Source organism: Alosa pseudoharengus, unplaced genomic scaffold (assembly GCF_046254945.1).
Source record: "Alosa pseudoharengus isolate Yale_2024_CS ecotype anadromous, Long Island Sound unplaced genomic scaffold, YU_APseudo_1.1 YU_APseudo_1.1_scf_6, whole genome shotgun sequence".
In the NCBI taxonomy this organism is placed as follows: domain Eukaryota; kingdom Metazoa; phylum Chordata; class Actinopteri; order Clupeiformes; family Clupeidae; genus Alosa; species Alosa pseudoharengus.
The window spans coordinates 26,832,575-26,976,753 of record NW_027468848.1 but is presented as its reverse complement, the minus strand read 5'-3'; the positions used below and the strand labels follow the sequence as shown (position 1 = coordinate 26,976,753).

General features: G+C 42.2%; 5 protein-coding genes and 3 long non-coding RNA genes across 10 annotated transcripts; 6 read left to right on the top strand and 2 right to left on the bottom strand.

Moving 5' to 3' along the window:
• Positions 1-3,280: 3,280 nt before the first annotated feature.
• unc5db (unc-5 netrin receptor Db) lies at positions 3,281-49,145 on the top strand. The gene is made up of 17 exons (XM_076271349.1): positions 3,281-3,344; positions 4,132-4,335; positions 15,691-15,834; positions 16,788-16,891; positions 21,561-21,741; positions 22,504-22,671; positions 25,764-25,928; positions 26,669-26,701; positions 28,338-28,523; positions 33,403-33,768; positions 35,249-35,333; positions 40,845-41,016; positions 44,361-44,588; positions 45,655-45,804; positions 47,664-47,828; positions 48,104-48,282; positions 48,962-49,145. The coding sequence occupies exons 1-17, from the start codon at positions 3,281-3,283 to the stop codon at positions 49,143-49,145; spliced, it is 2,778 nt and encodes a 925-aa protein (XP_076127464.1).
• Positions 49,146-50,893: 1,748 nt separating this feature from the next.
• On the bottom strand, positions 50,894-55,800 carry LOC143105549 (uncharacterized). The gene is made up of 3 exons (XR_012983499.1): positions 55,511-55,800; positions 55,299-55,369; positions 50,894-51,341 (listed from the first exon to the last, which is right to left on the bottom strand). It is a non-coding gene; the product is annotated as an uncharacterized LOC143105549 (long non-coding RNA).
• Positions 55,801-56,246: 446 nt separating this feature from the next.
• Positions 56,247-64,143, top strand: hdr (hematopoietic death receptor). Of its 2 annotated transcripts, none has more exons than XM_076270071.1 (10): positions 56,247-56,439; positions 56,917-57,070; positions 57,317-57,445; positions 59,281-59,392; positions 59,726-59,811; positions 59,986-60,072; positions 61,302-61,339; positions 61,702-61,773; positions 62,591-62,636; positions 62,835-64,143. In XM_076270071.1, exons 1-10 carry the CDS (start codon positions 56,419-56,421, stop codon positions 63,125-63,127), a joined length of 1,038 nt encoding a protein of 345 aa, XP_076126186.1. In that variant the 5' UTR covers positions 56,247-56,418; the 3' UTR covers positions 63,128-64,143. The 2 variants fall into 2 exon arrangements, with proteins under 2 accessions (XP_076126186.1, XP_076126185.1); XM_076270070.1 differs by having other exon boundaries at positions 61,702-61,965.
• Positions 64,144-67,815: 3,672 nt separating this feature from the next.
• cyb561a3a (cytochrome b561 family, member A3a) lies at positions 67,816-70,558 on the top strand. Of its 2 annotated transcripts, XM_076270353.1 has the most exons (7): positions 67,816-68,059; positions 68,287-68,514; positions 68,891-69,088; positions 69,289-69,497; positions 69,776-69,930; positions 70,030-70,198; positions 70,376-70,558. In XM_076270353.1, the coding sequence occupies exons 3-7, from the start codon at positions 68,914-68,916 to the stop codon at positions 70,397-70,399; spliced, it is 732 nt and encodes a 243-aa protein (XP_076126468.1). In that variant the 5' UTR covers positions 67,816-68,059; positions 68,287-68,514; positions 68,891-68,913; the 3' UTR covers positions 70,400-70,558. The 2 variants fall into 2 exon arrangements, with proteins under 2 accessions (XP_076126468.1, XP_076126467.1); XM_076270352.1 differs by having other exon boundaries at positions 67,816-68,514.
• A 945-nt stretch (positions 70,559-71,503) lies between these two features.
• On the top strand, positions 71,504-76,088 carry LOC143106872 (zona pellucida sperm-binding protein 3-like). The gene is given in 7 exon segments (XM_076271348.1): positions 71,504-71,518; positions 72,876-73,124; positions 73,242-73,265; positions 73,470-73,596; positions 73,674-73,824; positions 74,075-74,192; positions 76,071-76,088. Coding segments are annotated over 7 exon segments (702 nt in total).
• A 4,260-nt stretch (positions 76,089-80,348) lies between these two features.
• loxl2b (lysyl oxidase-like 2b) lies at positions 80,349-108,580 on the top strand. The gene is made up of 14 exons (XM_076269774.1): positions 80,349-80,439; positions 82,218-82,603; positions 83,689-83,864; positions 89,986-90,197; positions 92,124-92,340; positions 93,633-93,816; positions 99,439-99,593; positions 99,940-100,107; positions 102,400-102,565; positions 103,306-103,546; positions 104,090-104,205; positions 104,484-104,620; positions 105,481-105,592; positions 105,771-108,580. The coding sequence occupies exons 2-14, from the start codon at positions 82,255-82,257 to the stop codon at positions 105,839-105,841; spliced, it is 2,304 nt and encodes a 767-aa protein (XP_076125889.1). The 5' UTR covers positions 80,349-80,439; positions 82,218-82,254; the 3' UTR covers positions 105,842-108,580.
• An 18,044-nt stretch (positions 108,581-126,624) lies between these two features.
• LOC143105786 (uncharacterized) lies at positions 126,625-128,100 on the top strand. Its single transcript, XR_012983543.1, has 2 exons — positions 126,625-126,998; positions 127,512-128,100. It is a non-coding gene; the product is annotated as an uncharacterized LOC143105786 (long non-coding RNA).
• A 47-nt stretch (positions 128,101-128,147) lies between these two features.
• Positions 128,148-130,020, bottom strand: LOC143105785 (uncharacterized). Its single transcript, XR_012983542.1, has 2 exons — positions 129,514-130,020; positions 128,148-129,103 (listed from the first exon to the last, which is right to left on the bottom strand). It is a non-coding gene; the product is annotated as an uncharacterized LOC143105785 (long non-coding RNA).
• Positions 130,021-144,179: the final 14,159 nt, after the last annotated feature.

Sequence of the window (144,179 nt, the reverse complement as noted above, 5' to 3'; positions counted from 1 at the left end):
ATCCATTTTTTAAATGACCGAGCTGTCAAATAATAAAACCCTCTCAGAGCTTGATTTCTGTTCAATCAGTGCTTTGTTTTGGAAATAATGACCTCATATTTCTGTTTTATTCAAAGCCAGCTTCTGGTGCCTGGTATTATCTGAGAATGCCTCTAGCTGTGCCCATAGGCTTTGAAACTATTATCGCTTTAGTGGTTAAGAAAATATCACCCTGTAGCGGATGTGGACTGGATTATGGTACTTATGGAGGCAAATAATGTTACATTTAGTTTGCTCTGGAAAGTGTTCCGAGTTACCCCAAACCTTAAACATTGTTTGCCAATGACGCAATGCCAAGTCATATGCTACGCACAAATCATTCAAGAAGTCACAGTACACTATGTTTCTCCTGCATCTTTGATGTTCATGTATGCTTTAGTATTTGATGCACGTGGACATACCAGCCGACTATAATACCTTATTGTCTGTGCCTCCTGGTTTGTGTGTATTTTGAATATGTGGGCACAAATGTGTGTGTGTGTGTGTGTATGTGTGTGTGTGTGTGTGTGTGTGTGTCTGTTTCTATATGCGAAAAAGTGTGCGGCGTCCGTGAGCTCTCCTCGCTGCGTTGCCCCTGCAGAGTTCACGCAGAGGTCTCGAAGAGAAATGGAGAGTGCAGACGAGCGCGGCTGCACGCCCCGGCTCCCAGCTAGTCCTCTCACCTCAGCGCCGGGATTAGCCTGACATTTCCTGACATCGCAGCTTTCAAACGAAGCCCGGGCCTGATGAAATCCAAGCGGGCGCTCGCCATGTAAAGCCCCCCGCTCTCTCCCTCTCACCATGCACTGTACGCTCCCTTCGCCTCTCTTCCATCCGTCTCAGCACTGAAACTCAGCTCGGGAAAAGGGGAAAAAAATATAAAATAAAATAAAAAATAAAGCCCCCCTGAGAAGTCCCCCGGGATATGATGGGTGTGAGAATAAAGCGGGCGGTTTAAAGGACTTTGTGTTTTGAGCCGTGGTGAAATAGTGCCGAGTAACCGAAAAAGGACAGTGGCTGTTGCTGGATAAGGAGCTAAGTGTCATCTTCTCCCTGTAGCCCATTTTCGTTGCTGTCCATTACCTTTGATTGGGGTAAACTGATAAAACGGCATTGCTGACAGTCAGGGTTGCTGTGGCACTCTGTCAGAAGAATCAGGCCGAAGTAAAACAGTAAACATGCCTGTGAACCTCCCTACAGGCCCCTTGCTGTAGATGGTGATGGTGTTCCCTTACAAGAAAAGCAAAGCATATCACAGTCGGATGATGTGTCAGTATACCATATTAAGGCATTTGCAAAATACTCTTCTGTTCACCAAAGCAACAACTTTCCCAATGCACACTCACCGTCTTTGAAAACTCTTTCCCTTAAAAAAAATGAATTTCAGTGATTTTTTTTCAGTTTTTATGTTTACACAAGTCAATTCACTACTCGCTATGCCGCCTCTCTTTCAACAGCTGTTCAAAGCCTTTGCCATTTCAGTTACCCTTTCCTCAACCCAAATATAGATATACTGTTCCATGTCTGCCGCTGCAGACAAGATAAAAAGAGATGATTGATGATTGGTGCTCTGCCCTGGGTTAGAGGTTGGTGTGATCCTTTACCCTTCGGATGGCCACCCAGTGCTTTTTTAGGGATGAACATCACGCAGGGTTGACTTGTGGCCACAAGGACTATTAACATGCTTTGTAAAATTAGGAGGCGTAATGGGCATTTAAGTGACTTATTGGCAGTGCGTTCATTGGATTCATTAAGCCACCATATTTATGAGCATCTATCATGAGAGACGGCAAAAAGAGGTGTGGGGGGTGGGTGGGGTGGGCTGAGGAGCGGCAGGGTTTATGGAGCGTGGATTGTCACCTTGTTCCAATTATCAATTACCTTTGACTGCAGCAAGTGTATCAGCATTATGAAATAGTCTTTAATGAGCTTGTTGGCGACGGTTCGGGAACGTGAACTCCAGTTCCAATCAAAAAAGTATCTTGTCTATTAGTGGAAGACCTCCCATTCTCTTGTAATTCATTAAGCGTCCTTCTGGATTATGCCTTGCTTAGAATACTACAGTTTGTTTCAGGCAGTTTTGCGGTGTCAAAGTGGCAACTGTTTTTTTTTTTTTTTTTGTCTGGTTTGTTTTTTTTACTTTTATATTTTTTTGTGTGTGTTTTTGTGTTCTCAAAAATGTCGGTGACACACCAGGGAAAACTCACGTCAGTAGAGACAAAGTCCTGTCAGAGCCTTTTTATTTCTGTATTTGAGTGCGCCGGTTACCAAAGAGCACACCTTAAAAGGGTATTTAACCCATCACATTGTTCTTGTGCCTGAATGCGGTGACATATGGCAGCTAAAATTACCCCCTAATTTTCAGTTGCAGAGACTTAAGCTGGGTGATGAAACATGAATAATTTCCACAGGTTGACGACCTCTGTTGTTTCATCTTCACAACCTACTGTATCACATCGAAAATAATATTTGCCAAGTGGGACTCCTCTTCTCTGCTCATTTTCCCCCCACTCGTTCTTTAACAAATTGTTACCTCGGATGACTCTGTGGCAGCAGATACATTGTGAGACGACAGCTCAAAAAGTCCACAGTTTCATTGGCTAGTTTATAGATGGTGGATGATTGTAGGCAGGAGGGCACACCAGGTTTGTGAGGGTTCTGAATGGTGCAGTGCATTCGTTAGCACCTGAGAAGTGCTGTGCTAAAGCTGAACATCAAGGGGTCTTTGAAGACAAACACTGTACTGAGCAACCTACTAGGTTTCATTTTGTAATGTTTAACCGCCTTTGGTTTTACAATGTCATTTATTCATTTATGGAAAAAGATTTGTTTCTCTCAAATGCATAGGTATAATCAAAGTCATTTAACACTTGATTGTCATTCATTTGCAAAGGGATTTAGTGCCTTAATTATCTCCTCATTGTGTCCTCAATGACTATATATATATATATACAGTATATATACTAATATATATATATATATATATATATATACATATACAGTGCTGCTTATTTGCAGTAGTTATCATTATCACTGGAGAAATAAATATTTTTTAGAACCTTTGCCTTAGACTTAGATCTCTGCAGATTTGAAGTAAATGTGTTTCAAATAGCGCACAGCGCACGACATGTGCAAATGGCTGTCCTGCTCTGTCCTCATCTGCTCCGAAGGAACAGAATACGTCGCCCACATGTTTTTGTGCGCGTGTCCCCTGTGCTGTACGTGTTCGTTCAATTATTATACCCATTTAACATGATACAAAATGTGGGAGGCAGAGGAGAGGAGCTGGTCAATTCGATTTGCGGTGGACAAAATTGGATTTGATGGTTGGCTATAATGACTTTCATGGGTTTTCTCTGCAGATCTGCGTGGCTTAGTCATATCAAACACTTTACAGAAAGCTTGATGGGCCTGAGTATTATTCTCCCATGAATCCCCAGAAAGAAGGGACTAGTCTCTCTTCCACCGCTTTATTTATCAGAAACCCTAAGACGGGCCGCAGTGGTTTCCCCACAGCTTTAGCCGGAGCAATGATATATCCTCTTCTGATGTCCTAGGTATTAACTTTTAAATGAGGCAACATCATTGTTGGCAGCAGCGGTGTAAGGGACTGCTGTGTGGGGAAGAAAACAGTTCATTGTGCACTTAGGCTGAGAAAGTCTCTGCACCTATGGTGCCGACAACTCGATGATGTGCGCACAGGATTAAATTGCGACTGTGATGAGATGTATTTACAGCCCCAGCCACACCACAACCGTGGCACTTCACACAAACACATTTCATTCATGTGCAATTCGCTCTGATTTATTTTGATTCACATCTGGAAAAACACTGTAATCTTCCCAGCACATTCTTCGCTCTCTGAAAATTTTAACCTCGAAAAAACTGCAAAAGGAAAATAGGGAGCCTCAAAATTATGCCATGTTTCTAAATGTCAGGTGATGAAATGGCTTTACCTCGTGATGTTTACCCTTCACAACCATAATTGAGATCCTGCTTGGTATCATACCGCAGCGTGGATTACGCGACATCTCATTTGAAAGTTCACAAGTCAGTCATTACTGAGCAATGGTTCTGACTGACTTCAAACTGTTTGTTTGTTTTGTTTCCCAGCAGCCTCGGGTGATGCCAGCCCAGATGCCCAGAGCACGTTGCCCCACTTCCTGATGGAGCCTGAGGATGCCTACATCATCAAGAGCAACCCGGTGAAGCTGAAGTGCCGGGCAACGCCCGCCCTGCAGATCTTCTTCAAGTGCAATGGGGAGTGGGTGCACCAGAGCCAGCACTCATCCCAGGAGTACATGGATGAGAGCACAGGTGAGGGATTGGCATGCTGAGTTAGTCAGAGGCTAACACACACACACACACGCACACACACACATACACACACAGACACACACACACGCACACACACACACATACACACGCATACACACGCACACACACACACGCACACACACACACACACACACACACACACACACACACACACACACACACACACACACACACACACACAGACACAGACACAGACACATACACACACATACTGTACAACCAGGAGTATTTCAGCATAGAGAAAAAGAATAGAGAGTGTGTGTTTGTCTCTCTGTCTGTTCTCTCTCTCTCTCTCTCTCTCTCTCTGGGTGTGTCTGTTTCTGTCTATGTGTCTATGAGTGTGTATTACCCTCAACTGATGATGCTTTCAGGCCATGCTATGGAACAAGCAGATGTGAATTCAAATAGGAGCAACATTTTCATTCAGCTCATAGCAACATCAGCACACAAAAAAAGAAACCCACCAGTTCCAACATTCTGCAGACCACACACAGATGGATGGAGATTCAATTGACTCTGTGATTGAATTCTGAGCATGATCCAAGCAAATTCCGAGGAGAAGCTCCACGTGTGTCGAGTTGATTTTGTGTGCATTAAAACCACATTGAGAGTCTCAGATGAATTGTTATCTCTCTGAGCCACGAACAAAAGGTGTTCCTGCCTAATCAAATTCAGTCCTGTTGAGGGGATGTCAAACCATGGAGAGCAGCACACTGATTAGAAGATTTTGGGCCCATTTCCTGTAGGGATTTCCAGAAAGAAAAAATACAGAAATAAATAAATAAATAAAGTGTGTAGGCCTAATCCAACACCTCGTCTAAAATGTGCTATGATTAGGCAGCCTGGGAAAGCAGCTCTTTCTTGTATTCAGGAAGACTCCTCGGTAGGAAAGGGTGCTTAATTGCTTCGGGAAGTTCATTATTTTGTGATTGCTGTGCTGTGAAATTGTTTTCTGACTGATAATGTGGAAATGAAAAGTCACAACTTTGATTATTTCGGCGCTGTGTGGGGAAAAAGTGTGTGAGAGAGGCAGTCTTGAACTAGCCTCCCGCTATTCATTTCTTTATTTTTCACCACCAGTAAAATTGTCCATTGTTTGCTGGTTATTTGAACTCTATTGCAACTGGCGACCAACTGTGTAGAGCTGTTCACAAGCAATCTCATTGGACAGGTGACCGACTGTGAGCCAGTGTCACACAGGAGCAAATCTAACTACTCAAAAAATCACTCACAGTTTCTCTGCTTTTCTCTCACCATGTTAACAGCACGAGTGAGCTCAAAATCTCTTCATTAGTGCCACATACAGTATGTAAAAACACATCCCTCATCAAGAACCTAACACAACATGAACAAAATAGACATAAGATTTAGCTAAATCAAAATGAAGCAAAATTGAATGAAAGCAGCAATGAGAAAATTGAGCCATGGTAATTTCAGCAAATTCAAGTCACTTTGAGGGGTTGGCGTGGTAATTAAATGCTCTCATACTTCAAACGTTTGGAACATGTTTTCATTAGACATGGGAAACAAAAGTCCAAGTTTTAATTTTAGTTTCATTAAATGTGATTTCTCTACCTGCTTCACTGTTCCTTTTGACACTTCTGCATGTTTTATATGTATTAATTTAGTTCAGATAAAGCTTTCTTTTTGCCAGCCTTAATCAGCAAAACACAGAAAGTAGTGGCAGTGACTTTTTGATGCCAAACAGGACAATCAGACTGGTTGTAGATCTAGAGTTTAGTCCCTTAAGCACCATACTTGCTGGTTACACTGTGGCGTCTCTAATTGGCATTTTCACTGATTACACCTGCTGTTACTACCAGCTGCCTCGCCTCTCAAAACACAGCCCCTCGGTTTACGTCTGCGAGCCACTTGGTTTTCTCCTCTCAAAACACAGCCCCTCGGTTTACGTCTGCGAGCCACTTGGTTTTCTCCTCTCAAAACACAGCCCCTCGGTTTATGTCTGCGAGCCACTGGGGTTTCGCCTCTCAAAACACAGCCCCAGGTTCACGTCAGGGAGCCACTGGACATTTGGGCTGGGACTCTGTCTCTAGCCAGGTTTGCAGCATCAAACTCTCCCATGATTTCTCAACACTTTCTCTCTGCCGTGTTGTCAAGGCGATGGTGATATTTGGAGGCCTAGATTCCAGCGTAATTAAAAGAGCCAGAGAGAGTGTCCTCACTTTGCCGGCCACATAACCGATTTCATATCAGCATCAAACTCATAACCACAGATAAATCTATGCTTCGTCGTTGGCCGGTAATGGACAGGCGAATTGTGTATTGGATTAGATGAGGCTAATCGGGTGCAGGGATCTATGAAGAATTGGATTTTATTGATTAGGACATTGGCCCTCAATGCCATGCTGAGCATCTGATAGCATCTCTTATTTACTGGCCTGGCAGATGAATCACAATCCACAGATAAGCTCTGCAATGCCCTTGAATTTGTCAACAGAGCAAGGATAGGAGTCTATACAATGGCCTGTGACCACTACTTTTTCTATTTTTTTGAGGTTAGAGTCACGTTTTGCCAATCAAGTATATTGCACTTCTTGGTTAGTTATATCGCTCATTAAAGTCGTCGCTCATTTCATGCATACAATGTCCTCATTTCTTATTTTCAATCTTTGTTTGAACGTGTTCCGACTATGAGCTGTATTAGATTTGCTGACACACTCTCAGTACAGTACAGTAGTGGAAGCAAATCAGTGTTGACAAAGCCTCAGAAATCCATGTCGCCTTCATCCGGCTTTGATCTGGGATCGTCTCTCCCACTGGAAATTTCAGGACCACTGGTGACTGAAAAACTGAGAGGTGCCATCGATAGTAATAGCTGGGAGATTAGCAGATGGTTCAGGGATAAGCCTTAATCACATGTGTCTGTCAATAATGCTAATTTCAGGATGCAGGATGCATCAATAGACTCATCCATAATTGAACAAGAGATTTCCAATCAATTAGGCCTGGTGACAGTAAGAGAGGCCTAATGTTAGCCGACAGCATCATGATGATTCCGGAGTAGCGGTAATTTCTTTTCAACTGTGAAGTAATCATGACGACAGTCTGGGGTATTGAAAGTGTCTTCCATTTGCAAGGCATGGAGTTCAGTGACCCTTATTCACCTTTCACCCCCATAATGTCAGTGGGCGCATTTGGCGAAAAAAATATTTTCATGCAACAGCAGTGAGAAGATATGCCCAATAGCTGTACAAAAAAGTAATCAAGATGGCTGAACATCTGCTGCCTGCTGCCTACACTACACAGTAAAGCTGGTGTAGCACACAAATCCCTACAGTTTGCTCCTCTGTAATACGGGAACATTGTGGGTAAGATTTCATGTCAGGAGTGATCAACCGATTACAGACTGTGCCAGTTTCAATCTGCAAATTTACATTTGTAACAGTAAGGGGATGTAAATTATGACGATTAACAGTATCCAAAATGAATTCTTGATATATTTGATCATCTTTTATCTCAGTTCCACTTCACCACAGGAGGATGACATATCCCCGTACTTATACAAAGATACACCTTTCCCACAAGATACTGTAGGCTGTGAGATCTGTACACACACAGGCTGCTGTAATCTATGCTGAGATCTGTTCTCCCAACTGGTCCTCTGATAAAGACAATTTGCCACATTATGGAGGAATTCAATTAAAATGGACCTGGGTCCTCTACCTGCGATAACACCTTAGTGTTAAGAGCATTCGAAGTGTAAGTGCTATAAGTAATTGAAAAACTTGTAAGACACAAATTTTAAGACATCAAAAGGGCACTCAGAGTCCTATAATCTTTGAGGTGTAGCACTTGGCAATATTTTAAAGGGGCTTGAGATTAAAGCGACAGTGGGGAAGCATGGTGCAGACCAATTTAATGATAACAGAATGGCATGTCATCTGAATTTGGGTAGAGTGCATCGACCAGCAGCACCTAGGCTGGAGCATTTGGCCCTCTCGCCATAATAACATTTTCTAGCCTGCAAGTCTTAGCCAGCAAGGTCATAGATCACCCAGAGTTAAGAGGCATATGAATTACGTAGCTCTGCCCCTGGCATTGACACTTCTTGAACTTTACGACAAGCAAACTGAAACCTCTTTAGGGCAGACACTTCTAAACTTTGAGCAAAGTATCTTATTGTAGAAGCTTTATACCTGTTAGTGGCAGTGCATTGAGGCCATTTTGCCACTTTTTTATCAGGGATTTTGATCCTTGTCATCCAGTGATCTAAATGATTTCACTGGGGTACCTTTAGGGTGGGGTTACGTTGGATCAAAGGGTGCAAAAAGATAGGATAGATGTGGAATGCATATCAAACAGGAACTGCTTCAGAGCAGAAATGTGTAATTATGTAATATCTGAAAGCATATATGTCACACTTGTAAAAATATTAGACACGTATGATGTGAATCCTTATTTTTGTAGACTTCAAAAGATGCATTATGAAAACATTAGTTAGCTCATGTATACTCTGATTATTGCACATGGCTAAAGCCTTCTTAAGAATTATAACCCTATTAAAGAGACCAGGGATTAAGTGTTCATTAAATAATCAACAGACAACTCCGTAGGCATGTGGTCTGCAATTTCTTTTTTGGCAACTGTCCAGATTTCAGACCGAATCCTAATGCTACGGTCATCCCTATGAAAAATTATTTCTTTGTTCTCAGTCGACTCTAGGCCTCGCCAAAGCTACACCTTTTTACTCTGCTCTGTAGCCACAGTCATTTGTAAGCACTGTGGTAACCGAGGAGTTAGCCTTGCTGACTGCCAAGTTGCAACAGTAGGGTACTGAAACCACCACAGGCACTGCAAAACAAGGGCAAGGATGGCAGAGGAGAGTATGCATGGCTCAAGGTCATTTGTGGTATCAAATAGTTGAGAGTGTTATTTCTCAAAACAGTCTGTGAGCAAAAATAAGAGATAAAACACATCTAAAACTGTTGTTTTTTCTATTGTTTGTTTATTTTATCAAGAGAACAGCACATTAATGCAGTGTAATACTAATGTTTTTTCCCATGTATTAATGTTGCTGCCTATGAATGTACTCAAATAATCTCCACCAAAATCTAACCACATAACTGATGATTTGTAAGTCACATAAGGATTTTAAGTGATCATTCAACCCAGTCTGTTTGGTTGTACCCTAGAGAAAGAGCCTGTTGATAATAGTTCTTTGTGGTAGAATCTTACAGAAGTTCTTCAGATAAAATGCTGCATTCAACAGGCAGAGTATCTGCCCAGGACAATTGCAGTATATTGTGCTACAGCTCTGTATGGGGGAGAATGGCAGCTTTCTCCCTGGGTCAGCTCCCCAGTGTTCACTGTCAAACAACTTTATATAGTAGGCCTATGCTGGGTGGCTTCCTGTGGTGCTAGATAAAATGGTGAAGGCACTGTATGCACACTCACATTGTAGAAGTTGTGATATTTTCTCATGCTCTCTGAAAGAATACAGTAGATGATCAATTATGCAGCATGAGGATCCTGCCATCTTCCAATTAGCTACCCATATTGCCACTCACAGATCGGTTTCACAGCAGTGTATTGGATGTCATTTGAGATAGATTACACTGATTTAGTGTACTGTAATACATTAACTCCTAGTATTTATGCTTGCTATTCGATGCGGGAAAGCCATCCCTAATCTCATTTGCCTTTTCAACGTATGCCGTCAACAAACTGGAAACTCACACCACCACCAGGTGCTCTCCGAGGGACGACCACAGCTCCTGCTACGGTTTACACACCCACCCATATGTCTCCGATTCGTGGACCATCACACGGCGGAATGGGAGGGCTCGCACGGCCACTTCCTGAGTATTGGAAAAGAAATTCATTACATTAGTGTGGAGAGGCAGGTATGAGGAGGAAACCATTTATCATGGTTTGAGGTTTTTTTCCACCCCCGAAAAGAACCATGGTATAATAGAAGGAAATGGCTTTTTCCTGGAGGGATACGCCGCCGGTCCTTTTTCTCCTGTGGGCACACATTGACTTATGTGCTTTTTATTTCTCTAATTGTCTGTCGCAGATAAATTAAGGGCTGAAGTTTCTCTTCTTCTTTCAGCCCGCCCGTCCTCCCTCCTCTCCCTTTCCCTCCTCCTCTTTCTTCTCCTTCTTCTTCCTCTTCTTTTTTTTTGTGGCTGCTCACAAATAAGCCCGCAGAGTTTCTGTGCACTTCATTAAAACCTAATGCCCACTGAGTGGAGCAGAAATCCTTGATCATTAGAGTCGGCGCGGCGGTGAATGTTATCGTGGGTGAGCAGCATGCAGACAAAGCCAGTGTCTCTCCCCCTTCATATAGATTAGAGGCAAATGGAGAGTGGCAGGTTTAGGCGGGCTCCGGAGCGGCGGGGGAGCCGAAATCCTGACCGCGGCAGATAAACACCGCTTCCTCACGCTCACCTGTCAGGAGAGCCCGGGGAGCCCCCCCCCCCCCCCAGGCCCCAGGCCCCAGGCCCCTGCTGAGATGGTCAGCCTCGGTAGGTGGGACAAAAGCAGCGGTGACAGGACAGGATCTTTATCCGCACCCCAGCTAGTCCACCATTACGCATCGTGCCCAAGGTTGGCAGGGAGCATTGCAGTGGAAATGTTTGGCTGAAGCCTCTGTGTTATCTTTATGGAGAGCAGTCTGCAGGTTCCGTTTTTGTTTGAATGCGGTGAAAAAAAATATCAAATGTACAGTACAATTTTGATAGGAACATTGTTTTCCTTCTCTCTCTCTCTTTCTCTCTCTTTCTCTCTCTCTTTCTCTCTATCTCTCTCTCTCTCTCTGTCAAATGAAAACATCCATAACAATCATAAAACAATATCAGCTAATTCTGCTCTTAGCCATGTTATTAGGAGTATTAATACCAATTAAACCTTTAGTGTAAACACACAAACACGGCGTCCTCCATGCAGGCGAGCTTGTTTAAAAGGAGGTGAAGTGGAAGTGCTTTCTCCTTGTGTCTGGTGGCTTTCAGAGTGCCTCCCCGGTTCCGCTCCCTCACCCCTGCTGTCCATTAGTCTAAGGCCATTGCCGCGGTCAGATGACTCAATCCATTCCTCTATCAAAAGGCCCAGCTGGTCAAAACAAGGAGGTTTTTGACATCTGTCGGCGGCAACTTGTCACATGGAGTTGACATTTCATACCTAGCAGTCATCCAGCAAAAGCATTTCCCCCAGCAGACCTCTGAGGCCACCACTGACGTGTGACATGCACTGGACTGAAGGCACAAGTTGTGTTTGCACGGAAATCACAGTGTAGCGGAAAAAAGTGATTTTTTTCTTTTCATGTCTTTTTTGACATCTACTGGGTTATGAAGGGTATTAATAAATACAGATTTTTTGTGTGTGTGTGTTTGTTTTGTCTCAAAAGTTCACCACAGTTACACATAACTCTAGCACTCAAACTCAAGCATGCTGTGTGTGCTAGCAGTCTGGTACAGATTTTTTGCTTTAATTCAGCTGCAGTTGTGAATTTATGATAACACATATGTGCACAAAAAAAAACCGGAGGAACAGAATTTAATGGAAATGCCGCTGGTATTTCACATTTCGTGCAAATATTGGCAGTGTTGACATTAACGTTCGAAAAGCATTACGTCTGTCTCACATAGTGGCAGCAGTTCGCCAGGCCAGACATGTTTTCCCTCTCGACTCAGGCGTATTTGATATTACTTGATGGCACTCTGTAGTCTGAAGGCAAATTATTTATTTGCGGCCTATGAATGTGAAATTAATATTGAAACTGAGTCAGTAGTTGACATCCCTTCTCTCTGGAATAATATCCACAGCTGCCTAAACAAAACATCCCCTCAAAATGGTGGCGTGTTTTTTTTCTCTCTGCGGCACTCAAACCGACACAGAAAACAACCTGCATTTCTGGGAAAACGTCTGGGGCCCGCCATTTTGTAATGTGGCCGTAGATGGCTCTGACAACTCTTTAAAAAAAAAAAAAAACACCAGGACGCTGATTTAAAAAGAGCTGAGTGTTAAGACAGGTCTAGCAGACCTTTTTTATCCCGCTGCGCGAAGGCAGACCTGCGGGAACTTCCACGCCACAAAGAGCCTGTCCTTGGCACAAAAGGCATGCTGAGCGGAGCAGGAGAGGTGGGGGTAGTGGGTATGGGTCCCAGCTGAGGTACTGAGTTCCCACTGCCTGTCTTCAGAGAGAGAGAGCTTAGCGCCATGAGCCCCCTTGTTAAAATGTACTTCACAGCTTCCACTACAACACCCCCTTTTCCTCCCCTCCTTTCCCACTCTCCTCCTATCCTCTCCTCTTCACGACCTGCTCAAAGATGGTGTCACCCCCTCCTTTGTGTGAGTATGTGAGGGAGTTGAGCACAGCTCGAAGCCCTTTCAGACATGAGGCACAGTCACCAATTTCAAATCTGTGGAGATGTGTATGGCGATGTTGAATGGGTTGGGGGAGCTTTCACAGAAGTCGGCCGAGCCCTTTGTCAGCATCTTTTTATCGACTCGATAAACTGATCCATGTGGATCAAGGTGGATCTAAACGGCACATGAGTATGCAAATATTGACCGAAAATAGATCATCTACATACGAGAACATGCCCCTCGGACACGTTTGTCTTGATCAGTGTGCCGCCTGTTAATGCGTGTGGGCTATTTTGTCACATCTGGAAAAAGCCATACATATATTTACAGAAAAAAAGAAAGCACAAATAAAAAGCATGGGCTGATGATAAGCACTCCAGGGATTAGTACTGGTCCTTCCAGACTTGCATTCCCGATAATCCTTGGCTTGAAGTGTGGCAGGAACATCCGTTGCTCAGCAGATCAAAGCTCCTGTATCTCCAGCCTCCCCACATGCTCTTATTTCTGTCCAGCTTAATAAGCCATGTCATGGCACAGCGACAGACCAAAGCTGGGAGGTGGAGTAGGGTGGAGGGGATAGGGATGAGGGTGGTGGTGGTGTGTGTGTGTGTGTGTGTGGGGGGGGGGGGTCAGATTAGCCATGCATTGTCCCCCCAGCCAAGCTCAGAGGAACTTGGCCTCCGGTTTTAGCGTTTTTAAGTCCGCGTGTAGACACTTCTTAATTGGGTGATTCTCTCTGCAAATCTGCTCTTTCGGTTGGCCTTTCTGATCTCGAGCCGCACGGAAGCCTGTGCCGAGAGAGAAGACAGGGACAGAGAGAGAGAGGGAAAGAGAGAGAGAGAGGGGAAAACAGAGAGAGAGGAGAGTAAGGAAGGAATCATGAAGATTCTGAATAATAAGCACCGTCAGCGGCGCTCTGCCTCTAAACAAATAAGGGTGACAGATGACAAAGTGGCACAGCTCCGGCCTGTCGGAGTGCCACACCACCTGTCGGAGATGGTTAGTCCTCAAGGATGTATTCCCAGCCTTAAAAAAAAAAAAAACAAGCTGGGATGGAAGAGACCATCTCTCGTTAACATATGGCTTAGATTTCCGTTTTGGGAGGATCATATGCAGTCATTAGTCATGATTTCGCTCGCTGCCTCTTCCACGCGCCTGCCGTCAATGCCATGTGTCTGTGAGTGGAATTATGAATTATGTCTCTGTCTCTCAGAGCGGCCATGATGTGGTGGCCGCAGAACCTATTTGCGTATCCTTGAACGATGCTGCCAGATACCCTGTCAATTTAGCAGCTGCGGCTATCTATGTGCGTAGTCAGTCACAAAGTGTGTAATGAGGGTGTAATTGGTAAACAAATTCAGAACACTCCTGTTGCTGAGATGGTATGTTTTCATCTCATTATGGGATATTTTGTTGTTGTTTTTTCCTAGTCTGAAGATGCCAATCTAGGCTCTAAGTAAACACTGTCCAAGTTTCAGTAATAATTGTGATTTTTTTTTTTTTCATTTTTAAAACGAAGGGCTTGTGTGGTCTAATTTGATGCAAACTGTGGCTCTTTGTATTAATTATCGTTTTGACTTTTATTTTTGCTAATTTAACCAAAGGGTGAATCTAATCAAGGAGTTTTGCCACTGAATGTCACTGAGTGTCATTTAGTCATGGAAAATTGGTGATTACTATGCGTGAATGAATTCCCCTCTTTATCTTAACTTAATAAGTCCCACCGCGCATACTAATGAAAGGATTTAACTATTTTATCTGACAAACAGTCATTGCTATTAAAGTTCCTGCAATAACAATACATGCAGAATCATGTACTGTAATTATGATTACCGACCATAGTAAACAAGTTATTTCCATTAAAATGCATTTCCCTCTGTGCTTTCCACATTCAAGGGGAAATGAGGTCAACTCAGGCCCCAAAGATGCTAAATGACTCCTTGGGCATACAGCCGGTTTGACACATTTTTCACATGTATGGTAACCAGTCTTAATTGAGTTTTCATTGTAAATACCCCCTTGAATTGTCTTGTCTCTGCCTCTTACAGTGTTCTGAACTGTATTCTGAACTAAACACTGTGTGTGTGTGTGTGTGTGTGTGTGTGTGTGTGTGAGTGTGTGTGTGTGTGTGAGTGTGTGTGTGTGTGTGTGTGTGTGTGTGTGTGTGTGTGTGTGTGTGTTTGTGTGTGTGTGTGTGTGTGTTTGTTTGTGTAGTCCTTCATGTGCATATGTTCCCTCCAACCGAGTAATATGGACACGGTTTCATGTGCCGCTATTTTCTCTCCATATTTTCTTATAAGCAATAACATTAATCCATGACCAGGCTCCCGCTGCGCTTGAGATAGGCCTAATTTTTCTTTATTTACTCCCAAGTCCTAAATGCCTTTTTTATGCCTCCCAGTTTGTACCTCAGTGGCATGTCGGATTACTGCGCGCTGCCCGTGAACGTCGCAAAGACCTCTCGAGTGGAAAGTGATGAAAGCGTCTCTATTTAGTTTTTCATTATTGTTCCAAGTCTCCTGCATCATCTCTTTAATCCAGAGAGCATGGGGCCTATGGGCCACTGAGGGACCAATCCCCCCCCACCCACTCTTCCACCAACCCAAAAAAGGGAGGGTGAAAATGCCTGTGACGGGCACTAAGCCGATGACTGAGATTAACATGGCAAGCAGTAACCAATTTAAAACTCCGATAAGTTTCACACTGACTTTCTAAGAAGCTTTTAGGGCCGAGAGTCACCCCTCCTTTTTCAGCCGTTTTCCAAAATAAACTCTGGTGGAATGTTTGACTGGAATGTGTTTGTGTAGAGTTAGAGTAACATGATGTTCAGTACATGTATATATATATATATATATATATATACATGTACTGAATATATATATATATATATATATATATATATGCAAGTTTGTCCTATCTCGACACAGCATCTCTCTGCTGTACGTCACCGTGTGAGTGCTTGGCATGGGCATGCTGGTTATTCGTATGTGTCACTGTTTGTTCCAGGCCAGAGGGTGCGCGAGGTGGTGATAAATGTGACGCGACAGCAGGTGGAGGACTTCCACGGCCCTGAGGACTACTGGTGTCTCTGTGTGGCCTGGAGCCACCTGGGCACCTCCAAGAGCCGCAAAGCCACCGTCCGCATCGCCTGTAAGCTCTAATTCCTCCTTGTTTTATCTTTTGTACTGTTGCCAACTTTTAGTACAGATTTTAATTTGTTTCCAGTCTTGAAATGAATTAATAATTTGACATTATTTATAGATCTGTCTTTTTCAGGGCATTCATTTGAAATGATTTCCAATGATATGAGAAGATACTCCTAGTCTCCCCAACATGTCCAAGGGAGTTACATAATGCAGAAAATACCCATCGCCAAAGGGCACCAGTCAGTTCCACAGAGTAGAGGTCAGAGATAACTGACCGCCAAATGTCTCGACTAGCCAATCGGCTTCGAGCGCACAGCAGACCCATGTAATAAGACCCTGTTTGTGTGTGTGGACCAGCACGCACCAGTGCCCAGTGTCCAGCGGCATGGCTCAGGCCCAGGCCGGCTGCGGAGTCTATCAGTCAGCTGCACACAGTGCCCACAGAGGGTGGGGAGTCCCTCTCTCTCCTTCACAAGTGCCTATCTGTCACCACGACTCTGAGTCAGTCTCATGTGCAGCGCCCGTGAACCACATATCTGTGGGGAAAGTCAACTAATGAATATATTGAAGCTGATGTGTACCCGTCAAGCACTGACACGTGTAAGCCAAGCAGATGGTGCCCAGCGCCTCAGCTCCCCAACACACGCACACACACAAACACACACGCGCACACAAACACACACACACACACACACACACACACACACACACACACACACACACACACACACACACACACACCACCCCCTGTTCCTGTGTTCCCTCTCTCTCTCCCCACTCACAAGGTTGTTCAGTCAAAGACAAGGGCAACGAGAATGGCGAATGGCAAGAGCGATGGTCAGATAGAAACCAAGCTGGACATTGCGCTCATCCGCCCACCTGCCTCCCTAGCTTAGCTTAGCTTAGCTTAGCCTAGCGGACCGCCTGACAGGCCCCTGTTCTTATCTCCCCAAACAGACCTGCGGAAGAACTTTGAGCAGGACCCTCAGGGGAAGGAGGTGCCAATCAAGGGCATGATTGTGCTTCACTGCCGGCCCCCAGAGGGAGTGCCCATGGCTGAGGTAAGATCTCAACGTGCACACTCTCTCTCTCTCTCTCGCTCTCTGTCTCTCTCTGTGCAGCAGAATCGCCCACAGCAACAAAAAAAAAAAAAATCCTGCCCACAATGAGAGGCCAGTCAATCTGTTTCCACCTACACACACACACACACACAGACACACATACTAACACACATGCACATGCGGCATGCAGGGAATGATACTGATGCATGCTGTAGAGCTGCTGTTATTGAGACAGCAAAGCTGAGGGAACAACACACACGGGGCGCTTTGCCAAAGTCGTCACGTGGACTACTCTCATCTTATTACTCATCGGACCCCTATACAGTACAGTTGGACGCACATTCTTCTTTTTTTTTTTTTTTTGACTAGTGGGTTTTCAGGGCCATTTGGCTGTGGGCAGCCCGTCGGTTATAAATGATTCAGAATTGAAATGGAAGAGCGGTGTCAGGCCGGTCTCCTTGAATGCTCACTGGGCATGAAGGAAAGTGAAGATTCCAGAGGAAAAGGCTCAAGACAAGAATCTCGCCTCAAGTTCTTTGTCAACATAAATGAGCCCAGCCAAAAGAGATGGGATTGAATAATGCAGGGTCTGCGGTGGCGGTGGATCGCTACCGCCAATGCCGCCACCGCCGCTGCCGTCATGTGTGTACCAAGGCGCTCGGAGCTCACCTACTGCATGAAATATTGCGATGCCACCTGTAAGTGTGGCGATGTGAAGGTTGGAGGCATCATTTCCCACTGACAGCTGGATGGATGCGCGGGCGCCCATCTAATGCGGAGTGAGCCGGTGGCTTTGACGCCCTCAGACATCCTCCAGCCAATAAAATCTGACATACTTTATGTGAATAGGGCTTTTATGGAAAGTTGAGACTTACTTTAGAATTGATGAAGTGAATATTCTATCAATTTGAATCTGTAGGAAGAAGATGTAATATCTGGCGTGGCGCAATAAATAGCAGTGCTTTAGCGCAGCGTAATAAATAGCTTCGCCTTAATTTCTCACTGCCTCAGTATTGCAATTATTGAATTACACCACTGATGTGCACTAGCAGTACTGCAATTACAACTGCATATATTACACCCTCTTGATAGGAGAGACACTTAAATTGCCGGTTATGCTACGCAGAGCCAGTGTTGATGTTAAATCAAAACCCACCTAATTTTCTTTCAAAGGTAAACATCATATAGGGGAAATGTATGCAATGATTTAGCATTTTAATGAAAAAAGGTGAAAAAAGGTGATTACATTTTTGGCAATATCATCTCTTTTTGTTATTGTTTCTCCTCTACTGATATGATAGAGCAATGCAAAATGTGTCTGCCTTGAATTTGCGCCGAATTTCATTGGCAAGCACCTATCTCTATGCTTGCACATAAATATTCACAGCGTATCTTACTGTAACCGCCGCGATTTCATTTCCACATTGCCAGGTGGCCTTAAGAAGTGTGGCATAATCTGCTTTAGCCCTGTTTATTTCCCATATCCTTGCCTGTGGTGTATTTCTCCTGCAACCCCCCCCCCCCCCCCCCCCCCTTCGACTGCCCCCATCCCCTCTGCCGCAGGTCAGAGTGAGCTTCCAAGAGAGCGAATGATGAGCTTCATTATCAAGCCAAGCAATTACAGTCTCCCCATCAGCTCGGGCCAGCAAAGAAGAAGCTCTCCCTCTCTCTCTCTCTCTCTCACTCGCTCACACGCTCGCTATTTATTTCTCAAAGATAAGACAGATCGGGTCGGAATAGTAATACGCTGCCACACTTTGCTCAGGGGAGGAGACAGGGGGCATTAGGCCAGCGACAGGAAGGCGGGTGGGGAACACAAGCCGCTTTGTGTCATGCTATCTGTTTGTATTAACCTCCTGAGTGGATAACACCGCAGTGGTGGAGCCAGTCGGCGGCGCGGACCTCCCTCGGATTACAAAGGAGAACGGGGTGAACATGGATGCTGTGATGTCTGTGTGTGTGTGTGTGTGTGTGTGTGTGTGTGTATGTGAGGGTGTGTGAGATTGAATGTGTATGGTGTCTGTCTGTGTGTGTGTGTGTGTGTGTGTGTGTGTGTGTGTGTGTGTATGTGAGGGTGTGTGAGATTGAATGTGTATGGTGTGTGTGTGTGTGTGTGGTGTGTGTGTGTGTGTGTGTGTGTGTGTGTGTGTGTGTGTGTGTGTGTGTGTGTGTGCGTGCGTATGTGCGTGTGTGTGTACATGGTCAGTGAGCGTTTAGGAACCTCCTGGTGGATGGCTATCTTCTTTGTCAGGGGGTCAGGACATGGAGCAGAACAGGGTGGGGAGAAGGTGGGAGGCGGGTGGAGGTTGGCAAAAGTGTCTCAGCAGCATTTCCCGGTCCCCTGAAGGCTGTCTGTGAGCGCTGGTTAATTCCAGTCATTGCCCTGATAAGATAAGCAGCTCTCCAGCTTGTTGCTCACCACACTTGAGCAAATGTGTGGTCACTCCAAGAACACTTAATTGGACGTAGAGCTGAAGGCCTTATTAACAGCTAACAAATGACACCATTGAGGTGTATGGAAGCGTGTATGATGTGGCAGCAGTACGTGACTGAAGGTGTTTTAACATCTTTTGATTCCATTTCGCAAGTTTTTCTTTCTCTCTCTGTCCCTATTTCTCTCTCTCTCTCAGAGTGTACTTCGGTGCAAAGGCAAAACTTTCTTGGAGGGGGTTTAAAAACATCCTTCTCTTTGCGCTCCAGAGGACTTTTTCGATTACATATTTATACCTGGGAGTAGAGGAGTGGGGGGGGAGTGCATCTCAAGCTCACACCTCCTCCACCCACACCCACATCCATCCCCCCTTCCATCCATCCATCCATCCATCCATCCCTCCACCAACCCATCCCTCCATCTCATGAGGGTCTCGTTGCGATGCGGGGCGGAGGTCTGCTCGGCTCTCTGTGTGACTGATCCGTGGCGCTGCCAGTTGGCAGCTGACGCAGCTCTGTTCAGGGAGGAAGCCTTTATGACATACATTGTTGCCGTAATGAAATCACAGGATCCTCATGTGGGCCCGGGCGCCCTCCGCCGAGCCTGACACTGATGGCCGCGCTCTAATTGAAACAAATGTGCCAATTAGGCAATTCATTCCTCACATCCGCTGCCACGCACTTACCGCCCTAATTTATATTTGTCCTCAGTCTTTCTTTTTTTCTCTCCTCACCCTTCACTCTTCTCTTCCTCTCTTTCTTCCTTCCTTCCTCCCTCCTTGTGTGTTTTCCTTTTTTTCCTTTTTTTTCACCCCCACCCCTTTTTTGCTCGTTGAATCTTTGTATCATTACGCCATGGCAGCGAGAGAGAGAGAGAAAGAGAAAGAGAGAGAAAGAAAGAGAGGGGAGACGTGACAGTGGCGGAATGCAGAGCAGTTCTGCGCGGAGGCCCCGATTGTAAGCGCCCGTTAATTGGCTTCTTTTTAACTATCAAATTTCCCTAATGAAATCACAGCCATGCACAAAGAAAGGGAAACACTCGTGCTCCGACTACTCAGCCCCACTGGGTCATGTGGCGCCTCAGATTGTTGTTGCTCTGAGATTTTGTTGTGTGTTGTGGGGGGTCGGTGTGCGGTTGGTGGGGTTTTTTTTTTCTAACAAACTTTTTGCTTTGAAACTTGTGTGAAACAGTATGATAGAGGTCTGACAGTGGGGGAGAGTTCTGATGGCTTCCTGCTGGATGCTGGGATTATCTTCCGCTGTATTACAGTAAGGGGAAACAGCCCTGTGATCCATGCCTTGTCAATGCAGTGGTCACAGTGAACTCTCACACAAGCTAGCAGTGGTAAACAAATGCCCTTTTTTTGAAGATGGGTGTCGAACAAAGGCAGATGATGCACCCCCTGCAAAGTGTGAGTGTGTGTCTCACTCTGCCTGTCTGTCTGTCTGTCTGTCTGTGTGTGTGCGTGTGCATGTGTGTATGTGTGTGTATTTGTCTGTGTGTCTGTCTGTGTGTGTGTGTGTGTGTGTGTGTGTGTGTGTGTGTGTGTGTGTGTGTGTGTGTCTCTGTGTGTGTGTGCGTGCGTGCATGTGTGTGTGTGTGTTTGTCTGTCTGTGTGTGCGTGTGTATCTGTTATGAAAGCAAGGGGAGATCGATGGGCATGAGACGCGGCGGTCTCTCAAAGAGATACGATGCAGAACAGTGAGGCAATTGAGATTAAAGAGCACATGATTAAAATTGGCTTGTCATGGGGAAAAAAGAGTAAATGCAGATGAATGCAGGCATTTTTCATTTTGTGTGATCATTGCAAAAGGGTTGCGGGATGGCGAAGAAAAATCCATACACTGTCTCAATTATGTGTCCACAGACGTGGGTGTGCATATAGACAGAGGGAGAGGAAGGGAGGGATGGGGGGGGGGAGGGGAACATAGGAAAGAAGAGAGAGAAAGGGATGAAAAAAAAATAAGAAAATTAATTCCACCCTCCCCAAATTCCTCGGCCAAGTTCATAACGCCTTTGCCCATAACAGGGATTGCAGGATGGCAATTTGCAAAGCCAGTGATGCAGCTCTTTGTATGGTGGCCGGGGCAGCTAAGCGTCACTAAGTTTGCGATTCATAATTAGTTTCCCACCCTCTGTCTCAATGGCTGGTAATTGGTAACAACCCACGCTAATGTCTGCATTTGTGACCTGTGCTAAGCCATTTGCCCCCCCCCCCCCTTCTGTTGCCGTTGACAGGTGGAGTGGCTGAAAAATGAGGAGCTGGTGAGCTCCATCGCCGACGACAACATCGACACGCGCGCCGACCACAACCTCATCATCAACGAGGCCCGCCTTTCTGACTCGGCTAACTATACGTGCCTGGCCAGCAACATCGTGGCCAAGAGACGCAGTGCCACGGCAACCGTGGTGGTTTTTGGTAAGACTTGTTCCTCGTTATTTCCTTTTAATTTCCACCTTCACTCTCCTTCTTTTGTTTTGTAAGTGCCATTTTTGTTTTAATCTTCTTCCGAGTCACAGAGTGCGGGAGATAAAGTTCTTCACGCAACGTCTGTGATGCCAAGCGTTCTTTCGGGTGTTGTGATATTTTCCCATTCCTCTCGTGAAGAGCTTTTCGTCTTCATGTTGCATTATGGTGACTCAATTAGAGTCACTCATTAAAAGTCAGCCTGTGTTTTATGGAAAGGAATAAGCCTCTGTGTCTTAATCTCATTTAAAGCAGCGTTTGCCATTAATAATTCATCGCTGGGAAGCCTTCAAGCAATAAACCTCACAATACAAGTTTTTATTACATTCAGATGCATGTTGCACCCGTTTCCAACATGGCACTCTCTGCACTGATGTAAAAAAAAAATGAAATGAAGAAGAAAAAAACACTCCCAAGACCACTTAATGGAATAAGATTCAATTGGAGTTCTTAAAGATGATGCGAATAGTCCAAATAAGTGGGCGTTCTGTACACCTACGAAGCAGAGCAGAGATCAGGTAAAGTCTGTATAGTCAAGTTCTATTGTTCAGTTACAGCTATTTTCCAAGATGACCTTTGAATATGGAACAAAACATCACAGCATAAGAGCACGGCAACTGAATAGAAAATAGCTCAATTCCTCTCTCTCTCTCTCTCTCTCTCTCTCTCTCTCTTTCTTCTCTTCTCTTTCTCTGTCTTTCCTCTTCCCTGCAGTAAATGGCGGCTGGTCTTTGTGGACTGAGTGGTCGCCCTGCAATGTAAATTGTGGCAGAGGCATTCAGAAACGCACTCGCACCTGCACCAATCCTGCCCCCCTGAATGGAGGTGCATTTTGCGAGGGCATGTCTGTACAAAAGATCACCTGCAACGCACTCTGCCCTGGTAAGACCAACCACCCTCAAGGCTTGAATATATCAGAGCATATGGATGCCTGTCTAACATTTTCAGTTTGTGATGTCAACATCCTTGTGTATGTGATAGAATTAGAACTGTTCATCTATGGGTAATTTCAGTTAATGCATGTGCCATGATAATTGTATATTACATTTGTCACATGTTTGAACACATCATGTTCAATTTTAAGGTTCAAATTCAAAATCAAATTCAAAGTTTGCTTGTCACAGACACTATCATACATAGTACAACATGCACTGAAATGTTTAGTGCAATGCTCCATACCTAGAACAGATAATTAACAAAAATAATAGATACTGAAAAGAACAACAAGAACAGTCCGTGTAACGCTTTGCAGTGCTATGTTCTATTTGCAGAATTCACATGAAAAAATATAAAAATAGGCTTAAAAATCCGTTATCCATTCTTTAGGACGGCACAGTAAATGGGTTATTGTTGCATATTTTGATTTTCAATTAAGCACAGTTAGGGTTTTCTGTTCAGAAGTTAAAAATTGAAATGATGCGTCAATTTTCTAATTTTCCTTTTTTGAGCTTTTGGTTGGACTGAACCACGAGCACCTGGGGGAGAACACCATCTAGCTGGGCCAGGCTAGATGGTGGAAGAGAGCGCCGCCTAAGTTGTGCGTGATTTTGACTCATTACTTTAGTGATTAATAACTAAAACTTCGCCGATTTTTGGGAGATGGCACGTTAAACATAACTTTCAGCCTATGTTGAACATATCTACAGTATATTTGAATACCATGGCCATGCCATACCATAGCAAATAATTCCCCAAAGCAGAATTCTTTGCCATCGACGTCAGTCTAGGCTATAGAGGCTACCCCAAGCACTGTTTGACATGGGACATTTTTGCTATTTAACACTTTACGCTAGACTATGTTTCATTAGGCTAAACGAAGACACAACAGTGAGTATATGCCTAATTTATCAGTTTATCTATTTATTAATTTCAACAGCAAATAGCCTACATTGCTATAGGCTACGGCTCAAGTCCATTGGATCATGTAGGTCTCCAAAGCCTCCCAGAACATGAACATTCTACACACGTACTCATAGGTATCAGGATGCAGCAATGTCTCCCTCTGCATCTGAAGTTCTGATCTCGAACTGACATTATCAATTGCTTGGCACCTTGATGCAAGCTGAACTGTGTTTGATAGGCCTCCATCTCTACATCCGCTGATAAAATGTGATCACCAACACCGCGCGCCAATATGTATCAGGGCAACCCCCTACGCTTGTGGTTCACCCCAACAAAAACGGTAAAAAGGGCAAAAATCCAATATTAACTGAATTTTACTTTTGTTTCCAATCCAGTTTCTGTCTTTTTCTTTATCTTGACTAATGACACATTTAGAAAATAGCAGCAATTATCTATTTGCTGACCAGTTAAAAAAAATTGAGAATTGGATTATTGAACACATTTTTTATTTGGATCAGATGGATGGAGCAAATAGAACAAAGCACTGCAAAGCGTTACACGGACCAAGAACCCCCAAATATCTCAGTTTAATACAAAGAATAGGTTGTTGTTGACAAATGTTAAAATCGAGTACAAAATAAATATTTTCTTTGGCCAAAACACCACTACAAACTCTGGAGGAGGAGATAACAAAATAAAATGCTATAGGCTTCAAAAAAGTGAACCAAAATACATAACAAAAATTACAGATTTGCCAGTTGCTTTTCGGTAACAAATGTTTCTGCATTTCCCATGCATAGCCTAGAAGTCATTTATCAAGGAAGAAATGAATGCAAAGAGGAACAGAGAGCAGTCTAATTGGCTGTCTTGAAATATATATATTTTTTTAAAAACCACCATATAGTAAAGAATAAAGGTTTTTTGCAGTAATGGGTAATCCCAAGGCGGTGCTTTCTCTTACTGTCAGAATTTACAAAAAGACTCATATCAAGGCAAATTATACTGTAAAGACTCACGTTATTGCCTTTTGACTTTAACTCTGAATCATTAAAACAGACACATTAATAGCATTCCTCGTTATACGCAGGTAGCAAGCTAACCCAGCTTCACTCCCTGACAGCCATGCCCATTGTTCTTCTCTGAGTAGCTCTGACAACAGTTTGAGCTCAACTGTTTATGCTGCTGGCACTAATTAAGGAACTTTTGTGACCCCTGTCCAGCCTGCTTTTGTCTAGCCAGCTGCAGGGCGTCTTTGAAATGCTAACTGCTAACTGCATCTAGGCGCAGGGGAATCTTGAGGATTGAATCTTTTCTTATGCTCATTGATTGGACGTTCACCTTGGCTGTTCAACAGTCGAGATGACTTCCATTGACCTGTCCTTGGTGAACGACGACACACAAATGATGGGGGAGTTTTGTTATTTTGTTTAGACACTCAGAACTGCCACTTTCCCCAATGGTGTGGCTGTAATTAACTGGTTGCAAAGCCCCACTGTGACATTGCGGTCCCCCCCCCCCCCCCCACCACCACCACACACACACACACATAGACAGACAATATGCAGCTTCACCTCCAAAGTGAGTAACCTTGGACTGCATTTGAAGTGGAAAAAACATCCGGAGAGAACTACACACACACACACACACAAACACACACACACTCACACTCACACTGACAAAAATCAACCCAAAAGCACTATTACATCGAATATCCCAAACACATAATTTGCATTTAAATGAGCTGCGCATGAACCTTTAATTTATCAAACAATAAGCAAGAAATTGTGTCTTCCAGGGCTTACATATAGTAGATGTGATGTTTTCCTGGCAAACATCGACAGGAAATAGGCCAAGAAATTACCCCACACCATGTGGGACAGACAGATTTACTAAATGAAGCATGATGAGTTTCTTCCCATGATAAAACCGTATACATGACATTAACTCGTCTATTGCATCACACAGTGTCACCCTCGGGTCTTAATCGTGTTCTCCGAAAGTATTTTTTTCAGTTGGGGACTTCAGTGGGGACCGATGGGAACGGTATTGGTTGTGGATACTGTAAGTGTTGTCAGAGGGCTGGTGTTGTCTGCGAATAATTCTTCAGCGCTCGAGTTTGTCTGCCCCCACAGTGGACGGCGGCTGGGACGAGTGGGTCGAGTGGAGCACATGCAGCGCCCAGTGCGAGCGTCAGCGCGCGAGGGAGTGCACGGCGCCAGCTCCCCGCCACCGCGGCAAGATGTGCGAGGGCGAGAGCGAGGCCACGGAGAACTGCACGGGAGGCTTGTGCACCGAGAGTGAGTGAAGTGGATTTGATGTCATATCCTGCATTGTGTTTCTCCGGCTGCAGTCCGAGTTTTCCCCCTCCTCTTCTTCTCTGTGTCTGCCATTTTCTCCATCACCACCAGCATCCTCATCCTCATCATTATCATCGTTAATGCTGCCATTATCATTCTCATCACCTCGGCCACCGCCAGAGTCACCCTCGTCATTTTCATCATCATCATCCTAGATGTCAATTGACCTGTTTTGAACACCCAGTGGCACAGACTCTAATGCTTGCCTCACTGGGGTAAATAGAAGCAACAATTGGTGGTTGACACAAAAACATATTGAAAAGCACTAAAACAGGTTTATTTTTGCTTTATCATTGAACTTTTTTTTTTTTTTTTTGTTATTTGTATACACAAGCCTTGTGCATTGTCACCTTTTCCCCTCCCTTGGTTCTGGAGAGAATCTCTTTCAGATGTCTCCTTCAATCCCCCAGACACATCTGTCCGTGTGGACTTTTGTAACGGTGCCATGCATCGTTATGCATGGCTTGTGTTGGCAAAAACAGCAGCTGGGCATCTCCATACTGTGTGATCTGGATAGAAAAACACCATGGTTAATTGACACAGGGATGGACTTTAATCACATCTCTCTCTCTCTCTCTCTCTCTTTCTCTCCCTCTCTCACTCTCTCTCTCTCACTCACTCACATTCTCTCTCACTCTCTCTTTCCTTCTTTCTGTCTCATTCTGTCTCTGTTTCTGCAGATCGAAAGCTGCTGCATGATGTAAAACCTCAAAGTGAGTGTGTTTCTTGACGCATTCTGTTCCATGGTGCAATATTAATGTTACCATATCCATCCCTCAGAAGATTGCTTCTCGTTCCGCTGTGTGATGGCCTGTCTTTACTATATTATATGCAGGAAAAATACAGAGAGAGAACGAGCGATTGAGAGAGAGAGAGAGAGAGAGAGAGAGAGAGAGACCCGTCTCAAACAGATCCAAACTCATTTTTTCCTCCGGAGTGAATCAGAGCTCTTCTTAATTTGTCATTAAAATATCTGTCAGTTCGGGATCAGACTCCATTTAATTTTCCCTTCCATGCGATGTGCAGGTACCAATATTTCCCCCAGAAATGACTTCCGATTTTTTCCGGCTTCGCTGAAACTGCCAGTCATGCCAGATTGTCTCTCCACAGATTAAGTGGGGTGACTGATTAGATGTGGCAACTGAACATGTGCTGCATTTTGTTGAATTAATGGGATGTAATTATTGCATATTAGCCCATTTAAGTAGTTGCGGTGTGTGTCCTGCCACCCTTCCACATCCTACTCCACACCCAATGTATTTCCGGGATCTCTCAGATGTGGTAGTGTGACACTCTCAAATGACAGTCAGGTGCAGACCCTAACACTGTGCTCAATTGCTGGGATTTTATTAGACTGACACGTTCTGCTGATGTGTCTCGTCGCAGCGAGCGGCATGTGGTTCTCTGCTGCTCCTGCTGATTACGTTTTAAAGTGCTCCAAATCGAATCTAAGCCCTTAACTTGGTGGTCACACCATTGCGGACACCGGGCCACTCCATGAATTTGCCGTGCCAACGTTTTCCAACCCGGCCACACGCAAACCCCCGGCGGCGAGGCTACTTTTGGTTTGAGGTGGGTTGTTGGGGATGGAGCGGCTGTTATGTGTTTGCCAAAACCCCCAGCACTTTGGGGAAGCGGGTTGTGGCGGTGACCCCGGCGCCGTTTGAATTTGCTCTGGAAAATGCCCTTTGGTGTCCTCTGCGAGCTGGCAGGGCAGCCCCACGGCTGCGCCCGCTCATCATAGAGGTGAACGGGGTAACGGATCGGGATGCCAGATGAACAGATGTTCCTTGGCGTGCCATTCGCTGGCGCGCTGTGACGCCGGTGATTAAAGTTGTGAGAGTTTTGGACCCCGCTCCTCCCAGATGGGTCCCCACCGCCAAGCGTATCTTAATACACAGCCAGAGATGTACATTAGCCGCATCTGTTTTATTTATCCGCATTTTCGGAGAATTTTGCTCTCAGTTTGACGCCTGTGGTGGGCTGGGAGCATCATTATTAATGATCATTTAAGATGGAGCGCTATTATGGTTTGTAGGAAGATTGAAAACAAAAACAGATGAGAGTTTATTGCCACACTTTATCAGTCGATGGCTGTTTTTTTTATCTCACTTGCCCTATTTAGACAATTCCCTCCCATTAACTAACCGTTGCCTAGAACAGAGAGCATAATTGGTCAGACTTGCCCGCCAACCATCCTGCAGTGTTTCCATAGCCTATCACATGACCATTCCCTCATTTCCCTGCACTGGGACTACGACGTGTGAATTGGGTGTCACTCGGATACAGTTTTTTGTCATAGCATTCAACTCAGAGCCATCTTGCTTTCTCTCTCTCTCTCTGTCACAGGCATGGACGGTACTAATGATGTGGCCCTATACTCGGGACTGGCAGCTGGGGTCATCGCGGTTGCTGTCCTTGTTGTGGCTGTCACGCTCTACAGGAAGAACCAGAGCGAGTATGGGGTTGATGTCATCGATTCGTCTGCACTCACCGGAGGCTTTCAATCCTTCAACTTTAAGACCACCAGACAAGGTGAGTGGCCGGGGCTCTGTTGTGGAGGCCCACAGGCACACAAGGCCGAGACGAAGAGCTGTCTCACAAACAGCCCTTATTTTATCTCTGACAAACTATTTGATTTCACTCACCGACAAAACACACTCCGACTTACAGTATGTGTCATTTACGGACTCGTAACTCACCGAGGAAGCCCATCGGAGCTCGGCCACCCTATAGCTTGATCAATTTTTTGTTTTGAACGAGTGGGCCATCCGATATTGCTGCAGTAATCAATATTCAGTCTAAGCGTTTAATTCAATGGCTTTGTTTACTGTACACGGCTGTCTGATGACCACTGCTTTTGTCTGGTAGCACTGCTGAACGTACCCTACGACTATTTAAATATTGAAGGCACATGTACACATGTACACATGTACATGTACACGTTTGGTTCTTCTGGCTCCGTTGGTGTTGTGCACAGCAGTGGCTTGTCCAAAAAAGGTGTCTAGGGTCTTGTGTCCCAGACAGACTAGCTACAAGCTATCCATATTACTAACACTGACACTTCTGGGTCAGCACAAGTGATGGCCAGCATGGCACAGGGCGATCCATTCTGCCTTGGCCAACGACAGCATAGAGAAAGGCTTTTCGCTGGAGCCTCACTGTGCCACCCCCCCACCCCCCCCACCCCCTGTCCCGACCCCCCCCCCCCATTTATGGCTCCCAAGGCCTGGGGAGTCACTCATGCCTCCCACTCAGAGTGGTGGCGGGTGGGAGGGGGCATTTGAGGGGACTTAGCCAGGTCCTTTCCAGTCAGGTCATCAATTCTCACATAAATAGGCCAGCTTTTCAGGGCTGCCTGCTAGTTCCTCCCTTGCCTGCAATTATTCCATCCTGTACCATTCTGTCCCTTCCCATTATAATCTCTTCTCTGCTTCCACCTTACCTCATTGTCGCTTTTCTTTTTTTTTGTTCTTATCGTGAAAAGGTTTATAACTGAAGAGTAGGAGCACAAAGAGAGAGATTTGTTGTTAGGAGAAGATTTGTTGTTATTGTGAGTCATTTCGAGGTATGGTAAAGGAACCAGAAGAGCGCAGCCCCTCGGTGACTCAGACATCATCGTTGAATATGAGGACTGCTGCAGCACTGCCATGCAACACGAAAAAAAATAAAAAATAAAAACAGCACTGCACAACAACAAAACAACAACGAACAGGTCATATCAAACAATACTGGTTGCCCCTGAAGGCACGACTGTTAGCACAATTACGCCTCCCCAAGGTGGAGAGGCTGATGAGTCAGCGGATCTGCAGCAAGCGCCCTCCGCACCACCTATCTCACCCCACCACCCCACCCCACCCCACCCCACCCCACAACCGCCACTCCTGGCTGCTGCTTCTCCGTGCTGTTCCATGATTGGCCGGAGGTGGCTTCCAGGGCCTGCGCTGCCCGCTGGGTGACATCTGTGCGGCGCCGGGGGTTTGACTCGGGGGGCCCGATCTCAAAGTCGCCACGTCTACTCGGGGAGGTCAGGCTGGCAGGAAGGAAGTGGCGCTGGGCCTCCGCGTATCACCCGTTAGCGCCGGAGGGGTTAGACTGCGCTGCGGGGGGGGAGATCAGTGTCGCGGCATCTCAGAGAAACAGACGCGGCACGGGAGGAGGCTCCTGCTTGCGGATGACATTTCGGAGCCTCGCTTGTGCAGCGGAGATCTTCCCTCCCCCTCTCCAAGGATCAGATGAAGGTTATGATAAGACGCCGGAACGGCGGATCGGGTTTCTTGCCGCCTGGCAAGAGATGCGCCCAGACCCAATGCGAGGAGAGAAGAGACCCTCCTTGTTCGTGACAAAAATGTGTTTTGCTCAAACAGGAGCTATTTAAATACATCTTGTATTATAAATAATTGTTCCACGAAGAAGGCATCGAATGTTTGACAGCCAAACACAACATAGCTTACACAAAGTCAGTTCAACTAAACTTGTTGTCACATCAAAGAGACTGTGCAAACGCAAACAAGAGATGTTTAATACATCACAGTGTTCATACATTTCTAATCTCAATATTACCGTGTTTGGGGATGCATCTCTATTCAGAGTCATGCTTCTTTGTCTTGTGGTTTGTCTGTGTGTGTCTGTGTGTGTGTGCGTGTGTGTGTCTGTGCATATGATTGGTGTTTTGACCACAGGGCATCTGTGGGAGGATAAAAGAGAGACACTGACAAAACAGAATTTTGAACAGGGGGGAGAATCATGCGTGCAGCACCTTCGCCTGTGTTGTCTTTCTACGTCCACTTAAACTTTCCGTCTGTGAAATCACTTAGGAGCCTTTCTAAAAAGACGTGAATTCAAAGAAATTATGCAACTTGGATGATAGTCAGGATCAATCTGTTTTTGAGAAGATTTATGAAAGAAGATCTGTCTTGGTTGGTGTGAAAGAGCTTCAGTACACACACTGCACACACACACACACACACACACACACACACACACTGCACACACAAAAATATGATGCAACTCTGTCTAAGTGTTTTTCTATGCTTTAATGTTTACATGAATATAAAATGCATAGCTGAACTTTGATGCTCCACTAAATTGCCCATTATTTGTTATACGTAATGTTTTGTTCAGTATTTATTATGCCTGGCTCTGTTTAACTTTTTTGCTTATTTTATTAAAATTTTAAATCATTTAATATATTACTTCTTCAGCTGTAATAAGCTGGGAAGGGAGGAATTACAACAGCGTGTGTGCATATGCATAATTTAGGCAAATGGGCCCGGCACAAACCAAACTATCATCTTAAGTAATGGCATCTCATATTTATCCCCTAATTTATATGAACTTCTCACCTGTTTCAAGCGATCACCAGCTTTACCCGCAAACGTGTGGATTTTCCGGTGTTCCCACTAATAGAAGATCAGTAGCCGCTTCACTCCATGTAATTAATTTGAAAACCCTTAAATGCTTCAGCAAGCCCTCGCTGCAGCAGAAAATGGTATAAGCCAAGATCACTAAAGAGGTTTTAGACCTCTGCCCTGTCTCTCTGCATTAGTACTTCTGCTTGTGAAATCTGAGCCTCAGAGTGATTTTTAATCAGAAGCTTAATTCCAAAGCTTTCCCTCAAGGTATCTGTGAAGGTCCATTTTATTAACTTTGTTCGTACCACTTCTGCATTACCTCTTTTTTTTCTTTTCCTGCGCTCCAACATTTCAAAGATATCCTCTTCTCCAACGGTGATCAGATTTTCTCCCTACGAAGGAGCGGAGGAGAGGGGGGGAAAAACATCACAGAGCTTATTGGGTGTCAGTGCGAGTGCTGGTGAAGTCAGTGAAAATGTAATTGCAGAGCACTGAGTGAATGTCCACTTCTAGTCCAGGAGTACAAGCACTTCACAAGCACAAGAAGCACTTCCTTTCCACAGTAAGTTTAGCTGGCAGCCAATAGACAGCAAATTATTGCAAATGTCGGCATTTTGCCTCGTATTTCAGTAAAGCATGGGAGCATAGGCATAAACATAATCTCATAATCTCTAAATGGTGTTGGTAGAAGTAATTGCATTCATCAAAGAACACCCGGAACTCTCAGAGTGAGGGGAAAAAAACCAAGCGAGAATAAACAATAAGATCCTTAGCATTTGCTGCTGATCAACCTGTGAGGTAATTAACGATATACCCCCCTACCGACCCCCCTCCCCACCCCACCCCCAACTCCACCCCCAACTCCACCCCCCACCCTCAGTAAAAATAAAACAACATTAGCCTTCCACCTTCCACCCCATGCTGGGCGACAGCTGGGCAGCAAAGACTCGGCGACTCCAGCCTTGGCATGAAGGCGGCATGGACGTGGAGGCTCGGGTGTCTGGAGGCGGCAGGCTAGCAGCCACTGCATGGATCTCTCTCTCTCTCTCTCTCTCTCTCTCTCTCTCTCTCTCCATCCCTCCCTCTCCCCACTTGGCAGCTCGGGGTGCCTGATGGCCAGAGCAGAGGATCCCCTCAGCCCTTGGCTCCGCTCACGTCCGCTCTGGGGGCCTGGAGGCGAGGGGATGGGAGAGAGAGAGAGAGAGAGAGAGAGAGAGAGAGAGAGAGAGAGAGAGAGAGAGAGAGAAGTGGAGGGGAAGGAAGGGATGGGGGGTGGGGTTGGAAACTGAAGGACTCTGGGCCCTCGTTTACAGGAAGGTCACCCAAACTGCTTCAGCTCAAGTGTTCCCACACACATGGCGAAAGAGAGTCAGGAAGAGTGTGTCAGTGTGTATGTGTGTGTCTGTGTGTGTTTGATTGATTAGAAAGGAGGTGTTTTGTGAGTGTGTATGTGTGTGTGTTTGAGTGTGCATTTGATAGATTAGGGAAAGAGTGAAGGAGTCTGTGTGTGTCTAGGAGTGTGTGTGTGTGTGTGTGTGTGTGTAGGAGAGAGTAACAATTGCTGTGGGTGTCCAAAGAGTGATTTTCCTCGGGTGCTACTGTGCTTGTGTCTGCTTTCAATCAGGCATAAGGGCACTGGGAGGAAAATCACTTGTTTCTGATGTTAGAAGTGTTGAAATCACGCTACTCGCCTTGACTAATTAAATGACTCTGAACATCATAGGAGAAATTTCAAGAAATGGGAGATTTTCTTTTGTTTTAAATCACACATTTCCTTCACATACCTTTATTCTCAGCGTACATTTTCTTCATAGTTTTTTATACCAACAGTTATAAAGCAGCTGCCAGTGGGGGTTTTTTTTCTCTTCAGTTTATGTCCTACACCTGATCCATGAAGCTATTATTTTCTGTGCCGTTATTTTTATAGCGCACTAAATCAAAAGTATTTTGCCCCCATTCGAACTTCTGCACTTTCCCCCACCCCACCCCTCCCTGAGAGCCAGTGGAAATAGTCTAATTAGTGGATGTTTACACTGTCGCCTGTCTTTTTATCTCCATAGGCAACCCTCTCCTACTGAATTCCTCAATGCAGCCCGATATAACAGTGGGGCAGACGTACAGCAGCCCGATCTGCTTTCAAGACTCCATAGACAAAGAGCTCTTTGACCCCCTGCCCGACATCAAGGTCAAAGTTCAGAGCTCCTTTATGGTTTCACTAGGTGTGGCTGACCGGGCAGAGTACCACGTCAAAGCCCACCCCGAGACCTTTCCCCGCGGCATGGACAGAGACTGCCACACCATGGACGGCCGGAAGAAGAACCTGACGCTGCTCTCGCGCCCCGGCGCGCTCACGGCCGGCAAGGCACAGCCGAGAACCACAGGTGTCTTCGGGCATCTGGGCGGCCGTCTGGTTGTGCCGAACACCGGTGAGTTTGGATTTTTTTTTTTTCATAGCAACACAATTTGAGAGATTAAATGTTAACAGCATGGTGAGGAACAGTATGAAGTAGAGCTGATTTGGCAGCAAGAGAGAGAGAGAGAGAGAGAGAGAGAGAGAGAGAGAGAGAGAGAGAGAAGGATAGATAAAGGGAGGCGGGGGGGGGAGATGTGCAGTGGTATCTCACTCTACAGCCACAGTAGTTAGTCACGCTTGGCTGCACTGCTGGTGTTAATGAGAAAACATTCATCTGCAGCGCCTTGGCATCATGTGGCCCAGTGTTAAGTCATGAAAACAGAGCTGCCTCTCACACAAGATGGTCTTCAGAATCACTTGGCACTGCATGCATCCCAAGTTTTCTATGTGTGTGTGCGTGTGCGTGTGTGTGTGCGTGTGTGTGTGTGTGTGTGTGTGTGTGTGTGTGTGTGTGTGTGTGTGTGTGTGTGTGTGTGTCTGTGTGTGTGTGTGTGTATGTGGCTGTAAGACTGTACCCCTCTCTGTTGACTGCTTAGCTCGTGTTGGTCAAAACTTTGTCAGAGCTGTTAGTCCGCTGTCCGCCATGCCCATCCAGGGCCCTTGTGTGTGAAGGACACTAAGAGGCACTCAAAGGACGCTGGAAAAATCCGCCTCCTCCAGGCTGGTGGAGGTGGAGGGTGGAGGAGCTCGGTGGTCAAGTGGAGCATTTTGAAACATGAATGTTCAAGGCTGCTAGTTGTTCACACACACAAATGCTGCCTCTTCTGTCAAGCACATAAAAGCAGAGGTCAGGGTCTCTTCCGCTCTCTCTTTCCTTCTCTCATAATCAACCATCTTTTTCTCTCCTTCTCTCTCTCTCTATCTCTCTCTCTCTATTTCACTCTTCCACTCACACACACACACACACACACACACACACACACACACACACACACACACACACACACACACACACACACACACACACACACACATACACACACACACACACACCACACTTACCTACACATTCATACATTGGCATACTGAGCTAACCACATGCATGAAAATATTTTGAAAGGGCTCCATAATAGTGTTGCATTAGGGCAATAATGAGCCCATAGGTGACTGTTAGCTCTTGATATTCTAAGTGGTGCTTCACTCTCAATGGCAGAATGGTATGTGTTTATTAAATAAACTTCAATGGGTCGACTGACAAATTGACTGAAACACTTGCGTGAATGTAGAACGGCGAGCGTTTACCACCGAATTCCTCTGACGCACATTTTCAAGGTCAAAGTGTTAACTTTTTGTCTGTGTCTTTTGATTAACTTGTTCATCACGTTGCAGTGTAGCAGACTTCAAAAGGCCTGTGTTTGTGTGTGTGTGTGTGTGTGTGTGTGTGTGTGTGTGCGTGTGTGTGTGCTTGTGTGTGTGTGTGTGTGTGTGTGTGCGTGTGTGTGTGCGTGCGTGCGTGTGCGTGTGTGTGTGTGCGTGTGTGTGCTGTTTTGCAGGGGTGAGCTTGCTGGTATCCCATGGGGCCATTGCTGAGGACACCTCTTGGGAAATGTATATGGTGATAAATCAGAGGGAATCCAGGTAGGCTGAGTCTGCATCTGTGTGATAATGCAGCCGTCCGTTGATGTCCCCCTCCCAGCCATTTCACTAATCTCAAGATACCACTGTCATATTTAATTATTACACCCTGCATGATCTTTCTAGGTGTTGTCATCACATATCCCCGATAAACCCACCCATCTTCACACTTTAACCACTGCCATCTTACTTGTTTACTGTACTTACAGAATCCCTGACTTCTGGAGCCTTTTAAAACTGTTGAATGTACTTTTGCCACTTTCTGGGCGTGGGCAAGACCAGAACCGGCTCAATTTGCAGGCAGCTTATCTTAGTTGGAGCATGCAGTTTGCAGGAGCATGCTGTGCAGGTGCTGAACTGGCACTTCAGCATGTGCTGTCCTAGGTGTGCAGTATGTGCCCTCTGTGCCACTGCTGGCGAGAGATTAAGTCACTGAGCCCACACGGCGGAACTGTGGGAGATCATCATTTCCATGGATACCGTGGAGGCAAATTAGTGCACGCGGCTCTATATTTGAGTCAAGGCTTATTACCGAACGCCATTACTCAAAATGGGTGCAGTCATGGGAGTTATTACATTGTGATGGTATAGGATGCTCTATGTGGTTAAGTCCATGATTGCATATTGTTTTAAAATGCTGTTAGTGAAAGAGAGCGCATTGGCCAACATCATTCTCTTGCGGGGAGCAAGATGAATACATGGAAAGTATGCGGTACCCATACAATTATCAGTGTATTAACATGGATTGACAATCTGAAATCAGTACAATAATGCAATCTTGATAAACAGCTAAACAGCTATATAAACATTGATAAACATTATCTTGATGTTAGGCTGGAAGCTTTTTTTCAGCCAAGACTGCACTGTAACCAGAAAAAGCGAGAATGTGACCTAGTATTTTTTCCTTTTTTAGAACCTCCATTTCCCCATTTATTCTCCGACACATTCCCGTTATGAATGAATAATAGCACAGTAACAGATGAAATATGCCGACTGGGGAAATGGCGCATGGCGGGGCGGGCGCGGGTGCGTTTGCGGGCACGTGTGTTATACGTCCTTGGCTGCCCTCGAAAACACTGGATTAACACATACGACGTGCAAGTATCCATCCCACCCACCGTCGTGGAATGACTCCCGGTCTAGCAGCGACTCGGACAGATGGGGCCCAGCAAGATCCCCAGCCCATCCTGCCTCTCGGCGGGGATTCTTTAAGTGTCAGGAATCGGGGGCTGATCATTCGTCCCGCTGCCTGGCGGGTGGCATTACACGCTTGATCTCTCAGGTGCAAGGCAAGAGCACGAGTCCTCACGAAAGCAACCGTAAGAACCTCATTTCCAAGGTGGCTTTAATTGACTGGAATTACTTTGCATTGAGGGGGGGGGGAGCTGTCCGTTTGTTCCTTTTTCTCTCTCCCTCACTCTCTCGCTTGCTCTCCCTCTCTTTCTTTTTTTTGACCGGTCTGAGTGTCACTGTTCACTGTTTCATTTAATTGGCTTAGCTGGTCTGAAAGTTCCCCATTTCCTTTTAAACGGAGCTGAAAGGTTTTTCTCAGTTTTTCTCTCAGCCTCTCATTTCCCTGATCATTTTAGGCATGATACTGTGGCAAATGCCTCCTCCAATCCCCCATGAAACTTCTTGCCTGTAAATCTTTTGAGGACTTTTATGTTGACACAATATATTATGTATGCATGTCCAGCGATGACCCCATTGACCCCCTGATGGGCCAGACCAGCCTTCGAGGATGATGTGACTTCCTCATTCCGCATAAAATTGGCTTCTCAGATTCTCAATCTCTCATGATTAAGGAACACAGCATAAAATATTCCGGCAGACATTAAGGACCATTTCCAATTAGATACCCTGTGGCATTATGATGTGGGAAGGATGCCAACGCTGTATAAATAGCATGCAGTGGAGAATAGCACGTTTTGTTCCTTTATGGTTTATTAGCAAACCTGACTGACGTCCTCTTTTGTACAGAGAGATCAAAAGAAATGTGTAGCAAAAATGAGTCAGGATATCGTGGGGTATAAACAATTTGTGAGACGCCTCCATTTGTTTTTTTTTCTTTTTTCTTACATTTCTTTTTTGAACTGCTTCTCCACCCCTGTGCAAGTAAATATGTTTACTGCCAAGCTGTGGCCCAGGGGACTCTGGGGCTGTCATCCTGAGAACTGTCACTCACTGTCTGTTCTCTGCAGCCAGAGGGGTCTGCAGAGAATTGAATTCTTTCTTCTCGCTCAGCCAAACAAACCACATTGAAATCTCCTCTCCACACTATAATAGAAATCTATTACTTCTCAAAAACGCAAGTCGATCAATCCGTCAACCTGAAGGTGTCTGGATATTCCGGATCACCTTGGAAAAAAAAAAAAAGAATCACCATGATATTTAAAATCCATTAGCCGTGGTTTTCATTTAAGGATATAGTGTTGTGCGGGGGAGGGACTGCTTTGAATTTGTATTAGGGGTTTGGAGCATTCAGAAAATGCGCTGACCCTGAGCTACACTTCCTTCAGCTGCAAGAGGAGCCTGACTGCAGTCTAGCTTCTGCTGTGTCTTGCACGGCATTGCAGAAACTAGCCAGTTCAGTCTCTTAGGGGCTCGCTAGCCAATGTAGCATGTAGCATCAGTTACCCAGATTGTCAGGCAGAGATATCTGAACCAGAGATTAGATATACGTTCTTGTGTCAGATAACCCATGAGAATCTGCGCGCAGGTGGAGTTTGAAAAAGTCAACCCCATCCCCACCCCACACCACCCACACTTGCCCCACACCCTCTCCCAGATCCTGGGCCTGATGGCTGAGCAGGTGCCCTGACTGCTTCGTAGCCCAGGGAAAGCATCAGTGCACATCACAGGCTGACCCCTTTTTTTCCAACACAAGAAGTGCAGGGCAATACCTATGTAATATTCAGTCTTGTGAGTCAGAAAAGCTTTTCTGGAGGGGAAGTCCTGCCTCGGGCTACAATTTCAACAAAGTGCTTTTGAGTCACAGTAGAGAGGTTGCTGAAAGAAAGGGGAAAAAGGAGAAAGGATAGAGAGAGAGAGGGAGAGAGAGAAAGAGAGAAGGAGGAGATGCAGTCAAAAGGTACATTTTCTGAAAGGTTACAATCACTGGCTTTTATTTGCATCATAACCACAGGCGCTCATCACATTAATCCACGATTGCAGTTTTAAAGGTGGAAATTTGATTAAACGAAACCTTAGGTGCTGCAGGCCATATGGTTGTTGTGCATATTCAGCGTTACCTTGGGCTCTCTTTTTTTTTTTCGTCGAGACACTTGTCGAGGTGGCAGAGCAACAAACATCACCCCTGGGTCAGGCTAGCTCCTGGTGGCGTCGCCCGTGCCCCCATGCTCGCTGCGACAGACCAGCCTGGCATCATGTTGTAAAAAATAAATAAATAAAATAGCCTCCACCACCACCCCCTACAATCCCCTGTCAGAGCAGCCGTGAGGGAAAACAGGCATACAAGCAAATGGAAGTCAAGGCCAATGGAGCACGGTAATGTGTGCATTTATTAAGTTTGCTCGCCACTCACCGCGGTCCTAGCGTGCCTCGCCGGCCCGTTTCTCAGCCTCACACGGGTGAGTCATAATTCACTTTGAATAATGCACCTCGTTAAAGGGCAGAGAGCCGGCTGGATAGGACCCTTGACGATGATGAGGAGACGAGGAGGAGAGGGAGTGGGTTGGCACTCAAGGAGCCTGCCTGTATTCTGCAGTGTTGTGCTAGTTAAAGAACCTGAGCAAATTTGCTCCTCGCCTTATGTTATTGAATAAGAAACATGTCCAGGAAAGATATATAGTTATTACATCAAGCGCCTTAAGATGTTGTGGTATTTTATTTTAGCTTCTGATTCGAAGTGTCAGGGTTTGTTATTGGAACCAGCTGTTTCAGCTGTCATTCTGTTATGGGTTGTTACTTTTGCAACGTGCTGGTGGAAAGCTTCGTATTGCAAAATAGCACGGATCATTATAGGGCACATAGCATGTTTCTGATACATTTCTCCCATAGTTTAGTCCATTATAACCACTGATAGTGTAGCTGTTCTTAATGGTCACAATAACAAGACTGAAATAATCATACCTTGCGTTGTGTACACTATGTACTGCATAAAGAAGAATACCATGACTGTCATAGAGTCTAGCTCAACGGTTTGAAAGCAGGTTTTTAGTAAGCCTAGATCTTATGATGCCTGGAGGACATATATTCTGCTGAGATTTCAACAGTCCTTTTAATCACACAGGAGTTGAGTTTATAGTGGTTAAAAATGTATCAGTAAAATATGCAATAAGTGAGAGGCACCATGAAGCAGGTGCACTCGGTGTAAAGAGGTCTTTTGTCTGTGTTCCTCTCCTTGTGGAGTGGTTTGGAAATTATTTCTAAATTGCTCTCATATTTAGTGCTCTTATGTACCAGATATAAAAAAAACAATGACTTCTGCTTCTGCACCATGGTTACCTCTGTTTCCAACATTTCTCACTCTCTTGATAAATGTCTATTCCAGAACTGAGTGCTGAGAGATTGTGTTACGAATTGCACATATTCTGATCATTCTATCCCGTCTACCAGAAACCTCAGCGGTTGCATCCCTCTGGCAGTGCTATGTATTGTCAACCTTGTTTTTTTTAATGATCCCAAATCCAATTTTCCTCTAAATCTTTATCCCAACTTCATGACTCTACGGCGATTGTGGAAAGCAAACACCTGCAGGCGGCTGTTTGGCTGTTTTTGAATTTGCATGACAGCATAGCAACCCCCAACCACCACCACCACCACCCCCTTCATTAGCTTTTCCTCATTAATTGCTTTTATTTCATGCCGTACGGCCACAAGCAACGATTGAAAGAAAGATAATGGCTCTAAGATTATACATGGCGGCTGATGAATATGCAAGAGCTGCCACTAACAGCAGACACACTGTTTCCCGGCTGGAGAGAATCGGCGACTTAGCCATAGGAAATTCTCTCTGGAGGTGTGGCGAATCAGCCATTCAGTATCTTATTGCAGTATCTTCTTAGAGTGAAATTAGACATGTATTGGATTTCAAAGGCCTTTCTTGAAAAGTTTTATTTATGTTTTGAAGGTGTGGTCTGTGATGTCAATCCTACACACTTTTTATGTACTGCTCCTCACGGTCATCTGCCTGTCCTGTCACTGTTTGCACTCGGGTGGGAAACAAACATAGTGGCTCAGACCGAACTATAGACAGTCCCAGTCCATTAACATGCGGCTTCATCTGGACCACAGAGTAGAGGCATGTAATTTGTAACAACCTTCTGTGAAACCAAAACTGAATCATGGATTGCATACTTAATGGTCATACTTAACCATACATTTCACGCCACCATGAAACCTTTGTATTAATACCAAATGTGCTTCACAGCAGGTTTGTGCATCTGTGGTCTTGTTGTTGTCGTTGTTGTTGTTGTTGTTGTCATCACACTTCCCTATTCAATTAAACTCGGATTATTTCACTTCTCCTCCTCCCCCTTCCTCCTGTTTTAGTGTGAAGGCAGCAGAGGGCTATGAAATTCTCCTGGCGCCAGAGGTGACATACGGTCCCCCAGGGCTTGACCTCTCCTTCCCTGTCGCAATGACAATTGCCCACTGTGCCGAGGTTAACGCTGCAAACTGGAACATCCAGCTCAAGAGACAAGCAAAGGACAACAAGTGGGAGGTAAGGGCAAAAGAGGGCAACAGTCCCACAGCAACTGTTACTAGCAGAGGCGTATGCAGCATGCTATGCTATGCCTCTGTTGAACAGGACGGGTTTGGTCCGTTTGCTCAATGATCACTTTTTTGAAGTTGAAGCTCATTATGAATATTTGATGGACGGCATGAATACTGTAAAACTCCTACATGCGACATCTTAAGGATCAAGAGCCACGAGGCACGAGCGGGGGTGGGGGGTGGGAGTGACTGATCAGAGGAGCGTGGCGGGGGATCTTCGGCGAGGACATCAGACGCACAGAGGGGGGAAAACAGAGCCCTCCCAGAAAAAGGGGAAAAAAAGACAGACAGACAGGAAAAAAATAAAACCACCGGAGGAGAAAAACAATTACGCCATGTAATAGCGCAGGCGACACGTGGTGTTTGTCAGTTACAGGGGTTGTAACGGCGGGATGCCAGGGTCCACCAATGGCCGGCAGGGATGGGGGGGGGTTGTTAGTATCGATCTGGCTGCGGTGGATGGACGTAGTGGAATGGGTGTCGGCTTTAAGCAATCAGGGGAAGTGTCAGGGAAATGACCCCGCCACTGACCCGGCCTCGCCGGCCGCAATGAATGTGAAACGAGCAGTCAGGCCGGCTCACGTTGAGATCCTCTCCGAAGGATCCTTAGGCAGAGCAGATAGCGCTCTTTAAATAAAAGAAAATGGTGTCTCTTTTTTTTTTGGTCCTCGTAAGGGCACGTGTGTACACAGCATGAAATTGAGACCGGATGAACATGCTAATTTTTAGTGACAGAGGGTAATGTTGAGGGCAGGGTTTCTTCAAGGTAGGTTCAGTGGCTTTAGTCCAGAACTCCGCTTCTCTTAACGTTGGAGAAATTTTCCTCACAGCCCAGCAGCTATCAATAAAGCCTAGGTGGTGTAGTCGAAGGAGGAGAAAATGATCCAGCCAATCAGGAAAAGGAGGCATCTCTTCTTCCTTGTCATGTGTCTCAGAAAGGGATAAGCTGACATGCATGCTGTTTTCAAGATCTGTGGAGGTGGGGGTGGGGGTGGGGTGGGGGGGGGGTGTTGGAGTTTTGCGGTAAAGGGCACCAAAAGGAAGTGATGGATTTGTGAGGCTTTAAGTGCTTTTTAATTGTAGGTGTATGCTTATAATTGCCAACAGGTCGGGAAAGGGGAGAAAAAAAGATGTGTAATGTCTGTTCAATGAGCCCTTGTTTATGACATCAACACCGTCACTCATCAAAGTGTTTTAAATTGAGTACCTAAGCAATGCTGTCGTCATGAATGACAGTATAATTGCAGAGGGAAAAATGTAATAGCACCAGTATAGTTAAACTAAATGGGTGTCAGTGCATTGTATTTGGACCCAAAGCTATTATTAGGGGCCGTTGTAAAGAGTGCTTACTGGGAAAAAAATAATTGAGTTTGTTTCGCCACAGACCTTGTGTCTTAAACGCCATTGTTGTAAGAAATTGAGCTGTAATGGAGGCCTTAGAAAGGCAATTTTTGAAAGTGCTGTGTTTGTATGGATGTTTCAGTGCCTGACCCCTGGGCTGAAAAGAAATGAAAGACACAAATCTATCTGCTTAAAAAGCCTCTCCTTGACCTTACTATCAATAAATTCACAGCTCTTCTTCTCTCCACCCCCAGTCCACTTTCTCTACCCACACACACACACACACACACACACACACACACACACACACACACACACTCCTCTTACATACACACTTCGGCCATTTCAGCATACAAATCCTGCCATTGACAAAGAGGTCATTGGAGGAGATTTATTTCTCTTTGAAGTCTAGTGGACATGGTCAATGCAGATGGGAATAAGAGTGTCTGTTTTGCGGTAATGTGTCCGCACTTGTCTGCTGTTTGCGATTTGTAATAGACCCGCTGGTGTCCTATTCAAAAGCCAAATTACCTGATGATCAGACCGAGAGGGGAAAATAATTTTTAAAGGAAATGCAATCTGAGCAAAATGTCAATGCTCTGAAAAGAATAGGTGACAAGGATCCCATTAAGGCCCAAATAATGGTATGAAATTGCTCTTGAAAGAGTATTTTGCTGGCCACCAGGTATATGAAAAGTTCTTACTAACATCATCACTGTGGCTTATTGACTTACTGAAAGCTGACTATTCTATGCACACTTCACATGAGAATGTCTGGTAATGGATTTCCTGGGCCACAGTTATTGTGTTCTTTGTGTATCTTATCTCTCTGTGATTAGCCATAATTTGCACTCATTATTTGGAATCTGCAGATTTTGAGTTTTTGGACTGTTTGTGTGTTCTGCCACCATGAAGAAGTGGGGGCAGAATTGGATGGTCTCGACTGCCAGACTGAGTGTCCTACCCAAATCTGCCTACAGTGTGATCTACAAAGTGTCCTACAGTGGTCATGTAAAGGGGAGAGGATTTAGTCTGTCCCTCTCTCTCCAAACACATTCTTGAAGTCTGATTCCAGTCATTGGGATTCAATTGTTGTACCTGCAGCCTTTTGTTTTCCTGCTACATGCTTTCATTAGATGATAAACAGTTTACCAAGCTGAACTGTAACATTTAGTGTTTAGTCATGTTTAGTCATGCTGGGTTTAAGGGCCTATAAATGCACATAGTCAGTAAATATGTTTTTTTGATATATTAGAATCACAGGAGAAATTTGGGGGGATTTAAATTCAATTTTCAACGTATTGTGGAGTGTATTACTTCCTTAAATTATAAAACTTCATTAAATGGCTGCACAGTCCCAAGAGATGGTTTATCTCGCCAGTGCAGTTAATGGGAATAAAGATTGTCTCCTGGCACAACTTGCTCCATGCATCTTCACACTTTACATCATTTTAAAATCTTTTTATCTGGTTAAGTAGACCCAAATTGCAGGAAAATTTCCAGTAAATTACTCCTGTCTTTTCCACTAACTGTTTTTTTTTACATGCTCCTTTGCACTCTCTCTCACCCCATCTCTCTCTCTCTCTCTCTCTGGATCCTGAGGATTTATCCAATGATTTATGAGTGAATCTCATTTGCACAACTTGAATGAATAGATACATATGTATTAAAAAAGAGGCCCATTCTCCGACTCTGAACTGTAGCCCCAGGAATCATATATTGAACTCAGCCAGAGTTAAATTTTAATCAGTCACCTTGAGATCTATACTTCCCAGGCAACACAGAAATCCTGTGTATTGCTTGTGTAGGAGGCCTACTATAGATCTGGGCAACATCAGCATCAACATTAACAATGTTCAAATTCTGAACGGATCATAAATGCTGCTGCAATGTATGCTTCCATAAGCCATAGACGTAACCACTACATAATCCCCCAATGTCCAATTTCAGGAAGTGATGTCAGTGGAGGATGAGTCAACGTCCTGTTACTGTTTAATGGAGGCCAACTGCTGCCATGTGCTGTTGGACCAGCCCGGCTCATACGCCCTGGTGGGCGAAGCGCTCACCGAGGAGGCCGTGAAGAGGATGAAGCTGGCTGTCTTCGGCAGCACGGAGCCCAACTCCACGGACTACAGCCTCCGCGTGTATTGTGTGGATGACACGCCATATGCCTTTCAGGTGAGACAGGGAAGGATTGAACGGCGTTAGAACAGAAGAATAGTAACAGAAAGCATTCCATTGTCTGAAGGGCCTCCTCTAGGTAAAACACACTCACCTTAGTCATTATATTTTATGCTTGTCTTGTCAATTGAAGGGATGCATTCATTATTTATTTGTCTGGTTGACAGACTGACACTACACGTTATACAAAAAAATCACTGTAGCATCCACCCTCACTCTTGGGGGTGTCCATTTCTGTTTCACTTATTTCCTTATTTGCTTATAATCGTGATTAAAATGGGCAGGAATAGATTTTTTTATTTTATTTTATTTATTTAGGCCTATTTTTTTTTTTTAAACGGTGTCAGAAATCAAAAGGCTTCTTTTTTGCACATGGAAATGACTTCTGGTGAATGATTGTGGAAGGACTGATGCCTCGGCCAATATATCATCTCAAGCAGAGGGGCAGTGCCAGGGTCTATTGAGTTGTGAAAGTCTCAATCTATTGTCTTGTCACGCCATGTGAGTTATGCATCCCACTGAGTCTTTCATTTCACTGCATGGAGATGCAAGGTGTGTAAATAATGTGCTTTAATATTTTCTTTCCCCAGTCTCACGTCGCATCTCTCTCTCTCTCTCTCTCTCTCTCTCTCTCTCTCTCTCTCTCTCTCTCTCTCTCTCTCTCTCTCTCTCTCACTCTTGCTCACCCTTCCTCCCTTTCTATCTGTCTCTTTCTCTCCCTGTCTTGCTCTTGCTCTGATTATTCCTTTTGTTCTCTCTCTGTCTCTCTTTCTCTCTCTCTCTATCTCACACACACACACACACACACATTGTCTGTCTCTTCTTCTCTCTCAAGGGAATGCAGCATGTTTCATATTTCTTTTAAAAATGAGCCTGTACTAAATACTCTGCTTTCCTTTTTTCTCTCCCCCTCTCTCTTCCCTTCTTTCTCTCTCTCCATTACGCCTCCCACTCCCTCCTTCCTGTCTCACCTCTGCATCTCCTGTGTTATCTCTTTCCCTTTTCTCTCTCTTCATTCTGCTCCTTATCTCCCTTTCGTCTCCCTTTGTCTTTGATGACAAAGGGAGTGGTTACCACGGAGACAAGCAAAGGTGGACAGCTTCTGGAGGAGCCCAAGATTCTGCTCTTTAAAGGGAACTCGCTCAGTCTGCAGGTGTCCATCCAGGACCTCCCCCACTTTTTATGGGATATCAAACCCTTCACTACCTGTCAGGTATATTCAAGCACTCTCTGATTTTTTCTTTTTCTGTGATTCTAAAGGCTATTATATTGTATTCATCTCTCCTGTCTTATGTCATCTGCAGGAAATATATTTTATTCTCATTCACTCATTTACCTGATGTCTTTGTCCAAAGTGACCTACAAAGAGGGATAACATTCAAGATGCAGTGCAATGGGAGACTGTAGTTTAACAATAAATAATAACTCTGCATACTATACAAAATAATTGTATTCATCTCTCCTCTGTCATGTTTTCTGAGGGGAAATGTCCAGGGTTGTGTCAGGACTGTGCAACTGTGATGCAATTAGAGGCAAGCTGTAATGAAATTAGGTCGTTATGAAGCAGGTCATTATCAGCGGCCCCTAATAGAATCTTTGTCGAACACCATGGTAACCTGAGTTCAGTTTGTCCAACCTTTGTGCTGCTGAAACCCTTTGTGTAGTTCACCTAAAGGGTATCAGGTCAACTCACCTTGTTCCTTTAGCACAGCACACCAGAGAGCATAAAAATGACACGAGAGGGTATGGTCACAAGCTAGTTACACAGCAACAGAATGCTTAATTTGCTCTACATAGATGGGTTTAATTTAGTTTCTCTGGCTTTGCGAAAGGATGTGGCACCCGAGCAGCAACAATTCTTTTCCGGTCTAGTGTCCCCGTCGATTTAATCTACATGACAAATCCTGCACTGTCGGAGTGACCATCCCTTTCAGGAATATCCATACTCACGTTGTCAGTGTATGTAGGTGGCAAGCAAAGAGTTCTCGCCAGGTCTGTTCCCTCTACCTTTATTTATAAGCGGTAGTGAGAGGAGACAGCCTGTCTTAACCTCTCCATCTCACAGAGCAGGTGTGGAGTAATGGCTCCAGCCCTCTCCATACATCAAGTCAGCTTTTACCGCTAAGGAGAATCTGGCCAGCCTGCTCCATAACTCTCCCCCCATAGTTTCATTATACGCTGCATCCTGCACTGGAGAGGATCAAAGCCAAGGTGTGGGGGGGGGGGGGGGTTGAAAAAGGTGTGTGTGTGTACGGTGTATGTATGAGTGTGTATGTATGAGTGTGTGTTAGGATAGGATGATGTGTGTATGTGGGGGGGGGAGGGGGTGTTAAGAGTCCCCTAAAGACAAGTCAGGGCCCCTGTGCTTTTATTCATGGCCCTTCTCCCTGTGCCCAGTGTCGTGAATGAATCAGTTGCAGGTCATCTTAATATGCAGGGAGAGAGGAGGGGGAGCGCAGGCGAGGTCAAGGACGCTGCCCACAGATGTGCCATTTCAGGCAAATTAATTATGCATCAAAGACCACATCATTTTCACACCAGCCCATTTTCACAGAGCCCCACCACCACCCAGATAGCACTTCCAATTCTCAGGTTGTAAGTGAGTTCCATTAATAGAGTTCCACCGTGATTGAAGCAAAGGCTTTTTTTTCTTGTGCTTGTCACCAGAGAAACTCCACCAAGATACCTTTTTCAAAAAGAGGCCATATCAATGTGCTGCTATGCGATAATTCCGCCATCTTGCATATCTTGTGTACCTTTTCTACCGGTTCTCTCCCTCTCTCTTTCTCCATCTCTCCCTCTCTCTCTCTCTCTCTCTCTCTCTCTCTCTCTCTGATGAACACTTCAAAGACCCGCCGGCGCATTTAATGTTGATGTGTTATTTTGCTACGTGCTCGGTCCTTTGCAAGGGCAGAGACTGACTCATCTTTTCAGGGAGGGCAGGAGACATTTGCAGACGGGAGGGTCTTCGTCTAGGCATTCCTCCTGGCCTCCCTTCCCCCTTTAACCTCACTCTCTCTCTCCCTATCTCTCTCCATATCTCTCTCTCTCTTGCTCTCTCTCTTCCCTCAGGAATTCTCCTTCTCCCAAGTGTGGTGCAGCAACCAGCAACCCTTGCACTGTGCCTTCCTACTGGAGAGATATAGTTCGGCCAACACCCAGCTGTCCTGCAAGATCAGCGTGCGGCAGGTCAAGGGCCACGAGCAGATTCTGCAGGTCTACACTTCTGTCACAGAGGTCAGTGCAAAAAACCCACGCCGATAAATATCTGGCTGGCTCCTCCTCGTTACGCTCCCCTTAACCATCCCAAGTCATCAATATATAAGCATTATAGTGGAATTTTAATGCAATGCTGTGTGACGACCCGAGTCTGAGGGGAAAAAAAGAGGAAAGTCTTTGGGGGTTTGCAGTCAGCGGAAGTAGCTCGAGTGCTCATCCTTCAGGCATTCCAAAATGTCAGACACTGTTGTGACTCCTCGGCTCTCCGCCTGTTCTGCTTGTCTCCTTCACAGAGTGAAAAACAGACGGTTCCATATTTTATGCAGGCAGACTGCACAGTCACCTCGCACACGGGGGCCAAAGCCTTCAAAATACCACTGTCAATCCGACAGAGGATCTGCGCCACTTTTGACACTGCCAATGCTAAAGGCAAGGACTGGCAGCTCTTAGCACAGAAGCTTCACATAGAGAGGTAAGGCTCCGCAGTTCAAAAGATGAAGATAAAGCACCTCCGGCTCTATCCGAGGCTACAGAGTTAATTGAAAACCTAGCTGTGGTCATCCACGCTTATCAGTTTCTTTTTTTTTTAATACATCTCCTGTGGCTCGTGTAGCCAGGGTAGCTTGCTCTCACACTAGTAATAATTTAGATGATTGGTTCCCTATCTGCTAAAGGGAATGTTTTTTAAGGTGGTGCTGAAGCTTAATGATGTATTTACGTACAAGGGTCACACCTGCCCATACATGTATAGGATGTACATGTACTAGGAAGTGTAAAATGGTTCATAGTTCATTGTGTTAACACAGTGCCCCCTAGTGGATTTACCTGTGTGTAGAGTTTAGGTTCTGGGAAATGCAGAAAGTTGAGTCTCCTAAAAAAAGATCTAGACAATTCTGTGAAATTACTCCCTCAGATGTGACATGGTATGGCTGATCTGTGCATATGCAACCTTTCAGTTAAGCAGTGATGTCTTAGGCTTAGATCTCTGGTCTGATATTAACATGCTGAAGATATCCCAATCTAACTCCCACTCACTTTAAAAAGAAAAACGAATATTTTGCATTTCATGTTTCAAGTGCAAGCACACTCAGTTTAACTGTGAAATGGTACATTGACCCCCCCCCCCCCCCCTCCCTTGTCTGTGCCACCAGGAACTTGTCCTATTTTGCGAAGCAGAGGAGTCCCTCTGCAGTCATCCTGAGCCTGTGGGAGGCTCAGAACCAGGACAATGGCGACCTTGACTCGCTAGCCAGCGCTTTGGAGGAGATAGGCAAGATCAACTCGAAGCACCAGCTCAAGAGCCCAGAGGAGCCACGCCAAGACTATAACCAATGAGGGAACAATTTCGGTCTTATTATGGAAGAAAAAAAAACACAAACAAGACAAAATGAAACAAACTTCAAAACTTAAAAAAAATGGCCTAATATAATCAACATTCTGGCAGTCAACATGCGGTAGGAGAATGCAAACTCAATCCCTGCATCTCCAGGGTTAGTCACAGGGGAGTGCTGGTCAAAGCAAAGTCCACAGCAACGTATCAATTACCTAAAAAGCAAACTGTTCAAGTGCTTTGTACGAGCAAAATGTCATCTGTCAGATCTTGCTTGCAGATCAAAGGCACTGTATTCTGTACTATGTGTGTGTGTGTGTGTGTGTGTGTGTGTGTGTGCGTGCGTGTGTGGTGGTAATTTTTTACCATAGAATGAATAAAGGAACTTGGTACCAGTCTACTGCAGCCAAAAGAAAGTTTAACCTCTTCGTTCAAGTCCATCTTCATCATGTCATATTTTCTCGAGGTTTATGGGGTTTTACTCTTGATATGTGGTTGTTAAGCGTGATTTCTGTTACACACATGTGCGTGTATATCTACCTTTGAATTATGTCCTGCTTGTACTCCTTTTATTGAAGTTTGCCTTCTGAAAAGGACTGCATTGCACTTATGTGTTTGTTTGATTGTTTTTTTTTTTTGTTATCTGTGTTTTGTTTACCCTGAAGAACCCATGAACTCCAATAGAAGCTCCGAGTTTACTCCATAACTGCTAAACACTTTCTCACAGTACCAAACTCACAAAGTAGCATTTTTTTTCTCTGACCATGATAAGTACAGTCTCTATGTTTGTACTAATCCCTTCCCTCTCCGAGCCTTGGTCTATGGTGTTTGATCTTATTTGCATATATATTGACTCTTACATTTTCACATCTGTACCAAATAGCAGAGGAGAATTTAAAATGCTACACTAGGGACTGTGTTGATTTTTCCGCTTCCTCCATCCAGATATATACCACTGTGCTGATGAAAAAGGGAATCTGCGGATAGTGCTTTTGCGTGAAACTGTTGGCGTTTGGATGGGAATGTAGTGAGCCTTGGTTTTGCAAACAGTAGAGTCCTATTTTTTTGCTGCAAAGGAACCTCCTAAGATCAACTCACCCTTTACCTATATCAGGTCTCTAAAAATATCAGTTCCAATATCACACCACATAAGTCACACCAGCAGAAGGCCCTAGGAAGGGACACTATATATCTGGAAGCTTAGCTTTTCCCCCTCTCATTAGCATATCTTTAACTATTATTTACCAGAGAAGATTGTTTCATGTTGATTTGCTGTATGAGTTTTAATGAAGATGGATTCAGTGGTTTCAACATTTTTTTTTTTGAAGTTGGGTAGTTGTGTTTAGTTTGTTCAACATTCCTATGACCTAAACATGCATATTTTGCTCAGGTTCAGACATTATGCAAGGTTAGCAGGTCCACAAAAATATGCATAACCGCTGGACATACCACTTCACCTACAAGTGTTTGTGCCGTAATTGTCATTCTGTGGCACAGTGGATGGGCCTGCCGTTAACCTCGTAACATTACTGAAAAAACACCCAGTATTTGATGTTATTCTTACTGTAAAACACAACAACTTCATTTCATTCAAGTAGTATGTGTCGACTGCTCCCAACAGCATTTGCTCTGTCAGTGTATACACTGTTGAGACATTGCAACAACATTATGAAGGATTGAGGGCTGCTATGACAAAACTAAAGATTAGGGGCTTGCTGTTGTGGTGTCTTTCCCTCCTAGCTTGCTTTTAAAAAGCCATGCTACTCTGTCCTGTGCCATGCAGAGCTTAGGTTGTCTTACCATATGCTTTGGCAGATGAGTTGATCTATGCCATGCCATGAATCGCAGCCCTGCTTCAGAACCTGATCAAAGCGCCAGCCAATCCCCGCCCTCGACCATGTGGGGTTCCAACACGGAGTTCCTGACTAGTAGGTGAAACATGTCATTAAACAGGCTGCGGGAGGAATTGAGTACAGCGGATATGTTATTCAGAAAGCCTTGGCAAAATCAGCGCTCAACAAACAGGTTTTCCGATGTTAGTGGGAGGAGGAAAGCAACAAAGGAGGTATTACCACAGATGTCTTGGCATAGTGGAAAGCCAGCTGTATACAGGTGTTCATTGGCTGTGTATGGTTCTGACGAAAGGATTGAGAGGGTCTGTCATTTAGGATAGTGTCCCAATTGGTGGAAATGTGGGACAACTGTGAGGAAAGAGATATTCAAAATGGTTCCTTTAGATACTGGCAGGTTGAGTCTGAGACATGTCACCAGAGTAATCAGTTTTCTCCTGTGCCATCACCGTAATGGAGAGATACTGTACAACTCCCCCTGAGCTAAGATGATCTTAGCATGGCTCGGCACAGTTTTAAAGGGTGTGCAAAAATGGTTGCAGTTGCTGAACGGTGACTGATATTCTGCCAAGAAATCATTTTATGTCCCACCAACAAGTCTTTCTCCACTCTGCCAATAAGTCTTGCAAATATTCTAACATTCATTTATTCAAATATTGGAGGTCTGAAAAATGTTGTCTACTGCATTAAAAAAAAAAAACCTAAACTATATAAACACTACAGTATGGTGAGGTATGTTTTGCTTTGAGGCTAATTTTGTGTTTTTTATTTTTTTTATTTAATAGTTTTTTTTCTTTCTTTTTTTCGTAAATGCAAGCTTTGTAACGGCATTTTAAAGGGTTATATATTACACATGTAGTACCACAAGCTTCTATCTTGCAATTCTACTTTAAAAAAGAATACAGTATTGTTTTTATGAGCTGTTTTGTGTGATTCAAAGTTTCATTAATCCTCATGATTTTGCCATCTGTTGTTGTATGTGTGACTCTTACTGTATGTGTGTTGTTTAAACAAATACGATTCTCTCTTCTGTGCAGTATTGTCAGAGAAACTGAGAGAAAAGTGAAACAAGTACTTTCCTTTCATTGTTTTTTCATACAAAAATGTGCTACAGTAGGCCCACATAAAACATGGTGTGGTCCTGCTGTCTCTTTGTATAGTCTGTCAGCCCACGAATTTCATTTCTCTAGAACCTTTGCTTGTCAAGCCATCATCATATCTTCACAAAAGGAAGCAGCAGGCATACTCTAGTTTTTCAGGGTCATATACCTATTTCGTTATGCACTTTTAGACACTAAAATCGTTATGATCATCTAAGAGATAGTCAAGTGATTCGGCACCTGTCTGCCATATATGAGTCTCAGTTGCACTCCATCAGAATTTCCGTATTGATCAATTTCCCATTTTTCTCTCTTGCTGGATTTGGAATTGATTAAAAAGAGTAACACATTTGGGACCCCTTTCCGACTCATCAGTGTTCCAGTTTCCTATCTTACCTAATTCAGAAACTATTTTTGTACTTCCTTATTTCTCGGCCATTTTCATTGATCTGGTCCATTTGGATGTTCTAGGTCAAATCTGTTCACTGACGTCTCAGTTGGCTTAAGTATTCCGGCCCACCTACATCTAGTCCAAATGCTCTCTCTCTCACACACACATAAACATGCATTCAGTTGCTCTGCTCTCCCCTCAACCCACACATAGCATCTGCTTCACCAAGCTCAGCTCAGTGTATGTGCAGTATTATGTTTTCAAGTTTGTTTGTCCGAGATTGAATATAAATCTCAGTGTATATGTGTGATTCACTTCAAAGAGAGCTTGTCTTTTTTATTTTTATTTGCAGATACATTTGGACACTTATATGGAAATGTCTGGTTGGTTGTTGCCATCACACTCATTTAGGATGCAGTTATCTCTCTCTTTCTCTCTCTCTCTCTCTCTCTCTCACTATCTGCCCATATCACGCATGGCCTTCCGCATCATCACTATTCTTGTGCCTTGTTTATCTACTGTAAATGGTGAATGTTGTAAAGTATAGGCAGGGCTGAAAAACAAAACCATAGTACATTACATCAAATGGTATATATGAGTACACTAAAGGGTAGGCAGCAAGAGCTTTTTTTCTAGTGTGAAACATCCATGTTTGGTATTGCCGGGGCAGCTTGTGGTATAATGTATCTATAATTATGAACATTTTGGATGTTTTCTGTACAGTAGAATTTGCAGATGTATATGCAGCCTTTTGGAAATAAATGTACAGTTGAAATTAAGCTTGCTTGTCATGTAAGTAGATACTTTAACTTTCTCCACCAAGTGAGGTGTTCATGGAAAGGGCATAGCTGAAAAGCTGCATGTGACCTTTCTTTGTTTATTAAGACTGCTTTTTCTCTATCTGCTTCTCAGAGAAGATGGGTACAATTGATAATGTACTCTTGAGATTTGCTTTGACGTAAACTGGTTTGTCTGTAGATTAAAACAGTGGTTTGATCATAGAACTATCTGCAGGCTGCACTGTGGGATTTCATTAATTAGCATTATGTTACAATGCCATCTAGTGGCTTCATCCCCCTGCACTTCTCCTTGTGTGTCCCCCACTGCATTGTTGCTCCAGACCGCCAGCTCTCGCTGTACTTTCTAGTATCACTAGGTGACCACTAGGTGACACATACCCTTACAGTTCCATAGCCCCCCCCCCCTTTAAGGTCCCATATGCAAATGCTGGTCACACATCAAATAAAATAGCAGAATGTAGGAGTGTTTTCAGGAAGATAATATACTTATTTATATCAGTATATGAAATATATCTACAACTACTTGATTTGAACAGTGAAACAGTGCTGACATCAAGAAAAAGTAATTCTGTGTGATCCATTGAGATTAGTCTTTGAGATTAGTCTTCTGTGTGATCCAGTGAGATTGTAACTCTGAGCTCACACTGTTTAGAAATACAAGCTAAGAATTACGCCCATATATCTGCGCTCTCTCTGTCTGAGCCATCCGAATATACTTTTCTATTACAACTGCAGCTTTTTGAATATTGAATTTAAAACGCCTAGTCTCACAGATAAGCCTTTAAATAGTCTAGCTGCTACATCCAGCATCGCAAAGACCTTCTTCCTTATCACAGGCTCTTCCTTAACACAGCACGGGGTATCTTGTAAATCCGGGGACAGTAAAAAAAAAGTAGTGCTGGTGACAGCCTCGTGCTTTAACAGGCCTCTTTTCTGCTCCCTTTGTACGCACACGTAAATTAAGTCCTATCATGGGAGGACTGGTGGACAGTGCTGACACTCACCATAATGACCATAGTGATTCTATGGCCCCCTAGTGTCTGCTTAACTGTTGAGCTGCATTGGACTAAGGGCTTGATAAGGTACTTATCACACCAGGGCAATTTCCTCATGGATTTCATATGTGCCAAGACTTCTACAGAGAACTCCATTCCTTGGGTCAATATAACAGTTTAAAGGCCACCGGGAAAACAGAGAGGCTACTGTACGGGAGAAAATAACCTTGGTGAGTGAAGACAATAAATGCCTTCACACTGACAAAGCCTTTGCTATGAACCTCCACCATTTTGACATGTTTAAAGTGACTATGGTTTATCTATCTCACAGAGGAGCATACGTATTGTGTGTGTGTGTGTGTGTGTGTTTTGAAATTGCTATTCAAAAAACAGTGTGACAGAATGAAGACAAAACTCTGTCCCAAGACACCTTTATTGACTGGGAAATGTTAATATCATTACCGTTGCAGACACAACAAAACCAAGGAGATAAATCCACTGGTTGAGGAAGGGAGGAGACTGTTGGGCGGTTCTAATCTTCAAAATTGTTCAGAGACAGTTTAACATGCATTGGATTTGTCAGAGGCAGACAACTTGACTTGACTTCATTTTGTCTCTTATCTCTAAATGAGCAGTTGTAGGGAAAAGCCCCCCTCGCCATGTGTCTTATCATGTCAAAAAGGGTCACAGTAACTCAAAAAAAGAAAAAATGCATAAACATGTCAAAACTCTTTAATTTACTTATTTATTAAGTTTAAGCTAGGGATAATATTTTTTACAATTTAAATGAGTCACAACTTAATCTGCTGTCTCACAGTAGTACTACAGTGGTAGTGTCTGATTATGCTTTTTGATGTAAATCAACAGAGAAACTAGTAGGCTATGAAAAAGCAGCAACTCTTAAAATCGAACATAATCAATAGTCCAGGAGAATATGCACGATATATATAAATATAATGTAAGAAGTAGGTCCACTGTAACATTCCAGTTACTAAGTGTCAACAAGTTCTTCATTAACTTACAGTGCACTGAGTCAGAGTTGGGTGGTGTACGCCTGTCTCATTCGCCTGTTGTTCGGTCTTTCAGAAGAATTCTACAAACCGCAGACAAATATGTCAAGCTTTATTCTACGTCATAGCCTATGTACACATTTATGTCTGATGAATGAATCTACGGTATCTAAGTGAATAACCACAGAAATGCTTGGAAACTGTTGGAGTGAGTTAGAGCTTACCCTCATCAAAGTGGTCAGAGCAAACAACGATGAAGTGACACTTTTTCTGACATTCTTTCACACTGGTATGAAATTCCCCTTTGACTTGGTGAATGTTTCCCCAATGGATCCTATAGTAAGCTGTTTCCTTTTCTGCCATTATGCTGATGGGACTTGCCAGCAGAATATCACAGCAGTCCAGGCAGCTACTCTGAAGATAGTGTCAACCAAACGTCGGTCTGTGTAGGCCTCGGCATACAGGGTTGAGGGTGATAGCTGAAGACCAACACAAGCCAAGTTAGAAAGAAAGAAAGAAACGGCTTGAGGTGTTTTCCAGTTTAGCTAAAATAAATAAATAAGGTTATGTCAATAAGATATGTATTGCATTTTGTACTTCATTAATAGAAAATTATAAAAATCCAGAGTGCATGTAATAGCCTACATATCCAGAAGAGAGATTATTGTGAAACCCAGACTTTTAGGCTAGGCTACTTAATGTTAACTCTCACCACTCTGTCCTCATCAGTTATTGAATTATTCAATTGGGTTGAATAACACCTGACCTGACATAGCCTATTCATTTCCATTATGCTTCCCAGTTCCCACTAAACGCTAATGTGTGATAAGAATGTGCTTCTGTGTGCGAATGTCTTCTCCTGTTTCTTCCTTGGCCTACTTTTTTTTCTTTCTTTTCTCCAACTGGCCTCACCTACTGTGACGCACTGATAAGTTTGCGGGGCGGATGCATTGACTCGTCCCAGACCTTCTCCGGAAGTTTATGAATGTCAGGCTATGCGCCAGTGGCTGGACCGACTGGAACGCGCTGTCCACTCGTCTGAAATCGTCGAAAATATAGGCTAAAGTTTTGTCAAGAAAAGTTATTCTTCCTTTTCTACAATGTCAGTAAGAGGACGACATCGACGTTAAGTATGAAGCGAGTAAGCGGTCAGGTAGGTTATAGCCTACAAGCCAAACAAGCCAAACAAGAGCTTTCAAGGCTCTAATAGCCTACTTCACGAGACTATAGGCTGTAGCTGTAGCCTACTACGACATGATAAGCGTAATGGGCCTATGGAAAACTACATCGACTATAAGATAAGCTTTTGTCGGCAGTGTGATAAGTTAAAGTAGACATAGGGTCATATCATTAATGTAGGCTACAGCAACAGCAAGTTATGTGTCTTTTCTGTTAACAATAACAGGTTTCATCGGACACGCATGTAGCGGAATTGATTTTAAGTTTGAGTAGTGAGTGCTGCCGAACTACCATAACAAACTTGTGTGCATTGCATGCAAAGAACTCGAATGTATTCTGTTCTTTATTATGGATCCTATGTATCTATTAATATTTCGATTTAGATCGATTTCCGTTTAACACTTTTTTCCAAATAGGCTACAAATGTAGATTGTGTTGTGGTCTGTTTCAGATTGTAATTTTGTTATGGCTCATTCACCTGGCCGCTGCTAGGACACTTTGGGAACTAGAAGAAAATGTTAGAAAGAATCGGACTTTACGAGACATTTCTTGCAAAGCAGGGACATATCCACACGAAGGCATCTGCTGTTTAAAATGCCCAGCAGGTAAGTAGGCTATAAGGATAACTTAAGGGTCACACTTCATTTGTATGGTCCCAGGTCTTGGCTAAAGTTAGGGTTCGAGATTTGGCTTTGGTCAAGGTGATGTTCAGTGAACAATTACAGAAAAAAAATAGAAATAAACTCGAAGTCAACTATCCAAATAAAAAATGCTTGCTTTTTCAACAATTCTTTTTTGGTTTATTGATCCTCTAAAGTGCAACATCTCATATGTTCCATTTGTCTCATCAGGCACTTATGTTAAGGAGCATTGCACTGAAACATTAAAGGAGGGAAGCTGTGAAGCATGTGATTATGACACATACACTGAACATGAGAATGGACTAAGTCAATGTTTATCATGCACAAAGTGTCCTCCAGGTAAGAATCATTAATCAACATTAGACTTGTAGGCCCTAGTCCATACACTGAATTACAAATGACTAGTGACCTACAGTACTGCCTACTCTATATCATTAAATTGCAACCTCATTGTAAGAGTTAATAATAGTTATTTTTCAATAATACGTTGTTTACTGTAGGGGGTTAGAAAAAAAATGTTTTCTTATGGTAATGGTATTTAGCATCAATTGTTTTGATTCTGACCTCCCAAGTTGTATAGATTGCTTTGTTTGGATAGTTAACCAGTTCAATGGCAACATGCTTCCGAATCATCATTTCCTCCATCTTGAGTATGTTGCCTTGAAGATGCATGTTGAATTGGTCAGGTTAAGGGTTGTGTTTTGCCATTTAAAATAATTTGTTGTTGAAATGTAGAGGAAGCTTTTGACATTTAGCAAATGCCCTTCATTATGATACTGTATAGATAGCGAGAAAGAGAAAGTAGGACCAGTTGGTGAAAAGACAAACTGGCACATTTGAGAATAATAATACAACAAATTTTTCGTAGAGAAACATGTCAGTGTTCCTGTGGAACTGTCCTGTGAGGCTGTGGCTAAATGACTGCCCAAACAAACAAGCATCAGAGTTTACTACAGTTTATAAACAACCTAGGGAATAGTCTATTTAAGTACATAGGGAGTGCACAATCTAAGAGGAAGTGGAGCAGAGACAGAGGCATGTTTAAACTATTGTGACACTGCACTTAGGTTTATAAAGCTGGTTCAAATTCACTGTCTTGGCAAATACTCTCCTCAGCATCAGAATGACTGGGTCTGTGGCAGAAGGGGGAATGCATACCGCCAGTGTGACTCAGGCATCAGTGTCGCTGTACGATTGTTCTTTCAGCAGGTGCGAATAGGCTGCCACTGAAATGGGCATCAGACTGACTGGTTTTCCCTATCCCTGAGATAAACGGACAGTTTAATAGGCTTCAGTGTGCAGATGTTCCCCTTTGCTGGTGAAATCAGTGTTGAGCTGGTAGATAGGTGTTAAAAAAAAGTGTTAATCAGAGACAGTGAATGAACCCTTGAATGTTACACGATTTTGATGGATAGAGAATTGCTTTGACCAATGATGTCCTGAGTCCTAGCGACCTGCCATTAAGAAAAATAGTTTTGGGCATTATACTGTATCTGAGGAATATAGACCCAATTCCAAAAACAAGACACTACCGAAGGCCATAGAGTGTGTGTATATATATATATATATATATATATATATATTCTTTATTGGGCAGTGTGAATGTTAAATGTTTGGCTGTATACGTGTGTCAGCTTGGCGATCCCAGAAAGAGCCCATCTTACCTGGCAGCCTGCTTTGCTTCCTCTGCCAAGTGGCTTTGTTCCAGGTTGGCTTGCTTTGGCCGACCCTGGCATTGGCTCAGCACTGTGTTAAATTTTTTGTTTGTTTTGCTTGTTGGTGGTCAATAACCAATACAAACATTGCAGTCCAAACCAATCCTAATATGCCACAGTTTGGCTGCTCTCGCCTGTCGCAAAGATGAATTGAATTAATCTCAACAACACCAGCCAAGTATTAGTACATAAGAAGCACAGGGAAAGGGGCTAAATTGTTGTGAAGAAACCAACAGGTTGCATCACCTTGGGCCTGCGTGCCTGTTTGTCCCTCTCTGCTTCTGTTAACTCTGCTACACCACATTGTGCCATAATATCTTTTGTGATCTTCTAACCATCTGAATATAGGCTCATGAAATATACAGCACAAAATGCACTGAGCTGGTGATCAACTGATTGTCAGAGCAAAGTCTTGTGTTTCGTATTAACTCGAAGTGTGTGTGTGTGTCCTCTTTGCAGATCAGAAGCCCACAAAAGTCTGCACGCGCATCAGCGACACAGAGTGCCAGTGCAAAGAAGGCTCCTTCTGTCTTCCTCACCATGCATGTGAAGTGTGCAAGAAATGTTCCAAGTATGCTGCTGTTTCCCTCTTTTTTTGCAGTAGTGACTTGTATTATTAATCAGAGAAAAGCAGAATTTCTTAAGAGGAGTGTACCAAGAGGAAATCAAAAGGAATTCATTCTTGCATGCTGCACTATGCTATGATACAGATCAAATAGAATTTGAACTCCGTGTGTTGATTGGATATGGCCATTTCATATAGCATGCTGCCAGATGTGCAGTAAAATGGTTGGGCTACAGTGAAGCATGAGGCAAGGCAACGGGCTTAGAGCAGTTTTGCTTTCGGTGTCTCTGTATTTACTTAACTGTGCGGACATTGTTTTATTTATTTATTTGTTACCAGATGTAAAGAGGGTGAGTTTGAAAAGAAGCAATGTACCCCCTCCTCCAACACCATCTGTGAGAAGAGAGAAGCTGTGAACACCACAGGTGCTGTTCCTTAGCGTCATACAGATGGAAAGATGATGTTATCATTGATTGTTTTGTGATGTTGTGATGTCCAGGACCGCTCACCTTTCTGAGTGCACTGTTTCAGGAGTACATCTGTGAGATTTAAACAAACATGGCACATTCAGTTTTAATGAATTTTTCTTTCCTCTGTAGCGATTGTAGTTGTTGTAGTCATCTTGCTACTATTTTTGCTTGGAGGAGCCATTGCCTTTTGGAAGACTTTGCCACATAAATTGAGAGGTAAGGACATACAAATCTTCATACTAAATCTCAATGAAGTTATTTATCTTATTTGCAGTTATCTGCTTACTCAAGGTAAGCACAGTTACTGTCAGACTTGTAGATGGAGGGGAATGATTACATGCTGCCTTTCAAAAATAGCTATTTCTGACACAAAGAAGACTTTCAGAAATAGTATAAAAACATAAAACTATTTAACACATTTGTGCATGTTGGTTAATATTTTTAGGGAACAGTTTTACCTCCAAGAAGATTTTAAAACAACACAATGCAATTATTTTACCTCGGTTTTGGACTAACTGGGTACTAATGCTGAAAGTGTTGAATATTGATGCAAAGTAGCATATTCTTCCATGGTGTTTCTTTAAGGATCATTATTGCCATAAACTTAGAATGTAAACTTTCATAAGTGATCCACTCCCAACACAAAGAACTTTTGTGTATTCTGGACTGCTCAGTGGCTCTCAAACATGGATTTAGCAACTGGGATGGATTTTTTGGGTATCACAGAGACTATTTCAGGTAAAGTAGCACATAATTCAAGTGGATAGGGATTAAAGTTTTAAGCAACAGCTACTCTATCACCCAACGACCTTGAGGCCTTCTGATAAACTCTTGGCTCACTGTACAGATTGAACAAGAAGAAACTAACAAGAACTCTATAGAACTTAAACATCTGCCCCTACTAGCTAAAACTGACGTGGTCCGCCCAGATACCTCCTGTGGAATGACAACAACAACAAGGACATTACTGGAACGACACAAAGTCGATCATCTGCTCCAAGTTCCCCGGGATCTCCACAATCAAATTAAAGTCGGGCGCACACTGTAATGGATAACAGTTGGAGTGCAGCAGCTACCTTTATCACCTACCAAGGCCAAGGACGGGCTATCTTACATGGAGTGCTAAGCTAGTCCACTTGTCTGGCCCAGTCAGGGGGAGCCATGAGGGAGACACACCAACCTCCACCCCAAATGTCTTTGACTCCCTGTCTCCATCCCTATCCAATCATCTGAATTTTTATACAAATTAAGGAAATCTATGTTTTTCCAGCCTGAGATCAAATCCCAAGGATCCAAATATTATGGCAAAGACTTCTGTTTGTTATATATTTTTTAGGATTTTTTACAATTGAATTGACTAGCTTACAGTCACCAATCACCCACTGCTTCTCTTGAAGAATACAGTTTGTTCATGACTATATTGCTATGTGTTTTCTTTCTTACAGATGCTCTGAGAAGGAAAAATACCCACCAGAGAAATTTGGTAAATATGTGTCTAATACAGTAAATTAATTAATATCATAACCACAACATGCAATTATCACATCCTTGAAACTTTAGTGTTTTCAGAACTCCCACTGAATTCCCAGCATGGCTTTTGCAAATGTGATCTGAATGTTATTTGCATTCAATGTTGCTGCCATGCTTAATTGGAATTCCTGTACAATGTTTGCTATATTCTCAAAATGCAATTAATGGTGACAGCTTCCTATCAATCACTCCAACCCACTTATGACCTAACTTTAATAGAACGGTACAGGATATCCTTAATTATTTTTCTATCAGTAAATCATTGTCTGACACTGTGCTCTTAACATTATTAATGCTTCTTTAATGTCCCATAAGGAGACGAATGTTCAGGTGGTTGAGAACAGGCCTGTGACGAAGGAGCCGATACACCGTGCCCTGAAGCAGTTGGTGGGTTCCGCGGCCACAGAAGACGAGGACACAGGCCTGGGAGAGAGCCTCCCTAACACGGCCAGCTCCTCGCAAGCCAGTTTGTCTGCGCTCCCTCCGCCTCCCTCCCACACACCCATCTCCTGCAGCAGCAGCAGCAGTGGCAACAGCAGCTCCGCGCCTCCCAACCCGCTGACACAGCCTCTCCTTCGGGTGAGCGTGTTATCGCTGAGCACGCTTTCGCTTTCTGTCTGTCTGTCCATGTCGTCCAAACAGGGCAGGCAGTCTTGTCCACAAAGGCCCGGGGTGACTAGCAGAGGTCTCCAGTGCAGCCAAGCTCAGGTTTATACATTACACAGCTGTCTGGAGATCGAGTTCAGTTGATAAAAATGGCTAGAATGGCTGCTGCATCAGTTAGAATGAAGAAGTGCTGCCACTCTGTGCCTTTGCTTACAAGATTGCCCAGCTCTGATTTAATCTCGCTGCCCTTTTCCAAGGATTTGTGCCAGGGACAGAGACTGCATAACTGTGATCTTCCAGCAGCTCCAATACTTTATATCCTTAACATTTGATGAGTATTGTGTGGTACATATTTTTTCTTGTTTTTGTAACAGAGCTATGTTTGTAAGAGAATTCAATTCCAAACAACAATTGGGATTGAGATGTTTCTGACATTTGGAATCATTAAAATTAATATATTTTACTAATTTAGTATGAGGTTAATTTTATACAGATGCTGCATCAATTTGCTGTTATTTGCTGCAATTTGCTAACTAACTGGTACTGTATCCCACACATAGATATTTCAGTTATACCAACATTATGTTTTCTGTTTTAGGTGACAGAACATACTCCAAGTATTCCAAGACTCATTCCTCTAAATGGTAAGAAAACATGGACGTACACATTTAATGACGTTTTACCATATTTGGTTCCTTTATAAATACAAATAATGTATACTGCAGAATCGTATATAAATGAAACTCCGATGTTTCACTCATTTTCATGTTTCACCATGTTTTAACACTTGAGTCATCTGGAGTGACTTTTAAGGTATTTAAGGTTGTTATTTATTTATTCAGGAGACGAATCGCTGAGGAAATCGTTCGACCTCTTTGAAGAGGTGGATGTGCTGTTCCATAAGAGATTCTTCCGACATTTAGGACTCACTGATAATGACATCAGAGGCGTGGAGAATAATTGCTCAGACGACAAAATGTATGCACTCCTCCGAATATGGATGGAAAGAGAAGGAATGAAAGCCAGTATTAATAACCTCATAGACGCATTACTATTCCTAGACCAGAGGTTCTCCGCTGAAAACATCATTGAGAAAGCAGTAGAGAGTAGTCTTTATAAGTATGAGGGGGCTTAACGTATGATTAAAGCCATGCTAACAGAGTTGATATGGCCTTTGTATATTTGTTTGGAAATTAACTTGAATGTTTTTTTTTAAGTCAGTTGCACTGGCATTTATGGTTAATTGTACATGTGTATGTTTTGTTTAGGTACAGTATGTTAACCACAAAATGGAGCATAAAATCAGGCTGTGAATTAATTTAATGTAAAAATGTCATATTGTATACCCATACATAAAGTTCTGTGCAATTTGTCTTATTTATTTTGAAAAAGTATGAAGAAATAGTGCCAGAGTATGAAGTAAATTATTTAATTGGAGAAATCATCAATATTTAACATTTCGATTTAATTTCAGTTTCAAGTGGCACTGTTCTGTTATATTCTTTCAGCAAAAAGTTTGCTACAAGTTGTCTCCCGCTCCTAGGCTTGAGAGTTAGTCATATGCAGTAATCGTATATGTAAATGTATTTTAAGAATTCATGTCTCCTTTTGTAAAGTTTGAATAACATTTTTTATCAAGAGACATCTTTTTGGTGTTGTACTCATCCAGTATTGCATTCAATGCAGTACATTTACATAGTTTCTATTTGTCCACAGAAAATTCTGAATTTGTTGTAGTGAAGCAAGGTAATCATTAATTTAATTGAACAGGCAGATCTCTTAATTACAAACATTTAGACTGGTGAGATCTTTGAATGTCAACCATGTGTGGTATATATCACTGAAGAATAAACTATATGTTGCTTTGAATATTTTTTATGTTAGGTTTTTTACTTGTCATTTGGTAGCCCTGAAGTTGTATTTGACTGTATATCTTTGACTGTGTCATATTTCCTGCCGCTGTAATTTCTGTTGTAAGAAAAGAGCAAAACAAACAAACCTAGTTTTTTTTCTGTTATCTAGTGTGTCGTTATCTCAGGGTTTACTGTTGTTTTGTATCTTCTCCTTAGAGGTTGTCACAATGAAATGAAAAGTTATACATTCCCATGTGATGGGGCTTTCCTGTAAATATAATAAAGAAGAATTCTGTAATTTGGGATCATGTGAATTATTTTATTTTTGTGTTTTACTGTGTAAATGCACTTGGATTACATGTCATGATAATTTTGCACTGTAAATTGACATGAATGTAGGGTTTGGCTCTTGGCCCTTGGCCTGACGTTTTACAAGTAGTCTGCAGGTGTCATCATTTCACTTCAGGAAAGCCTTCTCTGGTGGGATTTCACAGGTCTGTGTGATGTTTCAAAAGCATTTCACATTGCTTTACCATCTCCACAGTAAATTAAGTCACACAGGAGTTGAACAACAGAGGATCAACATATGGCATAGCTGAAGATCTGAGTCAGATGTAAGATGTAAGTGTTGATTGAAAGGACCCTGAGAAATTGTCTAATATCTAAATGTTTTATATCTGCAATGTGCAAAACATCTTTGTATCTGATAGTGTGCATGGGTGTGAGGGGTAAAAATTGAGGTTTCATAGAAAGTCCATTTGATGTCTTCACTTTTTCTTCAAGTTGGGAATATTCATAACATGCGGTATGCCTTACATTGTATATAGGCCTACTGAACGTACATCTGATAGATAGATCCTGGTAAAGTTGTATACGTATATGTGCGTGTGTGTGTGTTATTGGCACCCCCTAAAAAAATCATATTAACAAAATACAGAAACTTTTTTCCATGTAGCCTATGTGTCTGTAAACTTTCAGCAATAATCTTCCTTTTTCAGCAAGGTATGTATGAAAATAAAGTGACAAGAGAGGCCAAATCCCCTTGTCATTTTTGAACATGTGAGGAGGATGGATTGGTAAGAGAAGCAACATTTTGAAATTGAGACACTGATGATGGGTTAGGCCCGAAACGTTTGTCTAGTTTCGTTTTTCATGACCTGTAATGCTGTTTCGGCACTTTGAATACAATTTTGAACATCTCTCAGATGGTGGTGGGGGTCTGTGATACTGTGGGGCTGTTTTCTATGCCAATGAAGCTAGAAACCTCATTAGAGTGCATGGCATCATGAACTCCCAAGAAAAACCTGAACGTTTTCAAAGAACATCTGTCAATTCTCCAAATTCTGCCAAAAGTGGGTCATGATTGGATCATTCAGCAGGTCAAAGAACCAAAACACATTTCCAAAATAAAAAATAATTTACTGAACACAAAACGAAGCTTCTGCCATTGCCATTTCAGTCCCCTGATCTCAACTCCATGGAGTGAGGAGAATGCACAAGGGAGAACCTAGGAATCTGGATGATCTGAAGGTTTTGTAAAGAGGAATGATCTCAAATCCGTTTGTTTGTATTCTCCAACTTTATGGGATGTCATAGAAGAAGATTATGAGCTGTTTCATTGACAAAGGGAAATGCAAAGTATGAAATGCAACAGTGCCAATAATTGTGGCACTTGTCTTTTTGTTAAAATGTTGTGCTTCTTTATTCTTCTCTTCCAGATGGGATTTTTCTTCATTGTTTTCATGGTTTTCAAGATACATTGTCAAAAGATGATTTTTAATACCTCTTTTTACTCAACTTTACTCAACTCAACTGTAGATTAAATAGATAGATAGATAGATACATAGATAGATAGATAGATAGATAGATCTGTCAGGGGGACAATTCCTTCAATGCTCACCTCACGATGTCAGCACAACACATTAGGCTTGTTCGACTTCATGCAGATCTGCTCAGATCTGACTTGATGTGATGCATGCTGGGTTGAACACAATGCATACTGGGATGGACACAATGCTTACTGGTTAGAAATCCTGTTCTTTTCGCAGTCAATAGGCTTGTTCGAGATCAACTGCGTCTGACTTTGTCTGGCTTTCTACGTCAACGGGATCTTCAGAGGCGTGACTTATTTTTTTCTTGATATAAGACTGACAACACATAGGCCCTATTAGGGTACATAAGACAAATATTATCACATCATGCATTCTCAGATATGGGTGTAGCACAGACTGTCCTGAAAAAAAGAAGATACTGTAGGCATTACAATGACCAAGATAACTAGCTAGATAAACTATCTGAACAACACGGCCACTAGGATATAATTTCATGGAGTGATGAAATGTAGCCAATACTATTTTGGACCATTTCTGAACTGTGAAACTGTAAAGAAAATATGCTTTGTGGTTGGGCAATATCATAACTTATTGCAATATTAACCATTCCACCGGCGTGTGCATGGTTAAAATTCTGAAGTGCAAGTTTAGGCTACAGCACAAATATTTCCATCCATAGATAAGAATAATGAAGTCTAACCTCTGAATTTATTTTCAAAGTGCACCAGATTGATGCATTTAAACGTTAAAATATACCAAATTTTCTTACAGGGGAGCATGCCCCCGAACCCCCGGGCTTGTGGACTAATGCAGCTCTAGTCTAGTGACGCCCCTGGGACAGTGTCCCCATTTTAATTTTACAAAGATTAAACATTACATGTTTTACGCTTTGTTATATTTTATGTTGTACTATTAAACTGTTAGTAGTTACATGTTCACAGAATTAAATCTCGGACACCGGTTTCAACTGCTTGTCGTTTTACTCCCAATTCCAAAAGCAAGTGTAACATTAAACAGGTTCCCCAATTACACTTCATAACATAAAGTTCCTCTTAAAGAGATAGCTCTCTATTCAGTACATCACATGCTTCTCAACTGAAAATGTCCCCGGATTTTGTCTCAGAAATCTGGTCACCTTATTTTAAGGTCATGTGACATGGTGACCAGAGCCGGACAGTAACGGAGTACATTTACTTGAGTACAGTACTTGAGTACAATTTTGAGGGATCTGTACTTTACTCGAGTATCATTTTTGGGGAGTACTAATGACTTTACTCAAGTACATTTGAGAGGCAAATATTGTACTCTTTACTCCACTACATTTCTATCCATAACCGTGAGTATCCGTTACTTCTTCTAAAACAATGGAAAAAAGAATACGTGTATTAGAAATACTGCCCATCCCTGGCAACATGGTAAAAAGATGAAAATTACTTGATTTTACTTTCAATTCCTTTTACATTCTCCAAGGTATTAACATTAACATTTTTTATAACTCCATGTAGGTTGTTTCTGTAAATGTAAGCACAGTGGCAGTAGTAATACAATATTTAGAAAATGTAGGCTACTCTTGTACTCTTGATACTCAAGTACTTTTAAAAACAAGTACTTCAGTACTTTTACTTAAGTAGACATCTGACTGTTGTACTTTTACTTGTACTTGAGTAAAATTTAACAAAGGGTATCTGTACTTTTACTCAAGTAATGAAGTGTGTACTCTGTCCGCCTCTGATGGTGACACGGTGGTAAGTCCCTCCCCGGCTGACAGAAGTCTGACAATATTTCTAACCAGTAAGCATTGAGTCCATCCCAGTATGCATTGTGTTCAACCCAGCATTCATCACATCAAGTCAGATTTGCACAGATATGCATGGAGACGAACAAGCCTAGTATGCCAGACTGTATGACGAAGAGAAACAGGCGGTAAGGACCAGGCTAATTGCGCAGTGAAGTTTTCCAGAAATTTTAAATTATGGACAGACCGTTAGTGACTAAATAGAACACTCAAAATTCTTACTGGCCTATGAAATATTTAACAGATCTTTGATATAATGATCTGCTCTACATTTTCCTCGCGGAAACCATATGGATAGAAAACGACATTTCCCATCGGTCACTTCGCGATAAACAAGGAAATGGTGGAGAGGAGGACTGTCCCTTACGCAAACTTGGAGAGACTGCCACCCTATCTGTTTCTTTTGCGTGAAGTAAGGGATTGCTTAAGTGCACCCTTCATATGAGGAAAGGCATTGGCAAATAGTTTTTGCTGTTCACGCGTAATTATTGACTACTTTTACACGGCTCAAGATTGATTCAGCAGGATCACGTTACCAAACTCGACCTTGTTTGAAGCCAGGTGGTGGTGGTGATAGTTGTAGTTAGGTAGGTAGGTAGGCTATGTTGTGTGTGTTGGTATATGGTTATGAATTTTGTACATGTGTGCACTTCCTAGTATGTTGGTCAGCACACAGATCTGTAATTGTCAGACGCACTGTGTTTAATTAGCCTACCTACCTGTGTGTATATGTGTGTGTTTTGTCTGTCACCCTCCGTGTCACATGATAAAGTTGGGAATGTATTTTAGTTAGCTTTCATTTCCTCGCCTGAAGGTTTCAAGAGGATAGGCTTCAAAGAGGATACACCTAAATAACAACAAAACCCTGAAGTGGAACATCTCTCAAAGGAAGAGGAACTGAAATGAAATCAAATTTTCAAAATTTCGATTACTGAGCCGCTTGGGGGGTGGTACTATGAAACCATCTCGGGACTTTCACAAGAAAGATTGGCAGTTGGACGTCTGGTCTACAATTGCAGCTGCTCCAATTGAGAAGTGAGAGGTGAGATGAATTATATGTTATATTTGGTCTGTGTATTCACCGAATCCAAACTTGATTTACAATATAGTCCATTTGTAATGGAAAAGCAGAGTTGTGACTTATATTGTTGAAGGGGCTATTTGATTACTAATATTGCTATCCAGGTCTTATCCAGGAGATTTGTAAATGTATTAATTTATATCTAACAAAGCTGTACAATAAGTGATGCATCATGTAGGGCATCTGAATTTACAGAATGTCAGTGTCAGCTTTAAATTCAATAAGCCTTGGTTTAAAATGACATGTGTAGGCTGTGTCTCAATCTCAACTAATTCCTTAGCATTATATCTGAATCTGATATGTGTATGAGTTGACCCTTTTTCTATCATTTGGACAGGGCATACCAGGATTTGGTCCATCATGTCCTTTTACCCTTCCTATTTGTTGTGCCTTTGCCTGGGGATTTTATGTGTGGTGTTTGTGTCCTACTGGAACGCTGCATGGCGTGGCGGCTTTGCATGGGATGGTTCGGGCAAACAGTTCAACTGGCACCCTGTTCTTATGGTGACTGGTTTGGTGGTGCTCTATGGTAATGGTGAGTGAAATGAAATAATGACACATTGTCTTACACTTCCAGATTGTTTCTCTCTTCCTCTCCCCTTCTGGCATATCACATGCGTTCTTCTGTAAATTGCCGACCGCGATCAATCATACTTCCGTAGTTACTGTGGATTTGCTGTAATGTCTAGGTATTGCACAATAATAAGATATTTCTCCTCTTTCTAACTACTGTAGCGGCTGTGGTGTATCGTGTGCCTCTAACCTGGGGACAGAATAAGACTCCGTGGAAACTGCTTCATGCTGGGACTCTTCTCCTGGCTTTGATTCTGTCCATTCTTGGACTTTGTGCTGTGTTTGGTAATCACAACGCCCAAAACATCCCCAATGTGTATTCGCTGCATAGCTGGATTGGCATTTGCACCGTGGCTCTCTTCGCCTCTCAGGTACTATGGTTGATTGAGACAAACAGGAACAAAATTTAACATATTTGTTCCCATAACTGCACTACCATAAATAATATTTTAATGTGTGATTCCACTGCATAGTAATGATTACTGTCCAAGAGGACACTGTAGATACAGTATATCCAGATTTGACTAGGGTTTTTCTCTTCATTATTGCTTTAGTCCTGGTATAGATACACTTAAAATGGAGCTTTGAGTTGTACTTTTTTCATAAAAGGGGAAGCTGATAGTGTCTCTGCCTGTGGTTTTATTGTCAGTGGGTGGGTGGCTTTGCTGCCTTCTTACTGCCATGTTCTCCATTGGAGTTTCGCAAACTGATCAAACCTACTCATGTCTGGATGGGAGGAATCATTCTAGTTCTGGGCATAATTTCCTGCATATCTGGTATCAATGAAAAATTATTCTTTGCTCTGTAAGTATCAATATTTGTTCAATCATGTGTCTATGCATCCATTGGGGTATATACTGTCAGTTTATATACTAAAAGCAGTGTACTATCAATTGAATCTAGAAAAGGAAATGGGAATGGAACACAGCCTTACAAGAACTTGCCACCAGAGGCCCTCTTTGCTAACTTTCTCGGAGTTCTTATTGTTGCATTTGGATTAGTGGTGTTGTACATCCTGTCTAACCAAAATTGGCAACGACCAGAGCCTACACAAGATGTAGAAGGCTATAGGGTAAGGCTTAGAGACATCACTTCATATTGTGCAAAATATGGTGTTGGTAGTGTTAGTTAAAGTTGAAAAATGTGTAACTTGTTCTTAGAAAATAAAAAATAAAAAATGTATATCAGAGCATTGATGTGAAAAGCAGAAATGAAAAATATTCACAGTGACCTAATTTTATCCCTCCAGCCATTGCAACATGAAGAAAGTTGATGGGCACAGAACCACAGTTACCACAGCAACGTAAAGAGAGAGTGAAGACATAGAAACATATATGCTGGCCAATGCATATAATGTTTTGAAGTAATTTATTTACAATTTATTTTTTGCAAACTCATTGCGGAAATTTTGAATAAATGTTATGCTTGTATATATCTGTATCTGAGTGTTGTAGTTTGTGTAGAAGATTAATTGATTGTTATTTTACTGTCTACTATGTATATATCTACATGATTTTATACTTACTGAACATGCTGGACATTTGAGGAGCGTAAAATCAAACACAACCATATTATGGCAGTAGGCCTTGAGATCCATTTGCAGTAGTGTGACCTCCAAACAGCCGACCTCTTTGCATGACTGCATATTTGCAAATTAAGTATAAGTTTATATACTCTTTTGATCCCGTGAGGGAAATTTGGTCTCTGCATTTATCCCAATCCGTGAATTAGTGAAACACACTCAGCACACAGTGAACACACAGTGAGGTGAAGCACACACTAATCCCGGCGGAGTGAGCTGCCTGCAACAACAGCGGAGCTCGGGGAGCAGTGAGGGGTTAGGTGCCTTGCTCAAGGGCACTTCAGCTGCGCCTACTGGTCAGGGTTCGAACCGGCAACCCTCCGGTTAAAAGTCCGAAGCGCTAACCAGTAGGCCACGGCTGCCCCTAATTTGCAAGACTACAGAGAAGAACCCACAAAAAAAAAGCCTCCAACATAAAAGTTTTAATAAAATAAATTAAACTGAAATACATTTGTTCATATCAGCTGTGAAAATATTGTTTTTGGAAAATATGTGTCCGTTTTAAATGTGACATTCTCAAAAAGTTGATACAGGGGCACATTTACCACTGTGCTGCATCACCTCTTCTTTTAACAACGGTCTGTAAACATCTGGAGACAGAAAGGCGTAGCCCCTGCCAAGCATGTCCAAGCAACATTCTCAATTCAAATCACAGTTGCAAGCCATCTCTAAATGAGAGTTAAGTGGTGGCCATAACTGTCTTACCAGGCTTTGTTATAAATTGTTAATACATCTTTAAGTTGATTCAGTGGAAAATATGTTAAAGTGACATTTTGTCCTTCCGATGCATCGAGGATGTCAGTTTGTCAGGTAATTGTATGTATAAATCAGGGGTGCTCATGGTTTCTGCATAATATCGATAGTGTTATTTTTTTAATAGACACAGGAATAAGGTTTGCTGTTTAAGGCGCTGAAAGGTCAAGAAGCTCAAAGTCAATAAGACAATTTAATCGTCAAGGAAGCTGTCTCAAAAACACCTAAACCTAAAACGGCTGTGAAGAAACCTTCCATGAAGAAGTCTCCTAAGAAAGCCATCAGTGAAGAAAGTTGTTAAGAATCCTAAGAAGGTCAAAACTGTAAAGCCAAAGCTATGTGTGAAACAGGAGGGGCTGCGGGTATAGCATGGTCCTCTTAAATGTTTGATGCTGCAAGATTTTTAACGTTTATGCAAAATATTTATCTTTTTGGCGGATGTAAGTATTTTATCTTTGATAGACAGTGGGAATCAGAGGCATCCTTGGGGCTAATAAAGGTCAACAATGAAAACTGAGCTGTTTTGCAAATGTCTGCATTTTAAATAAAAATGCCCTAAATCTACATTGAGTTTCTTGTCCTTCATAATTGGAGGGGTTTATTTATTTTGTGGTTAAGCTCCATTTCTCCATGTGAGTCTGCAATGCCAAGTGTCTCTTGGTCTAAATAAAATCTCCCCTCTGAACTTTTGTTAGTTTTAAAACATTAACCAATCTCTGATTCAAAGTGTCAAGGTCTGACATCACTATTTATTATACTAAAAAGAATGCTTTGTGAAGTCTGAAAACATGCAATCGTAGTGTAGTATTTTTGCTCATGGACTGAATGACCAAAGGCCGGGCACTGTTATAGACCATGAAAGCAAATTTTGAAGATTTGGTTGGAAATAATTGGAAGAAATTGTTGTATGAAGACATGGCAGATGCACTGATTATAAACCTTATATATATATATGCATGGATGGATTATGAACCATTATGCCCCTAGGTGCACATACACATCCAACCCACCCCTGTATACTCACCTGGGAATCGGCGTAATGGTTGGTATACAAGTGGAGCTAAAAGCAAAATAACTGCTGATATTTTTCTAACCTGTACAAGGTGTTTCCAAAAAAATCTCCTATTTTTGGTTTACAGAACTAAATCATTTAACTAATTTTGAATGAAACCCAGCTGCTGTTTTTCTAAATTGAATCTTAATGGGTTTCAGGTAAACAATCCGCGAGTGTTAACAGGTGATATCATTTGATGATAATTTGACTTATCAAGAATAGGGTGGGGCCTATGTAATTCAACACCAAATAAAAAGCAGTGCAGTGAAGAGCTCCGCAAGCTTGTGCAGCAGCCTGTTCCTTTTCAGTCCCAGGCAAAACTAGAAGCTCGTGAAGCCGTTTAAATGGACGTTTCCCAAGAGACCAGAGAGACCAGAAGATCCTAAAGTACCGTTTGTCCCCAATGTGCCAGTACCGGCTGATTCTGTGACCGTGAGGTGTGGAGAGGCTGATGTGCAAGTGTATGTGCATCGAGACTTCTTTGGCACTGGCTAGCTGATCCAACCAGCAGATATGTCTCTTGGTGACTGTGCTTTCACAGAGGAGGACCTCTCTGCACAGTTTCTGGTCTTTGAATCTGAACTGCATGGGTGTGGCAGCAGGCTTCAGGTACTGTATGTTTACTCATAAGTAGTAAGTTCTTATGACTTCAAGAAGTGTTATCTCCATCACTGTGATTAGTGTTACTGAATACAAACTGACACCGTCCTCATCTTTCCTTCATAGATGAGTGAGGATGAACTAGTGTATACATAAGTGTGAAGGTATGTGCCTAAATTTCTTCCTGGAACCTCAATCATGAGGACCGGTAATGCCACTGTTGATATCAGATGCCATTATCAAAGGTAAAAACCGTTAAGTGTCAAGTTATTACCAACCAATTTGGTCAGGTCTTTGTGCCATGCCACATGGAAGACCCTTAAGTCTCATGTGTTTTATTTTAATGTTGGGGAGCATAATGTGAGCAGTAATGCCCTCAGGCCAACCTGGGTCCCTTTTGCTGCCACTAAGGCTGCCGAGGAGGTCCTGGTCTTCTCCTTGAGACTCATGACCGGTTTGTGGGATCTGCATATGAATTCATGTAGAGACGAGCCAAAGCTATGTAGCCCTTACCTCCACTATTTGTCGTTTTTTAGATGACGAAGTTTGAGCGGGTCCCCAACACCTACCTGGGAGACATCCTGCACATTGAAGCCTCAGTGATCCAGTACAACCATGTGCCATTGCGTGTGTTTGCCCACTCCTGTGTGGCCACTGCAGTCCCTGACGTGAAGGAGTCACACAGATATTCATTCATTGTGAACTATGGGTGAGTGTCTGTTAATTTGTGGCATGTCTTGACCCATTGGTAGATGCATTTTTTTTTTTTTTTAATGATTGCAGCTTACTGTTTTATAGCTAATTCTGTTGACCCCTTGCCTATGGAGAACACTGGATTAAACTAGCTGGTGGAAGTTGGTAGCTTAACAAATTTACTCACAGGTTTTGATAGGAGACTGTTGCTTTTACCATGACAAAGGTTTTTTATGGTCATCTTGAAAAGCCTTTCTTGCCTGCAGGTGTCTCGTTGATGTCAAGCTAACCGGCTCCAGATCACGCTTCCTGCCCAGGTCTCAGGATGGAATGCTGCAGTTTGAGCTGGAAGCCTTTAGATTTGCACAGGGAGCTGGAAATTATGTAAGAGGTGTGTGTGTGTGTGTGTGTGTGCGGGGGGGGGAGGACTAATTTCAGACGACTAATTTCTTTCACCCTTCCAGATCTATATTACCTGTCAGCTGGTGGCAACCCCAGCATCAATAATGTCCAACCACAAGGACATTTCAGTCGTAATCTGACATTGGTGTGGACACGTCCTTCGGTCCCCACGCAAATCTACGCCCCTGCCAGGCCTAGAGAAAAGACAGCTATGGTAACCTAACAATTAGGATTTGCTTTGCCTACACTGCTGTTTGGTTGTCCCAAACTTTGAGATGATCCATACTCGCATTAACTGAATCTTATCAACCCGAACTGCGATGTTGAGTGACAGGATGCAATGTCTAATAATCTCACTGCCTTCGGCATAACTGCTAACAGTGCGCCTAGGCCTACTGTTAAACACCTGAAAAATATTAAGCTGCTGTTTTCTTTTCATGACGAGCACTAGGCCTACGCTTGAATGATTTATGACTGAATGGAACGTTGTTTTTAAAGAACTGCTTATCACGTCGTGTGACAAAGTTTATACTAATCATCATCTAATGTATCCTTATGTTATGTTGAGATGTCCATTCTCTGGCCTAGGCTATCATTTGTGCGCGAAGCATGTTTCAATTAAGACAGTACACAAGCTATTTTTGTTGTTGTAATATTTAATGATTTCATGAATAAATTGTATGCACAGTAACGTTTTATTGTCTGAAGACATCTATCGCAAGAATTTAACATTCTAACAGCAACAGCAAAGCAAATGCAAGCTGACCAAAGTGCAGTCGGTTCTCCCGCCATGGTTTTTGAAATCACACACCTGCTGTATCTAAAGGCCCACGCACATAAGGCCTACGACTATCACTCTACACGCCCCCTGTTGCACGTCAAAATGTAATTTACTATAGCTGATCCTGCCTCCTTGCTCCCAAAAATGCCGCATCATGTGAACAGATCAGCAGGCCGGCAAATTTTCACCTCGCTTTCAGACACAAAAATACGGCAAAAATTACGTCCCCTCTTCCCGCAAATTTAGCGTGATCTCTGTGTGAAAAGGCCTATAGGATTAGATAGAGGCAAAAGACTAAAAGTAGGTGGGTCAAATCCAAACTCTTGCTATATCACATCTAGAGAGTATAGGCTTTTAGAAAATATATGGGTTAGATAGCTGAATACACTTTACACAGCTATTTTAGACCCATAACTAAGCTGTCCATTGAAAATCAATGCATTTCAATGTAATGCAAAATACATTACAGAACTAAGGTATAGTAGTATGGAGGAAGTTGGGGGTGCACATTATATCACATCTAGAATATATAGACTTCTCAGAAAAATATATTTTAGGATAATTAATCTGTTTTCCTTAATGATACCAAAACTATAATGATCAGACATGCCATGATATTTCAATTCTAAAGAGAATGCATGTAGATCCTGCATAACTATTAGGCCTAAATTCTGTTTTTTCAATTTGTCTGGAATTAGATTTCTTTTCTGAACATTCTTCAGTACAAATATAAATTGCCAACTTTAGAGTCTGTTGGTCAGTGTTGCCAGATTGGGCTTCTTTTGACTTCGTTGGGCGGGGGAAATAAGCTTTAGGCGGGCAAATAAAATTTAGAGTTGAATGGTTCTCTATGACAAAATCGTTAGGGCGTTTTTTTGCTGAAGTGGACGAGTTTTTGAGCGTGAATGGGCGGAAATCACTCAACCCAATTTGGCAACACTGGTGTTGGTGTTTGCTGGGCCACAGGGCCATGTGGATGGAAGCAGTTTAGTTAGGCTACAGAACAACAATGGCTGATGTAGTGTCAAAAACAGATTACAAGGTGAGTCCTGTTTATTTTTATTTGTGTTATGATTCAGATGTGTGAGAATGAGTAAGGATATGACCAATGACTAGGCTACTTGTGAAAGACTAGATATAATAACCCAACCGGCCCAAGTAAGGTACTAACATCATTATCAAGCAATGATGTCTGCTGTAAACCGTACTGTAGACTTCCCCAATTTGTGTGTGAACAAAAGAAAGGACAAAAATTAGGGGCAGCCGTGGCCTACTGGTTAGCGCTTCGGACTTAGGCACGGCTGAAGTGCCCTTGAGCAAGGCACCTAACCCCTCACTGCTCCCCGAGCGCCGCTATTGTTGCAGGCAGCTCACTAGTGTGTGCTTCACTTCACTGTGTGCTGAATGTGTTTCACTAATTCACGGGTTGGGATAAATGCAGAGACCAAATTTCCCTCACGGGATCAAAAGAGTATACTTACCTAAATAATATACAGAGATGTAGCCTATGTGTGAGAGAGCAGTTTCAGTTGGTAGGCTAGAATACTGATGAGAGTGGCAGAATACTGATGATGCACAGTCAAGCCACAGCTCAAGCCACTGCACTCACTCTTTCTTTTCCTCACATACTTTACATACACAAACATGTTCTCTCCCTCACATACACACTCTCTCTCTCACACTCTCTCTTTCTCTCACTCACACACACACTTCATATATTCCCTCTGTCTCTCTCTCTCTCACACACACAGTCACACACACTGTTGCTGAGTAGGAAAAGGCCTCATTTTAGCACATAATTCCTGATATATCTCTGTTGCTTTCAAATTGTTGTACATCCCAGAATAGAGAAGCATGGCAGAAGGAAGTAGTGGTATTCAGGGGAAGTGTTTAATACATTGTTCAGATGATAAACCTTGTGGCACCTACTGTATGAACATAAAGTCATGGAACACACTACTGAGAGCAGCTGAAATAAGAGCCTATCGCCCCATCCTTGATCTTGCTAAAGGTCTCCCTGAGGGTAGAATACCATCCATATTGTATCACAGAAAATGCTGTAGCATCTTTACTATGAAGAAACTGCTTGACAACATCCTTGCAAAAGACATATCTGCAGAACCGTCTGTCACAGAGGACCTAAGAATATCCGCAAGAGAAGGTCCAACAACTTTAAGAGTTTATGAGGCCATACAGGTGCTGGTCATATAATTAGAATATCATCAAAAAGTTCAATCATGTCAGTAATTCCATTCAAAAAGTGAAACTTGTATGTTATATTAATTCATTACACACACTGATATTTCAAATGTTTAATTCTTTTCATGTTGATTATAACTGACAACTAATGAAAATTCCAAATTCAGTATCTCAGAAAATTAGAATATTACTTAAGACCAATACAAAAAAAGTTTTTTTAGAAATGTTGGCCAACTGAAAAATAATATGAACATGAAAAGTATGAGCATACAGCACTATATACAATACTTAGTTGGGGCTCATTTTGCCTGAATTACAATGCGGCATGGCATAAAGTCGATCAGTCTGTGGCACTGCTCAGGTGTTATGAGAGCCCAGGTTGCTCTGATAGTGGCCTTCAGCTCTTCTGCATTGTTGGGTATGGCGCATCACATCTTCCTCTTCACAATACCCCATAGATTTTCTATGGGGTTAAGGTCAGACGAGTTTGCTGGCCAATTAAGAACAGGGATACCATGGTCCTTAAACCAGGTACTGGTAGCTTTGGCACTGTGTGCAGGTGCCAAGTCCGGTTGGAAAATTAAATCTGCATCTCCATAAAGTTGGTCAGCAGCAGGAAGCATGAAGTGCTCTAAAACTTCCTGGTAGACGGCTGCGTTGACCTTGGACCTCAGAAAACACAATGGACCAACACCAGCAGATGACATGGCACCCCAAACCATCACTTCTGTGTCTCTCCTCTCTTCCTCCAAACTCTGGGACCTTGATTTCCAAAGGAAATGCAAAATTTACTTTCATCAGAGAACATAACTTTGGACCACTCAGCGGCTTTCCAGCCTTTCTGTCTTTAGCCCAGGCAAGACTCTTCTGACGCTGTCTCTTGCTCAAGAGTGGCTTGACACAAGGAATGCGACAGCTGAAACCCATGTCTTGCATACGTCTGTGCGTGGTTGTTCTTTAGCAATGACCATTTGTGTCTTGCCCTCCTTGTGCAAGGTGTCAATTGTCGTCTTTTGGACTACTGTCAAGTCAGCAGTCTTCCCCGTGATTGTGTAGCCTACAGAACTAGACTGAGAGACCATTTAAATGCCTTTGCAGGTGTTTTGAGTTAATTAGCTGATTAGAGTGTGGCACCAGGTGTCTTCAATATTGAACCTTTTCACAATATTCTAATTTTCTGAGATACTGAATTTGGGGTTTTCATTAGTTGTCAGTTATAATCATCAAAATTAAAAGAAATAAACACTTGAAAAATATCAGTAAAAATAGTAAAAATATCAGTAATTCCATTCTAGTAAATAGTAAAAATATCAGTAATTCCATTCTAGTAAATAGTAAAAATATCAGTAATTCCATTCAAAAAGTTTCACTTTTTGAATGAAATTACTGAAATAAATCAACTTTTTCATGATATTCTAATTATATGACCAGCACCTGTATTTTGTGACAAATGTAGCAAGTATTTGAAAGGTCAAAAGACAAAAGACAGTCTAACAAAATGCGCAGAGTTAAGACCTGATGACAAAATCAGAGGAGCAGCCATCAGGAAAGGTTACAAAAGAGTACTATCCATAGCCAAATTAAAGTGCACGGAATTGTGTAGGTTACAAACTTGTAGCAATCAGATGGAGGATGAGGAGAACATAAATGCCAGTCTGGATGAATATGATGATAGTGATGAAGATTAAAAATATATTTTGAGTCCTCATTAATCATGTCTTCAAACGTTTGAGCACATCCACCTATAAATTCCACTGTAGCCTAAAGTTGAGCCATTTTTGCAGCCAAGACATTATGGTCTCTATCAAAGCCAAACATGCCTATTCAGCCATTTAATCCATATATTTTCTAAAAGCCCATACTCTCTAGATGTCACAAAACATGAGTTTGGACTTGATCCACCCTTTTCCATCATTTTGCATGTATATATTAGTGTATTATATAGGCGAAAATGTGTACATTTTATTTAATTTAGCCTGCATCATTAATGAAAAACTAAATCATCCATCTAAATGTTATGTTTTCTACAAGCCTATGTCATCTAGATGTGATATAACATGGATTAAGACATGTCCCACCTTCCTCCAGACTTTGAGGCACCCATATCTGTACATAGGCTTGTATTGTATAATTTACTGTGTGCAGGTATAAAAGCTAGGAAAAACACAACTAAGCTACCACTTAGAGAGGGTTATCATACCTAATAATGTCCCTCAGGCATGGAGGATTACAAAAATCATTGGTAGATTTTGCCACCTCAGGATATGTGATTTTTTAGGTCCTGGCCCATGGACTAAGTCCTCCAGTGTTCGTTTCAAAGGGCTTGCTACGGTCTAGGATATAACTCATGAGAACTCAACTGCCAGTAAAACCATAGAAGCAAGCTGCAACAACTCCCAAGAAGTCTACTTTACCAAGCAACCATGTCAAAGGTCATTTGACTTGGACATGCCATGAGCGTTTTTGATAATGGTCAGAACGGAGCTGTTCAAGTCAAAGAGAAAAACAGAGGCAAAAAAGTAGTCAGAAACATCTCTAATTTCGTGAGGATATTTCTTTGATATTTCAAGTCACAATCCAGTGTCATAGGCCTACTGAAATCCATTACTTGTTGATCACGCAATGCAGTCTAGAGAATAAAATTCTGTCTTCCAGTTTACTAGCGTTTCGTCTTAGAACGACTTTTGAATTACCGCTGATACGTCCAACTTCCTTCCTTCCACCGGGTGGCAATGTTCTCATGTGCAGGCTCGATGCCAGGCACCGACGCGTTTAAGTTTTGTGTTCCCCACTAAAATCTTGTGCCACTTTGCAAGCCACCTCGACACTTATTTGCTGCACAACTATAAACACATTCCAATATCTGGACATTCTCACAAAGTCCGGATTCCTGTCCAAAGGGCAAATAATAAATGGTCAACGGTGTGTTCCATTGATAGAAAATGCGATCAAGCTGCATGAAAGGATTAAATTAATTCTACACGATTAAAAAAAGTCCCCGTTGGTCTTATAAGACATGAAACAACTGGAGATACAGAAAGTAAGATTTTTTCCCCATCTAAATACAGTCTACAATAGTGAGGTCATTTCAATCGTGGGCGTTACGGGGCAGTTCTGCAAGGCGTGACTTTGTCTAGGACCTCTCTCAAATTGCTTGAGTTATAAAGAAAGTTGGAAAAGGATTACAATAGCCGACCTTCATCCATCCACAGCCCTTTTCCTGCAACCATAACTGTCTCGAAAAACACTGTAAGTACCAACCTTTTATGTGCACGTCAATACCAAGTAGGCTACAGTATTGAAATTATCTAAATGAAAGGATAACTAAGCTTTTCACTTCGATACCATTATTTAGTTTTGCGTGCAGTCTCATAACTTTGCAAGACAACGGTGATGCAGGGGAATTGTCTATCTAGCAGGCGTTTGATGCAGTTGTCAACTTAAATAGCCACATTGCCCAAGTAATAATTTAACTAACCACTTACAAATCACTGTGGTTCATTTCTGTGATGTTGCAAAGGGTGTTATGAGAAGGGGAGGGGCCCAGATAGATTGCAAAAAGACTTGATGAATTAATACATATAGCCTATAGGCCTCTTCCCTTAAAAGTCTAATCAGTAGATAGCCTGATACAGAAATTAATCCTCATTTATGTTATGTCAGCAATAACTTTGTCAAGAAAGGAAAGTATTCTTTTTCTCCTGTTGACATGTAAAATATTTAGATGGGCGTCAGAACATTCCAATATTTAATTCATTCTTAATGCTGAAAATACACACGTTTCTTTGTGAGAGGTACTTTCATTCTGGGTGTCCTCAAAATTGTCCAGGTTACTGTGGGTCACCATTGCTCCTTTGCAATTACTTACATGTCTGACGACATGACCTCTGATGCCCTGCCAGATTCCCCTACCATGGTGGTCAGTGGAAACTATGTGTCTTGGCTTTGACAGGAACAAACAAGCTGATTCTCTGAGACAGAGGTCTTTTCTTTTAGAGTGATCAAGGCAGGCGACCAATAGAGAGACAGAAAGGCTCTAAAGGCCATAACCTTACCTTGGACTTTTGATATCCATTCAGCCCTGTCCACTAACAAAGCCTTTAGAAATGTATTAATTCCGGTAGGTTTGGTAATGTGTGTCTTTCTGAACCTGATTGGCTTTTCTCAAGCTATATTAGGGTGACAGGCAAATGTACATGATAAAAATAACAGTCTGTGCATTCAATTAAATTTATCACACAGATGTGGTGTAATTACACCAATCGAACTGTGTTGGTAGGCAGGCACCGTTTATATGAACACTACTTATACTGAATACTTAATGTGTATTAAGTGCCTATTCAGTAGTGTTCATATGCATCAGTATAGTGAATAAGGAGAAAAGAGGTCCAAGGAGATCCTGATAAGATACTGTGGGGAAACAGAACCCTTACAGTACCATATCATTGCCTAGATTCATTTTGTAACACAGTCATTTTGTCACTTGTGTAACAACTGCCACATCTAAGTACAAAATAAAAGCATGGTGTTGTAGAATGGAAAATTTCCATGAGCGGCTAGGCAATATATTTTATTGTCAGCATATTTCCATGCCCAGACCATATTAGATAAAAGAACACTTTAAAGACCATTTTTGCATCTCTGATTTTATTTTTAATCCAAAGTTCTCCAGGGGGTTCTTTCAAATTGAAAAAAGTTAATGACTCTTTGTCTTTGAGAGGAAAGCACTGGAAACTTTGATGCCCTCGCATGTCCTATACCCATCATAGACTGAGAAATAGTGTTTTATTTTGTGTTTGAAGTGTGCCTGCACCTTGTTGCTGCTGTTGTAGAGCTTTCATAATGCATCTTTTCAAGCCAAACCTGACAACCCATGTTACCTTGTCATTTAGACACAGCCCAGATTTAATTTGGAAACAGAGTCGCTTTCATTAGGACCATACTTGTGAGGAAATGTCTTGAGCACAAAATAGCTTTTGACACAAAAGAAATGGTTCACTTCACCAACATTTCCTTCCTCATTTCAGTTAAAAGGAGCCATCAAATTGCTGAGTTGTTGCCACTATGCCAGCTACCTGGTCACCACCCTGCTTCGTGGCCAAGTTGATGTGCTTATGGAGTCTCTGCCAGGCCCAGTACGAGCACCTAGGCTATCCACCAGGTTACCCTGATCCCTACGTTGAGACCTACACTCCCCCAGAGCTCCCTGCTGACACTCCCAGGATACAGCTGCGCCTCGCGGGAGACAAACGCAAGCACAACGAGGGCCGTGTGGAGGTGTACTACGAAGGAGAGTGGGGGACTGTCTGTGACGATGACTTCACCATACATAATGCACATGTGGTGTGCAAGGAGCTGGGCTATGTGGAGGCTGTTTCCTGGTCCCCATCATCCAAGTATGGAAAGGGAGAAGGTCAGGTTGATTTATTTGCATTCACCTGTACTAAAGATTATGACAAAGTGACAAAGAGCATGTAGAAAAAGCATCAAGCAAATTATATCCTGATGGCAAGTAGGCTACTTGCATTGTTCAGATGGATGTCTCAAAAGCACAACAATTATGTACCATAAAAACAGGCCCTTCATGTGATAGAAATATTCCCTACATGATCATTTTATATACATAAAGATGTATAGATATTGTTCTTTTATACATTCCACACCTCCAATACACTGTGACAATAGATTGCTGCCATTTTGAAGTCAAAATGAACATAGCATTTTAAAAGTACAGATGAGCACCACTTGTGACTGTTGGAATGATGAAAACAATGGCAAAGCTCTGATAAATGTAAAACTGAATGCTTTTAAGGTTTCAGATTTAGCTATTGTGTATGTGACTTTTCAAAGACTAAGTCAAGTCAAGTCAGGCTTATTTATAAAGCACTCTAAAAACAACACTAGTTGACCAAAGTGCTATACAAGCAAAGAAGGAGTCTTATATGCAGTGGCAGCTCATTCCAGAGTTTAGGGCCAATTAATGCAAAGCCCTGATCTCTCCTGCTCTTTAACCTTGACAGTGGGACTATCAGGCGGCATTGGTCAGCAGACCTTAGTGCCCTGGATGAAGCATATTAAAAGATCTGACAAATAAGAAGGTGCAAGCCCATTTAAAGATTTAAAAACAAATAAGACAATTTTAAAATGAATCCTAAAATGAATAGGGAGCCAGTGAAGGGCTTTGGCTGCTTGATGTAAGGTTCTAGGCACCACTAGGTCGAAATGCAAGGACCTCTGACATTTAAAAAAAGTCTGAATCTTTTTGTTTCAATGGCATGTAGAGTATTGTCCACATAGCAATGGAATATTATAATTTCTTAGGATGGAACCTAAGGGTAGCATGTAAAGGGAGAATAGAATTGGCCCAAGAAGATACTTTAAATCAGGGGTGTGCTGACTAACTTCATCCCTTGCTCCTTTGACAATCTATTGTAAGCTGTTGTTTATGTCCAGTCCAGTCCTCATGTTGTATATCTCGATGTCATGTCTATTTTCTAGGGCGTATCTGGTTTGACAATGTCCACTGCACTGGGAAGGAGAAGACCCTGGCTCAGTGTCCTTCTAATGGAATCGGGGTGTCTGATTGCAAACACACTGAAGACGTGGGTGTTGTGTGCAGTGACAAGAGGATCCCAGGATTCAAGTTTATCAACACTTTGACCAACAATATAGATGTAAGACTTTTACTGCTTCTTTTTGTGTCAGACATATCCTGGTTCTCTCCCTCTCTCTCTCTCTCTCTCTCTCTCTCTCTCTCTCTCTCTCTCTCTCTCTCTCTCTGGAAGCATTTGTTTTATCAGAGGGCTCTCTTGGCATAGCTGGGGCCTTGCAACATCTGCTTTTTGTCGTCATGGTCACACATTACTGTAGCTGCAATTTAGGACAACCAGCAGAGTTGCTTTATCTTTTCCAAAAGAACACAAACACAGTACTCCACTATATTTCACACAGAGATGTCAGTCTCACAATTAAAGCCATTGCTACTTTGCAGCATAAAACAAGAACTTAACTTTCACATGGTGCATTGAATACACTTTGAAATATACAGGACACTGGTGCAGGCCCTTGCAGAATGCAGAGTTGCTCCAGCGTTTCTCGCTTGAATATTATGAGGTATTCTGGTGGCTCAAAGCATTTTTGTGCTGATCACCCAGCTGGTTCTGATGAGGGGTGACTGTGCGTGCCCCTGGGAAGTGTTGAAGAAGTTGGAGGCAGAGAGCTGGGGTTGTGCATGGTTCTTATCAGCGCATTCTTAATGGCCATAAAACAAACAGCCATGACAACTGGGTCTATCACAGTCAGCAGGGACAGGGTGTGTAGGGGTTGTTTTTGTCATTTTTTGCCTTGAATTAAGAATCCCTGTAGAGGGATTCTCAAAGGAGATATTATGGCTGTCATGCAACATGAGAAGATGACAAGAAAAAGGAGAGTTACATAATATAAGACACAAATGAGTAAAAAGCAAGTTAAGTAAAGCTATGTTAAGGTTTGGACTTGAATTGAAATGAACGAATGCATTGGGAGAGGTTGCAAATGGATGCAGTTGAAGTTGTGAGTACTGATCTGGGAGGGGACAACCACAAAACCAAGCACTGAAAACATGATTGAATCTTTGGTGGGCTCTTCCTGATCTTGGTAAAAAAAAAAAAACAGTAGCTTTTATAGGATTATATGAGTCAAGACTTCAGACCTGAAACCGTCTAGACGTCTCAACTCGGCTCCTGTTGCATGTCTCCAGCTGTGCTATCCGCCGAGAACGCCAGACTCAGGTTTTCCATTCACCCCCAGCCCACATGGGCTCTGTATATGCAGTAAAAAAGTCCTTAGCAATGGCGGAACATCATCTGGGAATGCTCATGAGGTAACTCACCACAGGAGGGACACTGAACCTTGGTGGGTGTTTCAACCCACATGATAAGCAAGTAGAGATGAGTTCTGGAATGAGTAGAGAAGCCGGCATTTTCACCAGCCTCGGCACTCTGACTGACGCCATGTTTTTTTTTTCAGTTCATCAGAAGATTGGGATTGAGCGTTCAAGATGCGGTGTGTGTATGCGTGTTAGTCCGTTGTCGTTCCTCATGTCACTCTTCACATACTGTGGAAAGTGTAAAGACATACTTGGCATTACTTGACAAAAATGTCCAAATTGTTCTATCTATAAATCTATATCTGAATATTTTTAAAACATGACTAGTTGTCTCAATCAAAACTTTGTTGTAGTATATTTAGTAGTATGTAGTATATTGAGTTAAATGTCAATCACACCTCTCACACACCATAAGCACATGGACTGCATATTCTGGCTTTTGATGAAATGCATGCATTTCAAGGTGATCAAGGGAATCTGTTTTTTTCCCTAACAAGACTACACGCTGGGCAACAAACTGGGGTAAACAAGTCTCAGTCCTCTTCTGCATGTTTGTGGAGGAAATTGTTGGCGGCTTTCAGTTTCCAGGTTGATAACCTGTCATATACAAGATATTCAATGGTCTGATTCTTCCAAATGTAGACAGAGGAAGCCATTTTAGTTAGAGTAAACATAATTTTGGTGAAGCATTAGTCTAGGAATAAACTAGGAATAGAGAGTTATTTTGGAGAATGCATTTTTTTCCATCAGTGAGAGTTGTGAAAATGTTGTGTCCAATATTCGGCTTGGAATGCCACAGCTACTTTGTGCTGTGCTTATACTTGTACTTGTACAAGAGAATACATACAGAGACAAAATCAGAGCATTCTTACATCAGTTTGGCCTGATCTCAAAGGTACAATTCTTGGATCAGATCTTGATTACCTTGATAATGGAGGAGCAGTAAAGATATATGAAAGATAAAATCATTGCTTTCAAAATTGTCTGTTATCCCTTTAAAAGACATAAATTGTGCACTATATAAAAGAAGCCATATTTCCTTTTTGCCATGGTGTCAAAGGTTAGACCATCCAATTTCCTAATGTGTTAGGGGTCAGCGCTGTGCCATAAACTACGGTGTCAAAAAAAAGAAAAAACGTCTGGCATCGAAAGTTTGATGGGTGTGTCCATACCAGCTGTGACTGGTCAGGAGTGAGCATGCTGGTGCTATGACTTCACAGTTCTGTCAGCTGGTCTTGATGAAGCCAGAGAAGAAGCATGATCTTTCCAAGACACAATATTGAGCCTAAAACAGCAGGTGGCTTTTTAATAATGACTTTAAAGGAAAGTAGTTTGTGTTTGAGTTGTTTCTGCCTTTGAGATTGGCCTCGGTTTTCTCATCCGTTGCATGTCTCCAAAACTTCGTCATGCCACCCCACAGAGATAGACTAACATGGGATGGCATGTCCTTCTACCAGTCTCTGAAGCTTAGCCTCTAAGGATCACTAATCTCTCATCTCAAGGCTGTGCCAGCAATACACAGTCCTACTCGGACGATTCTCTCCTGAGCCTGTCTTCAAAAATCTTTTTCTTTAAAGATTTTTCTGTTTGTCTGTCAGGCCCTGCTTTTTTTACAGCATTTAATTGCGTGAGAACAAGTCTCAGAGCTCAAAGCCGTCTCATTTTCATTAAAGTTGGCTATTTCGGGAAAGAGATCATCATTATCCATTTGTGCTGCGGGTGACCAAACAACAACATAGGTCTGGGTCCTGTTCAACACGTGTGAGCACTCAACGCATGCTGTGGCACCAGAGGAGGGCGTGGTGCCTGAATGGCCACTGTAACACTGATTAGCAGACGTACACATAAGACACACGGTGGTTGCACAGACAACCAGTACAGCATACTGAATGTGTAGCATTTTTGTTATGGATTAAAATAAAGGAGCACTTGACGCTGGTTGTCATTGGTTTATGATGCAGGTGGAAGGGTGACGTGTAGATTGAACTGACCTGTCTTGTTCCAGTCCTTTGGGTATGTAAGTGGAAATACAAGCAACTTCTTGGGATTTTTTGGATCTGATTGAGGGTCAGTGTGTTCATCAAAACCATGTGTTGCTTGATCTGTGCACCATTGTTTTCACTGGCAAGGAAATGCATTAGACTTATTTGAGAATGTTTTATTCTCGCCAGATGAGGATACAGAGGGGGGATCTAACTGTTCAAACCTCAACCCACAGACATAATTAACAGCAAGAGATAATGCAAGAACTTAAGACAAGATACAGTAACTTATAGTACAGTATGTGATTCATGTGGCCTCTGAAGTCCCTTTTCTTTTAACATTCACTTCCCTGTTTTGATTATGTAATGGGATTTGGCATAGTAATGTGAAGTTCTGCCCCATCTTTAGCATAACAGCCATTAACGACTCCAAACTGTTGACAAATGCAAAAGTAGTCAGCTGTTTGTTATGTCTGTCTGTAATGATAAATAAATAAATAAAAAATAAGCCATGCAGATGTAAACTTCACATGGTGCTTTGACCTGGGACCATCTGTTGGTTCACCACTTGTGCCTATGGCTCCTTGTGTTTTGTAAGTTGTAGGAGGGCCCTGTTAAGTAAGAGCTTTTGCAAGTTTCCAGAGTGACGCTGCTTCCTCAGGAAAGTGTTCCCCCTAACAAATTGATACTCCAGCTGTCTTAACCCAACCCCCAACATTGACCCCCCCCCCCCCCACCACCACCCCTTTATTCTCCACTGTCCAACAAGCTTTTTCCTTGATGGAGAAACATCATATTTCAGAAGTCATATGCCGTTACCATGCTTCTGTTGTTTTGTCAGACACATGTGACGAGAGCCGTGAGCCATAATCAAGCCATACAACCTGAGAGGCTTCCGTCTGTCCAAATGTATGATTTCACTGGTATCAGCGTCCAAGACATACTGTATACTTAGCCCACACATTGTCTGGATAAGCTAAATAGCACAGAGGTCTCGTAGTCCAAGGAGGACTCCTCCCAGAACAAAAACAAATGTTGATTTTTGTATTCAGTACACAACCACAAAGTTAGATTTAGCCTTTCAGAACATTACTTGTCTGGAAAGTTCACTCCAGTGCCTTGTCTTTCGTTTGACAGAATGTTTGCAAGAATCACAAACAAGCCAAACATAGCCATGTTGGTTATTGTTGTTTGTCAAACATGCTTTTGGTCATAGTTTTACATTCAATTAAAGTCACTTTGAGTCTTCTATATGATTAACTCATAATGGAGAATTCTACTCCATCTCTATGTACTGTATGTAACTCTGTCTCTGTCTGAGTGAATCTACAGCCAGACTTTAGCCTTCTATTACCACCCCAGCCCATGTTCTGCTGGAAATGGATGAGAGCCTTCAGGTTTTGTAAAATGCTGTATGCCCTTATTAAACACCAGACTGCCTTTTCTCCACTGGGCCGGGTCTGTGTGGTGAGGAGCAGTCAGGACTGGGACTCATCGGTTAGGCTACTGCTCCATCGTGGGTAGCATCCGCACATTCCTCTGGACTGATTCCACCATCAGGAAAACCATACATTTAATTATAAAGCGGTGCAGACTCTCTCTTTAGTTACAGGGAGACCTGGAGGCAGAAGGAGATGGTTATAGAACCAGGTTTTTTTTTCTTTCTGCTGAGCCCAGCGAATTGCACTCAGTGAGACGTTTGCTCCAGCATGGCTTGCTCCGTCACGTAGCACAGGAATGTGTTTTTTTTTTTTTTTTGGGGGGGGTAGTTCATGTAAACCCAGAGCAGAGACTCAACCGAGGGGAAGTCTTTCTTCACCGAGCTCTTTCTCGGGCCGTCAGAATCCAAAGAGCTTTTTGCGAAGCTGTGCCTGTGTAGGCGCGCTGAACTTTGCGGAGGCGGACGGCCTTCCAAGTTAGCTTGTCATTTTTGCCACAGAAACAGCCAAAGACTTGAGCGCTCTGTCTGATGTGTTTTCTGTGGCATGCATACTTCTGGTGCTGTACTCACACATATGGTTTTAATGGGCAAAATATGTCAAAACACAGAGTCATGCACCAAATAGTTCTTACCATGGGATGAGCCAGTAAAATTGTCAGCAGTGCATAAATATGCCCATCACAACTGTGTTAAGAGTAGACCAAAAACTGGGCCCAGGTTTTAATCACTTCTTACTTAACTCATTGAATGCCAAGCTGTTTTCGGGAGCTTTGTCCTAGAGTGCCAGCAATCTAGACCATTGTTGATGATTTTTGTACAGCCACAGCATATTCTGTGTTATAGCTATGAACACATACAATAGCTCGATTAAAAGGTGAGACTTTAAGCTCCCGGTGGGTGCAAACCGTGTATTTCTACACGCTGTTCCTGAGAAATCCCAAGCTAAACAGTGGCTAGTTTTCATGAAAAACGCTGTTTTTTTCTAGAAATGGAGAACACGTCTTTCATGAAATATGAAGTTTTGCCTGTTACTTTGTTTAAACTTTCCGGGAAGTGATCAGCGCGAAAATGGCCTGGTTTTGACCTGACGTGCATGCGTCACTGATTCGACCCAAAGCGGCAACCGAGTTATAATAAAATGTCCAGATTGTGCAGTTTTCATGAGTTTTCGATCGTCATATATTTCATTTACATTCATCACAGAGTTCCCAAAATCACATATAAGGTGTGTTAGTGTTTAGTTTCGTAATTTAAAAAAAAAAAGCTAAAAACGTAATATTACTTTTGGCACTCAACGCATGGGAAGGAAAAGGCACTTAAGGAGTTAACTATCTATGATCTAATATGCAGAACTAAACAATACTTTAGTAAAGTTATATGCAGTATTTGCAGTTAGTATGCACATGTAATTATGTATAGAGGTATTCACACATATTTATTCACATTCCTAGGAGAGTACTAGCATACTCCAAACATGTTAACATAAATGTATGTTCTGACTGCAGAGCTTAAACATCCACGTGGAAGACGTCCGTATCCGCGCAATCCTCTCCTCGCTGCGTAAGCGGACCCCAGTTACGGAGGGCTACGTGGAGATCAAGGACGGCGGCCGCTGGAGGCAGATCTGTGACGAGGAGTGGACGCAGAAGAACAGCCGCGTCATCTGTGGCATGTTCGGCTTCCCCGGGGAGAAGAGATACAACACCAGAGTTTACAAGTGAGTGCTGACCGTTTGGACAGAGCAAATTGGACACAGGAAGGGTCATAGGTCAGGCCCAGAGCTGGGAAGCCTTACCATGCTGTTGCTGTACCTGAAAGAATCACCTGAAAAGACTCTGGTCAATTATCTGCACCTCATAGTTTAACCCTTAAAGGTGTGGGTTTTTGAACATTCTAACATAAGATTCTGTTCCGCAACAATTGAAGGTTCTAAAATTCTTTGAACCCAGATATTCTTTAGAACGTTCATTTTCCAACAGTCCCGGTAGGCCTACACCTTTAAGGGTTAAGAATGCAGTGTAGGCTTAGGCACATATGTAGGCATGATTCTATATTGTGGACATAGGAGGCTTTTGCTTCATCAGTGTGTTTTGTTGTAGCAATAGTGTCTTTAGGTTATCACCAAAGCGCAGCCTACCAGTACTTAGTGTTGCTTCCAGTCCTCCATCTGTATTTGTCGTCAAATCTCTTTAGGACCCTTTTTCTAGTCTGCCAGTAAGCGGAACAATAGATAACCTCCCCAAAATATACCCCGAACCCCAGAGCCAACGCTGTTGGGAGCACTGTACAGTGAACCCTGCTAAGAGGCCCCATCCCTCATAGCTTAACTATGCAGAATGCAGAATGTTTATTCTCTCCACATTGGAAATAAATCTGCTTTCAGCTAAAACAGCTCAAAAACAGCTTATTCAGCTTGTTGTTACTTTGTGTTATATATGTCTTATGTTATGTTGTGTAATGCAGGGGGAGGAAAATCTCTGTATGTTGAATGTATTGCCACGGCTACCTGTAGATAGCTGATGCATGTAAAGCAACCTAAATGTCAGTTTGCTGCTTAAAATATGTACATGAAAAAGTTTGCAGTATAGCCTCTGGGGAGGTGGTCATAAGGTGTAAAATATTGCATTCATGGCTACAAACCAACCCAAGTGGCTTAAGGGGGGAGAGATATCCTTTAAAGTCTTCGCCAGGCTTCTGCTACGTGCGTCCATTCACGCACATGTTTATGCCCATGAAACGTGCACTGTCTGGTTTTGTAAGCTGGCTTGCAGTTACAGTGGCGGGGCTCCCTGCCAGACTCTGCAGTTGTTTCATGCCGCACATAAAACGTGGACAATTACATGAGAGTCTCCTCCAGCAGTCGCGGCCCGGTTTTATGCTCAAGAACCATTGATGTGCAATGTAGCGAAGATTTGTGATTTATTCGATTTCAATTTTATCGGCTCCCTTGCAGGGAAAAAGTAGTCACTTTCACTGAGTTTTTTTTTGTTCCTTATCCGAGGCGTGTGATGAAAAGAATGTTTTTGGAGATTAGGAATGCTTCAGGATCAAATAGTGTTAAGCATCTGTTACCCAAATCTAACCCAAGCAAGTGGGAAAGATGGGGTCGCTCCTAAATGTACTCTTTCTTCCTGCCATGTTTCCGAACCTGCATGTGTCCCTCGGCAGTTTGTTTTTGAGATTGATGCTGGTTGATTGCCAGCACGAGACATTTTTTTTCACTCCTGGTCCAAATTGAAAACAAATGTTGGGCTTCATTTTTAATGTGTGTTTCCCCCCTATACCTCAGACAGCAGACTGTTTGCGGTACATGCTGTACTGCTCACATCGCCTGTAAAATCTTGCCTGGAGGTCTTGAAAACCACGCTCAACCTAACTTGCACTCTGACACGTAATCAGGAAAAAAAGATCTTCCTGCACAAGTCATGGTCTAAAAAACAGTACCAGCTTAGAATTGACTACGCTAACAACCCCCACTATAATGCTGTAGTCATTTGTATAGTCTTTAAATGAAATCAAAGGGAGTCAATTAAAGGAAGCTAACATGACCAATCTGACAGAAACAACTTAACGACATAATTGTAATTTAGTGAAACTGCATGGCCTCAGATTCTTTACTGTGGGTTTCCCCGTCCCTTCCCAGGATGTTTGCCCGCAGGAGGAAGCCAGCCTATTGGGATTACGCCGTCAACTGCACTGGGAACGAGGCCCACCTCTCAGGCTGCACTCTGGGTCAGGCCCTCGCCACCAAGGGCAACAACACATGCGGACAGGGCCTCCCCGTGGTGGTGAGCTGCGTCCCTGGTCGCTCCTTCGCCCCAACTCCCATGACGGGCTTCAGGAAAGCCTTCAGGCAGGAGGTAAGGATCCCATGACGATGTCACTTTTATTGCTCCAGCAAGTCTGCTACTCTCCCCCTAACACAGACCCCCCCCCCCCCCCACACACACACACACGCGCTAGGGGCAAATGACAAATAAATTATCTCATTAGTCCTTCCGCAGCTCTCTTGTTCTCCTCCTCTGAGTTCTCTGAGAGGCTAGCCCAGATTGTGAAAAGCGTGTGAGCATTCTTTAGATGTCTTATCTTGCCTTTAGCAGGCTTACTTGTTCTAACATCATGTGAAATGGAAATTTGAGAGTAAATTGTGCAAGATTAGCTCAGATGAAGATGTTTATGGCTCTCTGACTAGAACATTTTGTGTGTGTGTGGGTCTCTGACAGGCTTTTTCCCCTTGTGGTGATCTCACTCTGTCCTGTGTAAATCACAAGTTCCAGTGCTGAAAGCATGGTGGCCCCTTCACGGCAGCTAGCTGATAATAGAGGATAAACATGCTCAGTGCCTCTTCTCATATTGTATATAAACTTATTGGTTCCAGGTGCATCCTGCTCTGCTGATTTATCATTGCTACTGAACTCAAGCCATAATTTTCTCTGAGGTTTGAATATATAGTAAAATGCCTCGTGAAAGGCATTTTGGTGAAGCGACCTCAAGCAGATATACCCCCCCCCCCCCCCCACACACACACACACACCACATACACACACACACACACACACACACCACATACACACCTTCCCCCAACCTCTGAGCCATGGCTCTGCTCAAGATGTTTTATCCTGTCCTTGCTCTGTAAACTGCCTTAAGACATGTTCATATGTATAAAACTGAATTGAATTGAGTACAGTGTTCTCATTAGTTGGCGATTACAAACACTGATGTCAGTGTTTTCCCTTGGCAGCACCAATTACGTGTTGTTACGTCCTCAACCTCTGTAATTGCCTGTAGGAGAAATTTACGATGTGGCCTGCATTTTTTCCTTTTTCCTTAGGTTCATTAACAAACACTAAACATGGTCAAGAGTTTTATTCAAAGCCAAACATGCAACTACAACCTGTCAACTCATTCCAAATGAAAAGCACATTTCCACATTGCATTTAGGTCACTGGATCTCACTAAACCTCTGGAGTGAGAGACTGTAATTGTACTGACTTCAACTACAAGATACATGGCAGTGACAACAATAAATAATTAATCTTGGAAATGACCGACACTTTGGAAAATGGCAAACTGCAAATAATTATGACTACTGGTAGATCATTTGGTTGCTATTCACCGTTTCTTGAGTGGTTACATATGTGTTCTCTACCAGCAATCGTTGGTGCGTCTGAGAGGTGGGGCGGTAGTTGGAGAGGGCCGTGTGGAGGTCCTGAGAAGCGGCGAATGGGGCACCATCTGTGATGACAACTGGAACCTCATGGCCGCCACGGTTGTGTGCCGAGAGCTGGGATTCGGCAGTGCCAAGGAGGCCCTCTCTGGTGGACGCCTTGGACAGGGTGAGTTGATCTGCCAAGAGGCCAGTGCTGGATTTACTAACTGCCCCGCTACAGGCCTGAACCAGCCTGAGCTTGATTCAAGCTAAAGCTCAGAGATGTTTGTTCATATTGGAAGGAGAACACAAGGCTCACTCAGAAGTCTTCTCTGCTGGCGTCCAAGCTCCAGTGTTCCTATTGTTCATATTACATAGGGTGACCCGATTTGGGTTTGTGAAAAAGAGGACACTTCAGTGGGGGGGGGGGGGGGGGGGGGGGGGGGTGTCAACAGACATGGTAACTATGTATGATAATGAGCTTGATTGGCCGGCCCAACGCTAACAGAAAAACACTGCCTCAAAAGACTATTTTGAACACTTGAAAGTTTTCAATGTGCAAAAACAATAATTACAATAAAAGTGAGCTCTATACGCGCAAGATATATTTGGATGGCAACCCATCTTTAATGTTGCATATCTCTAAATTTGATCCAAGGTGTTTCTGAAAATACAAACTGAATCTTTTACAATAGCCTAGCTAATTTTGAACAATCTGTTTTAGAGCTTAATAATCCTGACCTGTGAAAACAGTTGTGTTGATGGGGACTGATGTGGATATGTTGTCCATTTTCTTATATCTATTCAATCATGTCTGGTCTATTATTAGGCTTACCTCTTTTCAATCCATTATTATTAGATGTTTTTTTTTGTAAAGAAATACGCCTACATCTATCCCTTATGTTATGCCAACATATTTAATTCACCTGCATATAGGCTACAGTAGCCTAGATTATTGACATCTGCTGTTGTCAGTGTGCAGGCTATCCCTTAAAGGCAGTTTAAAGGGATAACCAAAGTGCAGTTTCCTACCCAAAGCTAGAAAGTTGCTTTCGGCAATCGTCCAGAGAAGGCCGCTCAGACAATGGCAGAAGTGTTCGTCATGTTATATTTTTTACAGTCTATGGTTATGAGTTGATGTGCCATCAAAATGTTTTTGGAGACGTAATGTTAAGGTCGAAAAACTCACTTTAGCTGATGAGCTCTCACCCCTCGCTGCCGTTTGATGCTTTGCTGAATATTGTGTAGCCTACCTGTAGGTCAGTCGTTGGCACCTTTATTTGCGACCGACATGTAAGTGCCTGCTTTGCAGGTCAGGCACTCAGCTGTTGATATCGACCGAGACAAAAACAGGGAAATTTATGTTTTAATTCGTCAGTGAACTTACACTAAACAAGGAAGTTTGCGCTGTTGAGGTGACTGACTGACCAATTAAATGTTTGAGATTACTATCGACCAATGACGGTAGCTAAGGTCAGGCTCAACACCCTACACTTTCCACTCAATGCAAAGCGAACTGTAGGGGGAGGGCGTGACTAGTATGTGAATGAAAGACAGATATATAGGCTATCCATGAATGAAACATGAATGAAAAAGAGAGCAATGCAAATTCGCTGTAAACACGTTTGAGGCTAGAATAAACAAAGTCCTGGACGACTTTGAAATTCCGCCCGGACACATTTTTAGGTTTCAAAAAGAGGACACTTCGGGGGGGGGTGTCAACAGACATGGTAACTATGTATGATAATGAGCTTGATTGGCCGGCCCAACGCTAACAGAAAAACACTGCCTCAAAAGACTATTTTGAACACTTGAAAGTTTTCAATGTGCAAAAACAATAATTACAATAAAAGTGAGCTCTATACGCGCAAGATATATTTGGATGGCAACCCATCTTTAATGTTGCATATCTCTAAATTTGATCCAAGGTGTTTCTGAAAATACAAACTGAATCTTTTACAATAGCCTAGCTAATTTTGAACAATCTGTTTTAGAGCTTAATAATCCTGACCTGTGAAAACAGTTGTGTTGATGGGGACTGATGTGGATATGTTGTCCATTTTCTTATATCTATTCAATCATGTCTGGTCTATTATTAGGCTTACCTCTTTTCAATCCATTATTATTAGATGTTTTTTTTTGTAAAGAAATACGCCTACATCTATCCCTTATGTTATGCCAACATATTTAATTCACCTGCATATAGGCTACAGTAGCCTAGATTATTGACATCTGCTGTTGTCAGTGTGCAGGCTATCCCTTAAAGGCAGTTTAAAGGGATAACCAAAGTGCAGTTTCCTACCCAAAGCTAGAAAGTTGCTTTCGGCAATCGTCCAGAGAAGGCCGCTCAGACAATGGCAGAAGTGTTCGTCATGTTATATTTTTTACAGTCTATGGTTATGAGTTGATGTGCCATCAAAATGTTTTTGGAGACGTAATGTTAAGGTCGAAAAACTCACTTTAGCTGATGAGCTCTCACCCCTCGCTGCCGTTTGATGCTTTGCTGAATATTGTGTAGCCTACCTGTAGGTCAGTCGTTGGCACCTTTATTTGCGACCGACATGTAAGTGCCTGCTTTGCAGGTCAGGCACTCAGCTGTTGATATCGACCGAGACAAAAACAGGGAAATTTATGTTTTAATTCGTCAGTGAACTTACACTAAACAAGGAAGTTTGCGCTGTTGAGGTGACTGACTGACCAATTAAATGTTTGAGATTACTATCGACCAATGACGGTAGCTAAGGTCAGGCTCAACACCCTACACTTTCCACTCAATGCAAAGCGAACTGTAGGGGGAGGGCGTGACTAGTATGTGAATGAAAGACAGATATATAGGCTATCCATGAATGAAACATGAATGAAAAAGAGAGCAATGCAAATTCGCTGTAAACACGTTTGAGGCTAGAATAAACAAAGTCCTGGACGACTTTGAAATTCCGCCCGGACACATTTTTAGGTTTCAAAAAGAGGACATGTCCGGGCAAAAGAGGACGTCTGGTCACCCTATTTACAAGATTGAGGCAAGCACAGACATGGACATTTTTCTTTGCCTGGAATAAGTCATACTTTGGTATATTGATGATATACTAGTATCTGCATGTTGTTTGTTTTCATTGTAAGCATGTTGATGTGTTGCATGTTAGTTTATTTTCGAAAATATTAAAACACGGATAAGCGGAGATGGTACAGTGTGCCCAGTGAAGGTCCTGTGTGGGGGGCATTCAGTGCATTTTTTTTAAAGTGTCAAACTGTCTCCGTAGGGGTCTTAGACCACCTCACAGCTTTCAGCAGTAATGGAAAGTGAAAAACTACAGCCTCAGCCGCTGAAATGACTTTGAGATGATGCTTGCTGTCAGAGTGGACAGTTATGCTGACAAGCCTTTTTTTGAGTGGTTGTAAATTCCTCTGGAATTCTATACTTGCAAACAGAAGGTGCAATTTTAGAAAGACTGATGTTTCCGTGGGGAAAGGCAAATATTGTTTTGGGTGGTTTACTTTCACACTGTAGTAAAGTGGAAGGGTACAGTTGTCAGCTGGAACCATGAAATAGCATCCTTTACATCAGTCATGCTATGATGATAAGGTGTATGTCATGCTATGTTGTTACTTGTCAGTTATAATTTCCCCAAGGGTTTTGGGAACGTAATGGGACAGAAAAGAATGAGATCATATTGGGAGAAGATTGCTGAAATATTATGGAGCTTTATTGAATTGAGTTGAATGAGGAATGTCTCTTGAATACAGTCCTGGATTGGGTCTTGGCAATTGACAGTGTCCTCTCCATACTTTCAGGGAACTTTAGATAATGGCATGGGGAGGGTGTCAGTGAGCCTATGTCATACAATGCCATGTCATGTGTCAATTTCGTCACTAGAGAAAGTAATTGAGCTAGTGGAAGTATCTCATTCATATGATGTGATGGAGATCATTCTTCTACAACCCCAAAACAGAAAAAGTTGGGAAGTTGTGTAAAATGTGAATAAAACAGAATGTAATAATCTGCAAATCTCTTGAACTCATATTTAGTTGCAAAAAAGACACAGACAACATATCAAATGTTGAAAATGACAAATTTGACTGTTTCATGGAAAATACGTATATGTTAATTTTGAATTTGATACCAGCAATATGTTTAAAAAAATCTGGGATGGGGTTAACAAAATGCTGGAAAAGTTGTGTAATGATAAAGAAAACAAAAGGAGGAATGTTTCACAACTAATTAAGGTAACTGGCAATACAATTGGGTATGAAAAAAGCATCCCAGAGGGTCTCTTAGAAGTAAAGATGTAGGGGTATTCATCACATCATTCATTCATCACACCTGTGTGCACAAATGATGAAACAATGTAACTGTAATGCTTCTTAAAGGTGCTCTAAGCAATGCCACACGTTTTTTAGGCTTAAACATTTTATGTCACTTACTGCAAACATCACCTAACCAACCGCTAGCTGTCTGTGTCCTGAATACACTGAAAAAAAATCTCTGTGGACAGCCCAGGCTCCAGGTTTAGGAGAGTTTCAATTGCACAGGAGCAGCACGGGAGGGAGGGGGATGAAGTGGCGAGCTAGCTCTCTGTTTTGTTTGAAAGTCAACGTTACCCAGCATCACTTAGAACACCTTTAACATGAAATTGTGAAGTATTTGGGGAGTTCATCATCTACTGGACATAATATTATTAATACATTCAGAGAATCCAGAGAAATCTTTGCAAACGAGGGAAAGAGCTGAAAAACAAATCGGATGGCATGGTCTTTTGGACCTCAGACGGCACTGCATCAACACCAGACCTGTTTCCAGACCTGTCATTGTATGGGCTTAGGAAAACCTTTGATAACCATTGTCTATGTCCACAGTATGATACTCAATTCAAATGCAGCCAAAATTGTAATAACCAAAACAGCCAAATTTGTATTGAGACATAAAACAGAAAATACCACCGTCTTATCTGGGCCCGAGCTTGTTTAAAATTAACTGAGGTAACATGGAAAAAGGTCCTATGGTTAGACCAATCAAAATTTGCCATGCTTTTTGGAAATCATGGACTCATCTGGGCTAAAGAGGAGAGGGCCTATCCAAGTATCCAACCTATCCAACTTGTTTTAGTGCTCAGTTCGAAACCCAACATCTATGACTGTGTGGAGGACCATTAGTGCCCACAGCATGGGCATCTTGCACATTTGGCAAAGCACAATTCATTCTGAATGATGTATACAGGTTTTGAGCAACATATACTGACATCCAGGCAATGAATATATCAGGAAAATAATATATATTTCAGGAAAACAATGCAAAAATGAATTCTGCACATATTTAAATAGTATTTCCCATTGAGGAAGAGTCCAGGTGCTAAAATGGACTGTCTGCACTCCAGATTAGTCAAATTACGGTAGGTGCAAAATGGAATGGAAAAACATGACTTAGAATACCCCATACTGTTGAGCAACTGAAATCCTGTATCAGGGAGTAATGGGACAACATTTCATTTACAAAACTCTAGCAAATGGTCTCCTCAGTTCCTAAACATTTACAGAATTTTGTGAAATGGTGAAGCAGCACATGTTGCTGGCATCAAATTAAAAATGTACATATATTTTCCATGAAATACAACATTTGTTATGTTGTCTGTGTCCTTTTTGTTGCTAAATATGGATTTACGAGACTATTATATATTATATATATTATGACATTGTGTTTTTTATTTGCATTTTAGACAATGTCCCAATATTTTCTGTTTTGGGGTTGTACTTTGTCCAGTTCTGCCTAAAGTGTCCTTGAGCCTAACAGAAGTGTGCACTCACTCTTTTCCAGGGATGGGCCCCGTTCACTTGAACGAGGTTGCTTGCACAGGCTTTGAGAAGTCCATCACTGAGTGCAAATTCACTATGGACAACGAGTCAGGATGCAGTCATGAAGAGGATGCAGGTGTACGGTGCAATGTCCCTGCCATGGGCTTTCAACAAAGGGTAAGTCAGCAGACACCGCATGCAGCATGCAACATGCAACAGATCCCAGAGCTTACTCTTCCAGAAGACTCTTTCATCCAAAACACCCTGCCTCAAAGTCACCGGTATTTGACTGAAAATGAAATAATGCTAAAGTAATTTGCTAGTTAAATAACTTGTAGAAAAGAATAGACTGAAAATAACTGTGCAGTTATTTTCAGTCTATTCTATTTTGAAGTTTGATTATATTGTGCATAATGTGCAGTTTGAAATGCCAAGGCTTCTAGTTATGCCTGTCTGTAGTTTTCCATTAGTCACTGGTGTAACTGTAGTGAGTGACCACTCTCTTTCTGTTTCCCCTGTCCAGCTTCGCCTCAGCGGTGGACGGAGCCCGTTTGAAGGCCGTGTGGAGGTGTTAGTGGAGAAGAACGGCTCTCTGGTGTGGGGCACCGTGTGCAGTGAGGGCTGGGGCACCATGGAGGCCATGGTGGTGTGCCGGCAGCTGGGCCTGGGTTTCGCCAGCAGTGCCTTCCAGGTGAGTGGCCCAGAGATGTGAAGACTCCGATGAGTTGAATCGTTTACTGATGTGGCCATAAAAGCAGTTCAGTCAGGACCACTTTAGTCAAAATAGTTTATTGATATGTAACAAGTTACATTTGGCGGTATGGCTCTATTCTGGGACCTCCCTACCCTTCCGTGTGCCAACACAGAAAGCCTAAGGCAGGGAGAGCAGCAAAGTAGATCCCCCCATACAGAACAGAGCAAGCATCAATGACAACAACATTGAATAAGACAATAACAAATCAGGTGGAGTTGGGGGTGGAGGTGGGTAGCGGAGTGGCTTGCAAAGGGAACGGCAAGCCCAGCCATGTTAGAGCAGCTTAAAAGTAGGGCCTAATCGCCTCTCAGCCAATGACAAGCTAAGGGTACTCTCAGCTGACAGGCCAGCTGATCAACCAGCTGAGCTGTCAGCTGACAGCTTGGCTTGACTCTGTGGCCTGCCAGAACTAACGCAGTGCTCAATTTATACTGGGCAGTGTTTTATCTCCTTTCCTCACTCTCTCACAGCTTTTGAAGGCATCTTTAAACTTAAGCTTTTCTATCATTGCTAAATCATCAAGAATGAAAATATGTTCACATGCAAAATATATAAGATTAATAAAAAAATAAAAAACAGGCATAAACGTCTGGAGCCTTTAGAATACTCATTCACTTGGAGTTGCTAATTATATTAGCACTTGAAAACCACTAGAACAGGAGGCTGTTGCTTGGTTGAGGAAAGATCTGAAGCTGCTCACTGAGCCTCTCTATAAATGACTAGTGATGTAATTCACCAGATGGGCTGTGGTTTTCCAGCAGATTAAGGTCTGGGGGGGGGGGGGGGTGGTTGAACTGGCTGCTTTGTGCAGTGGAAAATAGTCACGTTACAGCCTTCAGGCAATTGACTTCAGTGCCAGCATGAAGTCGGATCATTTCCCTCTTTGATTATCGTCCATATTAAGACTCCTCTGCTGCTCATTAAAGGACATTCAAACTCATTCAAACTCTTCTAGCCATTTTGGGTGTAATCGGTACCTGAAGCAGGATGCGCTACAAGGAAAGTCTGTTTTTCAAATCAGAGGTGTAGGGAGGACCGGTGGATATTTTTCCAGGTGTTGAAAGTCAAAATAATATGACTGCTGCCTCGATATTTCCCTGTGGATTTGATTGATATGAGTTATGTTTTTAATGCAAAAAAATACACAAAGTCATCCTGTCTGGACAGTCTGCTTGCAAAGTTCTGTTCCCAAATGATAAACATTCACAGTTTTAAAGTTGTTTATTTTCTCAGAGCAATGCTGAAAACAGCCTGTTTCCTAGAGGTCAGTGTGTTTAACCTTGTCTACAGTCTACAGTAATGCACATAGGTTGTGTGTGTGTGTGTGTGTGTGTGGTTGCTACGGGTGACAAAATACTCCCATTTAGTTTGCTAACATCGTGACTCTACCTTGGGAGTATTTATAGGTAGCAGTGCTTGTGTGTGTTCAAAGGCATAATTACATGGTATGTCAAATAGGGAGTTTAATGGATGGCTTGATAGCTGTAATAGCAGTGACTTTCAGTCGCACAGGTTGGAAATTTCTATACACTAAGGATGTGGATAAATAAATGGGTTTTCTGAGTGGAAATTATCAGAGGGCTGTTGGCTTCAGTTAGATTTAATGATGGCTAGTCAGTCCACAGCTGATGTATAATCAGCACAAGAGTCAGTGATGTCAGTGTAAATTGTGGTTGAACATGATAATATTACCACTCAAGGCAGAAAGCTTGGAAATACTGTATTTCCTCCCTCTTTATGTAAACATCTAAGTAAACACATTTGCTGAGGAGAACAGCTGGTGTTTTGATTGGCTGTATTTCTCATGGAAGTTATGTTATTTTCAGTATTTAGATAACAATGTTTTATATACAGACAATTTCCTATTTCTAATGTGGGCTTTGGACCAGCCGAGTGACCAAACCTGAGCTCTTAGAACAAAGGAATGAGCTGAGTGGTGCCTGCTTGGAAAAATACCAGCAGAGCTCCCTCCTCTGGACAAACACATTAAATACCAGCAGAGCTCCCTCCTCTGGACAAACACATTAAATACCAGCAGAGCTCCCTCCTCTGGTCAAACACGTTAAATCAAACAGTCATTCTCTCTTAACCATCTTGCCTCCTTGCAACAAAAAAGGTCTTCTTAAATGAAGAAATAACAACAAGAGGAAAACACTCAAGTGAATGGTGTGTGTAGTATACATCAGACTAATTCAGGGCACTTTCTTGTTTTGTTTTTTTGGTTGCTAGGAGTCGTGGTACTGGATGGGGCTGGTTAGTAACGATGCGGTGGTGATGAGTGGTGTGAGGTGTTCAGGGACGGAGATGAGCCTGTCTCACTGCCTCCATCATGGAGAATACCTCAGCTGTCCCCGAGGAGGAGGACGCTACGCCGCCGGCGTCTCCTGTTCTGAAAGTGAGCTTTGTGATACAGCACTGTTTAAACTGCACAACAATCATACACGTGTGAATGGTAATTAGATTAAGACATTATTTGTCATTTAGTGGTGGTGGTGGTAGCCGTTTGTGGTTAGGAATCTGGCCTGCCAAGTTGAACACCAGAGGATTGTCAGTTTGATCCCTGGAGCTATCACCTTTGACTCCCTGAGTAAGACAAACCCCAAATTGCCTGGGGTAGTAAAGTAGTCAATGTAAAATTGGTCTGGATAAAAGTGTCAGCTAAATAGCTAAAAGACAAATAATATAAATGAAGACATATCACTAATTGAGCTGATCTTTAACCCTTAACCCTTAAAGGAGTACCGGAATGTTGAGAAATGAACGTTCTAAAGAATATCTGGGTTCATTGAATTCAACATAGAATTTTAGAACCTTCAATTGTTGCGGAACTTAGAACGTTCAAAAACCTACACCTTTAAGGGTTAAAGGTGTGGGTTTTGAACATTCTAACATAAGATTCTGTTTCGTAACAATTCAAGGTTCTAAAATTCTATGGTGAATTCAATGAACCCAGATATTCTTTAGAACGTTAATTTTCTAATATTCCTGTCACACCGGTGTGACAGTACACCATGCAGTACACCTTAATCTGGGCAGTATTTCATTGTTGAATGACCCTGCCAAACACTGGTAGACATTTTCTGAATAGTCAGACTGACCGTCCTTCTCTTCACTGCACCCCACCCCCCTTCCCAGCGGCCCCAGACCTGGTGCTGAACCCCCAGGTGGTGGAGGAGACCACGTACCTGGAGGACCGGCCCATGTTCATGCTCCAGTGTGCCTACGAGGAGAACTGCCTGGCCACCACGGCCAGTTCCACTCCGGCTAACTCCTTCCGTCGCCTGCTGCGCTTCTCCTCACAGATCCACAACAACGGCCAGTCCGACTTCCGGCCCAAACTGAACCGAGAGTCCTGGGTCTGGCATGACTGCCACAGGCAAGTTTGAGACATGATCCAGGCATGCTAGCTAGCTCATTTAATACAAGAACTATGTGTGTGTATGCATACAGTATGTGGTACTATTACATGCTTTATTGGTGAGAAAAGAACTGTCACTACATTGTTACGGAGACATATTGCTAGCATAAAGGCAAACATAACAACAAGACTTAAAAAATAAAAGTTTGACTTGAACAGAAATGGGACATGTTTGGGATAACTTTAATCTGATGCCATTTTCCCTGTATCCTTGCCTTGTAATTGAAAAGCTGCAGCTGTGTGCCCTGTCGACTTCATGGCTACTGCTGGATGGCATACATGTTCAGGGGCCACAGCAGATTATAATATAGAGCAAATCTAAAAGTAGATAATTTGGGGTTTCACCATTCTCTTTGAGACATTCTAGAATCCAATTGGCATTTACAAAGGAGAAATGATATGTTGTGTTAACTGAGCAGCTACAGACTACTTCAATTTTTTTAAAGACTTGTTTCATAAGTCGGCATATAAATCTACTGTATATGTGACGTTGTTCTTTAGACATTATCACAGCATGGAAGTGTTCACCCACTATGACCTCCTGAGTCTAAATGGCACCAAGGTGGCAGAGGGACACAAGGCCAGCTTCTGCCTGGAGGACTCTGAGTGTGACGAAGGTGAGGGGACGCTCTGTACACTATTGGGTCAGTTTCTTTAAGAAGGTGCCGGCACAAATAAAGAGACAGCACAGGGAAGAGAAGAAAACGGATGACATGGTTTCAGGAGTTGACACTTTATATAATATACTATAGGAACTTTTTTCTGTAAAGAAGTACATTAATAATGCCTCATTAAATGTAACATAATGTAATCAGACAGTACAGCTCTGAAATGTACAGAATCGGTAGATAGGATGATAATTACACAAGATAACACTGATAATGTTGTTTTACAGGCATTGAGAAGAGGTATGAGTGTGCAAACTTTGGTGACCAGGGCATCACAGTTGGCTGCTGGGATACCTACAGACATGATATTGACTGCCAGTGGGTGGACATTACAGATATCAAGCCGGGAGATTATATATTCCAGGTAATATATTTATATTCTTTGTTGTAGCTTTGACAGCAGTGTTTTTTTGGCTAACTTAACAGTTCAGCATATTTTAACTTTCCAACAGCTACACTGGAGTCCAATTTGCATCACTTTATACAGTAAAAGGTGAAACAAAGTAAATACCTCCATCACCACAGGCCATTATAAAACCTACAAAATATGCTGTATTGCCACATACACAGTATTTCACAAATGCAGTGTGCATAAGCTATGCTCAATTGAACCATTGTTGCATTACTCACAAGAATATTATGTTTCTTAATGGATTACATCACATAGTATGGTTAGTATTACATTTCATATTGATACATTTTATTATCAGATCAATAACCAGATAACACTGGTAGAGATAATTCAAACAGTCAAGTCTACCATTCTAAATAGAGTTGAACATAAGATATAGGTACACTTATCGGTCTTTATAGGTACTCTTATAATTAACATTGAGATTCATTGTAAAAAATACTGCAAAGTAATACTGCCAGTATATAGTCCATTTGGGCGAAACATTCCTCTTCTTTTTAAAATTGCCTCTCTAGCCATAATTTATGAGGAAAGAGAGCCCTCTTGTGTGTTGTTTTGGTATTACTGAGAGACTGAGACTGAAACACACTTTAACCCTCTAATACAAAATGAATATCTCTCTGTTCAAATTTTTATGTGAATGCTGGTCAGCTTTGAATAATTAAAATGGTTAATGAAATTAGCTCTCAATTTTTATGGACATTGATTTAAACTGGGCTGAGTGCTTCTGATCTGCTCTCTGCTAAAATAATTATGTTCCCTCAGCAACACCAAACTGATATCACATTCATATCTTTTTTATTTTACCTTAGGTTGTTCTCAACCCCAACTATGAAGTTCCAGAGTCAGACTTCTCTAATAACTTGGTGAAATGCAGATGTCGCTATGATGGCCACCGCATATGGATGTACAGCTGTCACATAGGTAAGATGTCTGATCAGTCGAATATGGCTTCATTACTGTTTGAACTAAACATCATCAAACCCTACGTATATGTAGTTCAGTCATATTCATATCATAGTATAAATATATAATAAATAATGATTGACAATTAACAATATCAAATTGTTATTAAGAATTATTTTTTTCACCTCAACCAAAGGTGGTTCATTTAGTGAGGAGGTGGAAGACACTTTCCCTGGGCTCCTGAACAACCAGGTAACCCACAGGTAAAAGGAGAGAAGCCAGCAGAGAGGGCCGAGGGAGCATATAGAAACTCAGCCCAGCCGTGAGATTACCAAATGCCCTTAACCACTACAGCCCTCGTGTTTCCACATGAGCGCAACCTGAACTCCTCAGAGACACGTGCATCTCATCACAGCAGAGTCTGCTTCGTGGCATCTTTAAGCTGCTAGAGGCTTTTTTTTTATCAAACGTTATACCCTGGAGTGGGGGAATCTTTCACCAAGAACTATGCTCCTCCAAACGGTTTGGCGCCAAAGGGATACACAATCTTAAGAGATGTTCTCATGTCTGTGTTGAAGCCAGCCAAGTTTTCTGTACAACGGTAGCGTTAGTTGTGAGATGAGATGGACTGTGGTTTTTCTCTAAATCAAGCTCACTTCAAACATGAAAGGGAATTCAGATGCACTTTGTTTACTTAAAAGGAACATGTGGTTCAGGTCATTTTGTCAATTGGGAAATATAATAGTCTTATAACTACCCACCATATCTATAATATTGATAGAATATTGTTACCTGCCAGTAGAAATGCAACATTGCTATCCATCAGTGCCTTTATAAATGCCATATGCACCCCAAAGCCAGTATTCTTCATCTCAGAGCAAGCAAGGCTCTTTCAGGACAATCGCCACTGCTGGGATTTGCTCAGATGATGCACTGCACAGAGCACACTTGTGGTGGAGATGTTGCATATAACCTCACATTCAAGTAGGCCATACTATGAACACTGAGGTGGGAAGTTGTACATCTAGAGACATAGAGATGAGGATAAACCCTCCCTCCTTCACTGGCAGGGATACGCCTACTTGTGCATGTTGAACAGCTACCAGGTCATTTCTTCACAATGTGTTCACTATGGTGAAAGCCATTAATCACAGTGAATTCACAGTACGACCACATCCACACTGTTTTGGTATATATCCAGAAAATGTGCGCTCATTTTACTAAATTGTGTGCACATTTTACTAAATCGTGCACACATTTTACTAAATTGTGCACTCATTTACTAAATTGTGCTCTCAATTTAGTATATCGTGCTCACGATTTAGTAAAACGTGCGCACGATTTAGTAAATTGTGTGCACGTTTTTACTAAATAGTGCTCTCATTTTAATTGTTGTAAATTGAGTGCACAATTTAGTAAAATGTGTGCACAATTTACTAAATCGTGTGCACGTTTTGCTAAATCGTGCGCACGATTTACTAAATTGAGAGCACAATTTAGTAAAATGAGTGTACAATTTAGTAAAACGTGTGCACGATTTAGTAAAATGAGCGCACATTCTCTCGATACAAAAAAATATCTTGCAATGACACCTCATGGGCTCCGTACACACTTCATCACTTAGTATCTTTAGTATCAGGACTGAACTGAACATACTGAAAGGTTCTCCTTCACTTGTGATCAGACCCCTGGGTGGTGTTGAATCTGTGTATCAAAATTACAATATGTATCAGTTCAGTAGCAGTGCTTTAAGCTCGAGTGGAAAAGCAAATACAGTAAGTTATTGTTAAATAGTAAATATCCATATTGTTTCACATTTCATATTCCTCTAAACACTGGTAAATTAAAATTAAAATGTTTAAACAGTTAAGCCTTCCATACTGGTGTTTTAATATAAGTATAAGTATATATACTTTTTTGATTCCGTGAGGGAAATTTGGTCTCTGCATTTAACCCAATCGGTGAATTAGTGAAACACAAACAGCACACAGTGAACACACAGTGAGGTGAAGCACACACTAATCCCGGCGCAGTGAGCTGACTGCTTCAACGGCGGCGCTCGGGAAGCAGTGAGGGGTTAGGTGCCTTGCTCAAGGGCACTTCAGCCGCGGCCCACTGGTCGGGGCTCGAACCGGCAACCCTCCGGTTACAAGTCCAGAGTGCTAACCAGTGGGCCACGGCTGCCCCTAATACCATAGCTATACTTGACAGTTAAGGATAAATACACTAGGCCTACTCACAAAAATGTAGGGATACTTTCGGGTGAAATTTAAGGTTTCAGTACAGAAAGTACTGAAACATTGAACTGTTGGACATACACATTCCAAAGTTTAGAGAAGGTCACATTAAGTTCACCTATAAAGGTTATAGTGGATTTTAGGTTCATCCTGAAATTTCACAATTTCACCCGAAAGACTTTTTGTGAGTAGTGTATAGGTACATTTCTATAAATGAATATAGTACATTTCTTCATTTATCCGTCCACAGATTTGTATTCTATTCCATTGAGATTTGTATTAAGCTACACAATGTTCACCAATCGTGGTCTGGTAATATTAATTATACTGACGGACTGACCTGTCCTTCCATAACAAACTGCTCAATATCTGTCAGATCATAGTATGTCCATCATTATTAAAGGTTATATTAAAAATGCATACAAGGTTTGAAATCTGCCTGTAATATCTGAGTCTTAATGATCTTGTACACGGTCACAGGTTTCGCCTTGCTTCATTTCACCTCATTTCATCATGAACATTTCAACATCTTTCAGCATTTTGCTTATATATTTTTTTCATTTGTTTAGGTATTTATTGATAAGTCAGGGAGTCTCGCTGTCTTCTTTGAAAGTATTCTCCTCTTATTGGTGCTAACAAAGCATTATCCTCTGTTTTTTGAGGGTACTTGTCACCTGAATTACCATGTTACATACACCTACTTGAATGGAATGTAAAAATCCATGTTGTGCATTTTGTTAACTGTAATAAATACATATATCACATTGCAGATTGTGTGTTTTGTGCACATAGATAATTGTTCCATGACACGTCTCATGACAGGTGGTAGCCAGTCGCTCCTAGGGAAACCATCACGTTTAGGTTACTATGTTTTGACTGTTACTCTTTCCTTCCCTTAATCTTGCTAATTAAATAAGGAGCAAAAGTACCCACTCAGGAGCCAGCTTCCCCCCTGCTGTTACTATGCATGAAATAGCTGAATCCAGGCCAGAGTTACTGAATCAATCTTTGATGAACCATCTTCCCCTATTGCAGGGGCTGGCATGCACCTTGCAAGCACGTATTGTGTCATAAATTGTGCAGTAAAGCTATTGTAAATGTATTCATTTCAAATGTTTTCTGTGATTCTGTTGTAAAGTTGTCAGCCATGTAAATGAAAAAAATGATACAAACCAACTATTCATTTGCAAGTTGGATAACTGTGTATTTAGTTCTTGCAACACTCGACACAACTGTATTAAGAAAAGAAAAGGTGTGTTAAAAATCCCAGCTTTCACAGTTCAAGGACAGAGTCAATATCATAATCAACCACTCAACTGAAAGAAACAGGGCAAGGAAAGACAAAGACAACTTTCCCTTTGGCCTTTATGGTGTGTAGGAGTCTTTGCCCATGAAATACACAGAGATTATTAAGATATATAGATTGCTAGAGATATTTAGATATACATTGATAAAGAGATGTTTGAGATCTATGAGTCTAGCAGCATGGGAGATATATTCTCTTCATGGCAATTAGTCCGGACATTAGAACCACTAGGTCATTAAAGAAAGTGTGCTGATTTACCTTTTCCGCAGTTTGTTAAAACACAGTTTTAACCTGTGCATTCCCTGTGCATATACTGCAGTGTGCTTTCAAGATAAGCACACTCTTAATTTGGTCAAAACTGAAATGCAAAACATAATCACTCAGCATTCCACTCAGTGTCTGCTCGTCTATATTTGCCCATGGCATTCTGTCACTTCAAGTGCTGCTGGCAGAACCCATCTCTCTGTCTCTCTCTCTGTCTCTCTCTCTCTCTATCTCTCTCTCTGTCTGTCTGTCTCTCTCTCTCTCTCTCTTTCTCTCTGAACATGCCTGTGGTCCAGGAGACTCCTGTCTCAGCAGCCTCCCCTGGCCACCTCTGTTTACATTCCTGCCCTTGGTATGTGTATGTATAGAAATACTTGGCAGAGATGGACTATGGCGGGATTAATCCCCATGAGCACTCTGCTCCTTCAGTGGTCTATCTGTGCAATAAACAGGGATGTGCAGTAGAGATGATTTATTGCATCTGTCATCCCTTTTTATAAACATAGCATCGAGGACGACATTGTTGGCTGCGTGCAATTCTATGTTTAAAAATTGACAAGGCCATAGACTCTGGATGCTGAACTTTGTGCTGTTGCCTAATTAATGCTAAATTTGCGAGATTACTGTTGTAATATCGGAAGACACCCACTGTAAAAAATTGTTGTGTGTAAGGGATGATACTGCCTAAGGGTTAGATCGTTGTGTGTGGTGTTGGTCAATATCTGGGAGCCTTACCAAGTCATTTCTGCCAAAATATTTCACAAATTGCTCGGTTGTCTGTGGTCCAAGTGTTTGTGATGTTCTGCAGACATTTCCTATATTTCAGCCAAAATTACTAACATCTGAAAACTTTCAATGATTATACATTTGAATTACTTTTACACTGTCGTTGGCACTATATCTGAGTTGATAATGAATTACCAGATAACCTGATTTACGAATGCCTCATTATAAAATGTGGGTATGAATGACAACTAAAATCAGAAAATAAATCTCTTTTGACCTATTATTGATGTGTATTTGAAGTGGTGTTCTGGTAAGAGCGATTGTGTGTATTTGAATTTGACTCTCTGCGGTGTACAGTTCGTGGTACTAATGAAAATGATCAGTCATTCATGCGTAGAAGTACATGTCAGCATAGCACTGTTACTCTGACAGAACATGCCAGGCAAACGGGTTACATGAGAAAGCCTTGTCACTTTCTATCCGTTAACTCTGCCGCGACAGAGCCAAAGTCAGCAGGCCTGTGATACCAGGACAGGAGAGAGCTCCCTCCACATCCAAAAACATCACGGTGCCGGAGGCAAGGAAGAGGCAACCTTGCCAGTGAGCTACAAACAATATGGGAAATGAGTTCCATTAACATCTTTTAGTGCTATATAGGGCCTATGTTGTTCAACATATTCTGCAGTGTACATCAGTAAGATATCAATCAGTTGTATTTTTTTCCGATATATACGTTTTCTGAAGCAGTAAACTTATATCAGGTTTATCAAATTTCCTTTTGTGGTCGTTCCATATGTTCTTGTCAAGAGCTCTGTTGATCTTCCGGTGTGATGTTACAACCCCTCTGCATTTGTGATCTGTGATGAGCAGCAGATTAAAGTTTGGGGTAATTTGAGTGGGGGAAAGGGGCGAATTATTACTCATTGGTTATAAAGAATGATTTACAGAGCCAGTTCAATGCAGTTCAAACCACCCCATCCAATCAGTCCCGTATGTTTTGTTTGGCCTTGTGCCCATAAATTGGAGAGGATTAGCTGAGTGGTCAATGAAGAGATGCAAACTTGTACTAAAAAAATCACACATCTTTAATCTTTTACATCCCTCACAGGGGTTTTTGTACTTTGTGGAGACTTTTTTCTGACCTTTTTTTTTGTTCAGCTTGACATGGGACCAATTTGCTCTTTCATGGTTTTTTTTTTATAGAAGAGACAATACAATTACTAGATGTGTCACTTAATCTTCATACCATGTCAACATCTCAAATTAATGTATCTGTTTTTCATGGACTTTCTGATTTATGGAGTGTGATTTGTAACAACAATGAGTTCCCAAAAATGTCCAAATGTCCAAAATGACTGTAATTATTATAATCAATTGCCACAGAATATGCTTGTAAGAATCAAGGTAGTTTCTACTACTTTACAGTGTTATTTAAACAGGTTGAATGAAAATGGAAGTCAGGATTAAATCTTGCTCAGAAGTGTTGGTAGTCAAACACACATGATATACCTCCGAAACTCTAGAGGACTGTGTACATGAACTACAAGGAACTACTTGACTTAAGTCACTATAAGTACTGAATGTTTGCTTTAAATCAATGAATGCCTTACGTTCTTAAACATGACACTACATATATAATTACTTAAACATTTACTGTATGGGCCATGGTGTTGAGACCTGTTTGGGGCAAACTCAAACACGGATTTATTACACAATGATCTCAAAAGAATATAATTTTATCAAAACCTTTCTTCTGATATTTGTACATTTTCATAACACATTGCATATTGAAATGTGTTTTGTGTCTACTAAATCATTTTTATTTGACTGTTGACCATTTTCTGAACCTTTTTGGGCACTGTCAGTTAATAGTATGCAAGCATGTGAACAGAGGTAGCACAGCATGCCAATCTGTTTGGGTATGTCTCTATGCTTTGCTGATAAAATGAGTTCAGTGAGACATTACATTTTAATACGGAGCTGAAGCGTCTCCTGCGGAAAGCAAAACAGTGATTTTATGTTAGATTGCTTTGCATCAAACTGAATTTATATATTCTTAATGTCACAACACATCAAACATTTAGACATGTGCACTATCTTTATTCTATTTTTCATTAATGATGCACATACTGTATGATTGCATGTGCACTCATAGTATCTTTTAAAATAAGAATAGAAAAGAAAAGAAAAAGAAAATTGATTCTTTGATTCTTTTGCAGGTGCTTTATAGCGAATTCATTTTCCCAGAGTCTCCTCAAAAAGAATGTGCTGAAGTGTGGTGAAACCGGTCACATGAGAGCACCATGCCTCTGACAGGATTGCACTAATCACGTCTCTCTCGCCAAGGGAAAGGCAACATGGGGCCAGGACAAATTAAAAGCAGCCATTGGTCAGCTTCGAGCCAGCTGTGTCCAGGGAGATGGGAGAAGGACATATGACACCGCGGATCAAATATGTGTTGAATGTCCACCATAGGCCCAGCTCGCGTGTCTTTCCCCGCTGCTGCGGCTGTAGCCACGGCCGCTGTTTCTGCGGCAGTGCCGGCCAGTCCCAGAGCGGGGTGAGAATGGGTGTGCTTGGAACACACTGCCAGGCCTTCTGGACCACTGAACAGGCTCCAAGATACGCTCCCCTGTTCACCAGGAATTTCACAACAGCATTCGAGGAGGACAGGCCATTTTTTTTCCAATATCCTCCATACCACTGTGGGTAATCTTTGTTCCTCCAGTAATTAGAATCAGAGGCATGTAATTTGAACCAACCTTTTTTACTTCAGATATACTAACCAGGCCTTGAGATGTAACTTTGTAGTATGCTTCTTTCTATGCTTCTAGACAGAAGAGATAGCCAAACAACTGATAAACCTGACTGTGGATAAATTGCATGCATACATGCCACAAATACTGTATATATCTTTCCAGATAAGATTCGTTTGGCAAGACTTTAACAGAGATAGCCAAAAACCCTTGGGGTATTCCAGTGAAGCCTTGACATAGTCACTGGGTCTGAATGGTGGCTGAGCTACTGAAAGACCACCCAGCTTTGAGAGGTCATGTTTTAGATGACAGACCATGAAAGCAGACACACTTCAGGATTGCCGTCTAAATGCATTTCATAAACCACTGGGGCACCGGAGCAGTGTGTCCTTTGATGTGGCACCATCCACGAGATTGCTCAATCTGAAAAAAACACATCAATGCTTGGACCATTACCAAATGCTGTTTTGAAAAAGCATGGCTCTCAAGCATAAAGGTTCAAATCAGGATAAAGACCATCTCTATTTACACTACAGTAATGCTTGCCATGCTGTGTTCTTTCCCAAGGAGGTATACGATGGACCAGTGGGTTAAAACAGCATATTGTCACGCCACTGTTTGGCTCTAGGTTCTGCCTTGTGTTTGAATCTCTATTTGGATTCGCCCAAATGAGGAGCATTTTAAAGATGTCCAGGTTCAAGTATTTTCAGGGACGAATGAACAAGTTGAATAGCCTCTCAGTTTTGCTTCATCTAGTTTGCTGTAAAAATTGGCACCTGTTAAGGGTGCTGGCTATAAGGTGAATTAGCGAGTAGTCTGGGGGAAAGGCAATTAGCCCCACTCTAAACCTAATTCTAATTCTAAATGTAATTCTAATTTTAAACGTAATTCTAATTCCCCCTCTAAGTGTTTTATTCACGATCAGTCATCATCACCACATGCCTCCTTTCTTTTTTGAAAGATGTGGGGGAAAGTTTGGGGTTGAGTAAATGTTAGCATCTTTTAACCATGTGCTACGTAGGATGCAGATCCCTTAATTTACCAGTTAGTTGTATATTTTGTACAGGCCCTTATATTACTATGATATATAGCTCTGGAAAAAAATAAGACACCACTGCAAATTTTTCTGAAATCTCTACATGTATGACAGCCATTCCATTCCAGTGAATTCCAACACAAGCACACCTCATTCTACTTAATGAGGTACTGATTAGGTGATCACCTGAACCAAATCTTATTTAACGAGAAAAATAATTAAAAAAGAAAAACACTGCTGTGGTCATCACTATTCTCTTGCAATAGGACCAGCTGGATGGCAAAAACAGTGCTAGTACCTCAAAAGTATTTGGAATCAAAAATAACTATTGACCATGCCAAAAGAGTTGAAAAAGAAAACTTGAGTGAGGAAAAGAAGGGTTCAATACTGGCTTTACTGGCAGAGGTATACAGTGAGCATCAGTTTAAGAACAAGGTCAAGCAGCAGACATTGGGGACAACAAAGCTATAAACCGACAGACGGCGAAAACGACTCTCCACTGACCAGGATGACCGTCAACTCATTCGAATGTCACTCAGAAACTGTAGGACATCAAGTGACCTACAAAAAGAATGGCAAATGGCAGCTGGGGTGAAGTGCACGGCGAGAACGATTAGAAACAGGCTCCTAGGGGCAGGGCTCAAGTCGGGCCCAAGGATTGGACCATAGAGGACTGGAGTCATCTTCTCTGATGAGTCCAATTATCTCGTCAAAGGACGCATGAATCAAGCCACATACAAGGTTATCCTGGAAGAAAACTTGCTTCCTTCTGCTCTGACAATGTTCCCCAACTCTGAAGATTGTTTTTTCCAGCAATGTTCCATGCCACACAGCTAAGTCAATCAAAGTGTGGATGAAGGACCACCAGATCAAGACCCTGTCATGGCCAGCCCAATCTCCAGACCTGAACCCAATGGAAAACCTCTGGATTGTGGTCACAAGCCATCAAACAAAGCTAAGCTGCTTAAATGTTTGCGCCAGGAGTGGCATAAAGTCACCCAACAGCAATGTGAAACACTGGTGTAGAGCATGCCAAGACGCATGAAAGCTGTAATTGACAATCAACCAAATATTGATTTCTAAACTCTTCCTAAGTAAAAACATTAGTATTGTGGTGTTTATAAATAAATATGAACTGGAATGTATAGGTCTGAAAACACTGCATCTTTATTTTGACCATTTGTCATTTTCTGCAAATAAATCCTCTGAATGACTATATTTTTTATTTGGAATTTGGGAGAAATGTTGTCAGTAGTTGATAGGATAAAACAAAACTGCTCATTTTACTCAAACAGATACCTATAAATACTAACATCAGAGAAACTGATCATTTTGCAGTGGTCTCTTAATTTCTTCCAGAGCTGTAATTGCTTGCACTAACAGCTTACAGCAATAGACATAATAATTGCCCCAGTAGGATTAGACTAGAGAATTAAGCCCAAAAAGAAAGTGTAGGCAGCATGGATGCAGACTCAATGTACCAGTCAGACCTGGTAATGGGTGATAGCATTGAAATATGGTGAATACAAGGATTTGCCTGATCCTAATTACAGATAATGTGTCAATTAATGAGATATTGTATCAAACCACTACACTATTGTATCAAACACAAACTGTTATCCTAACAGATATGTTAGAATAAGCATCTCTACAGCAATGTTTTCAGAAGGCCACCTCCGACATCTTAGTCAGAGTGCCCTGAAAACGTCTCAGGCAGCATATTTTCACAGGTGGTGAAAGTGGGTGGTACCAATTCAACTATGTCTCTAGCAGGTCACTCAAAAAGCCTTGTTGCAGGTAAACACACGTTCATGTTCATGGTCATATCCCATTTGTGTTCAATGATTTTTTTTCCATTTGAGGTTGTGCTTAACACAGCATAACAAAATACAACAATCACAAACACAATCAGTGAGGCATTAATAGTGTTTGTTTTGACATTGCTGTGAAGGAATTACATGAAGCATTTCCAAATGTATTAAGCAATAAAAATGAGGCACATTTTAGTAAGGAAAAGAAACGTGGTCTCTACAATAAAAGGAACAATTCTAGGGCTAAGATCTCTGCACATGAAAAGTCCACTTTAATATACAATAATCTTATATTTAACTTATCATTATATAACTCACTAGACATGCCCGCCCAATTGAGAGGCACTACATGCTATCAAACACTGTACCTGTACCATATGATAAAATTTCACAAACAAATCATTTTGACTGGTTCAAGCTTACAACAATGATGTATAATGGTGCTCTGAACTAACATATTTCACATATCTGGCACATAGACAACAGGGCTCTCAAGTTTTGAGGACAGGCAAGAGTGACATTCCCCGTCGACCCCCCCCCCCCCCCCCCCCAATATTGTAGCCTAAATAATTTTTATACATCAGATTGTTATGTAGCATAGCCATAATATATATCATTTGAAAGCTTGGGAATCAATACATGACAATGTTTTTTTATGTAAATATGTGTAGTGCTTTACGTTGTCAGATTAATCTTACTATGTCTCAATTAAATTTAATCAGTGTTACCTTGCATTTGAGGCCAAGATTATGCTTCTAAGGGGTTCATATGCAGTAAGCATTTCATTGTCAGTATGCATTTTGGATAACCAAAAGTGCTATGGGGAGTTTCCATAGGGCATTTTACAAAACACATACCTTGGCAAAAAATGGTCTAAACTCATTTGTTCATTCTATATTGATCTACTTATGCACACAGCTTCTAAGTCTAAGTTCTGTTTCTAAGTCATATCAAGATGTCTGAAATGTGGTCAGTTCAGAGATGCTTGTTATCCGGCAGAAAGAGAAAACAATATTCTAGCCTCTGTAACTCTATCAGTACATCACACAGTTATTCATATTGTTTTCAAAAAAATTGCAGTGTCTGAGCTTTCCAAAGAGGTTAGGCATTTGATTATAGGCCAAAGTATGTAGAAGCAATGCCATCCTAAGTATATGATGTGCAATATTGGGCAAAAAAAATAAAAATGGGACATACGTATAATTTATAATTGCTCAGACTTGCAGAAGAAATGATTTGACACATGACACTGACAATTCAATAATGGGCCTACCCTTTTCACCACCTTCTCTGTGCAAGCATCCACTAACCTGGCCTTTTTAGGGGGCTTTCCTCTCAGGGCAAATGAGAGAATGCTTAATTGCTTTTTACCTGACATTTTTGAAAACCAGATGCAATGATTACTGCATCCATGGCCAGGATATAATTATGATAAAATATTATTATTATTATAAAATATGACAATATTTTAAAAGTGACCTATAACATCGACTATGCAATACACTTTAATTGATTTAGTATTTATTTACTTTTATTTATTTAGTGCTAATAAAATGATTAAGCCTATTTGGTAAGAGAGAGATGTTTATAATGCCGGGCTTAAAGCAATACAAATTGTCTGTGCCTGAAGTTATCAGACATTTATGAGGACGTCATAATATACTGTTGTCTCATTGCCTATTTTCAAATCTTAAGCATACCAGCTCACGCCTGAATTCAGGCACGGTGCCTGAACACTTTAAGCCTGATAATGTGACAATATGTCAGTCATCGTAACGAAAATATGACTAGGCCTAGACTACTTGTTCTGGGGGTCGTTTCTAGAAAAGTTAGCAACGACGTTGCTCAACCACCATGGTACGACGCAACTTGCAACCAAACAACGACATTGTTACACCTGTTTCCAGAAAGCATCGTACCTGTGTCGCAATTCGCTACCTCCGACGTTCGAACAATGTAGTTCCAACAACGTTGTTGATGATGCAGCGATAGATATCATTGGTGGAAACAGTGGCAACGTGTAATACCCCACCCCTTGAAAATTCTCTGCCACAGCCTATGTTGACATTTTTCTCATTTAAACCGAGTGATTAATGCTGGCATTGTCATTATCATCTGCAAAAATCTAAACCTATAATTGCAAGTATAAAACATTGTACTGAAGCCGACCAATATGTGCCATTATTTGTGTTAAATATCTATGTTGGAAAAAATATATAGCCTGGACGAATGTCTGGGTATCCCATAGATTATTAACTGTCCCGTGGCTTAACGGCAGCGCGTCGGTGCACTGCGCGCTCGGCCGGAGATCGCATCCTATCTCTTCTTTTCATCTCTGAGTAAGAGTAGGCCTACGAGACAATAGGTTTTGACCATACATATTTAGGGCCCGAGCACCGAAGGGCGCAAGGCCCTATTGTTTTTGTAAGGATTATTATTATTATTATTATTATTATTGTTATTCCACTTTTTTGCTTTCCTGTTTTTGAGGTGGTTAACATGGTCGAACACTCTTGAAATTTGGCACACACGTCAGGTGTCACGCATCGCAGTTAGGTACAAGAGCTTGACCCCAGGCGTGGCCCAGGGACTCGCTAGCGCCCCCTTAGGTGACTGATCCCGTGGTTGGCATATATTTTGAGGTGGTTAACATGGTCGAAAACGCATTAAATTTAGCACACACATCAAGTGGTACAGTGAATAGACAGGGATAAAAGCTTGGCACCGGGCGTTGCCCCCTTATGTCACAGTGATTTGTGGTTGGCATATAGTTTTAGATACACACACCAAATTTGGTGGGTGTATGTAACTCCCAAAAACAAACAACTTTTGTATTAACATGCCATTAGCCACGCCCACAGGAAGTGAAGTAATTGAGATTTTGTGCGTTGTGGACAGGATCAATTTTAACGTACTCCTCCTAGACGGTTGATCCGATTCATGTCAAAGTTGGTATACATGATGCCGAGATGATCCTGATTATAAATTGTGAAGCTTTTTTTTGATATGTTGTAATTTGACGAAATGGCGAAATTATTAATTTTAATACCCTTCCACATAAACAATAAATGTGTCATAATTCACCATGCACGGCTTGAAATGTTTTACATTTCACAGGTCATTGAAGACCATGTTAATGATAATATTAACATGCCCATAATGCATGTTTGGCATAGCACCACCAACTGGCAACAGAAAGAATGACAATTATACTGATGTCACATGATCAATTTGAACATAGTCCTCCTAGACGGTTTGTCAGATTCATTTGAAATTTGGCAAACATTATGCCAAGATGTCACTGATGTTAAATTGTGAATGGATTTTTGAATATTGTAATATATTTGATTTGATTTTAATATCTCACCACATAAACAGGAAATGTGTCATAAATCACAGTGCATTCAATGAATGGTCTGAAACTTCTCAGGTTAATAGATATCATGATTATGATGATATCCAGACACCCAATGGGCCTGCCTGGCATAGCGCCACCACCTGGCCAAGCAGGAAATGTGCCAGAAATGGACAATGCCTTAAGTGATTGATCTGAAACTTTATAAAATATCAGATATCATTATTGTGATGATATTCACATTCGTAATTCACAGGCCTAGCATAGCGCCACCATCTGGCCAAGCAGGAAATGTGCCAGAAATGCTCTATGCTTTGAATAAATGGTCTGAAACTTCTCATGTTAATAGATATTATGATTATGATGATATCCAGACACCCAATGGGCCTGCCTGGCATACCGCCACCACCTGGTCAAGCAGGAAATGTGCCAGAAATGGACAATGCCTTAAAGATGAACTGAACTGAAAGAATCAACATTGATAATGTGTTGATTATGACAATTAAAAATAAATGACACTAAAAAAATAATTTAAAAAAATCAATACGTAGCCTTTTTTAAGCAACACCAAAATTGCGTTTGTTAGTATTAGAACGCTGCCAGGTTCAATGACGTCACTGGCATGGTAGGACCTGAGAAGTTCTATAGGCAACAGCTGCAGCATATTATGTATACACGAAAATTTGTAATTTTAATGGCATGGGTTACAAATTTGAGCCTGTGAGGGACAGGCCTGTAGTGTCTTGACTACCACTAGATGGGTTTCAGGCTCCAGCTCAACCTTCAGTAGGATCGATCATTTGGGTGAAAATGACTGTGTGGGCGCTGCCGGAGCATGGACACTGGAATCTATCTGTTGCAAAGCAGTGGCGAAACGTAGGGAAAATGTTCAAGGAAGCCAAAGTGACGGGAAAAATGTGTTTATTTATGTATGTGTTTATTTCGGGGGTTATACATTTTGTGCAATGTACAACATAGATACATTTTGTGCGGCACAACATAGGCTACTGTAGACCTAGCCTAGGTCATGTAGAAAACTGGACGAGGGGCGCTTGAGACAGCAACACGCACGCTGTCTCTCTGTCTCCCTCCATCCCTCACACACATACATTGCCTACTGTACATCCTCCACACAACTGCATACTCACTCACCACCACTACATTAGGCCTATGCGAAGGCTATGTGCATATACAAATAAGCTATATAACACGCATTGTCACGTCAATGTAGGCTAACGCAGTATGGACTACTGGCACTAGTAACAGCAACTCACACGGGCTCTCTCTCTCCCTCCCTTGAAACTGTTAAAAACTTCGTTACCCCAAGTTGACCCCAGATACACGGAGGATACACGAGTTTGCCGTTTATTTTAGGCTAACGTTAGTGGAGAGTTTGCAGATTTTTACCTTGTGGATGTTGATATTGCACGAGTCTCTTGGATAGCAGTACTGCGAGTTAAACTCCCTCGCATCAACAATCTGTCCTGAGACGGTGAACAACTGGCTTCAGGGTGAGTAGAAAGGGACATTGGATTCTGTTTACAGACCCGCTGTGGTTTAGTTACCAGCTAGTAAAAGCATTATTATCGATCTGTGATATCGTCGGAGTCATGGTTTATACTCTCTATGGTCGGAGTGCTAGCTTGTGGAGTTTGACATAAGAGTGTTTCCAAGGTGTTAGCTGCTAGCCCTTTCCTAGGTTGGATCGTATGGTAGCCTATCTAACACTGGACCTCACCTGAGGCTACTTCGAGATATTATTCCAAAGGGGACAGATAGGCTACTGCACTTAAAACTTTAAACGATTGAACGAACCTTCCCAGACTTGTAATTGCGACCAGTGACTGCATTGAATGAACGAAGCCGAAGTTGAAACTTAGGCTCATATGGCACATAGACTGTGGGCTCGCCTTTCTATGAATTGAAAAAGACTACAAGCTGTTCCACCGAGTTTGCGATAAAGTAAGCAAGAAAAGGGTTTTTTAAGTCAGGATATGGCAAGTCAATGGCATTTATTCGTCCAAAGTTACAGACCAGTTTCCATAGTGCACATCTTATCAATAGTTTGAATGTCGTGTGTGTTTCTGCTCATTGACAAAATAGCGTTCAGTATGATTCATGCCAAATTAATTTCCCCTGTTAAAGTGTTCGCCTTTGTTTCACTAGTTTGGTTTCATTTTGTATGAGATTTTGTGATGTAGGCTAGCCTATGATAAATGGCTTATGGCCAATATGTAACTCAGCTAGGCCTAATGTTAGTTTCCTCAGCCATGTCAGCTAGCCTCAGACTCATTATCTGCTATGGCTGCTAGTGCTAGTGCAGAGTAGCTTACCATGCCAGTGACGTAGCCGATTGTTGAAATCCAACATGGCGGCGCCCGTGTAACAACAACACCACTTTTAACGTACAATTTTATCCCTTTTAATAAATTCAGCCATTTTAATCATTGTACCAATGAGAAGAAATAAAATACATCTGTTATATCACCTTTACTTCAAATTCCAGTTCAGTTCATCTTTAAGTGATTGATCGGAAAGTTTACAAAAAATGTGGATATCATTATTGTGATGATATTCACATGTGTAATTTCCATGCCTAACATAGCGCCACCATCTGGCCAACCAAAAAGTGTATCAGAAATGTTCTTTGCTTAAAATTAATGGTCTGAAATTTCTCAGGTTAATATATATTATGATTATGATGACACCCAATGGGCCTGCCTTGCATTGCGCCCCCACCTGACCAAGCAAGTACATGTGGCAGAAAATAAAATACAAAAAAAAATAGCACACGCATCAAATATGTACATTTCACAAATGCACAACGTCGGTGCTTTGTTGGATTCCGACATGTCACGGGGTGCGGCCCGCAGGTGCTCGGGCCCGCCATTGCCGCTTGCGGCTATATTTATGTATATAATTACTCTACATCGAGAGACCATAGGTACAATATATCAGTCAAAAACAATTGAATCTATGTGTCACACCAGTTCACCTGCAGGTAGCGAGAAGCAAGAGGAAAATATCACATCAGAAAATCGAACCTACAACGTTGGGATAATAAGTCATCTGCTTTAGCCACTACACCATTTAGCACTGCTGATGTAAGGGTCTGTGAAGATTATAATACTAAAAGCAAGGCAATACTTAAATTAACATAAATAGCAAGAATGACCCAAGTAGGGGAGTCAGTGTCTTAATCAAAATTAAGATCAATCATTGAGTCACGAGATAAACATCCACTTCGCAAATTTTGGTTAGGCGGTTGTGATTTTTGGTTAGGCGCTCCGGACACCAACAGGAACTACCAAGGAACGACACAAGTGCGACTGCCTAGGGCAGTAGTTCAAACGACCAAACTTTGCGTCCTTTTTTGCGATTGAGAGTTCGAACTACCTTTTCTAGAAACACCAAATCCAAGAACGATGGAGCGTACTACCAAGGTTGCGACGCAAGTTAGCAAACGATGCTTTCTAGAAACGACCCCCTGAGCAGGTGTTGTCGGTGAACAGGCTGTTGACACCAGGGGCGTAACTATCGGTAAGCAGGGTACGCGGTCGCTTACGGGCCCGGACCAATCAGGGGCCCGCATCACACTGGAAATACATGATTGACGGCCGGGCCCCCTATCGCAATAATCGTCACTCGCGACCGGGCCTTTCACTGTAAAACGGACATTGTTCAGAGCTTAACACAGCCCAGCATAGTCCATGTTAAGATTATCTTTGTTGGACCAAACCAGGTAATAAATAAACTTGTTTGAGTTTAGGAGCAATGCACCTTGTCTAAAGTTATTCATTAGCCTTTAGGTTAATAGACTAATGATGTCTGCCTATTCACCTATTGCCCATCTTAATGGTTTAAAGTTCACGTATTCTCCCATCAAATAGACTCGTTATACATTTTCGCGTGCAAAATTGCAACAGGTTAGCTGTCTAATATTGTTCACGTTAATGACATTGAAAAAATATGCTTCTTGCTACACTAGGATACTCACCGTTTTTTCCTAACATAATTTGAATTTGAATTCTCAAAGTTTCATGTAGCTCACCTGTGACATCCATCACCTCTGCTCGGCGACTCACATCACTATTCCAGCTGATACATCGGACGCACCTATCTGCGCTCATAGCCTACTTTCGCTTTCTAAGAATATCAAAATTACGTTATATATATATTTTTTTTTTTTGTAAGGGGGGCAGCTCAGTCAAAGAGGGCGGACAGTTCTATTATGCACTAGTGCTATGTTTGTGGCTAAATTAACGATTTAGCATAACATAATGACTATCATTAATGCAATTTCATATAGTAGCCTAACCAGCAGTGTTTTTTCATGTGTTAGGCTATAGTGCGCCGTCACCAGCAGTGTTTTTTCATGTGTTGTGCGCCTTCACCAGTATTTTTGTTTTTGTGGTGCACGTACTCCTGATTTTGTCAGTCATCTCATCTCTTATATGCTGTGTCTCAATGATCCTATCCTGTCCTATTCACGGTAGCCTACTCGTGGACATTGCGTTATCACGTGCTGTAGAAGGGGGGCTCGCCTTGATAATCCTGCATATGGGCCCGGTGTTGGCTCGTTACGCCACTGGTTGACACTCATGAACAACTGATGCTAATTATCTGGGAAACATTCTCTAACAGCAGTCAATTTGTCATTGTTCGTGTCAAACAAGTTGTGAATTTGTTGTAACATTAAAAGATGACTTACTCTGTGCTCAAAGTGATGCTCGAAGCTCCAGTGGTTTCCTCTGAGGGTGAACGAAACTTTCGGTAGCAGAATCACGTGAACAATTCCAGGGTATGTTTTTTTTTTCATTGGTTGTTGTGTTAAATCTTACCCAGATACAATAGTGCTATTTTCTGATTAGTTATTGTGTAGCCCATTTCTTTTCTTGATTGGCTGATAAGTGGCAGACTCGTCTAAGAACTCTAGGGGAGACGCGCTTGATTCCTGTCGGTTCCATAGTGAGAGCGGCGCAGCCATAGAAACTTTGGGCGCTGCGGCATATATTATAAATAGTTTTTCTGCGTGAGAAATACAATGTGTGGCGGGAGTGCGTGACAAAAGACCGAAATGAGTGACTGTCACGCTCAATGCGTGACACTTGAGAGCCCTGAGACAAACAGTGATTACTGTTGTTAACAAACCAAGCGATTTCCGACGTTATCAAGCCAGGCATAGGCTACTTTATGAAAATAGCACTAACTACCTTAGAAGAGACCTATAGTTTAACTAGCCTACCTATAACTGCCACTAGCTATCTAGCGAAAGTTTAGCTGCACATACATAGCAAACAATGTTTCATCGTTGCACCGTGCATTATGGCATCATAATAGGCCAATCAAACTGAGTCAATCCTGATCAAACTGCACCTGTTCCAACTGCTAACTGCTTAACTTCTAGGCCACTTGCCAGTTGGATTCCCAGTCCCCCAACGGGATGAAGCACTTCCGGTGTCACGTGGCGGCGCGTGTAGACGCAGCGGCTGCCCTCTGTCCCAACCGTGCGGTAAGATGTTCGTTTAAAAAGCGGAGGCATCCGGGCCAGGCTAGCGGCTAGCCCAACTCGCCCAGCCATACCATCCATTCTCCTGGCAAATGTACGATCACTGGACAACAAAATGGATCACATATGACTGCTGAGGTCAGCGAACCGGACAGTGAGTAACTGCTGTGTGCTTATTTTCACTGAAACCTGGCAAAACGACAACTTTTCCGACTTTGCTGTATAACTGGAGCAGCTAGCATGCTATCGGGCGGACAGGGCCCTCATAGACAGAGGAAAGACGCATGGCGGAGCAGTCTGTGTCTATATCCGAGACAAGTGGTGCCGAGACGCTGTGGTGGTGTGCAAACATTGCTCACCACAGGTAGAGTTTATGATCATAAAGTGCCGACCGTTCTATTTGCCCCGGGAGCTCAGCGCGATCTTGCTAGTTGCGGTTTACTTGCCTCCCACTAACAACAGCAGCGATAGGAATGATGCACTAAATTAACTGTACCAGGCCATCAGTGAACAACAGACAGCACACCCAGACGGTTTCACCATCCTCACCGGGGATTTCAAACATGCTGACCTCAAGACTGTCCTTCCAAAATTACACCAGCATGTTGATTTTTCAACAAGGGGGAATAACATCTTAGACCTAGTGTACACCACACACAAAGGAGCTTACAAGGCCGCCCCCCTCCCCCACCTCGGACTCTCTGACCACATCACTGTTATGCTAATGCCAGCATACAGACAGAGAGTGAAAGTCATAAAACCTGTTAGGAAGCAGGTAAGGGTGTGGCCAGAGGGAGCATCCTCTGCTCTTCAAGACTGCTTTGAAAAAACAGGTCGGGGAATGTTTAAGGGCTAGTCCACACGTACCAAACCGATCTTTTTTTCCTCCGTCTTCCCTGGAACCGTATCAAGAATATTTGCGTCCAAACGGATCCATCTCAACACGACTCAACACGTTACTTCATATCCCAGGCCTATAGTTGGCACTGTTTCTTTACAGAAATTGACCAAAGCTTGCGCACTGTAGGCTATACAAACAGACAGAATAGGCTACGACGAAAATGGCTAGTACAAGAAAATCAGAATTGTTTGTGTGGACTGATAGTGAACTGTCAATTGTAGTCAACTGTAAAACTAATAAACTTCATTTTTACGGTTTGTGAAGGGTGCAGTCCTGTCCTTTATTTGGCTAACGCAGGTACAAATAATCTCCTTTACTTTCTTTGGTTGTAGGATAGTCTGTGATTCACATTAGTTTTGGCTATCACCGCAAGTGCATAGGCTACTAAACGCTAGGCCTACCCAAGTTCTAGGCTATTCCGTCGCCACATTTATAATATTGCTATAATACCTTCGTTAGTAACAGTCGATACTTTTGCCTGCATCAAATCGCGCATTCACATTTAGTGCGCTACCATCGGCTTAACATGAGTTCTAAGCGTCTTTGTATGCTCATATCTGACTTCACTAGACTGTAAATGCATTTATTTATGTTGTAAGACATGTAAAATAAATGAATGACACCGGCACTACGCACAAATTAATTTAAACTTACACCGCACTTCCCTAATAACTTCTGACTAGTCTCTCGCGTCACTGACAGTAGCTAGCTAGAAACACAGGGAAAACACTGTTCAGTCCACCAAGTCAAGATAAGCTATTGGCACTGCGCAGCACCAGTTGTGATATTTATCTTACTGAGTGTAATCGTAGGTAATGTCATGTATGAAAACTAGTATTGTTAGGCAATACTATAAGTGTCAAGCCCAGGACAGCTGAGGTGTGGCAATGACATCATCAATACGCAAGTATGCAGTTTCACCGTCCAAAGGAACTTGCAACTAGCCTGACGTAGTCATACTCAATTCTAGTCAGAATTTGAGTCTGATACTGCTCCATAGAGCTGTGATTATGGGGCGTGTTTCAAACGAACCAGGAAAAAAAATGCCTCTGCACTCAATTGGATAGACCTACAACCAATCAGAGCAACGGAGTGTGTGACGTATGTTAAGCGACGCATAGTTGATGTCAACAGAACTCAACTGCACACTAGAAGAAGAAAATGTGAGCGATTTTCGCAGGTGTTGTAAAAATAATGTAAGGATACACGGAGTTCTTCAACACACGAACCTCATTTTTGAGAGAAACAGTAAAGGTGAATGCATATACGATCAAGTTATCCGTTTAGGATTACAACTCCACAACACTGCAAACAAATCGCATCGCATTTGTCGGTCCTGTCAGAACTTTATAACACGGTTGGAACGCGACATGCCCGTGTTTAAAAAATGGACAGAAGACGAAGGAGACCAGCCTGAAGAACCGTGTTCATCTGAGGCATCAGAGACGCCCCGGACTCTGAAGAAGTTCTGCCCCAATCCGTCAACTCCAACCGGTACAAAAACGCGAAGAAGCATTACAGAGGTAAGCTTGTTAATACATTTCTACTTCTTATGATATGACTATGAGAATAACCTCGATTGCCACGTTTCACATGAGTTAATAGTGAGTCGTGATTATTGTCCAATGTGATAAACACTGTGCATTCCCACACTCCTCATTTCCGTGAAATCTATCTATGATTAAATCATCTAGTCATATTTTGAGATGCCTAGTATTCTGGAAGCCAGCCCGAATTTCAGTGTAGTGTGAGCAAATGTTACCAGGATAAACTTGTACCTGATGTGTAAGTTGGCCTCTGTCACTTTGTCAATATGTAGAAACTTCATTTTGTAATGGACTAGCATGTTATCCAACCCCCACTTCTGTGCTCTGCACCTCTGTGGGGGGTGGGCAGTGTTTCTCTGACCTGCTCAGCAATTGCATCTGGTGTCACCATATTTAACAGTCTGTATTTTCCAATGTATTGTCAATGCACGTTATACTTATTAGGCTATACTGTAATTCTTCACACTGATGTGTTCACTTATATTTCAGGTTGTCACCCATTTTCCATCCACTTGACCTCCACCTGGAACACCTAAACAATTTTCTCAAATCATTTATGAGAGGATTGGGACCAAACATGTCAGAAATGTCAGCAGCCAGAATCAGTAGGTCCATTGGCATCGTCAAAGAGCTAATGGACAAAACGGACACAGAGCTGGAGCTGACAAGGCCGGCTGGCATTCATCATGTGGCCCGAGAACAGGACGTTTTAACACTGGTAAACGTTTTCAGGGAGACACAACTTTCCCAACAAAAATCACCCAGGCAGGCAGTCTCATGCATTCCCGAATTTCAAGAGAAACTTATTGGCAACGCTGAATTACCAGGAGAAAATAATGGACTGGCAAAATGTGCCTATTTAAATAATTAAGTAAATGTGAAATGTAAATGGTGATGGTAATTTGTAAATATTGTTTTCGTAAATGACAATGTAAATAATTGTTTTCATATAATAGTTTAGTAGTATCCACATTCTTGAAAACATTTTTGTGTTTTCTTATTGGTTGTATGTTCAAAGTTCAGCGTATATCTTCAAACATTACCTATTATGTGTAGATATTAAAAATCTTTATTGAAATGTCTTATTGTTTGTCTTTAAATGCAGAAACATCACCAACCAGTAGAGAAGTATAAACCATTTTAATTTTATTCAAAAATATTAATGTAACAGAGGTAAAAAAAAAGGCATTTGCACAACAACAGGACCCTGAAGCTACAAATTTGAGCCTGAATTTGAAGCTAGCCTGAGATCTTCAACATTGACAAGCCTGATTCCAAGTTACTTGGGGATGATTGTATCTTATCATCCTCATCCTCGTCATCAAAGTAACCAGTGTAATCCATGTCAACCTGAACACGGTCATCCTGAACAACACAGTCATCAAACAAATTAGTTTGACTCTGTTCGATGTCATCAAAAACCTCATGCATAATTCATAGTATCTCTTTTGCATGTTCCAGCTTGTATGTAGGGAGATTATGGATAATGAAGTCCAGGTCAAATATCTGTGTGCACTGTTCTAAAACTGATCAATGAGTTCATCTCCAAAACCAGTGCAGGCTGTGTCGACTGTGTAAAGTGGTATGTTTTTATGGTCCTGAAGTAAACTACTCCTGTAAGTTTGTAACAGTTCCCTGATCAAAAGTGTGCCCTTAGGTGTGACTATTCTGTGTTTGTGGTGTGATGAAACCTCCCCTTCAAAGTGTTCATATTTGGGGATTAGCTCCCCACAACCTTCAGGTTCACAAGAACAAACAGAATGGCAGTGAGTGCAGCACAGATGTCCTAGATCAACAGATGTGGTGTGTTCCTCAAAATGGCAGTACAAAGCTTTCCGCAGACAACTAGTGACTCCATTAAAGTACCGTCTTAACTGCTGGGTCAAGCTTTGTACTAACATCCCTCACAATCCAGTGTAGGCACTCCAGTGTATGGCCAGGTACTTTAATCAGACCCACTCTGATGTTTGTTCTGTTTGGGCTTAGGGCCAAATTTATTGGATTGTCCATCTGAAGCTGTTTCATAACCCTGGCTCTGAATTCCCGATCAGCAGAAGCGGTCAATGTCAGCACAGGTGTACCTGGAATATATAGCAGTACAAAAAGCAACCAATAAGTAACAGTAAAAATAAGAAATTATGAGTAGTATCATTTAGTACTTTTTAATGACTGTACTGACATCTAAAAAGAATACATCACTTATAAGGGGTACAGTGACTAGCCTACCAATATGGGTATGGTGCTTGAGTACATAAAGCAACACCCAAATGCCCTTCTGCCCTTTTGCAGCCTGACCACTGATAGAAATAAAACAGTAACCTACATTAGAATGTTTTAACAGGTAGTTCGCTACAATCACACTAACGTTATGATTGTACCAAGTCTGAGTTAGCGAACGTACAACGATACCTAGGCTACTATGTTTACAACATGGGATTCATATCACGACATTGGGAGTTATTTACTAAGTCAGACAGTTAGACTCTCTTACCATTTGTAAGTTAGATGAACTTCGTCCATGACGATACCCATTACGTTGGCTTGAAAAACATCGGAGCCTAGCATGTCCCTCCACTTGTTGTTCAGCAGCCAGGATTCCGGGCTTCAAAAAAGGATCTGGCAACGACCGCTGGCTATATCCACCTCGTCGTGCACGCCGAGTTGCATCGCCATGATGCCCATTTCAGTTGCTTCGGCAAAAAACATCTTTCTTATCAACAAATGCCTTGATCCCGTTACTCTGTTCCTCTTTTAAAATTAATTCGCTGTCGATATCTTCTAGAACAGACCTGATAGCAGAATCTACACATCTCAATTCTCCAGCGGCAGCCATCGTTGTTGTAAACGAATTCAACCCAAGCGCTCTTTGGTGACGTGGTGGATTACGTTACTGTTGAGCATCTGTCCATCATCGTATAAAGCCCGCCCTGACCATTTGATTGGCCCGCCAGTATTTGGGCGAGCATACTCGTGCCACTATTGATCAATGCCAGACCGAACTTCCCGACCTCAAACGTTGTGGGCGGGACTAAGTTCGGAATGGCACCCAGGCTAACTTGCAACGGCTACGGTTTCAGATTTTTCCACACTGGGACCAGGTTTCAAAAAAGTGCGGTTTCGGGCAGTACGTTTACAAGATTCGTTTGGACGATCGGCCAAGACGATGCAAAACCTGTGCGTTTAACCGAAAAAAGTGTCTCCATGTGGACGGGGCCTAAAGAAGCAGCCACCTACAACAACCAGACAGACATTGAGGAATACACAAACACTGTGACCTCCTACATCACCAAGTTGATCGATGATGTGACCCACACAAAAAAACATCGTCACTCAGGCTAACCAGACGCCATGACTGACAGGTGATGTCCTCAGGCTGCTGAGAGCTAGAGACATAGCCTTCAGAGCCGGGAATGAATCTGGGCTGAAAACATCACAATTTTTGCTTTTTCATGCACTGCAATTCTTTGGAAATACATTTCTCGTTTCTTATTATTATTATTATGATTTTCTTATCAAATTTTCACAAGTAAAACAATAAGAGGATTTGACAGACCCAGGATTGTGTACAGAGATTAGACATCTAGAGGACTGTGAGGTAGCCTAAATCTAGACGCACCCTAGCGGCGGCAAATTAATTTGCTCAGCCTGTACGTCTAGTATCAAACCATAGGTATTTCTATTGGCTGACGCCGTGGACCTCATCCAATCACAGCGCTCTATTTTGTTAGAGAGTCTTAAGGCGGGCTTAACAGGATAACGACAGTCCTGCGACGGTGAACAACAAGGAAGGTGGCTATGGCGAACGAAGAGCGGTTGTTTGAATCGGCGTTGGCGTCAACTTTGGAGGAGTTGGACTTGTGCTTTTCTTTGAAAGTTGAGCAACACAATGCACTTAAGTCATTCCTTTCGAAGAAGGATGTATTTGCCGTTTTGCCGACCGGATACGGATATGGTCATAGCGCTGGCCTATTGCATGCCTAGGCAGTTTGAAAGACAATTCTCTGCCCGCCCCTTGGATTAAGCGAGGTGAATGGTTCGATTCCAGACTATACATTTCAATGATATAGGATGGCCCGCCAGTGAGGAGCAATTTGCTTCATTTTAAGTGTGTGGGATTTAGTGCTGCCGCGATTAGTCGACTTAGTCGACCTAATCGACCATGAAAATTAGTCGACGGCAATTTTTTTAGTCGAAGAGTCGTTTTACTATTGACCGCCTATTTATTTTTGGTCTCACACGGCTGTAATGTTATATTAACTCTATGTTATTAACTCTTGAAAAGTACAATGACTGTCTTTGGATGTTAAACAGGCTACTAAGACTTTGGCATGTTTTAAACCCCACTATGCACGCAAGTGTTGCCAGCAGCAAAGCTGCGTGCCTGCCTGCTTTCGCAATTAATTATTAGGCAGAGCTAAGTGGGGGTAATAAGCTAGTAGGTTACGCTAGTCCAGACTCTGACTAATATAGTATCCTATTGTGGAAATTGAAATAAATGAAGTGAAGTGTCTCACGTTGACAACGCAATGGCGTGTCATTACTGTAATTCATTCATACAAAAAAACGTTAAACCGAACATGCCGCCGCCCGTGATATCAACAATCAAGGTGCGCGTCATTTCCCATGGTCAATAAGTCACGACGCATATTTTTTTTAGCGTTCAAGCCAACTGATAAAGTGAAGTAACCTATGTGGTAAGACGCGCAAAGTGCCTGTAGCCTTCCTGTTTTGAACATGCTGACGTAGGCTCATTTGCAAAGTCCTCAACTCCTGTCGCCTTTCAAAGTCCAGCGTTTCTCAAACTATGGGCCGCGCGGACCAGCACCGGCCGTAACGTGGACATTGCTGGTCCGGAGCCGCGGAGTGAAATTATTCCTGGGGCTTCGTCTGTTAATTTGCTGCGCAATAGGCCTTTATCACGGCAGCCGAAGTAGGAAGTGAACAGCCCTGCTCCTGTGTGAGCACAGGTGTTTCTAATTAAGTGTCAGATTCAGCCACAGTTACTTCAACCAGAGGCCTCGTTAATGTTTTTAGGAACACCTGTGTTTTGCCTGCTAACAGGAAAGTGAACAGCCCTGCTTCAGCTGCCGTGATAAAGGCCTATTGATCAAGGAACCGCGGACCGACAGAAAAAGAAAACAAACTTTTCTGCGATCAGTATGAATTACTTGCTAATTTAGTGTCATCAAACATAGAGGCATACAATTAAATGGTGGTATGAGCGTTCATTCAATGCGCGAGAGAAACTGAAACCACTTGATAACGTTGGTAGCAAATCTCCAATTCAACCTATTGGAAAGCTATTTCATTATGAAACTACATTTAATAGAACAATGTGGATTTATGCAACTTCCATAAAAACAGAGCACAGACTATAATACACTATCTAGAGTATTGTATCGTCAAATTTGAATAACGTGGCCAAAAGCTTGTGGCATAATTAAATATGTAAATATTCTTTCCATTTGCCTACCAGTATATGATGCTTGCATGATGGAAACATCCCAAAACGATGACACCCATATAATTGCTGCTGTTTTGATAAGTATTTATCATGCAACCATGCAAAAGCAATGGAACTATTCTAATTATATTTTACATTAGTAAAGCAGTCCTCTGATGTGCATGTTTTCAAACTTTTTGTGAACAATGTTAGCACTTTAAACACTGGCTGCTTTGAAGTGCATGTATAACAATATATCATAACAATAATAATTGTGATGTGATATAATGATAATTTGATGGGGGGTGGGTTCATGTAGGTGGGCCCTATGACCCCAAAGTATGCCATGACCGGGCCTCAGGTCAAATAAGTTGTCTATGTCGATGGCAACACTGGCATACAAATAAAGTCTATCAAAGGTCTGACATTACTGTAGATCTGAAGGTAGCATTTTAAATGGGTGTTTTTTTTAATACATAATGTTTTTGAACAGTTTACTTACAGTAATACAGCTTCTAACAAAAGTAGGGTGATATATATTTTACGTTTTCCCTTTAGTTGAGTTCAAAATAAAACGTACACAAGAAAATAACAAACACTTGATTTAAAAAAAAAAATTGTCGTTTAGATTAGTCGACTAATCGAAAAATTAGTCGAAAGATTAGTCGTTAGAAAATTAGTCGTTAGTGGCAGCACTAGTGGGATTGGAATTCTGAATCGTGCCTTTATTCTGTTAACCAAATCAGAACAGAGACAGAAATGAAGAATTGTGTCCAATTTCCTCCTATACTTAATTAATCTGCCATTGCACATCAACCAAAATGTCCAGCGCAGCCCGAGTTCACCTGCTGACCAGTCCATTGTCAATTGACCATTGTCTGTTATCTGTTATCTGTTTAGTTGGTAACATGTTGCTAGTGACTTTGGCAATGGCCCTCTATTGCCAGACTCATCTCACCCATCTCACCTTGACTCTACCTCAAGCCCCAGTTGGCCTTTGTCATAAAGTTAATCAGTGGGCCAGAGATGTTTGGCTCTTGGGTTTGAGGAGACACACTCATACCCAGTAGGAGACAGTGGAAAACCAGCTGTCACTGACAGGCACTGGCTTGCCCTTATTTTGTAGAGAGTGGAAACATGGCTATTCTGTGAAACGATGGTGAGAAGGATGAGTCAAAAACGTTAACCTAATCGCAAAAGGTCACGTGGTGATTTATATAGCTCTTAGGAACTCTTAGGGGTCCAGTAATAAGACTCCATTTTTGAGTTTTATGGGCCATTGAACCATGATTACATGCATCAACTGTACAACAACTTTCTATAATCTGGCTATAATCTATTGACAGAGAGTGCACAATAAAAAGAAACTACATTGTTTGGCACAGGTAGGCATTCACAAGGCATTCACAAACAAGAACATTCAAATCTGAGTGGCCCTTGCCCAATTAGACATTTTCAGGAAGGCCGAGAATGAGTCAGTGTTTCGTAATTTTAATGCTTCAATTCATCACTGTCACAGATCATTTATAAAAGTGAGTTATGACTGCCACACTGTGTTTTGATTAAATACTACTCCTTCAACGCTGAAAAAAAAACAATCCTCACACTCAAATGAAGCTAAACACTTGTACATTGTCTCGGCATGACTTCAGTCTTGCGTCAGAGCAACTGACGAGCAATTTCAATGTCAAAACAGTAAGTAAAGCATTTCAAAAGTGATTTATGAAGGTGTAAACGTTTCAAACAGTCTGAGATATAAAGGAAACAACCATAATTTTGATAAACAAGAAACATTTAATGGAATGTTCAGCCTAGTTAATGTTTTATGTGAATTTGGATGAGGAAAAGCAACATATTTACATAACAGAAAAGTGTCTACATTTGCGTAGTTGTAGTTGTAGCCTGGCTAGTACGCCATCAGTAGTAATTTCTTCCTAGGTGTTCTTAAAGACAGCAGAAAATACTCCTTTTTTTGGTAAAATGTTAAATGTGAAATTGACAGTTTTCCCAGGCTCTGGCTAAAAGGCTGAGACAATTAACAATGGCGTATTTCAATAGACATTTTAAGGGAGAGAAACCCAGGGTCAAGTGCCAGTGAGTCACTCTATTTCAGGCCCCTTTTCAGGAGCCAAAGAAATGAGAAAGTCTCTCAGCATGGTTTTGTGACTCGAGTGCTCCATATGAAGGCCCTGTCAGCCCGAGCGCAGCAGGAACAATTAACCGGCTCTAAAGACCACCCTCACATTACCTTTACAATGTGCACTAAACATATATGCCTTTGTGCTCCTCGCCCCTTCTCAGCCAGTTGACACTTGAGTCCCCGGACCAGCTTCACCACCTACAAAAGCCCCCAACCACCCACCCACCCCCCAATCATGGGCATATGACAGAAAGACAGAAAAGCTTTTACAGTGCAATTCAGCCACAGTTTGCCGGCATAAATCAGTGTCCTGGTTTGTACTGGTCAGCCTGTGACGATGTATTCAGTTTCCATTAGAGACCACTGGCCGCAGCACCGGCCCGGACTGTGCTGCAATAAAATCCCAGTGGCTGGCCGTTAACCAGCATGTGTTCTGGATGACTGGTCCAAATGGTGCTCATTAGAGGGTTCTGGAGCAGCGGCCGTCCACATGGAGAGGGTCCTGGACGGCCTGCAGTGCTTTCAAGGGACAAACAAAACAACGGCCAGCCGGCACGAGGACCTGCGGCGGAATGCTCCAAAACATCCAGATCCCCCCTCTTAATTGACCCCCCCCCCCCCCCCACACCTCTCTCTCTCTCTCAATACGCAGCAGGCCCAACTGTGCACGGGGATGCTGAGGACACGTCTGCAAACACATTCCACACGGGTTGCGTCTGAGGTGGACACTGGACGGCATGGCGGCGGTGAGTGTCGGCGTTGGCCCCCTGGGCTTGGGGAGATCGGGGAGCATCGGTTTCGGTTTTGAGCTCAAAATATGTGCAAGCAGTGATGAAGTGTCATGGCGAATGCATCGCGAATAATGATGATGTGTCATGGAAAAACTGAAATACTAACACACACACACACACACAAACAAAACAAACAAACAAAAATCAGTTGCAATGTACACAGCTTGAGGTGAAGATACCATGGTAGATTAGATGTTTGGAAAAACAGCTTTCGCTGATGATGCTCTTTGTCAAATTAATGAACAGTCAGAGATAGGATCAGGAATGAAATGTCAGAGGCTTCCCTGTTAAACATTTGTTGCTGGCAGAACTTTTTCAATGGGCTGAGTCGATGTGGGAGGCAGGATTGGGAAATATTTAAGAAAATGGATGGATTCTTTTTTTTCAAATGTCATTTGTACAAGTAGGCCTGTATTTTTAAGAGTCGGTGAAAATGCATATTAAAATGACTATTTGGATTTGGTTGATTTGAGGCACCACTACGCGCACAGACATGAAAACTCACAACCACAAACATGCGCATACAAGCACACAAACACAGATTCCAAAACAGACATTCAACTTGCATACACTCATATTGAAGGATTCTTGACACTTTAATGGTATACGTGAAGTTAATACAAATCATTGAATGGCATTGTGATACGTTTATTGCTTCCTTCATGTAAATGTCCAACTAATACTAGTGCACTCAAGAAAAAGGAATATTTAAAGACACATTTCAAGGAAGTTCTTTAAGAATGTTGACAGGCACTCTTTGAAAGATCTACCAAATCCTAAGCAACATGCAGTTCCACAGAAGAACCATGGATGGCACTAACACATTCACAAATGCTTTCTATACGCCAGGCTGGAGCAGTGTAAGAATACATGCTTACAGTGCATGTGAATAAACCTTTTGAAACGCACACTGAGACCTCATTGTTCACTGAGTTTCTACACCTGCCATGAGTACATTATTTGAGGGTCATTTTTATATTTCCACCACTTTCCACCTATGTAATCTTTCAGCGGTTTCAGACGCACGTACGGAAATATGTGTTAATGTGTACATAAGAATGTGGTTATATATATATATATGTGTGTGTGTGTGTGTGTGTGTGTGTGTGTGTGTGTGTGTGTGTGTGTGTGTGTGTGTGTGTGTGTAATACAAATACACAGGTTTCATTCAAACGGCTACTTGTGTGACCGTATAAAGCAGAAGTACCTTTGCTCGGGCAAATAACAATAGAGACCAGATGTGAAGAATTTGGGGCACAAGGCGAGTGCTGGGCCCCTTAAAACAGTGCCTGGCTCCACTCCAGGCCCCGAGTGTGATCCACACACTGTAATAGCTCCAAAGTGCTCCAACACCATGGAGGGATAGCTCCAAAGTGAACACTGCTTCAGCATAGACTCCCATTTACTATACTATGGACATTTATGATGAAAAATTGACAGTTTATAACATCTATAACATAATGATGAACCTCTATTGCCCATTTCGACAAGCTGGGTGTTTTTTTCTGCCTCTTGAGTTAACCTAAACCAGACATTGATCTGGCATAGATCCTGTGTGGAATCAGCTGGTATATCAGACATCATGACATATGGCAGAAACTAAAGCAGACAGACATCTTTAGTATAGCTTCCCACCATATACATAGAGCAGCCTGTTCGCTACTTTTATATAACTTGGTAGTAGACAGCAGTACCAGGCTATATATATTTTACAAAACAGACACTTTCCTTGTCCAAATCTTTGAGTCTAGGAAAATGTATATTTCAATTGAGGTGAGTTCAGATACGTTTACACTATACTTTTCACAAAGGAAGAATGTCAAACTTTACACCTTATGCGTGGGATCGTGAGAGTAAACTGGATTGAACTAGAATTATAAGCATGTTACCGACATTTTACCTCTGGAAATACCTTCTTTGCACTTATTTGCAGCTATTTTGGATTCTGCCAAAAAGTTTCTATCTGGGAAATCCCTGACCCCTCAGAGAGAATCAGATTTTGCTAAGACCTTTAGAGAGGAATGTAGAACTTGGTAAATGTCCAGCTCCTTGCTCCGTCTCTGTCTATACACATATACATTATTTGCTAATGCTTTTGTTACTAATAAAAAAGTACAACCATTGTAAATCACCTCTTATTTACTTATGAATCACCTTGACCCTCAAACACTCAAATCGATCAAATACAGTAACCCATACTTAGAGTGGCTAACATGCTGGTTGTTGCATGCTGGTTGCCAGTCATTTTGGGTTAACATAACTTTATAAAATAATTTCAGACTCCATGATTCAATAACCTTTTTTTTTACCTTCTTCGCAGTCATATAGATAGTATATTCAACTTCACTGAGGTAGGTTAATGGACTACAAATGTGCCAGAATAACCGTTTACTTACTTTTTAATGAGTGGTGAATTGCTTGCCACCGTATCTTGTAATTTGCTGAATTTCAAATTGATTTTTTGCTGTGTTAGTTCAAAATGCTGTGGAAATGTGAGACTATCGCTGTCTGCAGGCTGCCTGGTAAGCATTTGCAGTGAAACACTATATGCCTTTAAATGTTTATTAGCTGTTTAATATCCTGTTTAGAGTGTCTTTTATCAGTTGGTTCCTTGTTTTTTCCTTGATTCAGTCACTATTTCCTGTTGCTCCTGGTTCCTTTCCCTTCAAACAGCTTTGATGAACATGGTGTTCTGTCTCAATTAGTTCAGTTTCAGGTCCAAATTATTATTATAAATTTTCAGGTCCAGATTATTATTATTATTATTATTATTATTATTATTATTATATTTATTATTATTATTATTATTATTATTATTATTATTATTATTATTAAGGCTTTTGTCACATACTGTGGCTTTGCGTTTTATACCAGAGAAAGGTACCAGTATATGAAGGATTTGAATTTCATTCATTTTTGTCTGAGACTAGTTTATGTAATGTGGCGAACACAAAATCATTTGTGTTTGGCACATATACTCATACACTTCATAGTTCACCATATATTAAATAAGTATATGGTGGTTATTCACCATATATTAAATAAGTATATGGTGGTTATTCACCAGATATTAAATAAGTATGGTGGTTATTCACCATATAGCGCATGTGAATGCGAGGACGTTCCAAACGCAAAGAATATGTCCAGTATGTCAGGTATATTGTGTATGCAAATGGACCAGCCTTAAGCATTCACTGTTCAAAAGGTGGGCATGTGTACAAAGGCCTTTCCACACTGTAATACAACTTCTACACATCAAAAACCAACCACAATCATTAGGGCCTTCTCTTCTGACATCGTCGTGATTTTGCGGTTCATAAGAAACCAAAAGATGAAAATAAATGGCTTGTTCAAGCCAAATTGGGTGGAATAAAGACCATGTTTATCCATGCCGGGCCACTTAAGATTAAACAGCCCAAATCTGAAACATCTTCCTCCTCCTCTGGCTCTCATTACACAAATGTAGGAGAGGCTTTTTGTCCTTCTTGGTCTGGTTCGACATACTTTGGGGCCAAATCCCCTGGAATCGCAGTGATTCAAGTCATGGACTTAGTTAACTTCACAGTGAAATATCCCATGGAAAATTCATTATCACCGGCACTGGTCTTGACAGAATATAAATGGAATCTTTCCGACTCATATCCAGGAATCAGATACCATGCTTACTTCTCAGAAGATGAAAGAAAAATGACAGGAAGTCGCTGAATCAGCCACTGATGCAAAACTCGCATAGATGAATGTTCTTCTTTGACACTGACATCTTCGTGGCTCAAGGCATGACTTCATAAATATTATTCTTAGTGCATTTGACTGTGCCTCTTTGAAGTTGGCTAAATATGGCTCGCTTTTAAGGTGAGACATCTGATTATTTGAAAGGCCTTAGTTAGAGATGACGGCCTCCGCCTTCGGAGAAACATGAGCGAGATGTATGGTAATGAGCGAGGGAGAGAGAGAGAGAGAAAGAGAGAGAGAGAGAGAGAGAGGCAGAGAGAGAGCCTGAGCAGTGGGAGAAGTAGAAAGAGGAGAGAGAGAGAGAGTTTTGAAACTGGAGAGAAACAGGAGGAAACTGGTCCGGTGAGTCTTGTCAATCCCACACATCTCCGTCAAAAAAGTCAACATCTAAGGAGAGAACCAGCAAACACGACGCAAAGAGAAGGAAATGGGTAGGGGATGTAAAAATAGGATGGTAGGAAAATGGAAGTGAGAAGGGCAGAGAGACGGGGGGGGGGGGGGGGGGGTGGTGAATGAAAAGGAAGAAAAGCAGTCATTTTCTGGCAAGCTGGACTCACACTGAGTCAGTCTGAGTTGATCTATGTCAAACTAAATCAAATAAGAGCATTAGGTGGACAGTGGCCCTGAGTCACACTGTCCTCTGTGACTTGTATTTGACTTAAATCTCCCTGATGGGGGCTTTCATTTGGCTGCCATTTTAATTCGAGTCAAATTACTTGGTAAATATTTAGTTTCAATTAATGGCCCACGCAGGCTGTCCCAAACTAAACAAGCGGTCGGGTTTTCATTCTTTCACTTTCAGTTACGCTCACTGTAAACCACACATTCTGATGTCATACAGTTCCTCTACACGGAAGGGAAACTCTTCCTTTCCATGTCAATGCCTTGCCATCTACCTTGTACCATCAAAAGGCTGGGATGTTTTATTTGAATCAGTTTGTGGTACATTGACATGCATACAAATACAGGCAATGCAACTAGTGTACTGCACTGTTGAGTGAGTCACACGTTATTGTCAATCGTGTAAAAAATACTCTATAAATATTTTTCTGTCTACATGCTGTCTCTTGTGAGAGTTAAACACTCAAGTCATGCATAGAGACTGATAACATTTCTACTACGTTACATATTACTACTATATGTAAAAGACTTATGAAACTCTTTTGATTAATATTATCTTCATATGTTCACCCCTTAAGGAATCGCAGGTAATTTAAACTATAATTTCAGTATGTCATTCCATTGTTTGCTGCAGAGGACATAACCACAGAAAACAGCTATATCACTTTATTATCCATGGAAAACAAATGAGCCTAAGCACTGGGGCCAAACAGATACAAATACTTAATTGCTCCTCACGTAGCTGTGGAAATCCAGGGCAGAATGACCCCAAGATAAGGCTCCTCCAGGCCTCTTAAACAAATCCAGGCATAAAGAAAGCACGGGTGAATATGGAGAGCAAGAGAAGGCAGGGCTAGCAAGAAGGGGGGTTGTTATATTCATGTGAAACGGGCCCAAACAAAGAGCCCATTTTTCTTGAACCAGACAACCCCCCACTTTTCCAAGTAAGATAAATAAATAAATATGAAAGGGGGGAAAAACACTCGGCCCAGTGAAAAGGTCCAGGGCAGAGTGAGTGACAGACAATTGAAAAGACAAATTGTTACATTGTCTTTGGCGAAGGATGGCAGCAGGGTTGACGCTCATAGGTAATTACGCTGAGACGTGAAATGGAGGTTCATAGGTCAGACAATGTGTCTGACCCCAAGTTTGAGGGCCAGTCCATAGGGGCAAATAGGGAGGGGGGGGGTGGGGGGTCATGAAATAAACCAATTTCTCACTGATCATCGTTTGCTACATCTCCTATATGTTGCTTAGTGACACAAAATGCCCTGGTATATCCCCTCTCCTCTCCTTTTCTTTCTTTCTTTCTTTCTTTCTTTCTTTCTTTCTCTCTTTCTTTCTTTCCTTCTTCTTATTCTTTTTCTCTTCTCCCTTCTTCACTTCCTCTATACAGTTTTTAAGAGAGCTGCGAAGCACACATGCACACACACATTCATACACACACACACACACACACACACACACACACACATTCATATACACACACACACACTCACACACATATACACACACACCAGCTTTCTCGGGGAGCTGGTGCTGAGAAGCGCTGACGAAGGCATTTTTTTTTTCTTGCAGCCACTCACGCATGTTTGATTTAATTGCTTCTCCAGTCCTGGGTGCCCCTGCTCTGCTCCGCGCCGCTCTGAGCAGCTGGCTCCGAGGGGGCAGCCGGACCGGCGGGCGGCCTGAGGGATCGCTCCCCTTATTTTGACAGTCAGACGAGGAGACAAGGTTGACCTGTTCCGAGCCCGGGCCCTGCCTCTTTCCCAGGGTGTTCCGGTGCTGGGAATCGCCACTGGCTTCTGTCGCAGGCAGCACCGCACTCTCTCTTCACCCCTTTCTGTCTGTTTAGGACAGAGGAGGGAGAAGAGGGGGAGTGGAGGTGGTGGTGGTGTAGGGAGGAAGGGAGGGAGGGAGGGAGGGGGGCAACATGACCCTTGAATGTTTTGGAAATACACTGAATGGCAGGTGACCCCCCCCCCCCCCTCCCCCAGCACACATCCCCTACCCCCTACCAATGTCTGCCTCTTTTCTAACCAGCTGCTGGGGTTAACAGGAGATGGCATCTTTCTCATCAGTGAGGCCTGTTTTCCCGATTACACATTCACTGTTTTACTTCAGTCTGACTTGAATTTGTCATTTACATTACAAATATACATTATTCTGGGTCTGAATGAATTCGTTTTGAACTGTTGGTGGAAAAAAATGTTGAATGCCTAGAGTATAAAAAAAACACTTAAAATACAGTCATTTTCATGTCACTACGCCCCGTATATGTATACTGTGACTGCCAATGTCATTCTGTTTTTTTTTTTTAAAGTTTGGTTTTGGATTAATTTAAATTAAGATCACCTTCAGAAACACAAGACATATTTGGGTTATGTGGAACTCACTGACGTTTTGTCTTATTCCCAGCACAAGGGGAGATGGTTAAAATCAGGAGTGATTGTGTAGAAGGCAGGGGTGGAGGTGAACACAGCTGAGGTGGTGTGAGGTGGTGGTGGTGGTGTGTGTGGGGGGGGGAGGGGCGGCATGGTCAAACTCCTCAGTGGTTGGGATGACTAAACGCACCAGGTCATGCTTTCTTCATTAGCAGGAATGGGTTCCTGATGAAACCACACTGAGGTTTCTTCAGGGAGGAAAAAAATGGGAATTGGACAGCTTCCCATTAGTTTACACATGGTCAAGAGAAGAGCATTCCTCCCAGTGCTCTGTTCACAGATCCACTGTAATAGCCACATCTGTCCAGCTAAACTGCAGGAAACATGACATCCCACTGAAGCAAGAAATTATGAATCTGGATGGGAGATTATGTATGACTCACCTAAACTACATCTTACCGTATTTCACAAAATATGTTGCTCACAACTGCATAGAGTTGACAGTTAGTGGTGTGCTGGCACAATATCTGATTAACAAAATATGCTCTTATGGGATCAGGCTAAAGTTCACGTTCACACTGGTTTAAAGTTAAAAAGAACATCCTGTGTTTGCTGCTCTTTACCGAACACAAACGATACCACACATGCGTGGAGGTATGCACCCTGCAGTGCCGCTTAGTAAAAATAATGTCCATGGAAATGCATGAAACCATAGGCACCACGACACATACATCTTTTGATATGTGCTAAATATCACAAGCCATTTGTTTGTATGTGTGTTTAATTTCATTTTATGGATGGCTAATTAGTTTATGCAAGACTGGAAATGCAATAATGCTCTTGACACTAATTAAAATGAATACACAATAACATCCTGACAATAATTTACAGATGAACTAAAGGTTTTAATGGTGACACATGGCCGAGTGGTGTAATGCCTGCATAATCATATACATATGGCTGTCAAGTTGATTCTAAGCTGCAGGCCTAGCCATCGCCGGCACGCCACCATTGTTTATGCAGAGATCCCAACCCTAAAAGGGACCCTTGTTTATTCCTCATCCACCATACATACACTTATTGAGTGTATTATACACCTGGGCCCACTGTAAGTGCATATATGGTTTTCAATTCTGTAGCACTGCGGATTTTGAATCAACGAGAGTATATGTGGTGAAAGAGGGTGCAAAAATAAATGTTTTCACTGCCCCATCAGATGGTGAAAGAAAGCAATAAGACTTTGGCTGGGTATTGGGAATGTTGTGCTACCATGCATTATACATGTGTATATGGTAAGTTTCAGTATCCATCCAAGTGTTTTCATCCAACAATTTTTTGGGACTCAAACATGACCTGCGGACTAAAGTCTGTGCCTCCCCGCTTTAAATTGTTATCCAGACATAAGCACATGATCCACTCGGGCGATCCCATGACAGTTTAATGCAAACAGCGGCAGCAAGGATAATGGATGTCCTCTGGAGCAATTTGTTAAAAATGGAAGTAAAACAGGGACTTTGTGTGTGCATAGATAAAAATCCTGGCCATCCTCTAGTTTTGTAGTGTGTATTTAGTTGCTAGGACAAAAGCATAAATATCACAGATCAAAGATGTCAGAGGAAAGGATGATAAACTCGAGTGGTAATCTTTGACTGGGCGTGCGGTCGGACTGCTGTTATGGGGCACAGGGGGCGCAAGCTACAAACACATCCCAGCATTGTGAGAAGCAGCAGAAGGACTTTCTCTGCTTTTCTTGGCTTAGCACTGAGAAAGAAAAGCAAAGGCTTATTTGTTTTGCTGTTTTTCTCCCCCCTCTCAACACAAATCAATCTGTCATTTCTGGCCATGACTGGGAAACAGTGTGAAGGTCTGTACAGTGTTGAGAGCAGGTCTCTGCGTCGGGGCCAGTCCGCTGTGGGATAGTGAGTGTTTGGAGCATCTTGAATTAGTTCAAGGTTGCTATGATGATCTATGAAACGGAAGAATGCCTCAAATGTTGCATGAGCAATTATACACACCTCAAAGCTCGTATAAAAAACATTTGTGCCA

What these genes read in the sequence shown, in the direction of transcription:
- cyb561a3a (XM_076270353.1), top strand. Translation starts at nt 68,914, where the DNA reads ATGTCCTTTTACCCTTCCTATTTGTTGTGCCTTTGCCTGGGGATTTTA. An exon ending in GGTGGTGCTCTATGGTAATG is followed by an intron (nt 69,089 to 69,288) that starts GTGAGTGAAATG and finishes TAACTACTGTAG; the next exon opens with CGGCTGTGGTGTATCGTGTG. An exon ending in GAAAAATTATTCTTTGCTCT is followed by an intron (nt 69,931 to 70,029) that starts GTAAGTATCAAT and finishes AATTGAATCTAG; the next exon opens with AAAAGGAAATGGGAATGGAA.
- unc5db (XM_076271349.1), top strand. Translation starts at nt 3,281, where the DNA reads ATGTGGGAGGCAGAGGAGAGGAGCTGGTCAATTCGATTTGCGGTGGAC. An exon ending in TCTGGTTGTGCCGAACACCG is followed by an intron (nt 33,769 to 35,248) that starts GTGAGTTTGGAT and finishes GCTGTTTTGCAG; the next exon opens with GGGTGAGCTTGCTGGTATCC. An exon ending in ATAAATCAGAGGGAATCCAG is followed by an intron (nt 35,334 to 40,844) that starts GTAGGCTGAGTC and finishes CTCCTGTTTTAG; the next exon opens with TGTGAAGGCAGCAGAGGGCT.
- loxl2b (XM_076269774.1), top strand. Translation starts at nt 82,255, where the DNA reads ATGCCAGCTACCTGGTCACCACCCTGCTTCGTGGCCAAGTTGATGTGC. An exon ending in CAAGTATGGAAAGGGAGAAG is followed by an intron (nt 82,604 to 83,688) that starts GTCAGGTTGATT and finishes TCTATTTTCTAG; the next exon opens with GGCGTATCTGGTTTGACAAT. An exon ending in GGAAAGCCTTCAGGCAGGAG is followed by an intron (nt 92,341 to 93,632) that starts GTAAGGATCCCA and finishes GTTCTCTACCAG; the next exon opens with CAATCGTTGGTGCGTCTGAG.
- hdr (XM_076270070.1), top strand. Translation starts at nt 56,419, where the DNA reads ATGAAGCGAGTAAGCGGTCAG. An exon ending in CTGTTTAAAATGCCCAGCAG is followed by an intron (nt 57,071 to 57,316) that starts GTAAGTAGGCTA and finishes TTGTCTCATCAG; the next exon opens with GCACTTATGTTAAGGAGCAT. An exon ending in TTTGCCACATAAATTGAGAG is followed by an intron (nt 60,073 to 61,301) that starts GTAAGGACATAC and finishes TCTTTCTTACAG; the next exon opens with ATGCTCTGAGAAGGAAAAAT.